General features: G+C 44.8%; 1 pseudogene; it reads left to right on the top strand.

The window, feature by feature from the left end:
- Window positions 1-34,873: 34,873 nt before the first annotated feature.
- LOC123076110 (uncharacterized) lies at window positions 34,874-96,894 on the top strand (annotated as a pseudogene).
- Window positions 96,895-120,856: the final 23,962 nt, after the last annotated feature.

The raw sequence follows: 120,856 nt of genomic DNA, 5'->3' as shown, positions 1-120,856 counted from the left end.
TGGAGTGGCCCGGCCGGTGATCAAGCCAGTCCTTCCTCTGTGTCTTGACTGCAGATATCATTCGGTAAGCCGATCGAACCGAGAAGACTCCCCGCTTGTCGTAATGCCAGGCCCAAAAGTCTTCCTGAATCCGAGTGCTCAATGGTTTGTTCACAATAACTTCAACATCGGGAGCAATAAAGTGTTCCATGATCACATGCTTATTCCATGACCTGGTGGTGGAGTCAATTAGATCCGAGACTAGGACTAGTGGGTTGGCCGACCGTGCACATATCGGTCGGAGTTTGTAGTCCCTCGGAAGCCAGTTATCTTGCCATATATTTGTGTGTGTTCCTGAGCCAATACGCTTGATGAGGCCCTATGCTAGAACATCTCTCCCCTCTAATATGGAGCGCCAGACCTGGGACGGACCTGCACCCAAGATGGCATCCAACAGATGGAAGTCTGGAAAGTACCTCGCTTTTAGAACGCGAGCACTGAGCGAACCCGGATTCTGTAGAAGCCTCCAAGCTTGGCGTGCAAGTAATGCTAGGTTAAACAACTCTAAATCCCTGAAGCCCAATCCTCCCATGAACTTGGGTTTGGACATAGTTTTCCATGACACCCAAGCAGTTTTCCGTTGGCCGTTCTTGCTCCCCTAGCAGAACTTCTTGATGATACCATTGATATGCTCGCACAAGCCCCTTGGCAATTTGAAACATGAGATAGAAAACGTTGGGATAGATTGGGCCACAGACTTAATAAAAACCTCTTTCCCACCAGACGATAAGCACTTCTCCATCCACCCTTGCACCTTCTTCCAAATTCTATCTTTCAAGTATTTGAACGATCCTTCCTTTGCTCTCCCAACATCCGAAGGCAAGCCCAGATATTTCTCTGTCAACGATTCATTGTGAACAGAAAGTATGTTCTTGATGGAATCACGAGCATTGTTGGGTACTCCTTTACTAAAGAAAATGGATGACTTCTCCATGTTTACCCTCTGACCCGAGGCATTGCAGTAAATCCTTAGTAACTCCTCAATCTGAGTGGCACTCGCATCAGTTGCTTCAAAGAAAAGTAAACTGTCGTCCGCAAAGAGTAAATGATTAACTTCAGGTGCATTCGGCGCGACCGTGATCCCACGTACTCATGCGCCGGCTTTCAACAAACATGAAAGCCCCTCTACTGCCAGCAGGAACAGATATGGCGAGCTTGGATCACCCTGGCGCAAACCTCGGGATGGCTTAAACCCATCCAGACTCCTTCCATTAAAAAGAGCTGAAAAGGAGACCGATGTCACACATCTCATGACCGTATCAGTAAAACGGGAACTAAAGCCCATGTTGATCATAACAGCTCGCAAGTAAGACCACTCCAAACGATCATACGCTTTCATCATATCCAACTTTAAAGCACAATATCTGTTTCCCTTCGCCCTCCTAGTCTTCATATAATGTAAACATTCATAGGCTGTAATGAAGTTATTTGTGATGAGACGATCAGGGAAAAAAGCCGACTGCTCTTCGGAAATGATCTCGGGGAGGATTACTTTCAGCCTGTTCGCTAAGACCTTCGAAGCGATCTTATAGATCACATTGCAAAGACTTATCGGTCAAAACTGTCCTAAAACTTTTGGACTTGCTATCTTGGGAATTAAAACGATGAACGTGTTGTTTATCTCCTCCGGTGAGTCCACACCATCAAGCACTCTGATAATCATCCTTGTTACTTCATCACCACATAAGTCCCAATGTTTCTGAAAAAAATGTGTCGGGAAACCGTCCGACCCTGGAGCTTTAGTTGGGAACATTTGAAATAGAGCTTCCTTAACCTCATCCTTACTATCTGTTGCATTCAGGCGGGCATTCATATTGCCATCCACCCTCACCGGTATGTGCGATAAAACCTCTTCCATACCTATTGTTCCTTCTGACGTGTACAGATTTGAGTAACCCCGTTCTCAACGGGTCTGCACGCAGCGTTGCGAGTTGCCGGCATAGCAGCCGTAGCTCCTGTCGGACCGACCCAAAAGTGATCCGTCCCCACCTGGATAGAGAGGCGGCCACTGCCTGAAGTTTGTCGGACAATTCAGTCACCGATGAGGCTGGGCCATCGCCGTTCCATGCATCTTCAACAATGTCGTTAAAACGGCCATCTCTTTCCCAAACACATTCATACCGAAATGGCTTCTTCACTGTAATGCGTTGATTTCCAGCTTCCATCTCATTCATAAGCAGAATTGGGCTGTGATCACTCTTGACTGCTGTTAGATGCTCCACTCTCGCAAACAGGAAGATTTGCCACCAACTTGCAGAAGCTAAAGCCCGGTCCAACCGGACTCTACAAAAATCACCTCCCCTAACTCGTTTCTCAAAAGTCCAGTCTAGACCACTGTATCCCAAGTCAGCCAGCTCACATATATCCACCGCTTCTCTAAAGCCCTCCATTTGTGCGCTATCACGGGGGTTTGGGCCCATCTGCTCCTCCTGACGGAGTATCTCATTGAAATCACCTATGCAAAGCCAGGGTAGCGTGCTCTCCCCCCTCAACCTTTTCATGGTGTCCCATGTTTTATACCTCAAACTCCTGTTGGCCTCACCATATAAGCATGTGTTGGCCTCACCCGGGACGCTTCTATTCCTCGCGTTCAGTGAGTCCCCGAGAGGCAGCCACACATGGACCGGCCCAGGTTCACTGGAGGGCACATTCTCAATTTTTTTTGTGTTTTTTGTTTTCTTTTTTTGTTTTTATTCTTGTAGTTTTCTTGTACTTTAAAGTATTCTAAATATATATATTACAAAAAACACTATTCCAAAAACATTTGAAATTTGTTGAATGAGTATTGAAAAAATGTTGAATGAATATTTAAAAAAATGTTGAATAAGTATTTGAAAAATATTGAACGTATTTAAAAAATATATATGTACAAGTATTTTAAAAAATGTTGATCAGATATACAAAAATGTTGAACAAGTATTTGAAAAATGTTGAACATGTATTTGAAAAAACAAATGCTGAGAAGTATTTTAAAAAATGTTGATCATGTATATATAAATGTTGAACAAGTATTTGTATAGTGTTGAACAATCATTTAGAAAATGTTGAACAAGCATTTAAAAAATGTTGAACGCGTATTTGAAAAAATCTTGTACAAATATTTGAAAAAATGTTGATATGTATATAGAAATATTAAACAAGTATTTAATAAAATATTGAACAAGTATTTAAAAAATGTTGAACAAATATTTGAAAGAAATGTTGGCAAGTATTTGAAAAAATGTTGAACAAGCATTTGAAGGGAAAACCGAAAAGAAACAAAAAACAGGGAAGAAAAAACAAAAGAAAGCAAAAAAAAATGGAAAAGGAAAACTAAACAAAAAGTGGAGAAGAAAAAAGGAAAACGAAAAAACGAAAAGAAAAGACAGAAGAAATAATGTGAAAACAAAATGGAAAACCAACTTCACTGACCTCAACTAAGAAACACCCGCGCGCCCCAAACCCGCTTCGTACGTCCGGGCCGGTCGTCCAGTCACTGACCGGTCACGATTTTTCGACCAAGACGGCCCCCTCAAACGCCTGGACTGACCGGCACTCGTCATATCCAGCCCAAATATGGAGCGGATATGGGCCGCTCGGACACGTTTGCCACGTAGGATGACGCCGCTCCGGCCCGCCGCCCGAGGCCAAATCCGGCTATTTAAGCCGGCCGGCGTTCCCCAACCCTAGCCCATCCACCTCCTCCCTAACTGCGCCGCCACCCGAGCCCGTCCGCCTCCTCTCCCACGCTCTCCGGCATCGCCATGATCCGGCAGCTGATCACCATATACGCTATGCTCACGCCGGAGGCAGATCGCGGAGGAGATCCAGGCAAGGCACGCCGCCCGCTGATACACCTCCAACGTATCTAAATTTTTTGATTGTTTCATGCTGTTCTATTATAATTCTTGGATGTTTTACAATCATTTTATATCATTTTTTGGGACTAACCTATTGACATAACGCCCAGTGCCAGTTGCTGTTTTTTGCTTTTTTTTACATCGCAGGAAATCCCTATCAAACGGAGTCCAAATGCAGTGAAACTTTTTGTAGATTTTTCTAGACCAGAAGACACCTGTTGGGCCAAGAAAGTACCCGAGGGGAGCTCCAAGGGGAGCACAACCCACCAGGGTGCGCTTGGGGCCCAGGCGCGCCGAGGTGGGTTGTGCCCACCTCGGTGGCCTCCCGCACCACCTCTTTGCTCTATAAATACCCCAATATTCCAGAAATCCTAGGGGAGTCTACGAAAATCAGTTCCAGCTGCCGCAAGTTCCAGAACTACCAGATCCAATCTGGACACCATCACGGAGGGGTTCATCATCCTCATTGGTGCCTCTCCGATGATGCGTGAGTAGTTCATTGTAGACCTACGGGTCCGTAGTTAGTAGCTAGATGGCTTCCTCTCTCTCTTTTGATTCTCAATGCAATGGTCTCTTGGAGATCTATTTGATGTAACTCTTTTTGCAGTGTGTTTGTTGGGATCCGATGAACTTTGAGTTTATGATCAGATCTATGTTTTTATCCATGAAAGTTATTTGAGTCTTTTGATCTCTTATATGCATGATTACTTATAGCCTCGTATTTCTTCTTTGAATCTTTGGTTTAGTTAGACCAACCAGATCGATTTTTCTTGCCATGGGAAGAGGTGCTTTGTGATGGGTTCGATCTTACGGTGCTTGATCCCAGTGACAGAAGGGAACCGACACATATGTATCGTTGCTATTAAGGATAACAAAATGGGGTCTATTTCTACATAAATAGATCGTGTCTACATCATGTCATCGTTCTTATTGCATTACTCCGTTTGTCCATGAACTTAATACACTAGATGCATGCTAGATAGTGATCGATGTGTGGAGTAATAGTAGTAGATGCAGGCAGGAGTCGGTCTACTAATCTTGGACGTGATGCCTATATAATGATCATTGCGTGGATATCGTCATGATTATTTGAAGTTCTATCAATTGCCCAACAGTAATTTGTTCACCCACCGTATGCTATTTTTCTCGAGAGAAGCCACTAGTGAAATCTACGGCCCCCGGGTCTCTTCTTTATTATATTTGCCTTTGAGATCTATTTTGTTCGCTTTTATTTCAGATCTATTAATCCAAAAATCCAAAAATACCTTGCTGCAATTTTTATTTATTTATTTTATCTCGCGTTCCTGCGAGATTTATTTATCCAATCTACTACAATTTTACCTATCTTTTTACCCGTGAGGGATTGACAACCCCTCTCTTACGTCGCGTTGCAAGTATTTGTTCTTTGTTTGCAGGAGTTGTTTACGTGGTGTTGCGTGGTTCTCCTACTGGTTCGATAACCTTGGTGTCATCACTGAGGGAAATACCTACCGTTGCTGTGCTTCATCATCCCTTCCTATTTGGGGAAATACCGACGTATTTCAAGCCAACATCAAAAGGAATTTCTGGCGCCGTTGCCCGGGAAACATCATCAACATCTACCAGGTTCCTAATCACAAATCTCATCTCCTTGCAATTTACATTATTTGCCATTTGCCTCTCATTTTCCTCTCCCCCACTTCACACAAATTTGCCGTTTTATTTGCCCTCTTTTTCGTTCGCCGTTTTCTCGTCAGATCTATTTTTGCGTGCATTCTTTATTGCGTAGTCATGATGCCTCAAAGAAAATATTATGATGTTCCTTACCCCAATATTTTGCTTGAAATTGAGAAAAGTACTGAGGAATATATGACTACACAGTTTGAGCACAATAAATATTTTACCGAAGAACTCAAGGAGCACTCTGTTGTGCTCGATGCTATAACAAAACAACTTGATGATATTAGTAGTGAAGTATGCAATCTCCAATCTAAGTATGCCTTTGCTGAAAGTTTGCTAGGCAAAATATCCGATGCACAAGCTACCCTAGTAAATCAAATGGCCGCTAAACCAATCTCGTTAGAAGATAAAAATGATAAAGATCTCAAAGTGATTGGTGTTTCTTCTATTGATTCCTTGTTTAGTAAAATTAAGATTGATGAAAAAGGGACTGAAGAAGAGTCAACTTTAGCCAGAAGGTGTCCCGATAATTCAGAGGGTGTATCTTGTTGAGAAAAGTGATAAAAGTGGGTTTGAAGAGGTCAAAGCTTTAACTAGTGATGTGCCCACTCTTTTGGATTACAAAGACTTTAATTATGATAATTGTTCTTTGATTGATTGTATTTCTTTGTTGCAATCCATGATAAATTCTCCCCATGCTTATGAACAAAATAAAGCTTTTACTAAACACGTCGTTGATGCTATGATGAAAGCTTTAGAAGAAAAGTTGGAATTAGAGGTTTCAATTCCTAGAAAATTACATGATGAATGGGAACCTACTATCAAAGTCAAGATTAAAAATTATGAGTGTTTTGCTTTATGTGACTTGGGTGCTAGTGTTTCTACAATTCCGAAATCTTTATGTGATGTGCTTGGTTTTACCGATATTCAAGAATGTTCTTTAAATTTGCACTTGGCGGATTCCACTATTAATAAGCCTATGGGAAGAATTAATGATGTTCTTATTATTGCAAATAGGAATTATGTGCCCATAGATTTTATTGTTCTTGATATTGATTGCAATCCGTCTGGTCCAATTATTCTTGGTAGACCGTTTTGACGTACTATTGGTGCCATGATTGATATGAAAGAAGGCAATATTAAATTTCTGTTTCCACTAAGGAATGGTATGGAACACTTTCCTAGAACTAGAATTAAGCCACCTTATGAATCAATCATGAGGGCATCGTATGGATCTAGAAACAAAGATGACAATACTTAGATCCTTCGCATTATGCCTAGCTAGGGGCGTAAAATGATAGCGCTCGTTGGTAGGCAACCCAACTTGTATCTTTTTGCTTGTTGCTTTTCTTGTTGTTTTCAATAAAATACCCAATTATGCCTTTGATTAGAAGTGTTTTTGTGGTTTAAATTAGTGTTTGTGCCAAGCAAAGCCTTTGGGATCATGTTGGTTGATAGTTGATTTGATCTTGACGAAAAACAGAAATTTTTGTGCCCAGAAAAAAGTTTTTACACAAGATTGATATACAAATTGCCCACGCTGTCCTAATTTTTCAGAATTTTTGGAGTTACAGAAGTATACGAAGTTCCCTGATTTCTACAGACTGTTCTGTTTTTGAAAGATTATGTTTTCTTTGTGCTGTGTGCTTATTTTGATGATTCTATGGTTTCCTTTGAGGAGTTTTTGCCATAGAAAAGTTGGAATACAGTAGATATAATGGAAAAATAAAATATGAATGGGTTTGCAACAGTACTTATAGTAGTTAATTGTTTTCTTATACTAACGGATCTCACGAAGGTTTTGTTGAGTTTTCTGTGATTGAAGTTTTCAAGTTTTGGGTGAGATCGCGATGGATGAAGGAATAAGGATTAGCAAAAGGCTAAGCTTGGGGATTCCCGAGGCACCCCAAGATAATATTCAAGAAGTATCAAGCAACTAATCTTGGGGATGCCCCCGAGTGGCATCCCCTCTTTCTTCTAACAACCATCGGTATTTTACTTGGAACTATATTTTTATTCATCACATATTATGAGTTTTGCTTGGAGCGTCTTGTATGATATGAGTCTTTGCTTGTTTTTCTTTTTATTTCAAGTCATGAATCCTTGCTGGACACGCCAGTTTGAGAGAGCCAAAATTATGCTATGACTTGTTAGAATTGCTCCTATGCTTCACTTCAATTTTTTAGAGCCTTGGAATTGCTCTATTGCTTCACTTATATCTTTTTGAGCACGGTGTGCTTTGTTATCTTTGAAGAAATTCTCTCATGCTTCACTTAGATTAATTTGAGAGAAAGAAATATTTTGCTCATGTTCTTCACTTATATTTGTTTGATCTTATTAAAAGCAACATATAAAACTAGTCCCAAAGTGATAGATATCCAAGGAGGATATAATAAAAACTTTCATGAAGATCATTGGACAAAATAAACTTGATTCTTTGCAATAGTTTTGAGATATGATGATAGTGATATATGAGTCATGTTGATGAATAATTATGATTTAGTAAGAATATTGGTGTTAAGGTTTGTGATTCCCTATGCAAGCATGAAAGTCAATAGTTATGCAATGAAATTACATCCTACTTGTGGTGCATTATTCAGTGTTAGTTATGCTTAATGCTCGCTTATGAGATTTTTCGTTTCTTGGTTGGATGCTTCTCAATCCTTTGCTAGCCTTAATTTGCACTAAGTATGATCAATACTTGTGCATCCAAAATCCTTTAAACCATTTATTGCCACATGAGTCCACTATACCTACCTATATGTGGTATTCTTTTGCTGTTCTAAGCAAATTTGTATGTGCCATCTCTAATTTTCAAAATAAATTTCTGTTTTGTGTGCTCGTACTGCTCATGAAACAGTTGGGGGTGGCTGATATATTTCCATGCTAGATGTGTTATTCTCAAGATGAGTGTTTTATTCAGTTGTCATTGCACGAGAGTACGACAAAGGTATTAGGGATGCCCAGTCCCAAAATGAAAAAATGAATTTACTTTATGTTGTCAAATAATAAATTCCTTGGAAAGTGTTGGTATGGAAGGCACCCGTGGATACGGTTAGCCATGGAAAGTGAAAGTATGGTGGAAAAAGGAATAAACTTTATTTTCTGTTTGGGAACCGCCTATGATATATCTAGCATGGAAAGTATTGGGAAATACTCGATCATTTTCGTTGACAGGAAAAGCATACCACCCAAAATGTTTTATCTCTATCTTTTTCGCTTTGAGCTCTAGCACCTCTACAAATCCCTACTTCCCTCCGCGAAGGGCCTTTCTATTTAATTTATGCAATTTTTATTTTTACTTGAGTCTCCATCTTCTCTTATAAAGCACCAACTAAGGGGCACTATTATCGTACTTGAGCATTGGGTGTAGCTAATATGCGAGTGTGTTTCATGAATGGATCAATGATTGAGCATAATGGGCTAGGGATAACTTGCTTTAGTGTTGATATTTTGAAAGACATGGTTGTTTGTTGATATGCTTGAGTATTAAAATCCTCATTTCAAAACTAGAATATTGCTTTGAACCATATAAAAGTCCAAATGTCCATGCTACAAAGAAAAGTACCTGAGGGATTTTTGTGGTTATTTTACATCGCAGGAAATCAATATCAAACGGAGTCCAAATACAACGAAACTTTTTGTGGAATTTTTCTGGACCAGAAGACACCAGTTGGGCCAAGAAAGTACCTGAGGGGAGCTCAAAGGGGAGCACAACCCACCAGGGCGCGCCTGGGGGCCCAGGCGCGCCCATGTGGGTTGTGCCCACCTCGGTGGCCTCCTGCACCGCCTCTTTGCTCTATAAATACCCCAATATTCTAGAAACCCTAGGGGAGTCGACGGAAATCAATTCCAGTCGCCGCGATTTCTAGAACCACCAGATCCAATCTAGACACCATTGATATGTCTCCAACGTATCTATAATTTTTTATTGTTCCATGCTGTTATATTATCATTCTTGGATGTTTTACAATCATTTTATATCATTTTATGGGACTAACCATTGACATAGTGCCCAGTGCCAGTTGCTATTTTTGCTTGTTTTTTACATCGTAGGAAATCGTTATCAAACAGAGTCCAAATGCAGCAAAACTTTTTGTCGATTTTTTCTGGACCAGAAGACACCTGTTAGGGCAAGAAAGTACCTGAGGGGAGCTCCGAGGGGAGCACTGTTGGGTAACGTAGCATGCAATTTCAAAATTTGCCTACGCTCACGCAAGATCTATCTAGGAGATGCATAGCAACGAGAGGGGGAGAGTGTGTCCATGTACCCTCGTAGACCTAAAGCGGAAGCGTTTGTTAACACGGTTGATGTAGTCAAACTTCTTCTCGTTCCGACCGATCACGCACCGAACGTACGACTCCTCCGAGTTTTGCACACGTTTAGCTCGATGATGTCCCTTGAACTCTTGATCCAGCAAAGTGTCGAGGGAGAGTTCCGTCAGCACGACGGCGTGGTGACGGTGATGGTGAAGTGATCCACGCAGGGCTTCGCCTAAGCACTACGTGAATATGACCGGAGGCGTAAACTGTGGAGGAGGGTGCCGCACATGGCTAGGAATAGTTGATGTGTGTTCTAGGCGCCCCCTCCCCACGTATAAAGGAGGGAGGGGGAGGGAGCCAGCCCTAGGTGTTCCCAAGTAGGAGGAATCCTACTTGGGCTCATAGTTCGATTCGCCCCCCTTCCTTTTACCGGAGGGGGAAAGAGGGGAAGAGAGAGAGGGGAAGAAGGAAAGAGGGGGGAGCCACCCCCTTCCCTAATCCTATTCGGCTCCTTCCTTGGGGGGGGGGGGGGCGCCACCCCTTGTGGGCTGGTGTGCCTCCCTCCTATGGCCCATATCTTCCCCTGGGGGATTTGGGTAACCCCCCCGGTACTCCAATATGTACCCGATACATACCGGAACACTTCCGGTGTCCGAATACTATCATCCAATATATCAATCTTTACCTCTCAACCATTTCGAGACTCCTCGTCATGTCTGTGATCTCATCCGGGACTCCAAGAACATTCGGTCACCAAATAACATAACTCATATAATACAAATCGTCATCGAACGTTAAGCGTGCGGACCCTACGGGTTCGAGAACTATGTAGACATGACCGAGACTCCTCTCTGGTCAATAACCAATAGCGGAACCTGGATGCTTATATTGGTTCCCACATATTCTACGAAGATGTTTATCGGTCGAACTGTAATGACAACATACGTTATTCCCTTTGTCATCGGTATGTTACTTGTCCGAGATTCAATCGTTGGTATCTTCATACCTAGTTCAATCTCGTTATAGGCAAGTCTCTTTACTCGTTCTGTAATACATCATCCCACAACTAACTCATTAGTCACATTGCTTGCAAGGCTTATTATGATGTGCATTACCGAGAGGGCCCAGAGATACCTCTTCGATACTCGGAGTGACAAATCCTAATCTCGATCTATGCCAACCCAACAAACACCTTCGGAGATACCTGTAGAGCATCTTTATAATCACCCAGTTACGTTGTGACTTTTGATAGCACACAAGGTATTCCTCCGGTATCCCGGAGTTGCATAATCTCATAGTCAAAGGAATATGTATAAGTCATGAAGAAAGCAATAGCAATAAAACTTAACGATCATTATGCTAAGCTAATGGATGGGTCTTGTCCATCACATCATTCTCCTAATGATGTGATCCTGTTCATCAAATGACAACACATGTATATGGTTAGGAAACTTAACCATCTTTGATTAACGAGCTAGTCTAGTAGAGGCTTACTAGGGACACTGTGTTTTGTCTATGTATCCACACATGTATCAAGTTTTCGGTTAATACAATTCTAGCATGAATAATAGACATTTATCATGATATAAGGAAATATAAAATAACAACTTTATTATTGCCTCTAGGGCATATTTCCTTCAGTCTCCCACTTGCACTAGAGTTAATAATCTAGTTCACATCGCCATGTGATTTAACGCCAATAGTTCACATCTTTATGTGGTTAACACCCATAGTTCACATCGCCATGTGACCAACACTCAAAGGGTTTACTAGAGTCAATAATCTAGTTCACATCGCTATGTGATTAACACCCAAAGAGTACTAAGGTGTGATCATGTTTTGCTTGTGAGAGAAATTTAGTCAACGGGTCTGCCACATTCAGATCCGTATGTATTTCACAAATTTCTATGTCTACAATGCTCTGCATGGAGCTACTCTAGCTAATTGCTCCCACTTTCAATATGTATCTAGATTGAGACTCAGAGTCATCCAGATCGGTGTTAAAGCTTGCATCGATGTAACTATTTACGACGAACTCTTCATCACCTCCATAACCGAGAAATATTTCCTTAGTCCTCTAAGGATAATTTTGACCATTGTCCAGTGATCTACTCCTGGAACACTATTGTACCCCTCTGCCAAACTCATGGCAAGGTACACAATAGGTCTGGTATACAACATGGCATACTTTATAGAACCTATGGCTGAGGCATAGGGAATGACTTTCATTCTCTCTCTATCTTCTGCCATGGTCGGGTTTTGAGTCTTACTCAACTTCATACCTTACAATTCAGGCAAGAACTCCTTCTTTGACTAATCCATTTTGAACTCCTTCAAAATCTTATCAATGTACGTACTCATCGAAAGTCTTATCAAGCATCTTGATCTATCTTTATAGATCTTGATGCCCAATATGTAAGTAGCTTCACCGAGGTCTTTCTTTGAAAAACTCCTTTCAAACACTCCTTTATGCTTTCCAGAAAATTCTACATCATTTCTGATCAACAATATGTCATTCACATATACTTATCAGAAAGGCTGTAGTGCTCCCACTCACTTTCTTGTAAATACAGGCTTTACCGCAAGTCTGTATAAAACTATATGCTTTGATCAACTCATGAAAGCGTATATTCGAACTCCGAGATGCTTGCACCAGTCCATAGATGGATCGTTGGAGTTTGCACACTTTGTTAGCACCTTTAGGATCGACAAAACCTTTTGGTTGCATCATATACAACTCTTCTTTAAGAAATCCATTAAGGAATGCGGTTTTGACATCCATTTGCCAGATTTCATAAAATGCGACAATTACTAACATGATTCGGACAGACTTAAGCATCGCTACAAGTGAGAAAATCCCATCGTAGTCAACACCTTGAACTTGTCAAAAACCTTTCATGACAAGTCAAGCTTTCTAGACAATAACATTACCATCAGCGTCAATCTTCTTCTTGAAGATCCATTTATTCTCTATGGCTTGCCGATCATCAGGCAAGTCAACAAAAGTCCATACTTTGTTCTCATACATGGATCCCATCTCAGATTTCGTGGCCTCAAGCCATTTTGCGGAATCTGGGCTCATCATCGCTTCCTCATAGTTTGTAGGTTCGTCATGGTCTAGTAACATGACTTCCAGGACAGGATTACCATACCACTCTGGTGCGGAGCATGCTCTGGTTGACCTACGAGGTTCGGTAGTAACTTGATCTGAAGTTTCATGATCATTATCATTAGCTTCCTCTCTAGTTAGTGTAGGCTCACGGGAACGATTTTCTATGATGAGCTACTTTCCAATTCGAGAGAAGGTACCATTACGTCATCAAATTCTACTTTCCTCCCACTCACTTCTTTCGAGGGAAACTCCTTCTCTAGAAAGGATCCATTCTTAGCAATAAAGATCTTGCCTTTGGATCTGTGATAGAAGGTGTACCCAACAGTTTCATTTGGGTATCCTATGAAAACGTACTTCTCCGATTTGGGTTCGAGCTTATCAGGCTGAAGCTTTTTCACATAAGCATCGCAACCCCAAACTTTAAGAAACGACAGCTTAGGTTTCTTACCAAATCATAGTTCATACGGTGTCGTCTCAACAGATTTAGACGGTGCCCTATTTAAAGTGAATGCAGCTGTCTCTAATGCATAACCCCAAAATGATAGTGGTAAATCGGTAAGATACATAATAGATCGCACCATATCTAATAAAGTACAGTTACGATGTTCGGACACACCATTACGCTATGGTGTTCCAGGTGGCGTGAGTTGTGAAACTATTCCATATTGTTTTAAATGAAGGCCAAACTCGTAACTCAAATATTCGCCTCCGCGATCAGATCGTAGAAACTTTATTTTCTTGTTACAATGATTCTCCACTTCACTCTGAATTTTTTTGAACTTTACAAATGTTTCAGACTTGTGTTTCATTAAGTAGATATACCCATATCAGCTCAAATCGTCTGTGAAGGTCAGAAAATAACGATACCCGTCGCGAGCCTCAACACTCATTAGACCGCACACATCGGTATGCATTATTTCCAATAAGTCAGTAGCTCGCTCCATTGTTCTGGAGAATGGAGTTTTAGTCATCTTGCCCATGAGGCATGGTTCGCAAGTATCAAATGATTCATAACCAATTGATTCCAAAAGTCCATCCGCATGGAGTTTCTTCATGCGCTTTACACCAATATCGCCTAAATGGTAGTGCCACAAATATGTTGCACTATCATTATCAAGTTTGCATCTTTTGGCATCAATATTATGAATATGTGTATCACTACGATCGAGATTCAATAAACCATTTACATTGGGTGTATGACCATAGAAGGTTTTATTCATAAACAGAATAACAATTATTCTCTGACTTAAATGAATAACCGTATTGCAATAAACATGATCCAATCAAATTCATGCTCAACACGGACACCAAATAACATTTATTTAGGTTCAACACTAATCCCGAAGGTAGAGGGAGTATGCAATTGTGATCTTATCAACCTTGGAATCACTTCCAACACACATCGTCACCTCGCCTTCAACTAGTCTCTCTTCATTTTGTAATTCCTGTTTCGAGTTACTAATCTTAGCAACTGAACCGGTATCAAATACCCAGGGGCTACTATGAACCCTAGTAAAGTACACATCAATAACATGTATATCAAATATACCTTTGTTCACTTTGCCATCCTTCTTATCCGCCAAGTATTCAGGCAAGTTTCGCTTCTAGTGACCAGTCCATTTGCAGTAGAAGTACTCAGTCTCAGGCTTGGGTCCAGCTTTGGGTTTCTTCACGGGAGTGGCAACTTGCTTGCCATTCTTCTTGAAGTTCCCTCTCTTTCCCTTGCCCTTTTTCTTGAAACTAGTGGTCTTGTTAACCACCAACACTTGATGTTTTTTGTTGATTTCTACCATCGCCGATTTCAGCATCGCGAAGAGCTCGGGAATCATTTTCGTCATCCCTTGCATACTATATTTCATCACGAAGTTCTAGTAGCTTGGTGATAGTGACTAGAGAACTTTGTCAATCACTATCTTATCTGGAAGATTAACTCCCACTTGATTCAAGCGATTGTAGTACCCTGACATTCTGAGCACATGTTCACTGGTTGAGTTATTCTCCTTCATCTTGTAGGCAAATTATTTGTCAGAGGTCTCATACCTCTCGACACGGGCATGAGTCTGAAATACCAATTTCAACTCTTGGAACATATTATATGCTCCGTGGCATTCAAAACATTTTTGAAGTCCCGGTTCTAAGCTGTAAAGCATGGCACACTAAACTATCAAGTAGTCATCATACCGAGCTTGTCAAATGTTCATAACGTCTGCATCTGCTCCTGCAATAGGTCTGTCACCTAGTGGTGCATCAAGGACATAATTCTTCTCTGCAGCAATGAGGTTAATCCTCAAATCACGGACCTTGTCCGCATCATTGTTACTATCATCTTTCAACTTATTTTTCTCTAGGAACATATAAAAAATAAACTGGGAGCTACATCGCGAGCTATTGATCTACAACATAATTTGCAAATACTATCAGGACTAAGTTCATGATAAATTTAAGTTCAATTAATCATATTACTTAAGAACTCCCACTTAGATTGACATCCCTTGAGTCATCTAAATGATCACCTGATCCAAATCAACTAAACCATGTCCGACCATCACGTGAGATGGAGTAGTTTTCAATGGTGAACATCTCTATGTTGATCATATCTACTATATGATTCATGCTCGACCTTTCGGTCTCCAGTGTTCTGAGGCCATGTTTGTACATGCTAGGCTCGTCAAGTTTAACCTGGGTATTCCGCATGTGTAAAACTGTCTTGCACCCGTTGTATGTGAACGTAGAGCTCATCACACCCGATCATCACGTGGTGTCTCGGCACGGCGAACTGTCGCAACGGTGCATACTCAGGGAGAACACTTATACCTTCAAATTTTAGTAAGGGATCATCTTATAATGCTACCGTCGTACTAAGAAAAATAAGATGCATAAAAGATAAACATCACATGCAATCAAAATATGTGACATGATATGGCCATCATCATCTTGTGCCTTTGATCTCCATCTCCAAAGCACCATCATGATCTCCATCGTCACCGGCTTGACACCTTGATCTCCATCGTAGCGTCGTGGTCGTCTCGCCAACTATTGCTTGTACAACTATCGCTAACGCATAGTGATAAAGTAAAGCAATTACATGGCGTTTGCATTTCATACAATAAAGCGACAACCATAAGGCTCCTGCCAGTTGCCGATAACTTTTACAAAAACATGATCATCTCATACAATAACTTATATCATATCATGTATTGACCATATCACATCACAACATGCCCTGCAAAAACAAGTTAGACGTCCTCTACTTTGTTTTTGCAAGTTTGCGTGGCTGCTACGGGCTTCTAGTAAGAACCGTTCTTATGTATGCATCAAAACCACAATGGTGTTTCGTCAAGTTTTCTGTTTTAACCTTCAACAAGGACCGGTCGTAGTCAAATTCGATTGAACTAAAGTTGGAGAAATAGACACCCGCCAGCCATCTTTATGCAAAACTAGTTGCATGTCTGTCGGTGGAACCGGTCTCATGAACGTGGTCATGTAAGGTTGGTCCGGGCCGCTTCATCCAACAATACCGCCGAATCAAAATAAGACGTTGTTGGTAAGTAGTATGATTATCACCACCCACAACTCTTTGTGTTCAACTCGTGCATATCATCTACGCATAGACCTGGCTCGGATCTATTTTCCTACGCTCATGTTGCATGTCTGTCGGTGCCTCTGTTGGGGAACGTAGCATGCAATTTCAAAATTTTCCTACGCTCATGCAAGATCTATCTAGGAGATGCATAGCAACGAGAGGAGGAGAGTATGTCAACGCACCCTCGTAGATCGAAAGCGGAAGCGTTTGTTAACGCGGTTGATGTAGTCGAACTTCCTCTCGTTCCGACCGATCAAGCACCGAACGTACGACACCTCCGAGTTCTGCACACGTTCAGCTCGATGACATCCCTCAAACTCTTGATCCAGCAAAGTGTCGAGGGATAGTTCCGTCAGGACGACGGCGTGGTGACGGTGATGGTGAAGTGATCCGCGCAGGGCTTCGCCTAAGCACTACGTGAATATGACCGGAGGCGTAAACTATGGAGGGGGGCGCCGCACATGGCTAGGAATAGTTGATGTGTGTTCTAGGTGCCCCCTCCCCACGTATATAAAGGAGGGGGGAGGGAGCCAACCCTAGGCGTGCCCAAGTTGGAGGAATCCTACTTGGGCTCCTAGTTGGATTCACCCGACCTTTCCTTTTACCGGAGAAAGAGGGGAAGAGAGAGAGAGAGAGTGGGAGAAGGAAAGAGGGGGGCGCCGCCCCCTCCCTAATCCTATCCGGTCTCCTTTCTTGGGTGGGGGGGGGGAGCCACCCCTTCTGGGCTGGTGTGCCTCCCTCCTATGGCCCATATCTTCCCCCGGGGGATTCCGGTAACCCCCCCGGTACTCCTATATGTACCCGATACATTCCGGAACACTTCCGGTGTCGGAATACTGTCATCCAATATATCAATCTTTACCTCTCGACCATTTGTAGACTCCTCGTCATGTCCGTGATCTCATCCGGGACTCCGAACAACATTGGGTCACCAAATCACATAACTCATATAATACAAATCGTCATCGAACGTTAAGCGTGCGGACCCTACGGGTTCGAGAACTATGTAGACATGACCGAGACTCCTCTCTGGTCAATAACCAATAGCGGAACCTGGATGCTTATATTGGTTCCCACATATTCTACAAAGATGTTTATCGGTCGAACTGTAATGACAACATACGTTATTCCCTTTGTCATCGGTATGTTACTTGTCCGAGATTCGATCGTTGGTATCTTCATACCTAGTTCAATCTCGTTACCGGCAAGTCTCTTTACTCGTTCTGTAATACATCATCCCGCAACTAACTCATTAGTCACATTTCTTTCAAGACTTATTATGATGTGCATTACCGAGAGGGCCCAGAGATACCTCTCCGATACTCGGAGTGACAAATCCTAATCTCGATCTGTGCCAACCCAACAAACACCTTAGGAGATACCTGTAGAGCACCTTTATAATCACCCAGTTACGTTGACGTTTGATAGCACACAAGGTATTCCTCCGGTATCACTGAGTTGCATAATCTCATAGTCAAAGGAATATGTATAAGTCATGAAGAAAGCAATAGCAATAAAACTTAACGATCATTATGCTAAGCTAATGGATGGGTCTTGTCCATCACATCATTCTCCTAATGATGTGATCCCATTCATCAAATGACAACACATGTCTATGGTTTGGAAACATAACCATCTTTGATTAACGAGCTAGTCTAGTAGAGGCTTACTAGGGACACTGTGTTTTGTCTATGTATCCACACATGTATCAAGTTTTTGGTTAATACAATTCTAGCATGAATAATATACATTTATCATGATATAAGGAAATATAAAATAACAACTTTATTATTGCCTCTAGGGCATATTTCCTTCAAGCACAACCCACCAGGGCGCGCCTGGGCAGGTGGGTTGTGCCCACCTCGGTGGCCTCCCGCACCGCCTCTTTGCTCTATAAATACCGCAATATTCCAGAAACCCTAGGGGAGTCAACGAAAATCAATTCCAGCTGCCGCAAGTTCCAGAACCACCAGATCCAATCTACACACCATCACAGAGGGGTTCATCATCCTCATTGGTGCCTCTCCGATGATGCATGAGTAGTTCATTGTAGGCCTACAGGTCCGTAGTTAGTAGCAAGATGGCTTCCTCTCTCTCTTTTGATTCTCAATACAGTGGTCTCTTGGAGATCTATTTGATGTAACTCTTTCTGCGGTGTGTTTGTTGGGATCCGATGAACTTTGAGTTTATGATCAGATCTATGTTTTTATCCATGAAACATATTTGAGTCTTTCGATCTCTTATATGCATGATTACTTATAGCCTCGTATTTCTTCTTCGAATCTTTGGTTTAGTTAGGCCAACTAGATCGATTTTTCTTGCCATGGGAAGAGGTGCTTTGTGATGGGTTCGATCTTACGGTGCTTGATCCCACTGACAGAAGGGGAACTGACACGTATGTATCGTTGCCATTAAGGATAAGAAGATGGGGTCTATTTCTACATAAATAGATCTTGTCTACATCATGTCATCGTTCTTATTGCATTACTCCATTTTTCCATGAACTTAATACACTAGATGCATGCTGGATAGCGGTCGATGTGTGGAGTAATAGTAGTAGATGCAGGCTGGAGTCGGTCTACTAATCTTGGACGTGATGCCTATATAATGATCATTGCCTGGATATCATCATGATTATTTGAAGTTCTCTCAATTGCCCAACAGTAATTCGTTTACCCACCATATGCTATTTTTCTCGAGAGAAGCCACTAGTGAAATCTACGGCCCCCGGGTCTCTTCTTTATTATATTTGCCTTCGAGATCTATTTTTATTCACTTTTATTTCTAGATCTATTAATCCAAAAGCACAAAAATACTTTGCTGCACTTTATTTTATTCACGATCTATTTATTCAGTCTATTACAACTTTCTCCCGTCCACGTGCTAATTTCTGGCGCCGTTTCCTGAAAGGGACTGACAACTCCTTTAACACGCCGGGTTGCAAAGTATTTGTTCTTTGTGTGCAGGAGTTGTTAACGTGGTGTTGCGTGGTTCTCCTACTGGTTTGATAACCTTGGTCTCATCACTAAGGGAAATACCTACCATTGCTGTGCTACATCATCCCTTCCTCTTTGGGGAAATACCGACGTAGTTCAAGCTAACATCAAAAGGAATTTCTGGCGCCGTTGCCGGGGAGACATCATCAACATCTATCAGTTTCCTAATCACAAATCTCATCTCCTTGCAATTTACATTATTTTCCATTTGCCTCTTGTTTTCCTCTCCCCCACTTTACAAAAATTTGCTGTTTTATTCGCCTTCTTTCTTGTTTGCCTTTTTCTCGCCAGATCTCTTATTCGCTTGTGTTACCATGTGCCTTTTATTTGCTCGCATCTTCGCTTGCTAAAAATCTATTGATGTGGATCCTCATCCACTTGCTAATTTTTCATAAGATCCAATTATGATGAACCAATTGATAGTGAATTGAGTTCACTAGATTATCTTTATGATGTTTTGGTTGAGATTTATGAATCTGAAAATTGTGATAAAGTGTTAAACGAAGGAATTTATAAAGTGATTCATGATAGCTCCTTGAATGAAAAGCATTATTGCAATGATGTTATTATAAATTCCATTAATGTCAATTGTGTAGAGATATGCAAAACCCCAAGCTTGGGGATGCTTGTTTTGCCATGTCCACTACTTATTGCAATGATCATGATTGGGGTGACAATGACTCTTATGATTTTGAAATTTATTTAAACCTCATGATAAATATGCTTGCGATAATATTGAAAGTGGGCTTGGAGAGGTCATGACTTTATTTGATGATAATCCCACTATTTTGGAAGAGTGTCAACTTTTTATGCATGTGGATCATAAAGCGAATATTTTTTATGATAGCTATATTGTTGAATTTGAGTATGATCTTACATGTAATTATTACGAGAGAGGAAAATATGGTTGTAGAAATTCTCATATTACTAAATTACCTCTCGTTATGTTGAGATTGTCAATGTTTTATTCCTCTCCTTTGCATATGCTAGATATTTCTTATCTTGATAATTTGTTTGCTTATAAAATTCCTATGCATAGTAAGTATGTTAGATTTAAATGTGTTTCTCACATGTTTTATGATGCTCTCTTTGCGTTTCAATTATTATCTTTCCTGTGAGCATCAATAAAATTATGCCTAGCTAGGGGCGTAAAACGATAGCGCTCGTTGGGAGGCAACCCAACTTGTATCTTTTTTCTTTTTGGTTTTCTTGCTGTTTTAAATAAAATACCCAATTATGCCTCTGATTAGAAGTGTTTTTGTGGTTTAAATTAGTGTTTGTGCCAAGCAAAGCCTTTGGGATCATGTTGGGTGATAGTTGATTTGATCTTGTTGAAAAACAGAAACTTTTGCGCTTAGAAAAATAATATTCATAAATCACAGAAACGTGCTTTTGCTCTGAAGTTTTTACACAAGATTGATATACAAATTGCCCGCGCTGTCCTAATTTTTCAGAATTTTTGGAGTTACAGAAGTATACGAAGTTCCCTGATTTCTACAGACTGTTCTGTTTTTGAAAGATTATGTTTTCTTTGTGCTGTGTGCTTATTTTGATGATTCTATGGTTTCCTTTGAGGAGTTTTTGCCATAGAAAAGTTGGAATACAGTAGATATAATGGAAAAATAAAATATGAATGGGTTTGCAACAGTACTTATAGTAGTTAATTGTTTTCTTATACTAACGGATCTCACGAAGGTTTTGTTGAGTTTTCTGTGATTGAAGTTTTCAAGTTTTGGGTGAGATCGCGATGGATGAAGGAATAAGGATTAGCAAAAGGCTAAGCTTGGGGATTCCCGAGGCACCCCAAGATAATATTCAAGAAGTATCAAGCAACTAATCTTGGGGATGCCCCCGAGTGGCATCCCCTCTTTCTTCTAACAACCATCGGTATTTTACTTGGAACTATATTTTTATTCATCACATATTATGAGTTTTGCTTGGAGCGTCTTGTATGATATGAGTCTTTGCTTGTTTTTCTTTTTATTTCAAGTCATGAATCCTTGCTGGACACGCCAGTTTGAGAGAGCCAAAATTATGCTATGACTTGTTAGAATTGCTCCTATGCTTCACTTCAATTTTTTAGAGCCTTGGAATTGCTCTATTGCTTCACTTATATCTTTTTGAGCACGGTGTGCTTTGTTATCTTTGAAGAAATTCTCTCATGCTTCACTTAGATTAATTTGAGAGAAAGAAATATTTTGCTCATGTTCTTCACTTATATTTGTTTGATCTTATTAAAAGCAACATATAAAACTAGTCCCAAAGTGATAGATATCCAAGGAGGATATAATAAAAACTTTCATGAAGATCATTGGACAAAATAAACTTGATTCTTTATACTCCTTCCGTTCTAAATTACTCATTGTGGTTTTAGTTCAAATTTGAACTAAAACCACGACAAGTAATTTGGAACAGAGGGAGTAATAGTTTTGAGATATGATGATAGTGATATGTGAGTCATGTTGATGAATAATTATGCTTTAGTAAGAACATTGGTGTTAAGGTTTGTGATTCCCTATGCAAGCACGAAAGTCAATAGTTATGCAATGAAACTACATCCTACTTGTGGTGCATTATTCGGTGTTAGTTATGCTGAATGCTCGCTTATGAGTTTTTTCGTTTCTTGGTTCGATGTTTCTCAATCTTTTGCTAGCCTTGATTTGCACTAAGTATGATCACTACTTGTGCATCCAAAATCCTTTAAGCCAGTTTTTGCCACATGAGTCCACTATACCTACCTATATGCGGTATTCTTTTGCCGTTCTAAGCAAATTCGTATTTGCCATCTCTAATTTTTAGAATAAATTTCTCTTTTGTGTGCTTGTACCGCTCATGAAATGGTAGGGGGTGGCTGATATATTTCCATGCTAGATGTGTTATTCTCATGATGAGTGTTTATTCACTTGTCATTGCACAAGAGTACGACAAAGGTATTAGGGATGCCTAGTCCCGAAATGAAAAAATAAATTTACTTTATGTCATCAAATAATAAATTCCTTGGAAAGTGTTGGTATGGAAGACACCCATGGATATGGTTAGCCATGGAAAGTGAAAGTATGGTGGAAAAAGCAATAAACTTTATTTTCTGTTTGGGAACCGCCTATGATATATCTAGCATGGAAATTGGGAACTACTCGATCGTTTTCGTTGATAGGAAAAGCATGCCACCCAAAATGTTTTATCTCTACTTTTTTTCGCTTTGAGCTCTGGAACCTCTACAAATCCCTACTTCTGTAACATCCCAAATTTTCAATTTGGAATGTTATACATTAGATCATCATTGCATAGCATATTTTATTGCATTTTGGCAAATCCTCGAAATCCTAAGCAACTCAAGGACCCTAGGAGAGAGTTGGGGATTTTCCCGGTTTTCATATTTGATCTTTTTATCAAATAATGAAACGAGGATTTTTGGTTTTAATTATTTTTCTCTCCGAAAAATATTTCGTATTAAAATAAATAAGAGGAGAAAATATGACTTCTCCAAAATAATTGAAATATTGGAGGAAAATATTAAAATCAAATATTTGATTTTATTCGGATTTTATTTGCAATTTTAATTGCATTAAAAAATTGCACGTTTTCAAAAACTGCATTTTTGGCCCAAGAAAATGTTCATCTCGTTCTAATTATTTTAATTACACGGTGAAAATTTGTTTTGGCATTTTTGGTTTATTTATTTATTTTTCTACGATTTTTTTTTAGGTTTGGCGGAATTATAAAAAAAAATCCGCGAGCGCCCGACTGGGCCGAAGCCCACCTGAGCGGCCCAGCCCAGCCGCGCCTCCGTCTCCCTCCCGAGCACGGCAGCGCCGCCGCCCGAGTCCCGCACGACCCCGCCGCCCGCTGCCTTGCCCCCTCCCCCACGGCACCCCCTCCCCCTCCATATATACTCCCCCAGCCCCACCGCCCTCCCCCACCCCGCCCCGACCCGAAGCCGTCGCCGCCGAGAGGAGCGCCGGAGCCGAAGCCCGACGCCGCCGCGGGAAGCCGCCCGACGCCGCCGTTCCGCCGCCCCCTCGTCGCCCCTCGCCTGCCCGACGACGCCCGCACCCCGCCGCCCCTCGCCGCACGCCGGAGACCCCGCCGGAGTACCTCGCCGAGGTAACCGCAGCCGCCGCCGCCGTACCGTTTTTTTTAAAAAACCGCTTCGGTTTATTTTCGTAACCATAGATTTATATTTTTTAAATAGATCAGTTTATTTTTTTTGGTTTAGTTAGTTAGTGAATGTTCACCGATCCGTTCGTTTTAATGAACGTGTTCGCCGGTTAGTCGCAGTTAACGAACGTCCGTTCATTTAACTGTTCGTCAGTTTTCTTTTTCGTCGGATTTTCCGCGATTATTCCAGATCGCGATTTCTGATCAGATTTTCGTTCTGATTTATCTTTTAGCTCGTTTATCGGAATCAGGCGATTCAAGCGCCTAGAGTTTCATGTCGAAATTCTCTTTCCGTTTAACCTATTCAAACAAGTTTTTGCTACTGTAAAATTTGACTTAGATCCAGATTAGTAAACGAAGCTTGTTTCTTTTGCCGTTTGACTTTCGTTGCTTCGTTTGATTCGATTCTTTTGCAAACCGGAGTTCTTAAGTTGAACTTTCTTGTTAGATCTTTATTTGAGTTTTACCTGTGCATTAGATGAGTGCTTATTGTTTGCTTGTTTGTTTGCGATAGAGTACCCGGAGTGTGCCGCTTGCTACTTCGAATCTCTAAGTTTCACGGATCATCAGCAAGGCAAGTAACACTTTGATCATACCTCTTTTACTACCCAGTTTTATTGCATTAGACCAATCCTCAAACATTGCATGATTAGGATCTAATTAAATTGTGGGTATTGGGAAGTAGATGAGGTAGTACCTATTGCCCTGTTTATTATCAAACTTTGGGAGTTACTTCTACGTTTGCTCATATTGCTATGCTATGCTAGTAGACGTGGATTGGGTTTGAGTGTTATCATGAAAGATGTGAGATTGTTAATTAATGGTTAACCCTAAGGTGGCAACTAAAACTCACATCTGAGTGGATTGAGGTACCTGGGTATTCCAGGATTGCCTGTTTTCTTTTGGACCGCCACCCAGGTTCAAAGGGATCATGAGATTATTCATGCTAGAAACTTCCGTGTGCAGCCGCAAGCTATTATGGGCTCTAGGATAGTTGACTAAGTTGTGTGAACTCTTATAGTGGTAGACTAGCAGATGTAGGGGATGTAGGTTGGTATGGTCTATCACATCGTACGGTGCAAACACTTCAGAAAGACTGTGTCTCGGTCATCCGTTTCTCAAACATCATTTAGTATGAGAATCAAGCGGAGGCGATCGAGTCTTGTGGGGAAAAGTGCACAAACCTCTGCAGAATGTATAAACTAATCATGGTTAGCTATGTCCCCGGTTATGGACATCTTGAGTATCTAGTACTTGGATTATCATGTGAATCTCATCATCATGTTACTTTAATTAATTTTGTTGGGTTAATGATGATACTTAATTGGGATTGAGGATGCTGTCAACCATTCTCAATGTTTAACAACCACCATGATAGTTAAATAAACTTTATTCCTTTGCAGTAGGGAAAAATTGGCTTTTTGCAAAACTGTAACCATAGAGCCTTCTATCAGCCATATATGCATGTAGTATAGCATTATTATGTTCATTACTCTCTATGTGTTACATTGCCAGCATATTCCATGTGCTGACCCATTTTCGGGCTGCAACGTTTCATGTTGCAGACTTTTCAGACGACGAGTAAGGTGCCTTAGGTCGTGGTCTTATACTCAGTGATGCTGTTGGAGTTGATGGACTCACTTATCTTCCAAGTCTTCCGTTGTTATCGTTTTTAGATGGCCTTAAGCCATATTTGTCATACTTATTTCTCTCTTGAGATACTCGATGTAATAAGTGTGTGATTGCTACTCTGTTATAAATCCTCCATTTGTACTGTGCGTGTCAACATTACTGATCCAGGGATGACACTGGTGCACGGTAGATCAGACTGTTTGAGGTCTGGTCGCTACAAAGGTGGTATCAGAGCACACGCTGACAGTAGGACACGACCACTAAGCTTAAACCCTAGAACACTACTCTCTTCTCATTTCTGACTCCTCTCCACTTTCTAGTCTTTTAGGAATGGCGGATGCAAGGGACAAGTTCATGCAACCGGATGAAGATACACCTTTTGGACGACACTTGAAGGAAGTCACTAAGTACCTGAACATTGGAATACCAAGCTTCACCGGGACTTACAAAGCCACACTACTAGAAGAGGAGCGTTGGAAGATTCAAGTTCAAGTTCCAGGAAGGACGTTTACGCCAGTCACTGAGCCTATAGAGTTTTCCTTTGATGCACCAACCTGGAGTTTAGGGAAGAGCATGGCAGCCCACATCCCTATGGGATGCATTGGAGAAATCTACCAAAGGGAGCTTAAGGATACTATTTATCATATTTGTGGATGTCGAGATGAGCAATGGGAGATGATCAGCACCAAGAAGGATGGATCAATTGCAGCTTTCATCCAGGAGCAAAACCAACACATTCGTCGCCAGGAGAACCAGATGTGCGCAGACATGTTAGATCTGAAGAAGGCATTGACCAAGATCACGGAGTTGGAGGAAGAACTCAAGTCTACGCGCGATGGATATGAGGAGGAGATCGCCACGTTGTTGGAGAAGAATGACGACCTGATAAAGAAGATCGGAGTATTCATGGGAGACCCAGCACCAGGAGGAGAAGATGATGATTGCACTTGCCCGGATAACTACATCATCATCGACGACACCGACTCAGACCCCAGTGAAGATGACTTTGTTGATGAAGCTGGAGCAGATATCATGGAGTCTTCGACCGATCAAAATTTCTAGTAGACCACCATAATCAGTAGTAGTATTCCCCCATGTATATAGTATATTCCGAGCACTTTGTAACGATAGTTAGATCGATTGTATGCCTTGTTTGATTTGATTGAGTGATATTGATTGTGTTTGTCTCATGAGCATATGGGTAGTGTTTTCTATCTAGACCTCATTCTATTCTAAATTCTCATCTTTTCTAAACCTATCAGATGCCTCCGAGACGCGACACCGGATTTGTTTTCCCACCGGAGATCACTCAGTTGATTCAGCAGTAGAATGCCCTGATGCAAGTGTTAGTACAGAACCAAGGCAACAACAACAACAAGAACCCATCACCACCACCTGTTGATCACTTAGCCCGTTTCTTGAGGCTGAATCCCCTTGATATGTATGAATGGGATTTGTGGATAAGTATAAACTGCCAACCCAAGCCCTTAGGTCACCCATGTTAGTAACCTCGCCAGGAGCAGAGTATATGGCTAGTTTATGGTGTGATCGGTTACCATTAAGGATTGGTAACTACGTGTTTCCCTCAGACCTAATAGTATTGGAATCGCAAGGATTGGATGTGATATTAGGCATGGATTGGTTATCGAAGTATGGAGGGAACATTGAGTGCGCCAGTAAGTCGATTTTGCTTACCACCCCAGAAGGAAGAAGGATTAAGTATGTATCCCGGCATATGCCGAAGAGGACTCAGGTGAATTCCTTATCAGGAGTTGTACAGGAGGAAGTACCAGTGGTGAAGGATTACCCGGATGTATTTCCAGAAGAGTTGCCAGGCATGCCACCAGATAGAGACATTGAGTTTTTGATTGAGCTTTTGCCAGCCACAGGGCCAATATCTAAGAGACCGTACAGAATGCCCGCAAAAGATTTGGAGGAGATTAAGAAGCAGATTAAGGAGTTACTGGATAAAGGCTATATTCGCCCAAGTTCTTCACCTTGGGGATCACCCGTACTTCTAGTGGAGAAGAAAGATGGATCGTTGAGGATGGTTGTTGATTATCGTGGATTGAATGACGTGACCATCAAAAATAAGTACCCACTGCCGATGATCAATGATTTGTTTGACCGATTACAAGGAGCTAAGGTATTTTCCAAGATCGATCTACGATCAGGATACCATCAGTTGAAGATTCGAGAGCAGGATATACCTAAGACGGCTTTTACCACCAGGTATGGACTGTACGAGTATACCGTTATGTCATTTGGTCTGACTAATGCACCTGCCTATTTCATGAACCTGATGAACAAAGTGTTTATGGAGTTTTTGGATAAGTTCGTCGTAGTGTTCATTGATGACATTTTGGTTTATTCCAAGAATGAAGAGGAGCATAAAGAACATTTGCGTTTGGTACTTGAGAAGCTCAGAGAACATCAGTTATACGCCAAGTTCAGCAAATGTGAGTTTTGGTTGAAGGAAGTTGGATTCCTCGGACATGTTATATCCGGAGAAGGAATAGCAGTAGACCCCGCCAAAGTCGACACTGTGACAAACTGGGAATCACCCACATCAGTTGGATAGATCCGGAGTTTTCTTGGACTTGCAGGATACTACCGGAGGTTCATTGAGAATTTCTCGAGGATTGCTAAGCCCATGACAGAGCTGTTAAAGAAGGACACCAAATTCAATTGGACTGAGGAATGTGAAGCTAGTTTCCAAGAGTTGAAGAAACGTTTGGTTACATCACCAGTGCTGATTCTGCCAGATCAACGCAAGGATTGTGAAGTATATTGCGATGCTTCACGTCGAGGACTTGGAGGAGTGCTAATGCAGGAGGGAAGAGTTGTTTCATATGCTTCACGACAACTTAAACCCCATGAGAAGAATTATGCCACCCATGATTTGGAGTTAGCAGCTATAGTACATACGTTGAAGACATGGAGACATTTTCTCATCGGAAATCACTGTGAGGTGTACACGGATCACAAGAGTTTGAAGTACATTTTCACGCAGAAGGAGTTGAATCTCAGGCAAAGGAGATGGTTGGAGCTCATTAAGGATTATGATATGAGATTGCATTATCACACAGGGAAGGCTAACGTAGTAGCTGATGCGTTGAGCCGCAAGAGCCATGTTAACACCCTCATGACCGGAGAGTTACCGAAATTATTAGACGAGGATCTTCGCGAGCTATGTTTGGAGATAGTTCCAAGAGGCTATTTAGCAACATTGGAGATTCAGTCTTTCTTGATGGTAAAGATCAGAGCAGCTCAGAGGACAGACAAGGAGATTGACGAGATAAAGAAAAGGATGAGTAAAGGAAAAGCCAAGGGATTTCGTGAGGATGAGTACGATACCTTATGGTTTGAGGACCGCTTTTATGTGCCCAATGATCCAGAGATCAGGAAGTTGATCTTGCAAGAGGCCCATGATTCACCATATTCGATTCACCCAGGAAATACCAAGATGTATTTGGATTTGAAGGATACTTTCTGGTGGACCGGAATGAAGAAGGATATTGCGGAGTATGTAGCAGTTTGTGATGTATGTCAGAGAGTGAAGGCAGAGCATCAGAAGCCAGCAGGATTGCTACAGCCATTGCCGATACCCGAATGGAAATGGGATAAACTAGGCATGGATTTTATCACGGGACTGCCCAGGACTCGTTCAGGCTATGACTCAATATGGGTTGTAGTCGATCGTTTGACGAAAGTAGCTCATTTCATCCCAGTGAAGACCACTTACACCAGTGCTAAGTTGGCAAAGATATACATGACCAGGATCGTATGTCTGCATGGAGTTCCGAGGACCATTGTATCAGATAGAGGAACCCAGTTTACTTCGAAGTTTTGGAATCAGTTACATGAAACTTTGGGTACCAGGCTAGAGTTCAGTACAGCCTTTCACCCACAAACAGACGGACATACCGAGAGAGTCAATCAGATTTTGGAAGATATGCTGAGAGCTTGTGCGCTAGATTATGGATCTAGTTGGGACGACAATTTGCCGTATGCAGAATTCTCTTACAACAACAGTTATCAAACCAGTTTGAAGATGGCCCCTTTCGAAGCTTTATACGAAAGGAGGTGTAGAACACCATTGTTATGGGACGAAGTTGGAGACCGCCAGTGGTTTGGACCAGACTTGATTAAGGAATCAGAACAGAAAGTGAAGTTGATTCGCGATAGGCTCAAGGTAGCCCAGTCCAGGCAGAAGAGTTATGCGGATTCTAAACGCAAGGAGACAGTTTACGAAGTTGGAGACAGAGTTTACCTACGAGTATCACCACTTCGAGGAGTGAAGCGCTTTGGAGTTAAGGGAAAGTTAGCGCCACGTTTTGTAGGACCATACAAAGTTTTGGAGCGTATGGGAGAAGTTGCCTACAAGCTAGAATTGCCTGAAGGATTATCAGGAGTTCATGATGTATTTCACGTTTCCTAGTTGAAGAAGTGCCACGCAGATATGGCTGATATACCACTGAGAGATACGGTGCCATTGGAAGCGATTCAGCTGGATAGTGACTTGACCTATGAGGAGAAACTAGTTAAGATTCTTGAGTATGCCAGCCGAGTCACCCGCAGCAAGGTTATCAAGTTTTGCAAAGTTCAGTGGAGTCACCATACAGAGGACGAAGCCACCTGGGAGCGAGAGGAAGATCTACGGAAGGACCACTCTCACCTATTTTCTAGCCAACCCGAATCTCGAGGGCGAGATTCATCTTAAGGGGGTAGGTTTGTAACATCCCAAATTTTCAATTTGGAATGTTATACATTAGATCATCATTCCATAGCATATTTTATTGCATTTTGGCAAATCCTCGAAATCCTAAGCAACTCAAGGACCCTAGGAGAGAGTTGGGGATTTTCCCGGTTTTCATATTTGATCTTTTTATCAAATAATGAAACGAGGATTTTTGGTTTTAATTATTTTTCTCTCTGAAAAATATTTCGTAAAAAAATAAATGAGAGGAGAAAATATGACTTCTCCAAAATAATTGAAATATTCGAGGAAAAATATTAAAATCAAATATTTGATTTTATTCGGATTTTATTTGCAATTTTAATTGCATTAAAAAATTGCACGTTTTCAAAACTGCATTTTTGGGCCAAGAAAATGTTCATCTCATTCTAATTATTTTAATTAGATGGTGAAAATTTGTTTTGGCATTTTTGGTTATTTATTTATTTTTCTATGATTTTTTTAGGTTCGGCGAAATTATTTAAAACAAATCCGCGAGCGCCCGACTGGGCCGAAGCCCAGCCGAGCGGCCCAGCCCCGCCGCGCCTCCGTCTCCCTCCCGAGCACGGCAGCACCGCCGCCCGAGTCCCGCACGACCCCGCCGCCCGCCGCCTTGCCCCCTCCCCAACGGCACCCCCTCCCCCTCCATATATACTCCCCCAGCCCCGCCGCCCTCCCTCACCCCGCCCCGACCCGAAGCCGCCGCCGCCGAGAGGAGCGCCGGAGCTGAAGCCCGACGCCACCGCGGGAAGCCGCCCGACGCCGCCGTTCCGCCGCCCCCTCGTCGCCCCTCGCCTCCCCGACGACGCCCGCACCCCGCCGCCCCACGCCGCACCCCGGAGACCCCGCCGGAGCCCCGCCGGAGTACCTCGCCGAGGTAACCGCAGCCGCCGCCGCCATACCGGTTTTTTTAGCGTCGGTTTATTTTCGTAACCCTAGATTTATATATTTTTTAAATAGATCGGTTTATTTTTTTGGTTTAGTTAGTTAGTGAACGTTCACCGATCCGTTCGTTTTAATGAACGTGTTCGCCGGTTAGTCGCAGTTAACGAACGTCCGTTCATTTAACTGTTCGTCAGTTTTCTTTTTCGTCGGATTTTCCGCGATTATTCTAGATCGCGATTTCTGATGAGATTTTCGTTCTGATTTATCTTTTAGCTCGTTTATCGGAATCAGGCGCTTCAAGCGCCTAGAGTTTCGTATCGAAATTCTCTTTCCGTTTAACCTATTCAAACAAGTTTTTGCTACTGTAAAATTTGACTTAGATCCATATTAGTAAACGAAGCTTGTTTCTTTCCCCGTTTGACTTTCGTTGCTTCGTTTGATTCGATTCTTTTGCAAACCGGAGTTCTGAAGTTGAACTTTCTGGTTAGATCTTTATTTGAGTTTTACCTGTGCATTAGATGAGTGCTTATTGTTTGCTTGTTTGTTTGCGATAGAGTACCCGGAGTGCGCCGCTTGCTACTTCGAATCTCTAAGTTTCACGGATCATCAGCAAGGCAAGTAACACGTTGATCATACCTCTTTTACTACCCAGTTTTATTGCATTAGACCAATCCCCAAACATTGCATGATTAGGATCTAATTAAATTGTGGGTATTGGGAAGTAGATGAGGTAGTACCTATTGCCCTGTTTATTATCAAACTTTGGGAGTTACTTCTACGTTTGCTCATATTGCTATGCTATGCTAGTAGACGTGGATTGGGTTTGAGTGTTATCATGACAGATGTGAGATTGTTAATTAATGGTTAACCCTAAGGTGGCAACGAAAACTCACATCTGGGTAGATTGAGGTACCTGGGTATTCCAGGATTGCCTGTTTTCTTTTGGACCGCCACCCAGGTTTAAAGGGATCATGAGATTATTCATGCTAGAAACTTCCGTGTGCAGCCGCAAGCTATTATGGGCTCTAGCATAGTTGACTAAGTTGTGTGAACTCTTACAGTGGTAGACTAGCAGATGTAGGGGATGTAGGTTGGTACGGTCTATCACATCGTAAGGTGCAAACACTTCAGAAAGACTGTGTCTCGGTCATCCGTTTCTCAAACATCATGTAGTGCGAGAATCAAGCAGAGGCGATCGAGTCTTGTGGGGAAAAGTGCACAAACCTCTGCAGAGTGTATAAACTAATCATGGTTAGCCGTGTCCCCGGTTATGGACATCTTGAGTATCGAGTACTTGGATTATCATGTGAATCTCATCATCATGTTACTTTAATTAATTTTGTTGGGTTAATGATGATACTTAATTGGGATTGAGGATGCTGTCAACCATTCTCAATGTTTAACAACCACCATGATAGTTAAATAAACTTTATTCCTTTGGAGTAGGGAAAAATTGGCTTTTTGCAAAACTGTAACCATAGATCCTTCTATCAGCCATATATGCATGTAGTATAGCATTATTATGTTCATTACTCTCTATGTGTTACATTGCCAGCATATTCCATGTGCTGACCCGTTTTCGGGCTGCAACGTTTCATGTTGCAGACTTTTCAGACGACGAGTAAGGTGCCTTAGGTCGTGGTCTTATACTCAGTGATGCCGTTGGAGTTGATGGACTCACTTATCTTCCAAGTCTTCCGCTGTTATCGTTTTTAGATGGCCTTAAGCCATATTTGTCATACTTATTTCTCTCTTGAGATACTCGATTTAATAAATGTGTGATTGCTACTCTGTTATAAATCCTCCATTTGTACTGTGCGTGTCAGCATTACTGATCTAGGGATGACACTGGTGCATGGTAGATCAGACTGTTTGAGGTCTGGTCGCTACAACTTCCCTCCGCGAAGGGCCTTTCTATTTACTTTATGCAACTTTATTTTGACTTGAGTCTCCATATTCTCTTATAAAGTGCCAACTAAGGGGCACTATGATCGTACTTGAGCATTGGGTGTAGCTAATATGCGAGTGTGTTTCATGAATGGATCAATGATTGAGCATAATGGGCTAGGGATAACTTGCCTTAGTGTTGATACTTTGAAAGATGTGGTTGTTTGTTGATATGCTTGAGTATTAAAGTATTTATGTAAAAAATATACTATTGTTTTGAACGATATAAAAGTCCAAATGTCCATGCTACAAAGAAAACAATATGTGATGAACATATTAGGCAGCATTCCACATAAAAAATTCCGTTTTTATCATTTACCTACTCGAGGACGAGCAGGAATTAAGCTTGGGGATGCTGATACGTCTCCAACATATCTATAAATTTTTTATTGTTCCATGCTGTTATATTATCATTCTTGGACGTTTGACAATCATTTTATATCATCTTTTGGGCCTAACCTATCGACATACTGCCCAGTGCCAGTTGCTGTTTTTTGCTTGTTTTTCACATCACAGGAAATCAATATCATACGGAGTCCAAATGCAGAGAAACTTTTTGTGGATTTTTTCTGGACCAGAAGAGACCTGTTGGGCCAAGAAAGTACATGAGGGGAGCTCCGAAGGGAGCACAACCCACCAGGGCGCGCCCAGGTGGGTTGTGCCCACCTCGGTGGCCTCCCGCACCGCCTCTTTGCTCTATAAATACCCCAATATTTCAGAAACCCTAGGGGAGTCGACGAAAATTAATTCCAGCCAGCGCAAGTTCCAGAACCACCAGATCCAATCTAGACACCATCACGGAGGGGTTCATCATCCTCATTGGTGCCTCTTCGATGATGCGTGAGTAGTTCACTGTAGACCTACGGGTCCGTAGTTAGTAGCAAGATGGCTTCCTCTCTCTCTTTTGATTCTCAATACAATGGTCTCTTGGAGATCTATTTGATGTAACTCTTTTTGCGGGGTGTTTGTTGGGATCCGATGAACTTTGAGTTTATGATCAGATCTATGTTTTTATCCATGAAAGTTATTTGAGTCTTTTGATCTCTTATATGCAAGATTACTTATAGCCTCGTATTTCTTCTTTGAATCTTTGGTTTAGTTAGGCCAACTAGATCGATTTTTGTTGCCATGGAAGAGGTGCTTTGTGATGGGTTCGATCTTACGGTGCTTGGTCCCAGTGACAGAAGGGGAACCGACACGTATGTATCGTTGGCATTAAGCATAAAAATATGGGGCCTATTTCTACATAAATAGATCTTGTCTACATCATGTCATCGTTCTTATTGCATTAATCCGTTTTTGCATGAACTTAATACACTAAATGCATGCTATATAGCGGTCGATGTGTGGAGTAATAGTAGTAGATGCATGCAGGAGTCGGTCTACTAATCTTGGACGTAATGCCTATATAATGATCATTGCCTGGATATCGTCATGATTTTTTGAAGTTATATCAATTGCTCAACAGTAATTCGTTTACCCACTGTATGCTATTTTCTCGAGAGAAGCCACTAGTGAAATCTACGGCCCCCGGGTCTCTTCTTTATTATATTTGCCTTTGAGATCTATTTTTATTCGCTTTTATTTTCAGATCTATTAATCCAAAAATACAAAAATACCTTGCTGCAATTTTTATTTATTTATTTTATCTCTTGTTCCCGCGAGATTTATTTATCCAATCTACTACAATTTTACCTATCTTTTTACCCGTGAGGGATTGACAACCTCTCTCTTATGTCGGGTTGCAAGTATTTGTTCTTTGTGTACATGAGCTGTTTACGTGGTGTTGCGTGGTTCTCCTGCTGGTTCGATAACCTTGGTCTCATCACTGCGGGAAATACCTACCGTTGCTGTGCTGCATCATCCCTTCCTCTTTGGGGAAATTCCGACGTAGTTCAAGCCAACATCACCCGCATCGCTGTCGGGCTGCCTCCGGGCTCGCCGGAGCCGGAGGAGGACACAGAGCAGCAGACGGAGGAGGAGGAGGAGGAGGTGGTGGTGGGAGAGCCACTGTCGGAGCCGATGGAGGAGGCGGATCCGAAGAAGGATGAGGCGGAGCTGCCGGAGCAGCGCTTCAACATAGCAGAGGCGGAATTCACCTTTGCCCAAGCCACGGAGATGGCGGAGCAGCAGACCATCCTGGAGTCCATCCAGGATGAGGGCTACGTGGAGGCCAACCGGCAGTTTCTCTGGCAGGAGCATGCGGCGTCCAAACACGTCCATGGGCATTTGATGGGTCAAATTTGTCATATGCGGCTACCGCTTAGTAGGCCGACTTCAAAGGCTCTGAATCTTCCAAAGTGCCACAGGGCCGAATGTCAGCAAATTGCGTGTATGAAAGAAGTCCATGTTTGCCTCAAGAAATGAAAAAATATATGAAAGAAGTCCATTCGCTCATATTTCTTTTTGCACCCCTAATGTGGCTCAATGGACAAACGCCCCTTTGATATGGATTTGACTCTCAAATCTTTGGAACCAGGTAAATCCGCCCCTTGTGGTTTTTCCATGACTTAGGTGATTTTGGAGATGACATGGTTGACCGAGGTCGGATTGAACACATAACCTCTCTCTCTCTCGCTTGCTCACTCTCTCTTCACCGCCATCACCACCGAATGTTGTTTCTCTATGTTGTCGGACTCTACTTCTATACTAACACAAATTTGGGAGTGAAAATGGACATCTTTAAAAAAATGGACTACATTCTATACCATTTACAACTTTGCCCAATCTCCCAACGCCAAACAATTGGGAAAAGCCTATTTGGCGCTCGTCAAACTTTCAAATAATAGCACACACATCTACATGTAGAATGCATTTACTCCAACGAAAAATAGAATACACAAATGTTCTTCTTCATGGGCTCTCGGAACTCTAGTCTCCATGGCCACCTACTCGATTCATCCTAGCTTATTGCAAAATGCAACAAGCTGCTTGAACAACCAACATTTTTTAAACCTTGATAAATCAAAATGGAACAAGGCCAAAATGATCTTTTCCTGTTAGAATGAACCCTGTTTTTGCAACATAATGGCATTTTATTGATTAGCCCCCTCTCGACCATGAAAAACTTGGTGAGTTACCATGTCAAGATTAGGAGGGAAAATGTTAGACATAATCTTGACATGTGACTTGTGCGCGTGCATGTGTACACTGAAGGAAATATGCCCTAGAGGCAATAATAAAGTTATTATTTATTTCCTTACATCATGATAAATGTTTATTATTCATGCTAGAATTGTATTAACCGGAAACTTAGTACATGTGTGAATACATAGACAAAACAGAGTGTCCCTAGTATGCCTCTACTTGACTAGCTTGTTTAGCAAAGATGGTCATGTTTCCTGACTATAGACATGTGTTGTCATTTGATGAACGGGATCACATCATTAGGAGAATGATGTGATGGACAAGACCCATCCGTTAGCTTGGCATAAATGATCGTTTAGTTTTATTGCTACTTCTTTCTTCGTGACTTATACATGTTCCTCTGACTATGAGATTATGCAACTCCCGAATACCGGAGGAACACCTTGTGTGCTATCAAACGTCACAATGTAACTGGGTGATTATAAAGATGCTCTACAGGTGTCTCCGAAGGTGTTTGTTGGGTTGGCATAGATCAAGATTAGGATTTGTCATTCCGTGTTTCGGAGAGGTATCTTTGGGCCCTCTCGATAATTCACATCACTATAACCCTTGCAAGCAATGTGACTAATGAGTTAGTTGCGGGATGATGCATTACGGAACGAGTAAAGAGACTTGCCGGTAACGAGATTGAACTAGGTATGATGAAACCGATGATCGAATCTCGGGCAAGTAACATACCGATGACAAAGGGAACAACGTATGCTGCTATGCGGTTTGACCGATAAAGATCTTCGTGGAATATGTAGGAGCCAATATGAGTATCCAGGTTCCACTATTGGTTATTGACCAGAGATCTGTCTCGGTCATGTCTACATAGTTCTCGAACCCGTAGGGTCCGCACGCTTAACGTTCGATGACGATTTGTATTATGAGTTATCGGATTTGATGACCGAAGTTTGTTTGGAGTCCCGGATGAGATCACGGACATCACGAGGAGTCTCGAAATGGTCGAGAGGTAAAGATCGATATATTGGAAGGCTATATTCGGACATCGGAAAGGTTCCCAGTGATTCGGGTATTTTCCAGAGTACCGGGAGGTTACCGGAACCCCCCGGGAGAAGTTATGGGCCTTATGGGCTATAAGAGGGAAGCACACCAACCCACAAGGGGCTGGAGTGCCCCACTTTGGGCAGGAGGCCGATTAGGACTAGGAGAAGGCCCCCCCTTTCCTTCTCCTTCTCCCTTCCCCCTTTCCTACTCCGTGTGGGAGGTGGAATCCTACTAGGACTAGGGAGTCCTAATAGGACTCCACACCTTGGCGCGCCCCTAGGGCCGGCTACCTCTCCCTCTCCCTCCTTTATATACGGAGGCAAGGGGCACCCCTAGAACACACAAGTTGATCTTTTAGCCGTGTGCGGTGCCCCCTCCACAGTTACATGATAATCCCCAAGTGTAGGGAATCATCGTAGCAATTCCCAAAGGTGGAAGTGATAAGTATGGAGTGTCAAACCCACAAGGAGCTAAAGGTAAGATCAATATTCTCTCAAGTCCTATCTACTGCTGATACGACTCTACATACACCGAACGTTTGCTTCCAACTAGAAACGAGAAATAAAACTATGTTATGGGTATGAAGAGGATAACTTTGCATGATATCAGAGAGCTAAAATGTAAAAGTAGGTGCTGTTATCAAAAAGTTAGAATATATTACTAAATATTATAAATACCGAGTGTGTAATAATGATGGGTCGGTGTGCGGAATTGTCCTAGGCAATTGTTAACAAGATCGGTAATCACTATTGCAATTTCATATGAGGGAGAGGCATAAGCTAACATACTTTCTCTTCTTGGATCATATGCACTTATGATTGGAACTCTAGCAAGCATCCGCAACTACTAAAGATCATTAAGGTAAAACCCAACCATAGCATTAAAGCATCAAGTCCCCTTTGTCCCATATTCCATGACCCACTTATCCGTGTTTATGCTTCTGTCACTCAAGCAACGCAGACAATAAGTAAACCATGGACATATTGCAACACCCTACAGCGGGAATCCCTCACACTTGCGCGACACGGAGGGCACCATAGGACAGCACCAAAATAAAACATACAACTCATACCAATCTAGATCATCAATCAACCCAAAGACAAAGGATATCTACTCAGAACATCATAGGATGGCAACACATCATTGGATCATGATGTGTGGCATAAAGCACCATGTTCAAGTAGGGATTACAGCGGGGTGCGGGAGAGTGGACCGCGTAAAAGAGATGAGGATGATGGTGATGTTGATGAAGACAATCACCACGGCGATGATTCCCCTCCCGATGGCACTCCGGCGCCACCGAGAGAGAGGAGGAGAGGTTCTCCCCCTTGTCCTTCCTCCTCCATGGCCTCCCCCTAGATGGGGAGAGGTTCTCCCTCTGGTCCTTGGCCTTCATGGCGATGGTGGCCCCTCCGGGATACTCCTCCATGGCCTCCGGTGATGACGGCCCCCTCCGGCAGGGTGCAAGAGAGGGCCTAGACTGATTTCTCGTAGCTACAGGGGCTTGCGGCGGCGGAACTTCCGATCTAGGTTAATTTCTGGAGGTTTCTGTATTTATAGGAAAGGATGGCGTCGAGAACAAGTCAGGGGGCCCCACGGGTAGTCCATGAGGCACAGGGGCGCGCCCAGAGGGGGTGGGCGCGCCCCCTCCCTCGTGGGGCCCACGGGACTCCCCTCCGGTAGATTTTTGTTCGAGTATTTTTTACATTTTCCAGAAAAATTCTCCGTTGATTTTCATCGCATTCCAAGAACTTTTATTTCTGCACAAAAACAACACCATGGTAGTTCTGCTGAAAACAGCGTCAGTCCGGGTTAGTTCTAATCAAATCATACCAAAATCATATAAAACCAGTGTAAACATGGCATGAATACTTCATAAATTATAGATACGTTGGAGACGTATCAGCATCCCCAAGCTTAATTCCTGCTCGTCCTCGAGGAGATAAATGATAAAAGAAATAATTTATGAAGTGTGAATGCTAGCAAGTGCATAAGTTTGATCAATATAGTTCCAAACACTTTTTCTAGCATCATTATATATCATAACAGTAGCTCAACTCATAAAACTTCTCATGATCAAGTAACAAGCTATTCACATGTTAAATTATAGATCATAAACTTTCTTGAAAACTAACAAGCCGTGCTCTTAGTCATCAAACAACTGCAACTCATCTTATTTTCGGGAAGGGTCTATGTAAGAGCTTTGATTCAGCAAACTCCACATACTCAACTATCATTTAATCTTTCACAATTGCTGACACTCATGTCATATTTATGTGTTCAAAGTTTTAATCGGACACAGAGAAAGATAGGGTCTTATAGTTTCGCCTCCCAACCTTTTACCTCAAGGGTAATGTCAACAATAATAATTTATGAGAACCTACATCCAAGTGATATATATATCCGGATCGTTCCAACACAAAGTGCTTGCCAAAGGAAAAAGTGTAAAAAGGAAAGGTGATGATCACCACGACTCTTGTATAAGGGTAGAAGATAAAAGTAAAAGATAGGCCCTTCGCAGAGGGAAGCAGAGGTTGTCATGCGATTTTAAGGTTGGATGCACAAAATCTTAATGCAAAAGTACGTCACTTTATATATCCTCTTGTGATAGAGACCTTTATTATGCAGTCCGTCGCTTTTATTTCTTCCCTATCACAAGTTCGCATAAAGCTTATTTTCTTCGCACTAATAGATCATACATATTGAGAGAGCAATTTTTATTGCATGCACCGATGACAACTTACTTGAAGGATCTTACTCAATCCATAGGTAGGTATGGTGGACTCTCATGGAAAAACTGGTTTAAGGGATGTTTGGAAGCAGAAGTAGTATTTCTACTTGGTGCAAAGAATTTGGCTAGCATGAGAGGGAAAGGCAAGCTCAACATGTTGGATGATCCAAGACAATATAACGTTTCGGATATAGGAAAACATATCCCATTAAGTTGTCTTCCTTGTCCAACATCAACCTTTTAGCATGTCATATTTTAATGAGTGCTCACAATTACAAAAGATGTCCAAGATAGTGTATTTACATGTGAAATCTCTCTTCCTTCAATATTCTTTCATGAATTGTTCAAGTGACCAATTCTGCATTTGTTAACTTTCAATAAGTTTACTACCTATACTTATTATGTGTGAAGTCATTACTCCCCATGGTATAGGCATATGAAACATATATAAATTCAGATTTATGATATTCAATTCATTCAACCATTTACTCATAGGATATACGTGAAGCGCGTGAGTAAACGACAAACTACTCGAAAAAGATATAAGTGAAGAACACTGAGTAGTCAAATAATTAACTAGCCATGGGAGGATTCTTTTTCATTCAAGATTTCAGATCCAATGATTTTATTCAAACAACAAGTAAAATGGAAAATACGCTCCAAGAAAAACACATATCATGTGACGAATAAAAATATAGCTCCGAGTAAGGTATACCGATAGTTTTGAAGACGAAAGAGGGGATGCCTTCCGGGGCGTCCCCAAGCTTAGGCGCTTGAGTATTCCTTGAATATTACCTTGGGGTGCCTTGGGCATCCCCAAGCTTAGGGTCTTTCCACTCCTTATTCTCCTCATATCGATATCTCACCCAAAGCTTGAAAACTTCAACCACACAAAACTTAACGGAACTTCGTGAGATAGGTTAGTATGATAAAGAGTAAACCATTCACTTTGGTACTGTCAAATACAAGGTTCATAATTGTTCTCACACAATGCCTACTGTACCATATCATTTCTACAATTTATGTTGAGAAATATAAGCCATAGAAACTAAAAAACAAGCAAACTATTCAACAAAAACAGAATCTGTCAGAAACAGAACAGTCTGCAATGATCTGAACAACAACCATTCTTCTGCTACTCCAAAAATTATGAAATAAATTGTTGGACGTGAGGGATTTTTCTATTAATCTTCCTCAAAAAGAATCAACTCAAAAGCACTCTTCCGTAAAAAATGGCAGCTAATCCCGTGAGCGCAAAGTTTCTGTTTTTTACAACAAGATCACATTAACCTTCACCCAATTCTTCCCAAAGGTATTACTTGGCACTTTATTGAAACAAAAGCTATAAAATATGATTACTACAGTAGCTTAATCATGTAAACACACAAAAACAGTAAGGGTAAATATTGGGTTGTCTTCCAACAAGCGCTTTTCTTTAATGCCTTTTAGCTAGGCATGATGATTTCAATGATGCTCACATAAAAGATAAGAATTGAAACATAAAGAGAGCATCATGAAGAATATGACTATCATATTTAAATATAACCCACTTCCTATGCCTAGGGATTTTGTGAGCACATAATTTATAGGAACAAGAATCAATTAGCATAGGAAGGCAAAACAAGTATAACTTCAAAACTTTAAGCACATAGAGAGGAAACTTGATATTATTGCAACTTCTACAAGCATGTATTCCTCCCTCATAAAAAATTTCAGTAGCATCATGAATGAGTTCAAAAGTATAACCATCACATAAAGCATTCTTTTCATGATCTACAAGCATAGAAATTTTACTAATCTCCACATAAGCATAATTCTTCTCATTCGGAATAGTGGGAGCAAACTCGAAATAGTGGTATCATTACTAACTATAGTCGACACTCTTCCAAATCTACTTTAGATGATAGTATTATTCATACTCCAAAAGATATAAGTGAAGTTCATGGAGTATTCTAGGATTAATATCGACTAGCTAATATCCAAGCTCAAAATATATAAGTGAAGCACACGAAGCATTCTATAAAACCGTACTCAAAAGATTTAAGTGAAGCACAAAGATCATTCTATAAGATCATACTCAAAAGATATAAGTGAAGCACATGAAGCATTCTATAAATCAAGGAAGGGATATCTCATACTAGTATGGTTCTTAAAGAAAAATAAAAACACAAATGACACAAATCATGTGAACAAAACAAAAACCGAGGTATACCGATATTTGTTGAAGAAGAAAGATGGGATGCCAACCGGGGCATCCCCAAGCTTAGATGCTTGAGTATCCTTTGAAATATTTACTTGGGGTGCCTTGGGCATCCCCAAGCTGTAACTCTTGCCTCTTATTCTTCTCACATCGGTAACTCCTCGTTCTTCGAACACTTCATCCACACAAAAACTTTGTGAGATCCGTTAGTATAATAAAGCAAATCACTACCTTCAGGTACTGTTGAAAACTCATTACAATTTTATATTAGAACTTTATCTACTGTATTCCAACTTCACCATGGTTCATACCCCCCGATACTACCCATGTATTCATCAAAATAAGCGAACAACACAAAGAAAACAGAATCTGTCAAAAACAGGACAGTCTGTAGTAATCTGGAAATTTAGTAAACTTCTGTAACTCCAAAAAATTCAAAAAAATATGGAAATTTAAACAATTTGTACATATGTAATGTGCAAAAAGTTTCAGACCCATTTGACTATCCAGTAAAAAATGTAAATTCACGTGCTACAGCCAAAGTTTCTGTTTTTGTACTGCACATAGTAAACAAGCAATCTAATCATCCTAAAACCAAAGCTTGGCACATTATTTTTATAATACAATGGATATATACAAGGGGATAATTATTTACAGAGAAACTTCCATGAAAAAATTCTACATTGTTTCCATGAGCATGAACACAAGTGCTCAAGGTCGACCCTCACTTCTTCAATGCATAACTTCCAATCACTTCTCTTTTTGAAAAAAACTTTTTAGGCATAAGAGGCAAGTAATTTTTTTGTATTTTCATTCTTTTAATTTTTTTGTATGTTTCACCCACAACTAAACAGAAACAAAAGGTAAAAACAAAATCTACTTAGTGAAGAAAGCAAACAAGCACACACGAGAATTGCAACCCCACGCTATTGCTCACCGGCAACGGCGCCAGAAAAGAGCTTGATAATCCCCAAGTGCAGGGAATCATCGTAGCAATTCCCAAAGGTGGAAGTGATAAGTATGGAGTGTCGAACCCACAAGGAGCTAAAGGTAAGATCAATATTCTCTCAAGCCCTATCTGCCACTGATACGACTCTATGTACACCGAACGTTTGCTTCCAACTAGAAGCGAGAAATAAAACTACGTTGTGGGTATGAAGAGGATAACTTTGCATGATATCGGAGAGCTAAAATATAAAAGTAGGTGCTGTTATCATAAAGTTAGAATATATTACTAAATATTATAAATAGCGAGTGTGGAATAATGATGGGTCGGTGTGCGTAATTGTCCTAGGCAATTGTTAACAAGATCGGTAATCACTATTGCAATTTCATATGAGGGAGAGGCATAAGCTAACATACTTTCTCTTCTTGGATCATATGCACTTAGGATTGGAACTCTACCAAGCATCCGCAACTACTAAAGATCATTAAGGTAAAACCCAACCATAGCATTAAAGCATCAAGTCCCCTTTATCCCATACACCATGACCCACTTATCTGTGTTTATGCTTCTGTCACTCAAGCAACGCAGACAATAAGTAAACCATGGACATATTGCAACACCCTACAGCAGGAATCCCTCACGCTTGCGCGACACGGAGGGCACTGTAGGACGGCACCAAAATAAAACATACGACTCATATCAATCTAGATCATCAATCAACCCAAAGACAAAGGATATCTACTCAAAACATCATAGGATGGCAACACATCATTGGATCATAATATGTGGCATAAAGCACCATGTTCAAGTAGGGATTACAGTGGGGTGCGGGAGAGTGGACCGCGTAAAAGAGATGAGGATGGTGATGTTGATGAAGACGATCACCGCGGCGATGATTCCCCTCCCAATGGCACTCCGGTGCCACCGAGAGAGAGGAGGAGAGGTTCTCCCTCTTGTGCTTCCTCCTCCATGGCCTCCCCCCTAGATGGGGAGAGGTTCTCCCTCTGGTCCTTGGCCTTCATGGCGATGATGGCACCTCTGGGATCCTCCTCCATGGCCTCTGGTGATGATGGCCCCCTCCGGCAGGGTGCCAGAGAGGGCCTAGATTGATTTCTCGTGGCTACACAGGCTTGCGGCGGCGGAACTTCTGATCTATGTTAATTTCTGGAGGTTTCTGTATTTATAGAAGAGGATGGCATCGAGAACAAGTCAGGGGTCCCCATGGGTAGTCCACGAGCCACCGGGGCGCGCCCAGGGGGGGTGGGCGCTGAGGGAGTCCTGGACTAAGGGGTCGTCGGGCGTCCGACCTGTTAAACATGGGCCGGACTGATGGGCCGCGAATATACGAAGACCAAAGACTCTCTCCCGTGTCCGAATGGGACTCTCCTTTGCGTAGAAGGCAAGCTTGGGGATCAAATATGAAGATTCCTTTCTCTGTAACCGACCTGATGTAACCCTAGATCCCTCCGGTGTCTATATAAACCAGAGGGCTTAGTCCGGATGGATGACTCATAACCATAGTCATAGAGGCTAGACCTCTAGGGTTTTAGCCATTACGATCTCGTGGTAGATCAACTCTTGTAACACTCATATTCATCAAGATCAATCAAGCAGGAAGTAGGGTATTACCTCCATAGAGAGGGCCCGAACCTGGGTAAACATTGTGTCCCCCGTCTCCTGTTACCATCGATCCTAGACGCACAGTTCGGGACCCCTACCCGAGATCCGCCAGTTTTGACGCCGACATTGGTGCTTTCATTGAGAGTTCCACTGTGCCTTCGTCAAGAGGTTCGATGGCTCCTTTGATCATCTACAATGATGCTGTCCAAGGGGAAGTCTTCCTCCCCGGACAGATCTTCGTATTCGGCGGCTTCACACTACGGGCCAACTCGCTTGGCCATCTGGAGCAGATCAAAAGCTATGCCCCAGGCCATCAGGTCAGATTTGGAAGCTTGAACTATGTCACAGACATTCCCGGAGACTTGATCTTCGACGGATTCGAGACCGCGGCAGCCGCTCCCTGCCACCATGATGAACATGACCTAAATCTATCATCGGGCCACACCCAGGAGATAGCACCTGTAACTGCTCTGGCCTTAGATCCAGAGCAGATCGTGCCGTCCGACGACGGGAAGCTCAACCCCGCCACGTATGTCACAGTCCCAGTGGTGTTGGAGCCGCACACAGACCCAACCTCGAGTGGAGTCTGTGTCATCGGAGCCCCGGACTCGTCTCCGGCTGCAAATTCCGAATTATGCGTGTCCACATACGTCAAGCTCGATCGGTCATCGATCGTCGAATTCAGCTCCGCGGACATCTTCAGGAACTCGCCCTTGGGCAATGTATTAAACTCATTAAAAAATCAATCCTTAGTGGGGGACTCACAGCCGAACTATATCCGGTTTGAAGTGGAGGCTGAGGACGGAGAGTTTCGTTTCCCACCCACAGTCCACTTCATAGCCACTGTCGAGGAGTTAACCGACACACTCGATTACGGCTCCGAAGACATCGACGACATGGACGACGATGCAGGAGAAGAAGAGGCCCAAATCCGTCATTTACCGGACGTTGGACGACCACTTCCTCATACGACGTATACATGGTGGATACACCAAAAAAGAGTAGTGGCGATGACAAGGAAGATCCAATCGAGGATAAACCTCCTAGTACACAACCAAAGCGCTTGCGTTAGCGGCGCCGCTCTAAATCACGCCGCAGCAAAGACATCAACACCGCCACAGGAGAAGATAACACTCCGGACGGTCCCGAAAACAATGAAGACCCCGTTGCGGCAACCTCGAACAGGATGAACGGGAAGATGGGCAAGTTAGCCCCGACGAACAGGCCATAGACGAAGACTCGAGGACAGTAATTACTCTCCGCTCTCCGAGGAGGAGGTGAGCCTCGGCAATGAGGATTTCATCGTGCCTGAGGAATCTCTTGAACAGGAGCGCTTTAAGCAACAGCTAATAGCCACTGCAAGGAGCCTCAAAAAGAAGCAGCAGCAACTTCAAGTTGACCAAGATTTGCTAAACGATAGATGGACTGATGTCCTGGCAGCCGAGGAATACAGCCTTAAGCGCCCAGCCAAAAGTTACCCGCAGCGTAAATTGCTACCTCAGTTCAATGATGAGGCGTTGGAGCCCATACCATCATCGCGCAATGCGGCTGACCGACCACCACGTGGTTGGGACAAGGCGGCAACTCAAGCCGAACACCAGCCCGCTCCACCTCACCGTAAAGGCAGAGATAAAACAGCTTGGGGACATACCTACGACCTGCGGCAAAAGCTGGACAATAATGCAGGACATACTAGATCGATCTACGGATCACGAGGACGTGCCTTGACACGTGACGACGACTACCTATTCGGACGTAACAAGCCTAGTCACGCCCGGGCCGAATACCGCAGATGGACTCCATCCAGGCTACGTTGCGATGTGGCCCGATATAGAGGCGTCGCACATCCTCTTTGCTTCACTGATGAAGTAATGGACCATGAATTCCCGGAAGGGTTTAAACCCGTAAACATCGAATCATATGATGGGACAACAGACCCTGCGGTATGGATCGAGGATTTTCTCCTCCATATTCATATGGCCCGTGGTGACGATCTCCATGCCATCAAATATCTCCCACTAAAACTCGAAGGAGCAGCTTGGTACTGGTTGAACAGTCTGCCAGAAAACTCCATCCGCAGCTGGGAAGACTTGGAAGAAGCCTTCCTTGACAACTTCCAAGGAACATACGTCTGGCCTCCGGATGCAGATGACTTAAGTCATATAGTCCAACAGCCCGGAGAGTCAGCCAGGAAATTCTGCACTAGGTTCTTAACTAAAAAGAACCAGATCGTCGACTGTCCGGACGCCGAAGCCCTAGCGGCCTTCAAGCACAGCATCCGCGACGAATGGCTCGCCGGACATCTCGGGCAGGAAAAGCCGAAGTCCATGGCGGCCCTTATGGCACTTATGACCCGCTTTTGCGCGGGCGAAGATAGTTGGCTAGCCCGTTGCAATAATAATGCAAGCGAACCTGACACCTCTGAGGCCAAGGATAGCAACGGCAAGCTCCGACGCAATAGACACAAGTGTCAAAACAATGGCAACCATACCAATGACACAGCGGTCAACGCTGGATTCAGTGGCTCCATGTCCGGTCAGCGGAAGAAGCCGTACAATAAGAACAATTCGGGCTCATCCAGCCGGGACCGCATACTCGATCGTCCGTGCCAGATACATGGCACCCCAGAAAAACCAGCCAACCACACCAACAGAGATTGTTGGGTTTTCAAACAGGCCGGCAAGTTAAATGCCGAGAACATGGAGAAGGGGGTCACAAAGCGAGGACAGTGACGAGGAGACTCGGCCACCGAACACAGGGGGACAGAAGAAATTTCCCCCTCAGGTCAAAATGGTGAACATGATATACGCTACCCACATCCCCAAGAGGGAACGCAAGCGCGTGTTGGGGATCGTAGCAGAATTTTAAAATTTTCCTACGCTCACCAAGATCCATCTATGGAGTATACTAGCAACGAGGGGAAAGGAGTGCATCTACATACCCTTGTAGATCGCGAGCGGAAGCGTTCCAATGAACGTGGATGACGGAGTCGTACTCGCCGTGATTCAAATCACCGATGACCGAGTGCCGAACGGACGGCACCTCCGCGTTCAACACACGTACGGTGCAACGACGTCTCCTCCTTCTTGATCCAGCAAGGGGGAAGGAGAGGTTGATGGAGATCTAGCAGCACGACGGCGTGGTGGTGGATGTAGCGGGTCTCGGCAGGGCTTCGCCGAGCTTCTGCGGGAGGGAGAGGTGTAGCAGGGGAGGAGGGAGGCGCCCAAGGCTGTAATGCTGCTGCCCTCCCTCCCCCCTTTATATAGGCCCCCTGGGAGGGGGGGGGGCGCCGGCCAGAACCCATCTGGATGGGGGGGCGGCCAGGGGGGTAACTTACCCCCCAAGTCAAGTGGGGCGCCCCCCACCCTAGGGTTTCCAACCCTAGGCGCAGGGGGAGGCCCATGGGGGGCGCCCCAGCCCACTATGAGCTGGTTCCCTTCCCACTTCAGCCCATGGGGACCTCCGGGACAGGTGGCCCCACCCGGTGGACCCCCGGGACCCTTCCGGTGGTCCCGGTACAATACCGATAACCCCCGAAACTTTCCCGATGGCCGAAACTGGACTTCCTATATATAATTCTTCACCTCCGGACCATTCCGGAACTCCTCGTGACGTCCGGGATCTCATCCGGGACTCCGAACAACTTTCGGGTTTCCGCATACTCATATCTCTACAACCCTAGCGTCACCGAACCTTAAGTGTGTAGACCCTACGGGTTCGGGAGACATGTAGACATGACCGAGACGCCTCTTCGGTCAATAACCAACAGCGGGATCTGGATACCCATGTTGGCTCCCACATGTTCCACGATGATCTCATCGGATGAACCACGATGTCGAGGATTCAATCAATCCCGTATGCAATTCCCTTTGTCAATCGGTATGTTACTTGCCCGAGATTCGATCGTCGGTATCCCAATACCTTGTTCAATCTCGTTACCGGCAAGTCTCTTTACTCGTACCGCAATGCATGATCCCGTGACTAAAGCCTTAGTCACATTGAGCTCATTATGATGATGCATTACCGAGTGGGCCCAGAGATACCTCTCCGTCACACGGAGTGACAAATCCCAGTCTCGATCCGTGCCAACCCAACAGACACTTTCAGAGATACCCGTAGTGTACCTTTATAGTCACCCAGTTACGTTGTGACGTTTGGTGCACCCAAAGCACTCCTACGGTATCCGGGAGTTGCACGATCTCATGGTCTAAGGAAAAGATACTTGACATTGGAAAAGCTCTAGCAAACGAAACTACACGATCTTTTATGCTATGCTTAGGATTGGGTCTTGTCCATCACATCATTCTCCTAATGATGTGATCCCGTTATAAATGACATCCAATGTCCATAGTCAGGAAACCGTGACTATCTATTGATCAACGAGCTAGTCAACTAGAGGCTTACTAGGGACACGTTGTGGTCTATGTATTCACACATGTATTACGATTTCCGGATAATACAATTATAGCATGAACAATAGACAATTACCATGAACAAAGAAATATAATAATAACCATTTATTATTGCCTCTAGGGCATATTTCCAACAGTCTCCCACTTGCACTAGAGTCAATAATCTAGTTACATTGTGATGAATCGAACACCCATTGCGTCCTGGTGTTGATCATGTTTTGCCCTAGGGAGAGGTTTAGTCAACGGATCTGCTACAATCAGGTCCGTATGTACTTTACAAATATCTATGTCTCCATTTTGAACACTTTCACGAATGGAGTTGAAGCGACGCTTGATATGCCTGGTCTTCCTGTGAAACCTGGGCTCCTTCGCAAGGGCAATAGCTCCAGTGTTGTCACAGAAGAGAGTCATCGGGCCCGACGCATTGGGAATCACCCCTAGGTCGGTAATGAACTCCTTCATCCAGACTGCTTCCTGTGCTGCCTCCGAGGCCGCCATGTACTCCGCTTCACATGTAGATCCCGCCACGACGCTTTGCTAGCAACTGCACCAGCTTACTGCTCCTCCATTCAAAATATACACGTATCCGGTTTGTGACTTAGAGTCATCCAGATCTGTGTCGAAGCTAGCGTCGACGTAACCCTTTACGACGAGCTCTTCGTCACCTCCATAAACGAGAAACATATCCTTAGTCCTCTTCAGGTACTTCAGGATATTCTTGACCGCTGTCCAGTGTTCCATGCCGGGATTACTTTGGTACCTTCCTACCAAACTTACGGCAAGGTTTACATCAGGTCTGGTACACAGCATGGCATACATAATAGACCCTATGGCCGAGGCATAGGGGATGAAACTCATCTTTTCTCTATCTTCTGCCGTGGTCGGGCATTGAGCCGTGCTCAATTGCACACCTTGCAATACAGGCAAGAACCCCTTCTTGGACTGATCCATATTGAACTTCTTCAATATCTTGTCAAGGTATGTACTCTGTGAAAGACCAATGAGGCGTCTCGATCTATCTCTATAGATCTTGATGCCTAATATATAAGCAGCTTCTCCAAGGTCCTTCATTGAAAAACACTTATTCAAATAGGCCTTTATACTTTCCAAGAATTCTATATCATTTCCCATCAATAGTATGTCATCGACATATAATGAGAAATGCTACAGAGCTCCCACTCACTTTCTTGTAAACACAGGCTTCTCCATAAGTCTGTGTAAACCCAAACGCATTGATCATCTCATCAAAGCGAATGTTCCAACTCCGAGATGCTTGCACCAGCCCATAGATTGAGCGCTGGAGCTTGCATACTTTGTTTGCATTCTTAGGATCGACAAAACCTTCCCGCTGCATCATATACAACTCTTCCTTAAGGAAGCCGTTAAGGAATGCCGTTTTGACGTCCATCTGCCATATCTCATAATCATAGTATGCGAAAATTGCTAACATGATTCGGACGGACTTCAGCTTCGCTACGGGTGAGAAAGTCTCATCGTAGTCAACCCCTTGAACTTGTCGATAACCCTTAGCGACAAGTCGAGCTTTGTAGATGGTCACATTACCATCCGCGTCCGTCTTCTTCTTAAAGATCCATTTGTTTTCTATGGCTCGCCGATCATCGGGCAAGTCAGTCAAAGTCCATACTTCGTATTCATACATGGATCCTATCTTGGATTTCATGGCTTCTAGCCATTTGTCGGAATCCGGGCCCGCCATCGCTTCTTCATAGTTCGAAGGTTCACCGTTGTCTAACAACATGATTTCCAGGACAGGGTTGCCGTACCACTCTGGTGCGGAACGTGTCCTTATGGACCTACCAAGTTCAGTGGCAACTTGATCCGAAGCTTCATGATCATCATCATTAACTTCCTCCCCAGTCGGTGTAGGCACCACAGGAACATCTTCCCGCGCTGCGCTACTTTCCGGCATAGAAGGGGTGACTATCACCTCATCAAGTTCCACTTTCCTCCCACTCAATTCTTTTGAGAGAAACTCCTTCTCCAGAAAGGACCCGTTCTTGGCAACGAAGATCTTGCCTTCGGATCTGAGGTAGAAGGTATACCCAATAGTTTCCTTAGGGTATCCTATGAAGACGCATTTTTCCGACTTGGGTTCGAGCTTTTCAGGTTGAAGTTTCTTGACATAAGCATCGCATCCCCAAACTTTTAGAAACGACAACTTAGGTTTCTTCCCAAACCATAATTCATACGGTGTCATCTCAACGGATTTCGACGGAGCCCTATTTAAAGTGAATGCGGCAGTCTCTAAAGCATAGCCCCAAAATGAGAGCGGTAAATCGGTAAGAGACATCACAGATCGCACCATATCCAATAGAGTGCGATTACGACGTTCGGACACACCGTTTCGCTGAGGTGTTCCAGGCGGCGTGAGTTGTGAAACGATTCCACATTTCCTTAAGTGCACACCAAATTCGTGACTTAAATATTCTCCACCACGATCTGATCGTAAGAATTTTATTTTTTCTGTCACGTTGATTCTCAACCTCAGTCTGAAATTCCTTGAACTTTTCAAAGGCTTCAGACTTGTGTTTCATTAGGTAGACATACCCATATCTACTTAAGTCATCAGTGAGAGTGAGAACATAACGATATCCTCCGCGAGCCTCAACACTCATTGGACCGCACACATCGGTATGTATGATTTCCAATAAGTTGGTTGCTCGCTCCATTGTTCTGGAGAACGGAGTCTTGGTCATCTTACCCATGAGGCATGGTTCGCACGTGTCAAATGATTCGTAATCAAGAGACTCCAAAAGTCCATCTCCATGGAGCTTCTTCATGCGCTTGACACCAATGTGACCAAGGCGGCAGTGCCACAAGTATGTGGGACTATCGTTATCAACTTTACATCTTTTGGTATTCACACTATGAATATGTGTAACATCACGTTCGAGATTCATCAAGAATAAACCATTAACCAGCGGGGCATGACCATAAAACATATCTCTCATATAAATAGAACAACCATTATTCTCGGATTTAAATGAGTAGCCATCTCGAATTAAACGAGATCCAGATACAATGTTCATGCTCAAAGCTGGCACTAAATAACAATTATTGAGGTTTAAAACTAATCCCGTAGGTAGATGCAGAGGTAGCATGCCGACGGCGATCACATCGACCTTGGAACCATTCCCGACGCGCATCGTCACCTCGTCCTTCGCCAGTCTCTGTTTATTCCGTAGTTCCTATTTTGAGTTACAAATATGAGCAACCGCACCGGTATCAAATACCCAGGAGCTACTACGAGTACTGGTAAGCTACACATCAATTACATGTATATCACATATACCTTTGGTGTTGCCGGCCTTCTTGTCCGCTAAGTATTTGGGGCAGTTCCGCTTCCAGTGACCACTTCCCTTGCAATAAAAGCACTCAGTTTCAGGCTTGGGTCCATTCTTTGACTTCTTCCCAGTAACTGGCTTACCGGGCGCGGCAACTCCCTTGCCGTCCTTCTTGAAGTTCTTCTTACCCTTGCCCTTCTTGAACTTAGTGGTTTTATTCACCATCAACACTTGATGTTCTTTTCTGATCTCCACCTCCGCTGATTTCAGCATTGAATATACGTCAGGAATGGTCTTTTCCATCCCCTGCATATTGAAGTTCATCACAAAGCTCTTGTAGCTTGGTGGAAGCGACTGGAGGATTCTGTCAATGACCGCGTCATCCGGGAGATTAACTCCCAGCTGAGACAAGCGGTTATGCAACCCAGACATTCTGAGTATGTGCTCACTAACAGAACTATTCTCCTCCATTTTACAGCTGAAGAACTTGTCGGAGACTTCATATCTCTCGACCCGGGCATGAGCTTGGAAAACCATTTTCAGCTCCTCGAACATCTCATATGCTCCATGTTTCTCAAAACGCTTTTGGAGACCCGGTTCTAAGCTGTAAAGCATGCCACACTGAATGAGGGAGTAATCATCAGCACGCTGCTGCCAAGCGTTCATAACGTCTTGGTTCTCTGGGATTGGTGCTTCACCTAGCGGTGCTTCTAGGACTTAATATTTCTTGGCTGCTATGAGGATGATCCTCAGGTTCCGGACCCAGTCCGTATAGTTGCTGCCATCATCTTTCAGCTTGGTTTTCTCTAGGAACGCGTTGAAATTGAGGACAACGTTGGCCATTTGATCTACAAGACATAGTGTAAAGATTTTAGACTAAGTTCATGATAATTGAGTTCATCTAATCAAATTATTTAATGAACTCCCACTCAGATAGACATCCCTCTAGTCATCTAAGTGAAACATGATCCGAGTTAACTAGGCCGTGTCCGATCATCACGTGAGACGGACTAGTCAAGATCGGTGAACATCTCCATGTTGATCGTATCTTCTATACGACTCATGCTCGACCTTTCGGTCCTCCGTGTTCCGAGGCCATGTCTGTACATGCTAGGCTCGTCAAGTCAACCTAAGTGTATTGCGTGTGTTCCGAGGCCATGTCTGTACATGCTAGGCTCGTCAACACCCGTTGTATTCGAACGTTAGAATCTATCACACCCGATCATCACGTGGTGCTTCGAAACAATGAACCTTCGCAACGGTGCACAGTTAGGGGGAACACTTTTCTTGAAATTATCATAAGGGATCATCTTACTTACTACCGTCGTTCTAAGCAAATAAGATGCAAAAACATGATAAACATCACATGCAATCAAATAGTGACATGATATGGCCAATATCATTATGCTAATTTGATCTCCATCTTCGGGGCACCATGATCATCTTCGTCACCGGCATGACACCATGATCTCCATCATTGTGTCTTCATGAAGTCGTCACGCCAACGATTACTTCTACTTCTATGGCTAACGCGTTTAGCAACAAAGTAAAGTAATTGACATGGCGTTATTCAATGACACGCAGGTCATGCAAAATAATAAAGACAACTCCTATGGCTCCTGCCGGTTGTCATACTCATCGACATGCAAGTCGTGATTCCTATTACAAGAATATGATCAATCTCATACATCACATATATCATTCATCACATCTTCTGGCCATATCACATAGCACTTGCTGCAAAAACAAGTTAGACGTCCTCTAATTGTTGTTGCAAGTTTTTACGTGGCTTGTAGGTTTCTTGCAAGAACGTTTCTTACCTACGTATGACCACAACGTGATTTGCCAATTTCTATTTACCCTTCATAAGGACCCTTTTCATCGAATCCGTTCCGACTAAAGTAGGAGAGACAGACACCCGCTAGCCACCTTATGCAACTAGTGCATGTCAGTCGGTGGAACCTGTCTCACGTAAGCGTACGTGTAAGGTCGGTCCGGGCCGCTTCATCCCACAATACTGCCGAAACAAGATAAGACTAGTAGCGGCAAGAAGAATTGGCAACATCAACGCCCACAACTGCTTTGTGTTCTACTCGTGCATAGTAACTACGCATAGGCCTAGCTCATGATGCCACTGTTGGGGATCGTAGCAGAATTTTAAAATTTTCCTACGCTCACCAAGATCCATCTATGGAGTATACTAGCAACGAGGGGAAAGGAGTGCATCTACATACCCTTGTAGATCGCGAGCGGAAGCGTTCCAATGAACGTGGATGACGGAGTCGAACTCGCCGTGATTCAAATCACCGATGACCGAGTGCCGAACGAACGGCACCTCCGCGTTCAACACACGTACGGTGCAGCGATGTCTCCTCCTTCTTGATCCAGCAAGGGGGAAGGAGAGGTTGAAGGAGAGGTGGATGTAGCGGGTCTCGGCAGGGCTTCGCCGAGCTTCTGCGAGAGGGAGAGGTGTAGCAGGGGAGGAGGGAGGCGCCCAAGGCTGTAATGCTGCTGCCCTCCCTCCCCCCTTTATATAGGCCCCCTGGGAGGGGGGGCGCCGGCTAGAACCCATCTGGATGGGGGGGCGGCGGCCAGGGGGGTAACTTACCCCCCAAGTCAAGTGGGGCGCCCCCCACCCTAAGGTTTCCAACCCTAGGCGCAGGGGGGAGGCCCATGGGGGGGCGCCCCAGCCCACTATGGGCTGGTTCCCTTCCCACTTCAGCCCATGGGGCCCTCCGGGACAGGTGGCCCAACCCGGTGGACCCCCGGGACCCTTCCGGTGGTCCTGGTACAATACCGATAACCCCCGAAACTTTCCCGGTGGCCGAAACTGGACTTCCTATATATAATTCTTCACTCCGGACCATTCTGGAACTCCTCGTGACGTCCGAGATCTCATCCAGGACTCCGAACAACTTTCGGGTTTCCGCATACTCATATCTCTACAACCCTAGCGTCACCGAACCTTAAGTGTGTAGACCCTACGGGTTTGGGAGACATGTAGACATGACCGAGACGCCTCTCCCGTCAATAACCAACAGCGGGATCTGGATACCCATGTTGGCTCCCACATGTTCCACGATGATCTCATCGGATGAACCACGATGTCGAGGATTCAATCAATCCCGTATGCAATTCCCTTTGTCAATCGGTATGTTACTTGCCCGAGATTCGATCGTCGGTATCCCAATACCTTGTTCAATCTCGTTATCGGCAAGTCTCTTTACTCGTACCGCAATGCATGATCCCGTGACTAACGCCTTAGTCACATTGAGCTCATTATGATGATGCATTACCGAGTGGGCCCAGAGATACCTCTCCGTCACACGGAGTGACAAATCCCAGCCTCGATCCGTGCCAACCCAACAGACACTTTCAGAGATACCCGTAGTGTACCTTTATAGTCACCCAGTTACGTTGTGACGTTTGGTGCACCCAAAGCACTCCTACGGTATCGGGAGTTGCACGATCTCATGGTCTAAGGAAAAGATACTTGACATTGGAAAAGCTCTAGCAAACGAAACTACACGATCTTTTATGCTATGCTTAGGATTGGGTCTTGTCCATCACATCATTCTCCTAATGATGTGATCCCGTTATCAATGACATCCAATGTCCATAGCCAGGAAACCGTGACTATCTGTTGATCAACGAGCTAGTCAACTAGAGGCTTACTAGGGACACGTTGTGGTCTATGTATTCACACATGTATTACGATTTCCGGATAATACAATTATAGCATGAACAATAGACAATTACCATGAACAAAGAAATATAATAATAACCATTTATTATTGCCTCTAGGGCATATTTCCAACAGCGCGCACTCAGGGACGTCTACGAGATGGAGCCGGTCGCCCCAAAATTCAATTCATGGTCTTCCTGCCCGATCACCTTCGATCGTAGAGACCACCCGACCAGTATCCGTCACGGCGGGTCGGCCGCACTGGTCCTCGATCCAATCATCGATGGATTCTACCTCACGCGGGTCCTGATGGATAGTAGCAGCAGTGTCAACCTGCTTTATCAGGATACAGTGCGCAAAATGGGCATTAATCCATCACGAATCAAGCCCACGAAGACTACCTTTAAAGGAGTCATACCAGGTGTAGAGGCCCGCTGCACGGGCTCTATCACACTAGAGGTTGTCTTCGGATCTCCGGACAACTTCCAAAGCGAAGAGCTAATCTTTGATATCGTCCCTTTTCGCAGCGGCTATCATGCACTGCTTGGACGAACCGCATTTGCTCGATTCAACGCGGTGCCACACTATGCTTATCTCAAGCTCAAGATGCCCGGACCACGCGGCATCATAACAATTAATGGAAACACGGAACGCTCCCTCCGCACAGAGGAGCACACTGCTGTAGCAGCAGAAGTACAGAGCGGCCTTTTCAAGCAGAACCTTAATTCAGCGGCCGAGCTCCTGGATACTGTCAAGAGAGTCCGGACAATTCTGCAGCAGGACAGCTCGGCTCGCCAAGAGCTCGAGTAGCGATTCAGCCTCCGTCCGAGCCCCAATCAAGTGGCGGCATTCGTGCCACGCGTACATAACTACGCACTTAAAATACCATGGGCATAGATGGAGGCATAACTAGCTTGTGGTCCATAATACGGCTCGACCGCCTCCGGACACACATACTTCCACTGTTTCCTTTCCTTTTTTTCTTTTTCACATGCCCTCCTAGACGGCCTGATCACAGGTCCTTTCGAAGGATAAACGCACCAAGGCGGCAGTGAGCATGGACGTACAGGGGAATTTCTAGGTGGTCTCTTTAACGATCACTCTACCTGTTTTCAGAACCCACACGCAGCTCTCCCTTGGTTGTGGCATGTTAAATAGCCTTTTGCTTATTGCACTATTTGTATGAATGCGCTTTGACGTATTACCACATTATAATGGAAATAGTTTGCGGCCAAAATTTCATGGCTATAGCTTCCTACTCTTTATTCTTTTCCTTTTTGATAACTTTATCAAATAGCACCCGTACTTTGGTACGTTTCAATTTGCCAGGGGCTTCATAGCGCCCCGCAATACGGCAACAAAGTCCGAACACTTTTAATAGTATAGTTTGGCACCCCGAATTTAGCACTATATGCACTGGCTCCGAATCATGTCTTTGGTCAATAGTTGGGTTGCCCGAATCCTGTGCTTACTACCTTACGTTCCGCTATATCGGCTAGGGTAGTAAAGGGAGAACTACTGCGATTGTGTCCTGATTTATCCGAATGAGCACCTCAGTAGAGAAAGCCAAAAACTGACTGTCATGATGCGGCTAGAGCCAGTCAGCTCTTCGGAGGTTTTAAATCGCTAGAGGGTTTTTTCGCATTACGCGAAGGATCAGTACTTACCCGATCAGGTGTTTACAGGACCCTAGTTTGGACGCTAGGGGCTGCGCCTACATTTTTTATTGTCAAACTCCTATGGCTAAGTGAGGGTGCTAAAGCCGTATAGTCCGATTTCCTGGTTCGTTGCGCTAAACACCTCCTTCAAGGACCAAACAATTGGATCAAGAGTGTTTAGATTACATCCGGAACACCCCCGTACTACCTATGTGGGGGCAGAAGCCGACGACTGGACAACTCTCAGATTTCACACAAAACGGCCGCACAGGAGGAGAAATTTTTTAAATAAACATTATATTACATAACGACATTGTTTCATCATACAAGGCAGAGACAGCATGAATGTATTCATTCGAAGATAATGTCTTGCGCCAGAGTGGTACGGTAATCCTGTTCTGGAGGTCAAGTTATTACTGAACTTCGTAGGTCAACTAGATCAAGAACCGCACCAGAGTGGTACGGTAATCCTGTTCTGGAGGTCATGTTACTAGACCATGGCGAACCTACGAACTATGAAGAAGCGATGGTGAGCCCAGATTTCGCAAAATGGCTTGAAGCCATGAAATCCGAGATGGGATCCATGTATGAGAACAAAGTATGGACTTTGGTTGACTTGCCCGATGGTCGGCAAGCCATTGAAAACAAATGGATCTTCAAGAAGAAGACTGACGCTGATGGTAATGTTACTGTCTATAAAGCTCGACTTGTTGCAAAAGGTTTTCGACAAGTTCAAGGGATTGACTACGATGAGACCTTCTCACCCGTAGCGATGCTTAAGTCTGTCCAAATCATGTTAGCAGTTGCCGCATTTTATGATTATGAAATTTGGCAAATGGATGTCAAAACTGCATTCCTGAATGGATTTCTGGAAGAAGAGTTGTATATGATGCAACCGGAAGGTTTTGTCGATCCAAAAGGAGCTAACAAAGTGTGCAAGCTCCAGCAATCCATTTATGGACTGGTGCAAGCCTCTCGGAGTCGGAATAAACGCTTTGATAGTGTGATCAAAGCATTTGGTTTTATACAGACTTTTGGAGAAGCCTGTATTTACAAGAAAGTGAGTGGGACCTCGATAGCATTTCTGATATTATATGTGGATGACATATTACTAATTGGAAATGATATAGAATTTCTGGATAGCATAAAGGGATACTTGAATAAGAGTTTTTCAATGAAAGACCTCGGTGAAGCTGCATATATATTAGGCATTAAGATCTATAGAGATAGATCAAGATGCTTAACTGGACTTTCACAAAGCACATACCTTGACAAAGTTTTGAAGAAGTTCAAAATGGATAAGGCAAAGAAAGGGTTCTTGCCTGTACTACAAGGTGTGAGATTGAGTAAGACTCAATGCCCGACCACTGCAGAAGATAGAGAGAAAATGAAAGATGTTCCCTATGCTTCAGCCATAGGCTCTATCATGTATGCAATGCTGTGTACTAGACCTGATGTGTCCCTTGCTATAAGTTTAGCAGGGAGGTACCAAAGTAATCCAGGAGTGGATCACTGGACAGCGGTCAAGAACATCCTGAAATACCTGAAAAGGACTAAGGATATGTTTCTCGTATATGGAGGTGACAAAGAGCTCATTGTAAATGGTTACGTTGATGCAAGCTTTGACACTGATCCGGACGATTCTAAATCGCAAACCGGATACGTATTTACATTGAACGGTGGAGCTGTCAGTTGGTGCAGTTCTAAACAAAGCGTCGTGGCGGGATCTACATGTGAACCAGAGTACATAGCTGCTTCGGAAGCAGCAAATGAAGGAGTCTGGATGAGGGAGTACATATCCGATCTAGGTGTCATACCTAGTGCATCGGGTCCTATGAAAATCTTTTGTGACAATACTGGTGCAATTGCCTTGGCAAAGGAATCCAGATTTCACAAGAGAACCAAGCACATCAAAATACGCTTCAATTCCATCCGGGATTTAGTCCAGGTGGGAGACATAGAAATTTGCAAGATACATACGGATCTGAATGTTGCAGACCCGTTGACTAAGCCTCTTCCACGAGCAAAACATGATCAGCACCAAGGCTCCATGGGTGTAAGAATCATTACTGTGTAAACTAGATTATTGACTCTAGTGCAAGTGGGAGACTGAAGGAAATATGCCCTAGAGGAAATAATAAAGTATTATTTATTTCCTTATATCATGATAAATGTTTATTATTCATGCTAGAATTGTATTAACCGGAAACATAATACATGTGTGAATACATAGACAAACAGAGTGTCACTAGTATGCCTCTACTTGACTAGCTCGTTAATCAAAGATGGTTATGTTTCCTAGCCATAGACATGAGTTGTCATTTGATTAACGAGATCACCTCATTAGGAGAATGACGTGATTGACTTGACCAATTCCGTTAGCTTAGCACCCGATCGTTTAGTATGTTGCTATTGCTTTCTTCATGACTTATACATGTTCCTATGACTATGAGATTATGCAACTCCCGTTTACCGGAGGAACACTTTGTGTGCTACCAAACATCACAACGTAAATGGGTGATTATAAAGGTGCTCTACAGGTGTCTCCAAAGGTACTTGTTGGGTTGGCGTATTTCGAGATTAGGATTTGTCACTCCGATTGTCAGAGAGGTATCTCTGGGCCCACTCGGTAATGCACATCACTATAAGCCTTGCAAGCATTGTGACTAATAAGTTAGTTGCGGGATGATGTGTTACGGAACGAGTAAAGAGACTTGCCGGTAACGAGATTGAACTAGGTATCGAGATACCGACGATCGAATCTCGGGCAAGTAACATACTGATGACAAAGGGAACAACGTATGTTGTTATGCGGTCTGACCGATAAAGATCTTCGTAGAATATGTGGGAGCCAATATGGGCATCCAGGTCCCGCTATTGGTTATTGACCGGAGACGTGTCTTGGTCATGTCTACATAGTTCTCGAACCCGTAGGGTCCGCACGCTTAAAGTTACGATGACAGTTTTATTATGAGTTTATGTATGTTGATGTACCGAAGGAGTTCGGAGTCCCGGATGAGATCGGGGACATGACGATGAGTCTCGAAATGGTCGAGACGTAAAGATCGATATATTGGATGACTATATTCGGACTTCGGAAAGGTTCCGAGTGATTCGGGTATTTTTCGGAGTACCGGAGAGTTACGGGAATACGTATTGGGCCTTATTGGGCCATACGGGAAAGAAGAAAAAGGGCCTCAAGGGTGGCCGCACCCCTCCCCCTGGTCTGGTCGGAATTGGACTAGGGAAGGGGGCGCCCCCTTCCTTCCTTCTCTTTTTCCCTTCCTCTTTTCCTATTCCATATGGTAGGTGGAATCCTACTAGGACTAGGGAGTCCTAGTAGGACTCCACACTTGGTGCGCCCCCTCCTAGGGCCGGCCTCCTCCTCCCTTGCTCCTTTATATACGGGGGCAGGGGGCATCCCAGAGACACAACAATTGATCCTTGAGATCTCTTAGCCGTGCGCGGTGCCCCCCTCCACCATATTACACCTCGATAATACCGTTGCGGAGCTTAGGCGAAGCCCTGCGCCGGTGGAACATCATCATCGTCACCACGCCGTCGTGCTGACGAAACTCTCCCTCAACACTCGGTTGGATCGGAGTTCGAGGGACGTCATCGAGCTGAACGTGTGTAGAACTCGGAGGTGCCGTGCGTTCGGTACTTGATCGGTCGGATCGTGAAGACGTACGACTACATCAACCGCGTTGTGATAACGCTTCCGCTATCGGTCTACGAGGGTACGTGGACAACACTCTCCCCTCTCGTTGCTATGCATCACCATGATCTTGCGTGTGCGTAGGAAATTTTTTGAAATTACTACGTTCCCCAACAGTGGCATCCGAGCCTGGTTTTATGCGTTGATGCTATGCACGAGTAGAACACAAGTGAGTTGTGGGCGATATAAGTCATACTGCTTACCAGCATGTCATACTTTGGTTCAGCGGTATTGTGAGATGAAGCGGCCCGCACCGACATTACGCGTACGCTTACGCGAGACTGGTTTCACCGTTCGGAGCACTCGTTGCTTAAAGGTGACTGGCGGGTGTTTGTCTCTCTCACTTTAGTTGAACCGAGTGTGGCTACGCCCGGTCCTTGCGAAGGTTAAAACAGCACCAACTTGACAAACTATCGTTGTGGTTTTGATGCGTAGGTAAGAACGGTTCTTGCTAAGCCCGTAGCAGCCACGTAAAACTTGCAACAACAAAGTAGAGGACGTCTAACTTGTTTTTGCAGGGCATGTTGTGATGTGATATGGTCAAGACATGATGTGATATAATGTGTTGTATGAGATGATCATGTTTTGTAACCGAGTTATCGGCAACTGGCAGGAGCTATATGGTTGTCGCTTTATTGTATGAGATGCAATCGCCATGTAATAGTTTTACTTTATCACTAAGCGGTAGCGATAGTCGTAAAAGCAATAAGTTGGCGAGACGACAACGATGCTACAATGGAGATCAAGGTGTCGCGCCGGTCACGATGGTGATCATGACGGTGCTTCGGAGATGGAGATCACAAGCACGGTGCTTCGGAGATGGAGATCACAAGCACAAGATGATGATGGCCATATCATATCACTTATATTGATTGCATGTGATGTTAATCCTTTATGCATCTTATCTTGGTTTGATTGACGGTAGCATTATAAGATGATCTCTCACTAAAATTTCAAGATAAAAGTGTTCTCCCTGAGTATGCACCGTTGCAAAAGTTCTTCGTGCTGAGACACCATGTGTTAATCGGGTGTGATAGGCTCTACGTTCAAATACAACAGGTGCAAAACAGTTGCACACGCGGAATACTCAGGTTAAACTTGACGAGCCTAGCATATACAGATATGGCCTCGGAACACAGAGACCGAAAGGTCGAGCGTGAATCATATAGTAGATATGATCAACATAGTGATGTTCACCATTGAAACTACTCCATCTCACGTGTTAATCGGACATGGTTTAGTTGCTTTGGATCACGTAATCACTTAGATGATTAGAGAGATGTCTATCTAAGTGGGAGTTCTTAAGTAATATGATTAATTGAACTTAAATTTATCATGAACTTAGTACCTGATAGTATCTTGCTTGTCTATGTTAATTGTAGATAAATGGCCCGTGCCATTGTTCTGTTGAATTTTAATGCGTTCCTTGAGAAAGCAAAGTTGAAAGATGATGGTAGCAATTACACGGACTGGGTCCGTAACTTGAGGATTATCCTCATTGCTGCATAGAAAAATTACGTCCTCGAAGCACCGCTAGGTGTACCACCTGCACCAGCAACTGCAGACATTGTGAATGCCTGGCAGTCACGTGTTGATGACTACTCGATAGTTCAGTGTGCCATGCTTTACGGCTTAGAACCGGGTCTTCAACGACGTTTAAAACGTCATGGAGCATATGAGATGTTCCAGGAGTTGAAGTTAATATTTCAAGCAAATGCCCGGATTGAGAGATATGAAGTCTCCAATAAGTTCTATAGCTGCAAGATGGAAGAGAATAGTTCTGTCAGTGAGCATATACTCAAAATGTCTGGGTATAACAATCACTTGATTCAACTGGGAGTTAATCTTCCGGATGATAGCGTCATTGACAGAATTCTTCAATCACTGCCACCAAGCTACAAGAGCTTCGTGATGAACTATAATATGCAAGGGATGAGTAAGACAATTCCCGAGCTCTTCGCAATGCTAAAGGCTGCGGAGGTAGAAATCAAAAAGGAGCATCAAGTGTTGATGGTCAGTAAAACCACTAGTTTCAAGAAAAAGGGCAAAGGGAAGAAGAAAGGAAACTTCAAGAAGAACAGCAAGCAAGTTGCTGTTCAGGAGAAGAAATCCAAGTCTGGACCTAAGCCTGAAACTGAGTGTTTCTACTGTAAGCAGACTGGCCACTGGAAGCGGAACTGCCCCAAGTTTTTGGCGGAAAAGAAGGATGGCAAGGTTAACAAAGGTATATGTGATATACATGTTATCGATGTGTACCTTACCAATGCTCGTAGTAGCACCTGGGTATTTGATACTGGTTCTGTTGCTAATATTTGCAACTCGAAACAGGGGCTATAGGATTGAGCGGAGATTGGCTAAGGACGAGGTGACGATGCGCGTGGGAAATGGTTCCAAAGTCGATGTGATCGCCGTCGGCACGCTACCTCTACATCTATCTTCGGGATTAATAATAGACCTAAATAATTGTTATTTGGTGACAGCGTTGAGCATGAACATTATATCTGGATCTTGTTTAATGCGAGACGGTTATTCATTTAAATAAGAGAATAATGGTTGTTCTATTTATATGAATAATATCTTTTATGGTCATGCACCCTTGAAGAGTGGTCTATTTTTAATGAATCTCGATAGTAGTGATACACATATTCATAATGTTGAAGCCAAAAGATGCAGAGTTAATAATGACAATGCAACTTATTTGTGGCACTGCCGTTTGGGTCATATCGGTGTAAAGCGCATGAAGAAACTCCATACTGATGGAATTTTGGAATCACTTGATTTTGAATCACTTGGTACTTGCGAACCGTGCCTCATGGGCAAGATGACCAAAACACCGTTCTCCGGTACTATGGAGAGAGCAACAGATTTGTTGGAAATTATACATACAGATGTATGTGGTCCGATGAATATTGAGGCTCGTGGCGGATATCGTTATTTTCTCACCTTCACAGATGATTTAAGCAGATATGGGTATATCTACTTATGAAACATAAGTCTGAAACATTTGAAAAGTTCAAAGAATTTCAGAGTGAAGTTGAAAATCATCGTAACAAGAAAATAAAGTTTCTACGATCAGATCGTGGAGGAGAATATTTGAGTTACGAGTTTGGTCTACATTTGAAACAATGCGGAATAGTTTCGCAACTCACGCCACCCGGAACACCACAGCGTAATGGTGTGTCCGAACGTCGTAATCGCACTTTACTAGATATGGTGCGATCTATGATGTCTCTTACTGATTTACCGCTATCGTTTTGGGGTTATGCTTTAGAGACGGCTGCATTCACGTTAAATAGGGCACCATCAAAATCCGTTGAGACGACGCCTTATGAACTATGGTTTGGCAAGAAACCAAAGTTGTCGTATCTTAAAGTTTGGGGTTGCGATGCTTATGTGAAGAAACTTCAACCTGATAAGCTCGAACCCAAATCGGAGAAATGTGTCTTCATAGGATACCCAAAAGAGACTGCTGGGTATACCTTCTATCACAGATCCGAAGGCAAGATATTCGTTGCTAGGAATGGATCCTTTCTAGAGAAGGAGTTTCTCTCGAAAGATGTGAGTGGGAGGAAAGTAGAACTTGATGAGGTAACTGTACCTGCTCCATTATTGGAAAGTAGATCATCACAGAAATCAGTTTCTGCGACACCTACACCAAATAGTGAGGAAGTTAATGATAATGATCATGAAACTTCAGATCAAGTTATTACTGAACTTCGTAGGTCAACTAGATCAAGAACCGCACCAGAGTGGTACGGTAATCCTGTTCTGGAGGTCATGTTACTAGACCATGGCGAACCTACGAACTATGAAGAAGCGATGGTGAGCCCAGATTCCGCAAAATGGCTTGAAGCCATGAAATCCGAGATGGGATCCATGTATGAGAACAAAGTATGGACTTTGGTTAACTTGCCCGATGGTCGGCAAGCCAATTGAAAACAAATGGATCTTCAAGAAGAAGACTGAAGCTGATGGTAATGTTACTGTCTATAAAGCTCGACTTGTTGCAAAAGGTTTTCGACAAGTTCAAGGGATTGACTACGATGAGACCTTCTCACCCGTAGCGATGCTTAAGTCTGTCCAAATCATGTTAGCAGTTGCCGCATTTTATGATTATGAAATTTGGCAAATGGATGTCAAAACTGCATTCCTGAATGGATTTCTGGAAGAAGAGTTGTATATGATGCAACCGGAAGGTTTTGTCGATCCAAACGGAGCTAACAAAGTGTGCAAGCTCCGGCGATCCATTTATGGACTGGTGCAAGCCTCTCGGAGTTGGAATAAACGCTTTGATAGTGTGATCAAAGCATTTGGTTTTATACAGACTTTTGGAGAAGCCTGTATTTACAAGAAAGTGAGTGGGAGCTCGATAGCATTTCTGATATTATATGTGGATGACATATTACTAATTGGAAATGATATAGAATTTCTGGATAGCATAAAGGGATACTTGAATAAGAGTTTTTCAATGAAAGACCTCGGTGAAGCTGCATATATATTAGGCATTAAGATCTATAGAGATAGATCAAGACGCTTAATTGGACTTTCACAAAGCACATACCTTGACAAAGTTTTGAAGAAGTTCAAAATGGATCAAGCAAAGAAAGGGTTCTTGCCTGTACTACAAGGTGTGAGATTGAGTAAGACTCAATGCCCGACCACTGCAGAAGATAGAGAGAAAATGAAAGATGTTCCCTATGCTTCAGCCATAGGCTCTATCATGTATGCAATGCTGTGTACTAGACCTGATGTGTCCCTTGCTATAAGTTTAGCAGGGAGGTACCAAAGTAAACCAGGAGTGGATCACTGGACAGCGGTCAAGAACATCCTGAAATACCTGAAAAGGACTAAGGATATGTTTCTCGTATATGGAGGTGACAAAGAGCTCATCGTAAATGGTTACGTTGATGCAAGCTTTGACACTGATCCGGACGATTCTAAATCGCAAACCGGATACGTATTTACATTGAACGGTGGAGCTGTCAGTTGGTGCAGTTCTAAACAAAGCGTCGTGGCGGGATCTACATGTGAAGCGGAGTACATAGCTGCTTCGGAAGCAGCAAATGAAGGAGTCTGGATGAGGGAGTTCATATCCGATCTAGGTGTCATACCTAGTGCATCGGGTCCTATGAAAATCTTTTGTGACAATACTGGTGCAATTGCCTTGGCAAAGGAATCCAGATTTCACAAGAGAACCAAGCACATCAAAAGACGCTTCAATTCCATCCGGGATTTAGTCCAGGTGGGAGACATAGAAATTTGCAAGATACATACGGATCTGAATGTTGCAGACCCGTTGACTAAGCCTCTTCCACGAGCAAAACATGATCAGCACCAAGGCTCCATGGGTGTAAGAATCATTACTGTGTAAACTAGATTATTGACTCTAGTGCAAGTGGGAGACTGAAGGAAATATGCCCTAGAGGCAATAATAAAGTATTATTTATTTCCTTATATCATGATAAATGTTTATTATTCATGCTAGAATTGTATTAACCGGAAACATAATACATGTGTGAATACATAGACAAACAGAGTGTCACTAGTATGCCTCTACTTGACTAGCTCGTTAATCAAAGATGGTTATGTTTCCTAGCCATAGACATGAGTTGTCATTTGATTAACGAGATCACCTCATTAGGAGAATGACGTGATTGACTTGACCCATTCCGTTAGCTTAGCACCCGATCGTTTAGTATGTTGCTATTGCTTTCTTCATGACTTATACATGTTCCTATGACTATGAGATTATGCAACTCCCGTTTACCGGAGGAACACTTTGTGTGCTACCAAACGTCACAACATAAATGGGTGATTATAAAGGTGCTCTACAGGTGTCTCCAAAGGTACTTGTTGGGTTGGCATATTTCGAGATTAGGATTTGTCACTCCGATTGTCGGAGAGGTATCTCTGGGCCCACTCGGTAATGCACATCACTATAAGCCTTGCAAGCATTGTGACTAATAAGTTAGTTGCGGGATGATGTGTTACGGAACGAGTAAAGAGACTTGCCGGTAATGAGATTGAACTAGGTATCGAGATACCGACGATCGAATCTCGGGCAAGTAACATACTGATGACAAAGGGAACAACGTATGTTGTTATGCGGTCTGACCGATAAAGATCTTCGTAGAATATGTGGGAGCCAATATGGGCATCCAGGTCCCGCTATTGGTTATTGACCGGAGACGTGTCTCGGTCATGTCTACATAGTTCTCGACCCGTAGGGTCCGCACGCTTAAAGTTACGATGACAGTTTTATTATGAGTTTATGTATGTTGATGTACCGAAGGAGTTCGGAGTCCCGGATGAGATCGGGGACATGACGAGGAGTCTCGAAATGGTCGAAACGTAAAGATCGATATATTGGACGACTATATTCGGACTTCGGAAAGGTTCCGAGTGATTCGGGTATTTTTCGGAGTACCGGAGAGTTACGGGAATACGTATTGGGCCTTATTGGGCCATACGGGAAAGAAGAAAAAGGGCCTCAAGGGTGGCCGCACCCCTCCCCTTGGTCTGGTCCGAATTGGACTAGGGAAGGGGGGCGCCCCCTTCCTTCCTTCTCTTTTTCCCTTCCTCTTTTCCTATTCCATATGGGAGGTGGAATCCTACTAGGACTAGGGAGTCCTAGTAGGACTCCACACTTGGTGCGCCCCCTCCTAGGGCCGGCCTCCTCCTCCCTTGCTCCTTTATATACGGGGGCAGGGGGCACCCCAGAGACACAACAATTGATCCTTGAGATCTCTTAGCCGTGTGCGGTGCCCCCCTCCACCATATTACACCTCGATAATACCGTTGCGGAGCTTAGGCGAAGCCCTGCGCCGGTGGAACATCATCATCGTCACCACGCCGTCGTGCTGACGAACTCTCCCTCAACACTCGGCTAGATCGGAGTTCGAGGGACGTCATCGAGCTGAACGTGTGTAGAACTCGGAGGTGCCGTGCGTTCGGTACTTGATCGGTCGGATCGTGAAGACGTACGACTACATCAACCAGTTGTGATAACGCTTCCGCTGTCGGTCTACGAGGGTACGTGGACAACACTCTCCCCTCTCGTTGCTATGCATCACCATGATCTTGCGTGTGCGTAGGAATTTTTTTGAAATTACTACGTTCCCCAACACTTTAGTGCTTACGATGCGGACAAGGTCTTGCTTCGGGGGGGGTTGCTCTGGGCTGCTATCGACGTCCCACGCGGAGTTACCCGCAAGGGGGCCCTTCCCCCTCTTGGGTGCCTCCACCTCCAGATTTGTGGAGGCCGCCCTCTTCTTCCTTCCCCCATCAGGGGGAGAGTGGCTTTCTTCCTCCTCCTCGTCGTTGTCTTCGGCGGCGGAGGAGTGATCCTCATCATCTTTGGACGTCATGTCCGAAGTACCCTTGCGGCGAGGGCCGCCTTTGGCCCCCTTGGCCTTCTTCTCCGGCGCCTTATAGGGCGCCAGAACTAGCATCTTTGCCAGGAGTGGGATGACTGGCTCTTCGGGCAGCGGAGCCGAACTCTGAATCCGCTCCTCTTTCTCTGTCCATACCTGAAAAACAAAAATAGAGTAAGGTTTTGATATCCTCCTTGAACAAGCAAGTAGAGGATGTGCCTTGAGACATGAAAGCCTTACCTCACTGGCAGGATGGGCAAGATTGTGCCCGCGGTCCGAGTCTATGGCCGGCGGCTTCTCATTGCCCTTAAAGAGCAACTTCCAGGCATCTTCGTGAGTAGTTCCGAAGAGACTTTCTAGGGTTTGGTGCTTCACCGGATCGAATTCCCATAAAGGGCAGGTTCGGTTTTGGCAGGGGAGGATCCGGCGAACCAGCATCACCTGGATCACGTCGAGGAGTTTGATGTTTTTATCCACCATGCTTTGGATGCGCGTTTGCAGCGCTATCAACTCGTTTGACGAGGACCACTTTGGGCCCTTCTCCATCTAGGAGGTGAGCCGCATTGGAGCTCCGGATTTGAACTCGGGAGCCGCGGCCCAGGTGGCGTCGTGGGGCTCTGTGATATAGAACCACAGTTTCTGCCACTCCTTGACGGTCTCCACAAAAGTACCTTTGGGCCATGTGACATTGGGCAGCTTGCTCACCATGGCGCCCCTGCACTCTGCGTGCTGGCCATCCACCACCTTCGGCTTCACATTGAAGATCTTGAGCCATAGTCCGAAGTGGGGTTGGATGCGGAGGAAGGCCTCACACACGACAATGAATGCCGAGATGTTGAGGAAAGAATTCGGGGCTAGATCATGGAAATCTAGCCCATAGTAGAACATAAGACCGCAGACAAACGGGTGGAGAGGAAACCCTAACCCGCGGACAAAATGGGGGATGAACACCACCCTCTCGTTGGTCTTCGGGGTGGGGACGACTTGCCCCTTGGCCGAAAGCCGGTGGGTGATTTACTTTGCCAGGTACCCGGCCGCCCGAAGCCCGGTGATGTCCTTCTCCTTGACGGAGGAGGCCATCCATTTGCCTTGCCCTCCAGTTCTGGACATGGTTGAGTGCTTTCTTGGGGAGGAAAAGGCAAGAACTTGGGCGCTGGATCTCGAGAGTGGAAGGGCAAAGAAGGAGAGAAGGCGTGGGTGAAGAAAGGGAATCCTTATCCCCTTATAAAGGCAGTGAATATCAAGCGCCTCCCCACTCACCTTAAAACTCGCCTATTCCCAAGCGCTGTGTAAACAGCACGATTGGATTCCCCACGCCCGTATTGATGAGAATCCCACAATAAGGGGACACGATCTCTGCTTCGACAAGACGTGCCAATGTAAACCGCGTCTCGAAACGTGGAACGGCCGACGAAAACGGTTCAAAATAATGACCGGACAGATGTGATGTCATATTACAAAAAGTTGTTAGTGGATTGGACTCGTGAAACATTATACTCTCTACGGATGTGTGTGGTACTTGTGTTGCAGATCCGGACACGATCGTTGCGTCCGAAGACCATCTTGGAGTTCGGAAAAAGGGAACCCGCCCTGCAATGCCGAAGACAATCTGCGCGCCGGACACCTCTTCATTGAAGCCTGGTTCAGGGGCTACTGAGGGAGTCCTGGACTAAGGGGTCCTCGGGCGTCCGACCTATTATACATGGGCAGGACTGATCGTCCGCGAATATACGAAGACCAAAGACTCTCTCCCGTGTCCGGATGGGACTCTCCTTGGCGTAGAAGGCAAGCTTGGCGATCAAATATGAAGATTCCTTTCTCTGTAACCGACCTGATGTAACCCTAGATCCCTCCAGTGTCTATATAAACCGGAGGGCTTAGTCCGGATGGAAGACTCATAACCATAGTCATACAGGCTAGACCTCTAGGGTTTTAGCCATTACGATCTCGTGGTAGATCAACTCTTGTAACACTCATATTCATCAAGATCAATCAAGCAGGAAGTAGTGTATTACCTCCATAGAGAGGGCCCGAAGCTGGGTAAACATTGTGTCCCCCGTCTCCTGTTACCATCGATCCTAGACGCACAGTTCGGGACCCCCTACCTGAGATCCGCCGGTTTTGACACCGACAGGCGCGCCCCCCACCCTCGTGGGGCCCACGGGACTCCCCTCCGGTAGATTTTTGTTCCAGTATTTTTTTATATTTTCCAGAAAATTCTCCATTGATTTTCATCGCATTCCGAGAACTTTTATTTCTGCACAAAAACAACACCACGGTAGTTCTGCTGAAAACAGCGCCAGTCTGGGTTAGTTCTAATCAAATCATACCAAAATCATATAAAACTAGTGTAAACATGGCATGAATACTTCATAAATTATAGATACGTTGGAGACGTATCATTACACACCTCGGACATATGATCATAGTGCTTAGGCGAAGCATTACGCTGGTAACTTCATCATCACCGTCACCACGCTGTCATGCTGACGAAACTCCCCCTCGGCCTCAACTGGATCAAGAGTACGAGGGACATCATCGAGCTGAACGTGTGCTGAACACGGAGGTGCCGTACATTCGGTGCTAGGATTGGTCGGATCGTGAAGACGTACGACTACATCAACCGCGTTGATAAAACGCTTCCGCTTTCGATCTATGAGGGTACGTGGACACACTCTCCCCGCTTGTTGCTATGCTTCTCCTAGATAGATCTTACGTGATCGGATGAATTTTTTTGAAATTACTGCGTTCCCTAACAGTGCATCCGAGCCAGGTCTATGCATAGATGTTATATGCATGAGTAGAACACAAAGAGTTGTGGGCGATAATAGTCATACTGCTTACCAGCATGTCATACTTTGATTCGGCGGTATTGTTGGATGAAGCGGCCTAGACCGACATTACATGACCGCGTTCATGAGACTGGTTCTACCGCCGTGCTTCGCACAAAGGTGGCTAGTGGGTGTCTGTTTCTCCAACTTTAGTTGAATCGAGTTTGACTACGCCCGGTCCTTGTTGAAGGTTAAAGCAGCACACTTGACGAAAAATCATTGTGGTTTTGAATGGTAGTTAAGAACGGTTCTTGCTAGAAGCCCGTAGCAGCCATGTAAAACTTGCAACAACAAAGTAGAGGATGTCTAACTTGTTTTTGCAGGGCATGTTATGATGTGATATGGTCAAGACGTGATGATATTTAAATTGTTGTATGAGATGATCATGTTTTGTAAAAGTTATCGGCAACTGGCAGGAGCCTTATGGTTGTCGCTTTATTGTATGAAATGCAATCACCATGTAATTGCTTTACTTTATCACTAAGCGGTATCGATAGTCGTAGAAGCAATAGTTGGCGCGACGACAACGATGCTTCTATGGAGATCAAGGTGTCAAGCCGGTGACGATGGTGATCATGACGGTGCTTTGGAGATGGAGATCAAAGGCACAAGATGATGATGGCCATATCATATCACTTATATTGATTTCATGTGATGTTTATCCTTTATGCATCTTATTTTTCTTAGTACGGCGGTAGCACTATAAGATGATCCCGTACTAAATTTCAAGGTATAAGTGTTCTCCCTGAGTATGCACCGTTGCGACAGTTCTTCGTGCTGAGACACCACGTGATGATCGGGTGTGATAAGCTCTACGTTCACATACAACGGGTGCAAGCAAGTTTTGCACACGCAGAATACTCGGGTTAAACTTGACGAGCCTAGCATATGCAGATATGGCCTCGGAACACCGAGACCGAAAGGTCGAGCATGAATCATATAGTAGATATGATCAACATAGTGATATTCACCATTGAAAACTACTCCATCTCACGTGATGATCGGACATGGTTTAGTTGATTTGGATCACGTGATCATTTAGATAACTAGAGGGATGTCTATCTAAGTGGGAGTTTTGAAGTAATATGATTAATTGAACTTTAATTTATCATGAACTTAGTCCTGATAGTATTTGCATATCTATGTTGTAGATCAATAGCTCGCAGTTAGCTCGCCTGTTTTATTTTTCATATGTTCCTAGAGAAAACTAAGTTGAAAGATGATAGTAGCAATGATGCGGACTAGGTCCGTGATCTGAGGATTATCCTCATTGCTGCACAGAAGAATTATGTCCTTGATGCACCGCTAGGTGACAGACCTATTGCAGGACTATATGCAAACGTTATGAACGTTTGACAGACCTATTGCAGTACTATAGTTTAGTGCGCCATGCTCTAGAGCTTAAAATCGGGACTTCAAAAATGTTTTGAATGTCATGGAGCATATAAGATGTTCCAAGAGTTGAAATTAATATTTCAGACTCATGCCCGTGTAGAGAGGTATGAGACCTCTGACAGTACTTTGCCTACAAGATGGAGGAGAATAGCTCAACCAGTGAGCATGTGCTCAGATTGTCTGGGTACTACAATCGCTTGAATCAAGTGGGAGTTAATCTTCCAGATAATATAGTGATTGATAGTGTTCTCTAGTCACTATCACCAAGCTACTAGAACTTCGTGATGAACTATAATATGCAAGGGATGATGAAATCAATTCCCGAGCTCATATCAAGAAAAAGCATCAAGTGTTGATGGATGACTAGACCACTAATTTCAAGTGAAAGGGCAAATGAATAGAAAGGGAACTTCAAGAAGAATTTCAAGCAAGTTACCACTCCCATGAAGAAGCCCAAAGCTAGACCCAAGCCTGAAACTGAGTGCTTCTACTGCAAAGGAAATGGTCACTGGAAGTGGAACTGCCCTAGATACTTGGCGGATAAGAAGGATGGCATATTGAACAAAGGTATATTTGATATACATGTTATTGTTGTGTACTTTACTAGTGTTTATAGCAACCCCTCGGTATTTGATACTGGTTCAGGTGCTAAGAGTAGTAACTCGAAATGGGAGTTGCAAAATAAACAAAGGCTAGTTAAGGGCGAGGTGATGATGTGAGTTGGAAGTGATTCCAAGGTTGATAATATCACCATCGCACACTCCCTTTACCTTCGGGATTAGTGTTGAACCTAAAATAAATGTTATTTGGTGTTTGCGTTGAGCATGAATATGATTGGATCATGTTCATTATAATACGATTATTCATTTATCAAAGAATAATTGTTGTTCTGTTTACATGAATAAAACCTTCTATGGTCATACACTTAATATAAAAGGTATATTGAATCTCGATCGTAGTGATACACATATTCATACTATTGAAGCCAAAAGATGCAAATTTAATAATGATAGTGCAACTTATTTGTGGCACTGCCGTTTAGGTCATATTGGTGTAAAGCGCATGAAGAAACTCCATACTGATGGGATTTTGGAATCACTTGATTATGAATCACTTGATGCTTGCGAACCATGCCTCATGGGCAAGATGACTAAGACTTCGTTCTCCGAAACTATGGAGCGAGCAACAGACTTGTTGGAAATAATACATACCGATGTATGCGGTCCGATGAGTGTTGAAGCTCGCGGCGGGTATCGTTATTTTCTGACCTTCACAGATGATTTAAGCAGATAAGGGTATATCTAATTAATGAAACATAAGTCTGAATCATTTGAAAAGTTCAAAGAATTTCAGAGTGAAGTGGAAAATCATCCTAACAAGAAAATAAAGTTTCTACGATCTGATCGTGGAGGAGAATATTTGAGTTATGAGTTTGGTCTTCATTTGAAACAATGTGGAATAGTTTTGCAACTCACGCCACCTGGCACACCACAGCGTAATGGTGTGTCCGAACGTCATAACCGTACTTTATTAGATATGGTGCGATCTATGATGTCTCTTATTAATTTACCGCTATCGTTTTTGGGGTTATGCATGAGAGACAGCTACATCCACATTAAATAGGGCACCATCTAAATCCGTTGATACGACACCTTATGAACTATGGTTTGGCAAGAAACCCAAGTTGTCGTTTCTTAAAGTTTGGGGCTGCGATGCTTAAAGTTCGAACCTAAATCAGGGAAATGTGTCTTCATAGGATAATACCCAAAGGACACTGTTGGGTACACCTTCTATCACAGATCCGAAGGCAATATATTCGTTGCTAAGAATGGATCCTTTCTAGAGAAGGAGTTTCTCTCGAAAGAAGTGAGTCGGAGGAAAGTAGAACTTGATGAGGTAATTGTACCTTCTCCCAAATTGGAAAGTAGTTCATCACAGAAATTAGTTCCAGTGATGCCTACACCAATTAGTGAGGAAGTTAACGATGATGATCATGAAACTTCAGATCAAGTTGCTACCGAACCTCGTAGGTTAACCAGAGCACGTTCCGCACCAAAGTGGTATGGTAATCCTGTTCTGGAAGTCATGTTACAAGACCATGACGAACCTACGAACTATGAGGAAGCGATGATGAGCCTAGATTCCGCAAAATGGCTTGAGGCCATGAAATCTGAGATGGGGTCCATGTATGAGAAACAAAGTATGGACTTTAGTTGACTTGCTCGATGATCAGCAAGCCATTTGAGAATAAATGGATCTTCAAGAGGAAGACGGACGCTGATAGTAGTGTTACTATCTACAAAGCTCGAATTGTCGCAAAAGGTTTTCGACAAGTTCAAGGTGTTGACTACAATGAGATTTTCTCACTCGTATCGATGCTTAAGTCTGTCCGAATCATGTTAGCAATTGCCACATTTACGAAATCTGGCAAATGAAAGTCAAAAACTGCATTCCTTAATGGATTTATTAAAGAAGAGTTGTATATGATGCAACCAGAAGGTTTTGTCAATCCTAAAGATGCTAACAAAAATGTGCAAGTGCCAGCGATCCATCTATGGACTGGTACAAGCATCTCGGAGTTGGAATATACGCTTTGATGATTTGATCAAAGCATATAGTTTTATACAGACTTGCGTTGAAGCCTGTATGTACAAGAAAGTGAGTGGGAGCACTACGGCCTTTCTGATAAGTATATGTGAGTGACATATTGTTGATCGGAAATGATGTAGAATTTTCTGGAAAGCATAAAGGAGTGTTTGAAAGGAGTTTTTCAAAGAAAGACCTCGGTGAAGCTGCTTACACATTGAGCATCAAGATCTATAGAGATAGTTCAAGACGCTTGATAAGATTTTTCAATGAGTACATACCTTGACAAGATTTTGAAGTAGTTCAAAATGGAACAGTTAAAGAAGGAGTTCTTGCCTGTGTTGCAAAGTGTGAAGTTGAGTAAGACTCAAAACCCGACCACGGCAGAAAATAGAAAGAGAATAAAAGTCATTCCCAATGCCTTAGTCATAGGTTCCATAAAGTATGCTATGCTGTGTACCAGACCTATTGTGTACCTCACCATGAGTTTGGCAAGAGGGTACAATAGTGATCCAGGAGTGGATCACTAGACAGTGGTCAAAATTATCCTTAGAAGACTAAGGAAATATTTCTCGGTTATGGAGGTAACGAAGAGTTCGTCGTAAAGAGTTACGTCGATGCAAGATTTTACACCGATCCAGATGACTCTGCGTCTCAATCTGGATACATATTGAAAGTGGGAGAAATTAGCTAGAGTAGCTCCGTGCAGAGCATTGTAGACATAGAAATTTGCAAAATACTTACGGATCTGAATATGGCAGACCCGTAGACTAAAACTTCTCTCACAAGCAAAACATGATCACACCTTATTACTCTTGGGTATTAATCACATTAATGATGTGAACTAGATTATTGACTCTAGTAAACACTTTGAGTGTTGGTCACATGGCGATGTGAACTATGGATGTTAATCACATAATGATGTGAATTATTGGTGTTAAATCACATGGCGATGTGAACTAGATTATTGACTCTAGTGCAAGTGGGAGACTAAAAGAAATATGCCCTAGAGGAAGTAATAAAGTTATTATTTATTTCCTTACATCATGATAAATGTTTATTATTGATGCTAGAATTGTATTAACCTGAAACTTAGTACATGTGTGAATACATAGAGAAAACAGAGTGTCCCTAGTATGCATGTACTTGACTAGCTTGTTTATCAAAGATGGTCATGTTTCCTGACTATAGACATGTTGTCGGGGATATACCCCGCGGTGTGAGGCCATTTGATGAACGGGATCACATCATTAGGAGAATGATGTGATGGACAAGACCCATCCGTTAGCTTGGCATAAATGGTCGTTTAGTTTTATTGCTACTGCTTTCTTCATGACTTATACGTGTTCCTCTGACTATGAGATTATGCAACACCCGAATACCGGAGGAACACCTTGTGTGCTGTCAAACGTCACAACGTAATTGGGTGATTATAAAGATGCTCTACAGGTGTCTCCGTAGGTGTTTGTTGGCTTGGCATAGATCGAGATTAGGATTTGTCCCTCCGTATTTCGGGGAGGTATCTCTGGGCCCTCTCGGTAATGCACATCATTATAAGCCTTACATGCAATGTGACTAATGAGTTAGTTGCGGGATGATGCATTACGGAACGAGTAAAGAGACTTGCCGGTAACGAGATTGAACTAGGTATGATGATACCGACGATCGAATCTCAGGCAAGTAAGATACCGATGACAAAGGGAAAAACGTATGTTGTTATGCAATTTGACCGATAAAGATCTTCGTAGAATATGTAGGAGCCAATATGAGCATCTAGGTTACGCTATTGGTTATTGACCGGAGATGTGTCTCGGTCATGTCTACATAGTTCTTGAACCTGTAGGGTCCGCACACTTAACGTTCGATGACGATTTGTATTATGAGTTATGTGATTTGATGACCGAAGTTTGTTCGGAGTCCCGAATGAGATCACAGACATGACGAGGAGTCTCGAAATGGTCAAGAGGTAAATATAGACATATTGGAAGGCTATATTCGGACATCGGAAAGGTTCCGAGTGATTCAGGTATTTTCCGGAGTACCGGGAGGTTACCGGAACCCCCGGGAGAAGTTATGGGCCTTATGGGCCATATGAGGGAAGAACACCAGCCCACAAGGGGCTGGTGCCCCCCCCCCCCCGCCCGTTGGGCAGGAGGCCGATTAGGACTAGGAGAAGGGGGCCGGCCCCCCGTTTCCTTCTCCTTCTCCCTTCCCCCTTTCCTACTCCGTGTGGGAGGTGGAATCCTACTAGGACTAGGGAGTCCTAGTAGGACTCCACACCTTGGCGCGCCCCCCTAGGGCCGGCTGCCTCTCCCTCTCCCTCCTTTATATACGGAGGCAAGGGGCACCCCTAGAACACACAAGTTGATCTTTTAGCTGTGTGCGGTGCCCCCCTCCACAGTTACACACCTCGGTCATATCGTCATAGAGCTTAGGCGAAGCCTGCGCCGGTAACTTCATCATCACCATCACCATGCCGTCGTGCTGACGAAACTCTCCCTCGGACTCAACTGGATCAAGAGTACGAGGGACGTCATCGAGCTGAACGTGTGCTGAACACAGAGGTGCCGTACGTTCGGTGCTAGGATCGGTCAGATCTTGAAGACCGCGTTGATAAAACGCTTCCGCTTTCGGTCTACGAGGGTACGTGGACACACTCTCCCCGCTCGTTGCTATGCTTCTCCTAGATAGACCATGCATGATCGTAGGAATTTTTTTGAAATTACTGCGTTCCCCAACATGCATATTGTGTGAGTATTGGCCGGTCCATGCATGTGTCCATGACCGAGTAGTCTAGGTAGTTAGTGCATGCGGTTGAGTAGTTAGCTGCATTGTAATGACCCGAGACTGATGCTCCAGATGCCTTCCATGTTTTGCTTGTCAACCCTCTTATTTATTTGTTTGTTGCATTCATCATCGCATCTTGGGTGCCACAAGTTGGTATCAGAGCCTTACCGACCGCAGGAGCCCCCTTGATTGATCGAACCGCTGTCGTTGTTGAGTCTAGAAGAAAACTATTTAGATTCTTAGTTATATTGGAGAGTAGGAATTCTTTTACTCCTCATCCCCTTCGTCGCTCTGGTGAGGACTCCTAATGTAGGTGTTTTCTCCACTCGTCTATCCTTTTTCACTCAAAAAATTTTTTAGGATCACGCGGGTATTGTGGAATCGTTCCGATATCATTGTGACGGGGATTTTGTCTTGGTGCCTCCTTACATTTAGAGGTTGTGGCAGTGTCCCGGGGAGTTGAGCTCCAAGGTGTTTTCGTCACAGTGTTTATCGTTTCAGTTCCGGAATACCAGAGGACGCCGACATCGAAAACGCTACTATACTCTTTGTGGTGAGAGTAGTTTGACGACACCCAGTACTGGGAGAGTGATCAGATGTATTGCCAAAGCTAGTATATCAGATGTTTCCGAAGGTCTGAGGTACACGATTTCCGAGGTTTTTCTTGGTTATGTGTTCACGGATGGATACAGTTGGAGTGTAGGATTTGTTAGTTGTGTGAGATATTTGTGCCTCCCTGTATCCCCAACACCAGATTGTATAACCAGAAAGTTTCGGGAGTTCATAGGTGGGAATTCAAGTAGTTACCCAGGAATTCTTTCCGACAGATGTATGTTTTGAGGTTGGGGTCCAACGTCTAGTGGTTCGTTTTCACAGTCGATTTACAATGGTCGCGAGGCGTCTTAAAGAGTCCTTGGCTATGCCGATTTGGGGATGTCTCGTTTGTCATTCGTGACGTCCGCAGTACGTCGTGCCCGTGGGGCCTCATCGCGAACACTTTGGGCGAAATCTCTATCATATGTTTGTTTCCGGCTTATTTCCCAAGCCAATCCCTTGTTTTGTTTTGAGTTGTGGTATTCGAGTTGCTTCAAAGTCAAGTGTTGATTCCATACCTTTCCTAAGCGGTGTTCTCATATTTCTATTCGAATACTAATTCTTCTTGATCATCGAGGTTGTCATGTTAATTCTTTTCCAACCAGCGTGCTTCTCTTCAAGTGGATCCGATCATTTCAACATCCGCAAGATCAATTCTAAGTTTTCGTGTTGATTCCATACCTTTCCTAAGCGGTGTTCTCATATTTCTATTCGAATACTAATTCTTCTTGATCATCGAGGTTGTCATGTTAATTCTTTTCCAACCAGCGTGCTTCTCTTCAAGTGGATCCGATCATTTCAACATCCGCAAGATCAATTCTAAGTTTTCTCAACGGTGTCTGCTTCATCCGTCCCGAGGTTGAATTTATTTGTCCCACCATCCCACCCATTTCTTCAAGGACTTGGATTTCTTAATTAGGTATCCATTTTATTGATGTGAAGTCCCTTCATTCTTTTCCCTCAATGTTCTTACACGGTGATTCTCATGAAGATGTTAAGGAAGCTTCAAGTTCATCATTCTTCATTCTCATACTATTTTCTAATGGATTAAATTCAAGCTTCGATGTTGATCATATCTCTTCCTATGGTTTCACATATTTTCCCATGTTAGAATTTCTTATCCAAGCCTCTCTTAATCGTTCACCTCTCGCTATTCATTTGTTCCGGAGTGCTGAAGGTATCTCAGAAGATTCTTGTTTCTATTCCTAATTCGTTCAAGATATTTTGAGGTTGATATCTCATTCAAGCCATTTAAATCAACCGGTGCAATCTCTCTTTTAAATCGTTCAACGGTGTTTTCTTTTGAGTGGGACCTAACCCACAGGTCTTTTCCCAGGATCTTACCTGACTCTTCTAATTTTTCCGGAGCTACTCTTAAATTCTTTTCAAAGTTTGACATAAGAATGAACTCTCATCAGTCAGTTGCCTTCTCCAATATCGCTTTCAAATTATTTTCATCTTTCGCTCAACATTGATATTCTTCATCGTTCCGGAGTGTCTCGACAATTTTGGTGGTATTTCTCGTCGTCATTCTTACCTAAGAAGACCGAAGAAGAATTTCTCCTAAGTCTTGGTCCCTTCTCTTGAAGATTCATGGTTCTAGCTTCATGCCATCCTCATAATTGTTTTCGATTGTGAGAATTCTTTTCATACCATCCGGAGCATTTCAGGAGTTGTTTTCATTTCTTGATCATCCAAAGGCCATCATTTCAGAAGATTTCTTCGTTCTAAGTTTTCAGCTTCGTTCTCCAATTATTCTAAATTGATGTCTCTTCATTCATTCTCCAATTCTTCCGGTGCTTCGTGCAAGTATTCTTTAGTCAACTCATGATCTCTTCGCTCTCTTGTATCTAAATCCCCTCAAGTATCTTCGTTCGTTTTCTAATTCTTCACGGTGTTTCGTTCTCTTCTCTTCGTTCATTTTCAATTCTTATGGTGGTTCATTCAAGATTAATGTTTCTTTGTAATCACACCAATTCATTTGTTCTTCCCAAAAATCCTACCGGTGGTTCAATGAAGACTTTCCGAAGTTCGCACTATATCTCTCCTCAATCCTTGCAAGAAGAATGAGTAGTATGCCAAAAATCCATTGTTTGTCATCAATTTTAGTTGATGAAGGATAAACATACAATAAATTTTATTCTTGTTTCCCTCGAGGCGATTTTAATTCCTTCTTCCGGAGTTTTTGTTCATAAGGAAGTAATTCTCGGTTCCAAGTTATTCATCTTTCTTGTCCGGAGTTCAAAGTTTTCTCATTTCGTAGCACCATCTAAATCATTGCAAGGCTTCTACCGAAGTTCTTTTCAACTTTACTTTCGTTTGATCATTCTTTTATTATCGGAGTTCTCACAAAGGCTCAACATGGTGGTTCGTCAAGGGTTCCTTTCATTCTTCAATTGTTCTTCAAGATTTCTCTCGAAGCTAACATCCGCCAAGCTATACTCTAAAAAAACATGATGCTCAACACATGTTTTGTTTTGAGGAGTTCAAGCATTCTTCATCTTGCATCCGAAGTGCAATTGTTCCTATCCTCTCTTTTGAGGTGGTGTCATGTTATTCTTGATAATTTTTCTTCGTGTTTCATGATTCACAAGTTTTCAAGAGTGATATATTTAAATCCAACATTTTCTCTTCGTTCAAGAGATCTTTTCAACCAATCAATCTTTTTGTTGGAGTTATATTGGGTTATGTTTCACCTACAGCCTTCTCGAACGAATGTAGCTATTTGTGGTACTTATCAATGATCCAATTTTCTCCTTCTCATCTTGGTGAATCATCTCCTTGTTGATCTCAATCCAATCAACTGTTTCCGTTAGTGGCCGGTTGTCACCTCATAATTTTGGGATGTTTTCCATAAGCCCACAACAAGCTTATTCTTTTCGCTGTTGAGTTTTCAACAACTCTATTCACCCTTTCGTTGTAAGGTTGCCCTTTCAAATTCATTTGTGGGAGAAGATGTTGTTGTCTTTTCCGTTCTGTTCATTCCATTCGTTCTTTTGTTCCGGAGGCATTGTGTTGTTGCTCTCGTCAAGTATCATCCAATCTTGTCAAGTTCATGTTTCATTCCTTCCATGGTCAACCGGAGAGCTGTCCAAATTCTATCATTCTTGTTCCTTGGCTATCACGTTATACCGGTGTGGTTTCATATTCTCTTTGGTTCGTTAAGCTCTTGTTTCATGTCTTTCAACATACAAGGTTCTCGTAATGTTCCTTGTTCCTCTCATGTAACAGAGTGTTTTCAACTTCATTCATCTCCGGTGTATTCTTTCCTTGAAAATGTTTAACTTCTCAAGGTTCGTGGTTTCACTCGTTTGTCAAAGAAGCAACTTTATTTTACCTCTTCCTCTTCCGCTTTTCTCCGGTGCCATCCCTAGATCTTGGGGCGAGATCTCTTGTAAGTGGAGGAGAGTTGTAACGGCCCGAGACCGACGCTCCAGATGCCTTCCATGTTTTGTGTGTCAACTCTGTTATTTATTTGTTTGTTGTATTCATCATCGCATCTTGGGCACCACATGCATGCATGCACTACTAGTCTTTGGACCCTAGAGAGATTCTAGGAGAAGATAAGATCATGTACTTAGTTGGTTAGTGGAGCAACTAGTGTGGAGACGTGGTGGCCGGGTGTGACGGCCGACGTGCGTGCGTGAGTCTTGTATCTACTATTTAAGTGACCAGATGAATGAGACCGGAGGTAGTGAGGGCTGGGAAAAACACAATGTAGTCTCTTGTTCCACCAAGGAGACGGGCCTCTCGTGCAAAGTGACAGCTGGTCTCCTCCTTGGTTGTGTCCGTGTGTGTGTTCACCTGGTGTGTGTGCGTTCATGTGTTCTTGAGAGAAGAGAGAGAGAGAGAGAGAGAGAGCTGTGCGAGGCAGATCAAGGTAGAAGAAGAGGTGCCGCGAGGAGAGGCGGCGCCAACAATTGGCATCAAAGCCTCGTCGATCTGAGGGGCCGACGGCGGCACGGCGGTCTCTGGAGGTCGACGGCATGAGGCCGCTGGTGGCTTTGACGGCGTGAGGCCGTTATAAGGAGAAGACGGTGTGGCGATCGGTGCCCTGAAGGTGTCGTCCACATCAAGAGATGGCAGCTGCATGTGGCAGGAGGTCGTGGTAGTCGGCGTCGCGACGGCGTCGTCCATGGCAAGACAGCATGGTGATTGGCGTTGTGAGGGCGTCATCCACGACGAGAAGGTCCATGGTGGCAGCACCGCGATGGCGTCGACAACGGCAAGTGGCTGCGGCGCTGCGATGGCGTCGGCAAGTGATTGCGGGTGATCCGCATCGGGGATTAGAGAATCAAGATTAAGGAGGAAATTGTTAGCTTTAATCTTGATTCATGTATCCGTATGTGTTATTTTCGTTCTACATGTAGCTTAGCTTAGCATATTGTAGTCCGGCAAGGTGTACGTGTGATGCATACGAAGCCCATGGAGGCAAGCACGATGAGATGTCAATGGTGCCGTGCGATACGGCAATGCCGTGAGATGCGGCAACGCGGGATGGAGGCTGGAAAGCGTGCATGGCGAGATTCTAGTGCCATGCAAGATGGCGTATATGCGAGATGCCGATGGGCCGTGCAAAGCAGCTGCACAAGTTCCAGTCCGTAGATCATGCATGAGTTTGTTGGACATGGGTGTTGGCCGTGCATGTAGATAGGGATTAGTGGATGCATGTAGGTCATTAGTTTGTTAGTGGGCATGATGATGACCAGGTGATGAGAGGATAAGGGCCACGAAGTAGTAGTGTCCTGAGTCATGCGGGTTGTGTGCCAACCTCTGGTGTATATATATGTGTTGACATGAGTAATGAAAGTTAAGGCCGTGAGGGCCGAGTAAGAGAAAATGTAGTCTTTGTGTGCACGAAGGAAGAGTGTTCTGGGCAAAGCCTCATTGGGTTTCTTCCTTAGCTGTGTGCGTGTCTGTTTTCTGAGTTTCACCATGTGTGTGTTCTTAAGAGAAACAAAAGAGAGTTGAGCTGTGAGAGCCAGCAAGAGGTAGTGTTGGGAATCGTAGCATAATTTAAAATTTTCCTACGCTCACCAAGATGCATCTATGGAGTCTACTAGCAACGAGGGGAAAGGAGTGCATCTACATACCCTTGTAGATCGCGAGCGGAAGCGTTCCAATGAACGTGGATGACGGAGTCGTACTCGCCGTGATCCAAATCACCGATGACCGAGTGCCGAACGGACGGCACCTCCGCGTTCAACACACGTACGGTGCAGCGACGTCTCCTCCTTCTTGATCCAGTAAGGGGGAAGGAGAGGTTGATGGAGATCCAGCAGCACGACGGCGTGGTGGTGGATGTAGCGGTTCTCCGGCAGGGCTTCGCCGAGCTTCTGCGAGAGAGAGAGAGAGGTGTTGCAGGGGAGGAGGGAGGCGCCCAAGGCTGTAGGTTGCTGCCCTCCCTCCCCCCCCCCTTTATATAGGCCCCCTTGGGAGGGGGGGCCGGCCAAAACCCATCTAGGGTTGGGGGGGTGGCGGCCAAGGGGTGGAAGGGGTTGCCTTGCCCCCCAAGCCAAAGGGGAAGTCCCCCCACCCTAGGGTTCCCAACCCTAGGCGCATGGGGGGAGGCCCAAGGGGGGGCGCCCAGCCCACTAGGGGCTGGTTCCCTTCCACTTTCAGCCCATGGGGACCTCCGGGATAGGTGGCCCCACCCGGTGGACCCCCGGGACCCTTCCGGTGGTCCCGGTACAATACCGGTAACCCCCGAAACTATCCCGGTGGCCGAAACTGGACTTCCTATATATAATTCTTCACCTCCGGACCATTCCGGAACCTCTCGTGACGTCCAGGATCTCATCCGGGACTCCGAACAACTTTCGGGTTTCCGCATACATATATCTCTACAACCCTAGCGTCACCGAACCTTAAGTGTGTAGACCCTACGGGTTCGGGAGACATGCAGACATGACCGAGACGCCTCTCCGGTCAATAACCAACAGCGGGATCTGGATACCCATGTTGGCTCCCACATGTTCCACGATGATCTCATCGGATGAACCACGGTGTCGAGGATTCAATCAATCCGTATGCAATTCCCTTTGTCAATCGGTATGTTACTTGCCCGAGATTCGATCGTCGGTATCCCAATACCTTGTTCAATCTCGTTACCGGCAAGTCTCTTTACTCGTACCGCAATGCATGATCCCGTGACTAACGCCTTAGTCACATTGAGCTCATTATGATGATGCATTACCGAGTGGGCCCAGAGATACCTCCCCGTCACACGGAGTGACAAATCCCAGTCTCGATCCGTGCCAACCCAACAGACACTTTCGGAGATACCCGTAGTGCACCTTTATAGTCACCCAGTTACGTTGTGACGTTTGGCACATTCAAAGCACTCCTACGGTATCCGGGAGTTGCACGATCTCATGGTCTAAGGAAAAGATACTTGACATTGGAAAAGCTCTAGCAAACGAAACTACACGATCTTTTATGCTATGCTTAGGATTGGGTCTTGTCCATCACATCATTCTCCTAATGATGTGATCCCGTTATCAATGACATCCAATGTCCATAGTCAGGAAACCATGACTATCTGTTGATCAACGAGCTAGTCAACTAGAGGCTTACTAGGGACACGTTGTGGTCTATGTATTCACACATGTATTACGATTTCCGGACAATACAATTATAGCATGAATAATAGACAATTATCATGAACAAAGAAATATAATAATAACCATTTATTATTGCCTCTAGGGCATATTTCCAACAGTCTCCCACTTGCACTAGAGTCAATAATCTAGTTACATTGTGATGAATCGAACACCCATTGCGTCCTGGTGTTGATCATGTTCTGCCCTAGGGAGAGGTTTAGTCAACGGATCTGCTACATTCAGGTCCGTATGTACTTTACAAATATCTATGTCTCCATTTTGAACACTTTCACGAATGGAGTTGAAGCGACGCTTGATATGCCTGGTCTTCCTGTGAAACCTGGGCTCCTTCGCAAGGGCAATAGCTCCAGTGTTGTCACAGAAGAGAGTCATCGGGCCCGACGCATTGGGAATCACCCCTAGGTCGGTAATGAACTCCTTCATCCAGACTGCTTCCTGTGCTGCCTCCGAGGCTGCCATATACTCTGCTACACATGTAGATCCCGCCACGACGCTTTGCTTGCAACTGCACCAGCTTACTGCTCCTCCATTCAAAATATACACGTATCCGGTTTGTGACTTCGAGTCATCCAGATCTGTGTCGAAGCTAGAGTCGACGTAACCCTTTACGACGAGCTCTTCATCACCTCCATAAATGAGAAACATATCCTTAGTCCTCTTCAGGTACTTCAGGATATTCTTGACCGCTGTCCAGTGTTCCTTGCCGGGATTACTTTGGTACCTTCCTACCAAACTTACGGCAAGGTTTACATCAGGTCTGGTACACAACATGGCATACATAATAGACCCTATGGCCGAGGCATAGGGGATGACACTCATCTCTTCTATATCTTCTGCCGTGGTCGGGCATTGAGCCGTGCTCAATTGCACACCTTGCAATACAGGCAAGAACCCCTTCTTGGACTGATCCATACTGAACTTCTTCAATATCTTGTCAAGGTATGTACTCTGTGAAAGACCAATGAGGCGTCTTGATCTATCTCTATAGATCTTGATGCCCAATATATAAGCAGCTTCTCGAAGGTCCTTCATTGAAAAACACTTATTCAAATAGGCCTTTATACTTTTCAAGAATTCTATATCATTTCCCATCAATAGTATGTCATCCACATATAATATGAGAAATGCTACAGAGCTCCCACTCACTTTCTTGTAAACACAGGCTTCTCCATAAGTCTGTGTAAACCCAAACGCTTTGATCATCTCATCAAAGCGAATGTTCCAACTCCGAGATGCTTGCACCAGCCCATACTTTGAGCGCTGGAGCTTGCATACTTTGTTAGCATTCTTAGGATCGACAAAACCTTCCGGCTGCATCATATACAACTCTTCCTTAAGGAAGCCGTTAAGGAATGCCGTTTTGACGTCCATCTGCCATATCTCATAATCATAGTATGTGGCAATTGCTAACATGATTCGGACGGACTTCAGCTTCGCTACGGGTGAGAAAGTCTCATCGTAGTCAACCCCTTGAACTTGTCGATAACCCTTAGCGACAAGTCGAGCCTTATAGATGGTCACATTACCATCCGCGTCCGTCTTCTTCTTAAAGATCCATTTGTTTTCTATGGCTCGCCGATCATCGGGCAAGTCAGTCAAAGTCCATACTTCGTTTTCATACATGGATCCTATCTCGGATTTCATGGCTTCTAGCCATTTGTCGGAATCCGGGCCCGCCATCGCTTCTTCATAGTTCGAAGGTTCACCGTTGTCTAACAACATGATTTCTAGGACAGGGTTGCCGTACCACTCTGGTGCGGAACGTGTCCTTGTGGACCTACGAAGTTCAGTAGCAACTTGATCTGAAGCTTCATGATCATCATCATTAACTTCCTCCCCAGTCGGTGTAGGCACCACAGGAACATTTTCCCGCGTTGCGCTACTTTCCGGTTCGGAAGGGGTGACTATCACCTCATCAAGTTCCACTTTCCTCCCACTCAATTCTTTCGAGAGAAACTCCTTCTCTAGAAAGGACCCGTTCTTGGCAACGAAGATCTTGCCTTCGGATCTGAGGTAGAAGGTATACCCAATAGTTTCCTTAGGGTATCCTATGAAGACGCATTTTTCCGATTTGGGTTCGAGCTTTTCAGGTTGAAGTTTCTTGACATAAGCATCGCATCCCCAAACTTTTAGAAACGACAGCTTAGGTTTCTTCCCAAACCATAATTCATACGGTGTCGTCTCAACGGATTTCGACGGAGCCCTATTTAAAGTGAATGCGGCAGTCTCTAAAGCATAGCCCCAAAATGAGAGCGGTAAATCAGTAAGAGACATCATAGATCGCACCATATCCAATAGAGTGCGATTACGACGTTCGGACACACCGTTTCTCTGAGGTGTTCCAGGCGGCGTGAGTTGTGAAACTATTCCACATTTCCTTAAGTGTGTACCAAATTCGTGACTTAAATATTCTCCTCCACGTTCTGATCGTAAGAATTTTATTTTCCTGTCACGTTGATTCTCAACTTCACTCTGAAATTCCTTGAACTTTTCAAAGGTTTCAGACTTGTTTTTCATTAGGTAGACATACCCATATCTACTTAAATCATCAGTGAGAGTGAGAACATAACGATATCCTCCGCGAGCCTCAACACTCATTGGACCGCACACATCGGTATGTATGATTTCCAATAAGTTGGTTGCTCGCTTCATTGTTCCGGAGAACGGAGTCTTGGTCATCTTACCCATGAGGCATGGTTCACACGTGTCAAATGATTCGTAATCAAGAGACTCCAAAAGTTCATCTGCATGGAGCTTCTTCATGCGCTTGACACCAATGTGACCAAGGCGGCAGTGCCACAAGTATGTGGGACTATCGTTATCAACTTTACATCTTTTGGTATTCACACTATGAACATGTGTAACATCACGTTCGAGATTCATCAAAAATAAACCATTGACCAGCGGGGCATGACCATAAAACATATTTCTCAAATAAATAGAACAACCATTATTCTCGGATTTAAATGAGTAGCCATCTCGAATTAAACGAGATCCAGATACAATGTTCATGCTTAAAGCTGGCACTAAATAACAATTATTGAGGTTTAAAACTAATCCCGTGGGTAGATGCAGAGGTAGCGTGCCGACGGCGATCACATCGACCTTGGAACCATTCCCGACGCGCATCGTCACCTCGTCCTTCGCCAGTCTCCGTTTATTCCGTAGTTCCTGTTTTGAGTTACAAATATGAGCAACCGCACCGGTATCAAATACCCAGGAGCTACTACGAGTACTGGTAAGGTACACATCAATTACATGTATATCACATATACCTTTGGCGTTGTCGGCCTTCTTGTCCGCTAAGTATTTGGGGCAGTTCCGCTTCCAGTGACCACTTCCCTTGCAATAAAAGCACTCAGTTTCAGGCTTGGCTCCATTCTTTGACTTCTTCCCAGTAACTGGCTTACCGGGCACGGCAACTCCCTTGCCGTCCTTCTTGAAGTTCTTCTTACCCTTGCCCTTTTTGAACTTAGTGGTTTTATTCACCATCAACACTTGATGTTCTTTTCTGATCTCCCCTTCCGCTGATTTCAGCATTGAATATACCTCAGGAATGGTCTTTTCCATCCCCTGCATATTGTAGTTCATCACAAAGCTCTTGTAGCTTGGTGGAAGCGACTGGAGGATTCTGTCAATGACCGCGTCATCCGGGAGATTAACTCCCAGCTGGGATAAGCGGTTGTGTAACCCAGACATTCTGAGTATGTGTTCACTAACAGAACTATTCTCCTCCATTTTACAGCTGAAGAACTTGTCGGAGAGTTCATATCTCTCGACCCGGGCATGAGCTTGAAAAACCAGTTTCAGCTCCTCGAACATCTCATATGCTCCATGTTTCTCAAAACGCTTTTGGAGACCCGGTTCTAAGCTGTAAAGCATGCCGCACTGAACGAGGGAGTAATCATCAGCACGCTGCTACCAAGCGTTCATAACGTCTTGGTTCTCTGGGATTGGTGCTTCACCTAGCGGTGCTTCTAAGACATAATCTTTCTTGCTACTATGAGGATGATCCTCAGGTTCCGGACCCAGTCCGTATAGTTGCTGCCATCATCTTTCAGCTTGGTTTTCTCTAGGAACGCGTTGAAATTGAGGACAACGTTGGCCATTTGATCTACAAGACATAGTGTAAAGATTTTAGACTAAGTTCATGATAATTAAGTTCATCTAATCAAATTACTCAATGAACTCCCACTCAGATAGACATCCCTCCAGTCATCTAAGTGAAACATGATCCGAGTTAACTAGGCCGTGTCCGATCATCACGTGAGACGGACTAGTCAAGATCGGTGAACATCTCCATGTTGATCGTATCTTCTATACGACTCATGCTCGACCTTTCGGTCCTCCGTGTTCCAAGGCCATGTCTGTACATGCTAGGCTCGTCAAGTCAACCTAAGTGTATTGCGTGTGTTCCGAGGCCATGTCTATACATGCTAGGCTCGTCAACACCCGTTGTATGCGAAAGGTAGAATCTATCACACCCGATCATCACGTGGTGCTTCGAAACAACGAACCTTCGCAACGGTGCACAGTTAGGGTGAACACTTTCTTGAAATTATTATAAGGGATCATCTTACTTACTACCGTCGTTCTAAGCAAATAAGATGCAAAAACATGATAAACATCACATGCAATCAAATAGTGACATGATATGGCCAATATCATCATGCTCCTTTGATCTCCATCTTCGGGGCACCATGATCATCTTCGTCACCGGCATGACACCATGATCTCCATCATCATGATCTCCATCATTGTGTCTTCATGAAGTCGTCACGCCAACGATTACTTCTACTTCTATGGCTAAAGCGTTTAGCAACAAAGTAAAGTAAATTACATGGCGTTATTCAATGACACGCAGGTCATGCAAAATAATAAAGACAACTCCTATGGCTCCTGCCGGTTGTCATACTCATCGACATGCAAGTCGTGATTCCTATTACAAGAATATGATCAATCTCATACATCACATATATCATTCATCACATCTTCTGGCCATATCACATCACATAGCACATGCTGCAAAAACAAGTTAGACGTCCTCTAATTGTTGTTGCAAGTTTTTACGTGGTTTGTAGGTTTCTAGCAAGAACGTTTTCTTACCTACGTATGACCACAACGTGATTTGCCAATTTCTATTTACCCTTCATAAGGACCCTTTTCATCGAATCCGTTCCGACTAAAGTAGGAGAGACAGACACCCGCTAGCCACCTTATGCAACTAGTGCATGTCAGTCGGTGGAACCTGTCTCACGTAAGCGTACCTGTAAGGTCGGTCCGGGCCGCTTCATCCTACAATGCCTCCGAAACAAGAAACGACTAGTAGCGGCAAGAAGAATTGGCAAACTCAACGCCCACAACTGCTTTGTGTTCTACTCGTGCATAGTAACTACGCATAGGCCTGGCTCATGATGCCACTGTTGGGAATCGTAGCATAATTTAAAATTTTCCTACGCTCACCAAGATGCATCTATGGAGTCTACTAGCAACGAGGGGAAAGGAGTGCATCTACATACCCTTGTAGATCGCGAGCGGAAGCGTTCCAATGAACGTGGATGACGGAGTCGTACTCGCCGTGATCCAAATCACCGATGACCGAGTGCCGAACGGACGGCACCTCCGCGTTCAACACACGTACGGTGCAGCGACGTCTCCTCCTTCTTGATCCAGCAAGAGGGAAGGAGAGGTTGATGGAGATCCAGCAGCACGACGGCGTGGTGGTGGATGTAGCGGTTCTCCGGCAGGGCTTCGCCGAGCTTCTGCGAGAGAGAGAGAGAGAGAGAGAGAGAGAGAGAGAGAGAGAGAGAGAGGTGTTGCAGGGGAGGAGGGAGGCGCCCAAGGCTGTAGGTTGCTGCCCTCCCTCCCCCCCTTTATATAGGCCCCCTTGGGAGGGGGGGCCGGCCAAAACCCATCTAGGGTTGGGGGCGGGGGGCGGCGGCCAAGGGGTGGAAGGGGTTGCCTTGCCCCCCAAGCCAAAGGGGAAGTCCCCCCACCCTATGGTTCCCAACCCTAGGCGCATGGGGAGAGGCCCAAGGGGGGGCGCCCAGCCCACTAGGGGCTGGTTCCCTTCCACTTTCAGCCCATGGGGCCCTCCGGGATAGGTGGACCCCCGGGACCCTTCCGGTGGTCCCGGTACAATACCGGTAACCCCCGAAACTTTCCCGGTGGCCGAAACTAGACTTCCTATATATAATTCTTCACCTCCGGACCATTCCGGAACCTCTCATGACGTCCGGGATCTCATCCGGGACTCCGAACAACTTTCGGGTTTCCGCATACATATATCTCTACAACCCTAGCGTCACCGAACCTTAAGTGTGTAGACCCTACGGGTTCGGGAGACATGCAGACATGACCGAGACGCCTCTCCGGTCAATAACCAACAGCGGGATCTGGATACCCATGTTGGCTCCCACATGTTCCACGATGATCTCATCGGATGAACCACGGTGTCGAGGATTCAATCAATCCGTATGCAATTCCCTTTGTCAATCGGTATGTTACTTACCCGAGATTAGATCGTCGGTATCCCAATACCTTGTTCAATCTCATTACCGGCAAGTCTCTTTACTCGTACCACAATGCATGATCCCGTGACTAACGCCTTAGTCACATTGAGCTCATTATGATGATGCATTACCGAGTGGGCCCAGAGATACCTCTCCGTCACACGGAGTGACAAATCCCAGTCTCGATCCGTGCCAACCCAACAGACACTTTCGGAGATACCCGTAGTGCACCTTTATAGTCACCCAGTTACGTTGTGACGTTTGGCACACCCAAAGCACTCCTACAGTATCCGGGAGTTGCACGATCTCATGGTCTAAGGAAAAGATACTTGACATTGGAAAAGCTCTAGCAAACGAAACTACACGATCTTTTATGCTATGCTTAGGATTGGGTCTTGTCCATCACATCATTCTCCTAATGATGTGATCCCGTTATCAATGACATCCAATGTCCATAGTCAGGAAACCATGACTATCTGTTGATCAACGAGCTAGTCAACTAGAGGCTTACTAGGGACACATTGTGGTCTATGTATTCACACATGTATTACGATTTCCGGACAATACAATTATAGCATGAATAATAGACAATTATCATGAACAAAGAAATATAATAATAACCATTTATTATTGCCTCTAGGGCATATTTCCAACAGGTAGAAGAAGAAGCGGCGCTGCGAGGAGGCGGTGGGCGCCGCGAGGAGAGGCGGCGCCAACAGAATGAACCCCGTTTTGCAACATAATGGCATTTTATTGATTAGCCCCCTCTCGACCACTCACAAAACGACCTTGTCGAGCCCCTCCACCTTCTTCCTCACAAGTTCCTCTAATGGGCGTGAGCTAGATACCTAAATCTTCTATCAGCGTGAATCACACTGTCACACCTGATCCTCGTGTTCAGTCCTCTGAAACGGATACAGGGTGACAGAGATGCACAGGAGTGCTGGGCCAAATGTTGGGGCTGAATTGGGCCATCGGCCTTGTAATCATCCGGCCCACTCAGGCATGGACTGTCTGTACTTAAACTCCTGTAGCCACCGTGAGAGGGGCATGACTTGATTAGAAAGTTGATCAATCCAACCTCATGCCCTTTCGTCTCTCTCTCTCTCATCTCACCTGCTCCCTCTCACCCACCTACCAAACTCATCCCCTCTCTCTGGTTCATCACAATCTGGTAATCAGAGCCAACAAAAAAATTTCTCCACAAATCGCCGCCGCTGCTGATCTCACACCCTCTCGATTGATCGGTAAAATTCCACCGGGTTAGGTGCGAGCCGCTCCGGTGAGCTCGCCCGAAATCCTGCTCGGGGTTCGATTCGATTTGGAGTGAGACCACGGCGCCCCCGTCCAAAACCTCGGCCCAGACCCACCGTGCGCTCGACTCCATGTCGGAAACCACAGATAAACTGCAGTGTTTGCTCGAGTCGGTTATCCGCCGGCTCGACGCGAACCAGAAGACGGCCGACGAGCGCCACCAGGCGCAGCTCTCCTACAACAGCCAGGTCTCGGAGGAAATCAAGCTGTTATCCAAGCAGATAGATCTCACCCAGGCGGATGTGGACGAAGCCCGCAAGTCCACACCTACGCCTGATCTAGTCGCGTCCGGAAGCACGGGCGCCATGTCTCCGTCGTTCGCCGCGGACTCCTCTATGCGGGCACCGCCGCCGCCGCCACCGCCGCCGAATCGCTCCACGCCACCGCCCCTGTACACAGATGGCGCGGCGCAGCTGCCGTTCACACGGCTGGTCAATCACGGCCCCCCGCTCTTGCTCGCCGGGGCCCGTCACCAATGGAGCGCGCCCACGACCACTACACGAAGCCACCCAAGCATGATTTACCTCGGTTCGACGGAACCACACCGCGCATCTGGCTCAAGCGTTGTGTGTCCTACTTCGAGCTATACCGCGTAGCACTCCACAGTTGGGTAACCACCGCCATGCTATACATGGAAGGATTGGCCGCGATGTGGCTGCACGCGTACAGGCAGAAGCATCCGGGCATTTCGTGGGCAACATTCAGAGCAGCCGTGGAAGAGGAATTTGGGCCTGAAGAATTTGAAGTTCAGATGCACAATCTGGTTCAGTTACGGCAGACAGGAACAGTGCAGGAGTACCGTCAGGAATTCGAAACTGCAATGTACCATTTGCTCTCATTGGATCCCACATTGAGCCCGAAATTTTTCATCTCTCAGTTTCTGTTGGGCCTCAAGGATGAGCTGAGGTTAGGTGTTCGCCTTCAGGCACCAACAAGCATCACGCATGCACCAGTGTTCGCTCGCATCCAGGAGGAAGAGCCCGAGAAACAACGCGCGCCGCGCGCTCGGATCACACCAGTGGGCGGCCACCACCAACGACAGCGGCCGCACCGGCACCAGCCCGCGCTGCTGCTCCCTTGCATGCGGGCGCAGGTGAGTATGCCCGTGAGCGACAGCTTCGCGATTTCCGGCGAGCCAACGGCCTCTGTTTTTGTTGCGGTGACAAATACTCGAGGGAACATCAATGCAAAAGAACACGGCAAATTCTGATGATTGAAGTAGGCGACTATGGAGAAATCTTGTCTGATGATACGGTTCACGCTCTGCAGCTGCTTGACACCCCAGCGGCTCAGGAACCGGAATGCTGCTCCCTGTCTCATCACGCGGTCCCCGGGGACGAAGCGCCATCAACCATCCGTTTGAGAGCTCAAGTGGGAGATCAGGTGATGCTGCCATTGGTAGATTCGGGCAACACCCACAACTTTGTCAGTGAAGCTTTCGTTGCTCGCCTGCCAGTTCAACCTGAAGCTCTTCCAGCAGTTTCAGTGCATGTAGCAAATGGACAGCGCCTTCACTGCGACAAGATCGTCCGGTCACTGCCCTGGCAAGTACCTGGCCACACATTTCACATAGATTTGCGTGTACTGCAGCTCAGCGCATACGATGGGGTCTTGGGGATGGACTGCTGTCTCAACACAGCCCGATGAACTGCCATTGGCAACTGAAGACTATCTCGTTTCAAACTGAAGGGAAAACAGTACATCTGCAAGGAGTTCGAGCAAGCGAATTACCCCCAATCTCATAACTGGACGCTTACGAACTACACCGTATGGAGGTCGCCAATGATATCTGGACTGCTGCCTTGGTCACTATCGAGCGCGTGGATAAGCAGCCCAACACCGCAATGCCACCCAGAATTCAGAAAGTACTGAAAAAGTTCAACGACGTTTTTGCTGAACCCACCGCCCTACCACCGCGTCGTCAATACGATCACGACATTCACCTAGAGCCTGGCGCTACTCCTATCAACACCAGACCGTACTGGTACTCTCCCGCCCAGAAGGACGAAATTGAGAAACGGGTCCAAGACATGCTGCAATCCGGTGTGATCGTGCGTAGTATGAGCCCCTACGCAGCCCCGGTGTTGCTGGTCAAGAAGAAGGATGGTAGCTGGCGTTTCTGCATTGATTTTCGCCGTCTCAACAAGATAACAGTGAAGAACAAATTTCCCCTGCCCGTGGTTGATGAACTGTTGGACGAACTGGTCGGGGCCACCTACTTCTCCAAGATCAACCTTCGCACCAAACACGGATGCGGGAGGAAGATGAAGAAAAAACAGCTTTCAAGACCCACAATGGCCATTTCCACTTCCGAGTCATGCCGTTTGGACTCTGCAATGCCCCAGCCACCTTCCAGTGCCTCATGAATGCCACCTTCGGCAAGTATACTCGCAAGTTCGTCATCATATTTTTGGACGACATACTGGTGTTCAGCATGGATTTGGAGGAGCACGAAGAACACCTGCATCTGGTTCTTGCGACGCTGCGTGAGCATCAACTATACGCCAAAGCTTCCAAGTGCTCATTTGCTCAGCCCAGCATTGATTATCTGGGGCACGTGATTTCACGCGATGGGGTTGCCACAAATGCTAGCAAAACAAGTGCAATGCTGGCATGGCCAGTCCTTACAACAACCACCGAGCTTCGTGGATTTTTGGGGCTCACAGGATACTACAGGAAGTTCGTCAGCAACTATGGAATCCTCGCCAAACCACTCACCCAGTTACTCACCAAGAAAGGATTTAACTGGACCGACAGCACGCAAGAGGCGTTTGACAAGCTCAAGCTCGCCATGACCCAGACACCAGTGCTTGCGTTGCCGGATTTCAACCTTCCGTTCGCTATTGAAACGGACGCCTGTGACACTGGCGTCGGGGCAGTCCTGGTTCAGAACGGCCACCCCGTCGCATACATGAGCAAAGCGTTGGGCATCAAAAACCAGAAACTGTCGACCTATGAGAAGGAATTTTTGGCGGTTATGATGGCTGTTGACAAGTGGCGTCAGTATCTACAGCGTGGCCCTTTTGAAATCCTCACGGACCACAAGAGTCTGTGTGCATTGGGCGAGCAGCAGCTGGATACAGAACTTCAACGCAAGGCAATGGCAAAACTGGTCGGTCTGCAGTTCACTTTCAGATACAAGCGAGGCACGGACAACAACGCGGCGGACGCGCTCTCGCGAGTTGGCCACCAATTGGTACTCGACGCGCTCTCAATTTGCCAACCGCAGTGGCTCCAGGAAGTGGCCAATTCGTATGAAACAGACGCCACGGCCCAGGACCTGCTGGCGCAGATCGCGATCAGGAGCCCTGACGATCAAGGTCGCACGCTGCGTCAGGGCATCATTCGTCAAGGGGAACGCCTCTGGATCGGAGCAAACACAGCATTACAGACCAAGATCATCTCTGCTTTGCACGACAGTGCAGTGGGGGGTCATTCCAGCGTCACGGCCACTTATCAGCAGGTACGGAAGCTGTTCGCATGGACAGGCCTCAAGAAGGGCGTTGAAGATTTTGTTCATCAGTGCCTGACGTGTCAGCAATCCAAGCACGAACACCGGCACCTGGAGGCAAACTACAGCCGCTGCCCATTCCCACTGAACCATGGCACGATCTGACCATGGACTTCGTGGAAGGACTCCCCAAATCAGAGGGGTATGACACGATCATGGTGGTCGTCGATCGCCTGACTAAATTTGCTCATTTTGTGCCTCTGCGCCACCCGTTCACTGCTGCAAAGGTTGCGCGGGCATTCTGGGAATCCATCATCAAGCTCCACGGCGTCCCGCACTCCATCGTCTCCGATCGCGACAAGATTTTTACCAGCGCCATGTGGCGGGAACTTCTCACCGCCGCCGGCACCAACCTCCTCTACACTACGGGGTACCACCCCCAAACTGACGGGCAGAGCGAGCGGGTCAACCAGTGCCTCGAGATGTACCTCAGGTGCGCCATCCACGACCAGCCCAAGCAATGGCGCAAGTGGCTCGCCACCGCGGAGTTCTGGTACAATTCCTCCCACCACTCGTCGTTAAATTGTTCACCCTTCAAGGCTCTCGACGGCAGAGAAGCCAATCTGGAAGAGCTTCCCACCTTCTCCGACAAGCTCTCGCCCGACGCCAACACGGGCGACCTCGACTGGGCGACTCACACCGAGCTGCTCTGCGCCCGGCTCGCCGGAGCTCAAGACCGTTTCAAGAGGCAAGCAGACAAGCACCGCTCAGAGCGCGCCTTCGCCGTCGGCGACCAAGTACCCCTCAAGCTCCAGCCGTACGTTCAAGTCTCCGTCGCCAGCCGCCCCTGCCGCAAGCTTGCGTACAAGTACTTCGGCCCCTTCACCGTCATCGAGCGCATCGGCGTCCTCGCCTACCGCCTGGAGCTACCACCGGACAGCCGCATCCATCCGGTCTTCCACGTGTCGCAGCTGAAGTCGTTCACCCCCAACCACTCGCCAGTCTTGGCCGAGCTGCCCAAGATTCCAGACCTCACTGCTCTGCCGCTCAGTCCCATTGGCATCCTGGAGCGACGGGAGGTGAAGAAAGGGGCGACTTCCATAGTGCAGCTCCGAGTCCAGTGGTCCACTCTACCCGCCGACGCCACCACCTGGGAGGATCAAGACGTTCTGCGCCGTCGTTTCCCTGACGCCACTATCTGGGACGACGATGCCGCTCAAGAGGGGGCGAATGTCACACCTGATCCTCCTGTTCAGTCCTCTGAAACGGATACAGGGTGACAAAGATGCACATGAGTGTTGGGCCAAATGTTGGGGCTGAATTGGGCCATCGGCCTTGTAATCATCCGGCCCACTCGGGTGTGGACTGTGTGTACTTAAACTCCTGTAGCCACCGTGAGAGGGGCATGACTTGATTAGAAAGTTGATCAATCCAACCTCATCCCCTTTCGTCTCTCTCTCTCTCTCATCTCACCTGCTCCCTCTCACCCACCTACCAAACTCATCCCCTCTCTCTCTCTGGTTCATCACACACACGTTCCCCGAAATGGGGCATCACCGAGAGTACAGAAGGCGATCTACCACAATAGCGCACTGCACGACACTTCTGATAGGTTTGAGCTAGCATGCCTACTTGACCTGCCAATGTCCCCATCTGACACACACTATGAAGACCTTAGCCCTCGGACTCCTCGACTTTGTATGCCTCGACCTCCCCTCCTCTTACGCCATGTGCCTACTTATGTTCGGCGTATACCCGAAAATCCTTAGGGCATCTCCAACGCCGACCTGCAAAAGTCTTCAGTATATGTCTGCTTTTATGTCCGGACGTGGTCTGTGGACATGATACCTGAATGAGCCATCCAATGCTAATCACAAAGTATCCGGTTGGGCGGAGAAAAAGTAGGTGGGAACCATGCGTGTGGTCGGCTGTTTATGGTGTGGTGTCCGGTTGTGAGAAGAGAGAGGAGAGGGGGGCCAGGCATGTGAAGAGAGAGAAAAGAGAGAAGGACCACGCAGAGGCTTTTGGTTGGTCAAGTGGATGTACGGACTCCGGTATAGCTCCCCATGTTTATCTCCGCTTTGCCGAAAAATGGACGTCCGGACCGCTTCGCGGAAAAAATGCAGTACCTCGTTGGATTGGAAAAGTGAACAGAAGTGTCTGATTCGAACATATACCGAAGTTTTGTGGGTCTCCCTTGGAGATGCCCTTATACAGTAGCACATTAGTGACCCGTTTGTTTGCAATAATCATTGGAGAAATCAGTTAGGATGCTAGTCTGTCTCCAATGGACGGCTTACATGGTGTACTAGTAGAATCTAAGTTACCTGGTTTTCCATTTTAAATTCTGGTGTCAAAGTTTTTATTTCAGGAAACTGACAGGAAACATGTATACACCGGATCATACTATGCACATTACTAGTGAGTATATTCAATAAACATTATCATATGTATATGTAAGTAGTTAGAATGCACTGTATATTTATGTTTATCGGTGATTACCAGAAGCTTTGTAGTCCCCCGCCCCCCCCCCCCCCCCCCCCCCCACACACACACACACAAAAACCTACAAAGCTTAGACATATTGCCAACTTATTACTGAACCTAGTGTCATTTGCAACAAACATCTGAACATGAAAATACCAGTAAAGATTTAATGTCAATGGTTCAGTTTATACTCTAGACATTTCTATACATATGCTAATCTAACCATACCCTAGAAACATTGTTAAGATAAAAAATTTCAATTCTATATTTAGAGACCTCTACCATGATATGTAATAATATAAAAATATACATAAATACGTCGACACACACACAACTCACACTACATAGTCTATGCACATATCAAAAATAGTTCAATAATGATTTTTTTCTAAAAAAATACATTTTAAGTATAACAAACCGCAAGTGTGTATTGCTATCGTATAAAAAACAATAGCATAACTAATATTTAGCAATCGTGCTACATGGTTAACTATGTGGACCCAATTAATTATATTCATTAAGACTCTAAAATGAAAAAAATGAAAATTTATACACAAGTATAGAAGTTCAATATAAATTGCATGTATTTTAATATGGTATGATTCCACAGTTTAGTCAAACCAACCCTGTTGTGACTGAGTTCTCAATCAAGATCTACATCAATCTGCTCATCACAATGGATATCATATCTGGTGAAGAAAGACAAAGTTTTGCGAGTCTTCAAAATCCCAGAGAAGTGGCAGATTTCTTTGTGTGTAAGGCTGGAGACTATTCCAATGTGGCTGAGAGATGAAATTGTAGACATAAACTAAAATATTTCTCATATAATTTCAATTGTGTTATTTTTCATTCAAGCTTGCCCCTTTTTCACTAGCACTTGAAATGTGTGGGTGATAGTAGTGTGAAACACCATTACAGACCTAAGTAGTTGACACTGAAATTATCATTTCCATATCATGTTTTTTGTGTAGCGGGTTTGTTTATTTACAATGAGGTTTACTGAGTGATAATATCTCTAAACACTAGGGAAGGGCATGCTTGGAGTTCAGTTCAAGTGTTTACCTTATTGATAGATAGCACTAGGACAAGAATAAACAATTACCTTTGATTTCGTTACAAGAAATCATCATCATTGTGGCTCACATGAACCTCCCAACTTAAAAGAAAATCATCTTTAAAATAAATGAACGAATTTCAGTCAGCCAGAGCTATCATACGACAATAACAATATAACCTTGTTTGTGGCTTCTCTAGAGATCACAAGGATCTACTTGTCGATTCTACAGGAAAAGAAAGAAAATGAACTACAAAAAGTGGCCCACCAGTTGCTCATTGAAAATCAGAGGTGGCCTCCATGAATGGGTGCCCAAAGTCCAATGTTTGAGAAATCATTTACAGATGGAAAACTTACTGAAGCATGATGACTTACCCATGTGATTGTTTTATGCAACCATGTGAATTTGGTGCAACTTATTGTTGGAAATATGCCCTAAAGGAAATAATATTGTGTTATTATATTTTTCATATTCATAATTAAGAGTTTATATTCTTTGCTATAACTGCCATAATCCGCGATTAAGTGAAAACTCATATGCACATGTGGAATGATAAACGGCAAAATTAGGTTCCTAGTCTCGCCTCTAAGACTGGCTCAAGTGTTGTTGGTGATCATGTTTTTCGGATCTTAGGATATCGTTAAGTGTAACGATGGCCCTAAAACATCATTGAGAGTATGTCGTTAGAAGAACGATCATATTGAATCGACCCAAACTTTTTTGTTACACTTCGAGATTATATCGTCTGAAGTGTATCGTTATAACACGGAGTGTTAACGTGTGTTTTAGTTCCTTATACCATGAGAGTATCATAGTCACTTCTTACTATACGGTGGACATTGGGGTTGCTCAAACTTCATCTGTAACACGGTGATCATAACGACAATTTACATGTTCATCAGAAAGTTTGACAAGGGACTAGATAGCTAGAGAGTGGAATTTGCTTCTCCGACGATGGATAGATATTCTTAAGGCCCTCTCAGTGTTACAACATCTATCATCGGTTGGCCAAACACAGGTGACTATGTCATGGGAATGCCGAAACATGTGAACAAGAAATAAGAACAAAACCGGTAACGAGGAGACCGGTATACTAAGCATGTGTATGACTCAAGAGGATACCAATATACATCTCACCTCAGGTTTTTGTAAAGTACTGTGAAGCAAAGGGAATAGCAGATGATAACCAAAGGTTCACTCAAATGTCATACATGCACTCATAGGGATCGATATGGACGTCCACGGTACCGCTATTGGTCATCGAACAAAGGGGTTTTGTTCATCTCCATGTTTTACGAAACCTACAGGATCACAAGCTTAAGATAATCACAATCTGCTGAGTGTTAGTACGATGGGAGTAAGGAGGAAATATTTGTGAAGTAGTTTTGTTAATATTTGAAATAGTTTTGAGAGGAACCAGAAGCGTTTCGGGGTCACCGGATGTGTTTCGGAGTTTATCGGGCAATACCGGGTATTGCCCATAAATTATATATATAGGTGGAAAATGTTTTCGGAGATGTTAAATTAATAATAAAAAGCTCTAATGACGGGCTTTAAAAGGCTAAGAGGTGGAAGGAGTATTGGGACACAAGGGCCCAAGAGGAGTGGCGCCCCCTTTTCCCATGGAAAGGAGGGAGGGGAGGCCGAATTGGGGAGGGATTCCCCCTCGCTAGGCCGGCGCAAGGGGGGAGACTTTCCCCCTAGTGTGGCGCCCCTCCTCTCCCTCCAACCTATATATACTAGAAGATTTAGCACTTTTTCTACACACAAGTTTTGGAGCCTCCTAGTTCTAATTCTACTTGGTCCTAGTTGATCAATTAGAGCTAGAAATAGATCTTGTAATCCTCATAATTAGAAACACAATGCGGTTCTAATATCCTCCCTCTAATTCTTTGGCGACGATTAGCTTTGGATGGCGAAGCACTGCCGATCATGAAGATCGTATGCTTGCAACTCATAGAGAGGCTGTGCTTTTGGCCTTCGTTCGAGGGATTGTTTCTGGGGGTCCGCAGGATCGTTCATCTACGGTTCGAGGGCCTCCAAGTACAATCTACACCGACTCGTCTTCTTCCACTGTAACTCGGAGTCGGTAATTAACGATCTTATCCAAACTGTTCATCACATCTTCATAGTGTTTCTAGGTGATCATAGGGCGATTTTGTTTTTGTTTTCTACTATGTTACCCTACACTTATCATAGGCTCAAAGTGCAGCTCTGTTTTCTTCCTTACCATATAGTTGTGATCCATATGGTGGATATGGAAACAAACTACTCTTCTTGTTGTGGTCAGAGCTAAGTACTAATAGGCACAAAAACAACAGGAATATCTTTCATTCATTTCATCTGTATGGTATGACACGACCTCTTTTTGCTCCCTATTTCATTGGAACGGAGGTCTCTGTCTACCGGACCAAAAGGAGGGTCTCATGCTTGTAAACTAGCATATATCTTGCACAAAATGAACCCTCCTTAATTCACAATAGAAGAAGGGTATGCGTGCTAGCGTGCCCCAAGACGTTAGTCCTTGTTGTTGTCCCCTTGATCCGTGAAATTTTGGACACAATGTGTGATTATTTTTTTATGTTTCTTTGCTAGTGGATCAATATATATCTTGTCTATATTCTTTGCTCACTTGATTGTTGATTGCAAAAAGACAATGCTCATATTTTCATTCGTTTTTTGGTTCATGTATACATTCTTCTTTGCTAATAAGTGTCCATTGTAATACAAATTAGTAGAAAGATGCAAGCTCCTTCTGATGTTATTTAATCGTCCTTTGATGTGAAATAATTATCCTTCAATGCGAATGCAGTGCATCAATCACTACAAAAGCGACACTGGCGAGATCAGAGTCATTTGTTTGGCACGACATGAACTTGATCGAGCTCAGGAAAGTAATAATTGTACAACAACAATTGTTGATTAGGGTTGTTTTTTGACTTCTAAATATTCACGGTGCATGTTGTGTTGGATCCCTTTTTTTTCTAAATTATCAACTTCTTGCAATTTTGAGAACTTGTCGAGTTGGTATGGGGACGACATGTTGACTTGAATGTCCATGATCAATCCGTTGGTCCTAAGTGAGAGCCTCTGGAGGTTTGTAAGCTTGCCAGAGCATCTCTAATAGCTGCCTTAAAACAAGGCACTGAATAAGTGGTTTAGGGTACCAGAAAATAATTTTTGGGCACTGAAAGTTTTCTTCTCCAACAGCTGCTCCGTCGAGATAGGATTTTCAGCACCCGAGCGCCGCTATACCCTCTATGAACAATAAATTCAAAACAAATTTAAAAAAATCAAAAAAGATTCTGAAACTTTGGGACATCTAACATCATGAAACTTTTGATGATCTTGCAAAGTTTTAGCTAAAAATAACATTCGAAGAGCACTCAAATAAAAAAACAAAATCATTGTTCAAAGTTTATGTACATTTTTTAGCAGTGATTTTTTTGTGAGGACTCCACGAAGGTTATTTGTTGCTGAAACTTTGCAGGAACATCAAAGCTTTGATAATCTTTGACCCCTGAAAGTTTCAGTTTTTTTGATTTTTTTTTCATTTTTATATGAATTTACTGTTCATGAGGGTGTAGGGGCAACCGGGAGCTGTTAGACATTTCTCCTGTCCTAAAATAGGGCACCACTGCTCCAATATCTGCCCTACAAAAGGGCACCAAAATATCAAAACTAAACTAGATCTTCAAATTTGATCCAAACATGCAAACTTAAAACGTAGTTTTTGACAAGTATGCAAACTTAAACGTAGTTCGACTACAAAGTTAACATAGTTCGGGTACTGACAACTACTACAAACTATGAGTTGAGATTGTCCCAGTCAATCTCATCCTCCTACTCGTCGTTGATGCCGTCAACACGGTTCCAAGGCTCCATGGTATCCTCTCCCAAGCTATCCAACTGCTTCTCGGCTTCGCAGTCATCGGACTTAAGCTTGATCACCAAGGGGAGAAAATCGTCCTTCGTCTTCAACAACTTCTTGCGCTGCGCCCAATACTTGTACTTCGCTTACACGACGTGTGGATTTTCCGAGGCGAACCTCGCCATAGCAGCCTCGACCCGAGCGGGGATAGCAGCCTTCTTTCAGGCTTTACCTACCGACGTTCTTAATAAAGAATTCTGCTTAGTCAACCCACCAGTGTTGAAGAAAAGGACAATCATTTCATAGATTAGGTTAACAAGTGTTGTCCGAGTCATCTATACCTTCTCATCAGCCTCCTGGACAAGATCCAGGGCGCGCTGAATAGTCATTCAACTGATGCGGAGAGTCTCGTCTACTTTGAAAGTCTTAAACAATGTGCTTATCTGTCTTTCGTGAAAAAAGGTAACCATATTCATCGTGTCTTCCTGGTCAGCTTTCGACGAGTGACTCTTGGTTGCTGGGCCACCCTAAAAAAACGGGGTTTTGGCCGCTGCTCTGTTACAGGGCAGCTGCCGTTGGAGATGCTCTTGGGAGCACGATCGGAATTCATCCATGGAGCTGGTAGCTCCTGAGCCTAAGAAAATTAAGATGACACAAAAGGCTTATGTTGACATGAATCATACCGGGGAAAAGGTTGTAGCCCAGCTCGAGTGTCTCTGGATGCACTAGGCTATGTGCCCATTCCTTCCCCCCTTCGTAGTGGATCCGGGGCATTTTTCTTTTTAGAAAAAAATATATACCTCGGCCTTTGCATTTGGGTGATGCATGCAGTCATTTTATTAATTATTCATAATGACTTTACAAAGTAATACATCAGTAATCCTGGAGCTACCGTCTTGGCAACACTTGTCGCTACTCCTATATATAGAAAAAAATAGCACGCTATTTGGGCTAATAGCGCACTATAGCATATCTGGAGAGCCCAGGCTAAATTTATCAGTGTACAATGTCTTGCTAATAGCACGATATAGCGCGCTAATAGCGTATTTTAGGGTTGGCACTATTTTGATATAGCACGCTATTTTTTGCCTTATCCTATTCCTTGACGAAGGGGTGCCGAATGTGCGAGCCTAATACCAAACAAACATCGCACCAAAATCTAACATCTAAAGCCGGATTCCCTAGCCTAACCACAATTCTGAGACTAGTTCACACACCGGTCTGACGCACTCTCAGAGGCCGCCATCGCCGTCTTCCACCGATCCATCTCCAGACCATGTACTGACGCACCGACCTTGCCAGGCCTGCCGTCCACGCCACCATCCTGCACGTATCCATCCACAAGCTCTTGTCCCCTTCCGCAAGCTCCTGCTCCAAAATGATGCCTCCAGGAGGAAGAACGACTGAAGGCGCTGTCATCATCCGATCCGATAGACCCAGATCTAGGGTTTCCACCGGAACATCCCGACCATGTTGACGCAACTTGCAACGACGATGCCTCAATAGGGGATGACGTCGGAGACATCATCATTGTCCGCCATGACCGAAGTCGGCATGATTTTCACCGGAAGTAACGCCACCACGATCTCGTCGCTGACTGGATCCGAGCACACCCTCGTCATGTAGAAATATGTTGTCGGAAAGCCGGCTGAGGACCTCCGGCCGCCCCATCCCAGCCCCATCCACTACTGGAATCGAGTTATACGCCGAGTGCCACAGACACTCGGCAAAGGGCCAAAACCCGCCTGCAAAGCCTTTGCCGAGCGCTGCACTCTGCAAAAGCCATTAGGCGTACATCTCTCTGGCAAACAGGAATTTGCCGAGAGCCAGGACACGGGGCACTCGGCAAAGTGTTTGCGGAGAGACAAACAGTAACACTCGGCAATATAAAGTGACTTTCACACCGGCTGGTTCCGGCAGGTCTTTGCCGAGAGTGGCTCTCGGCAAAACTGCCACATCCAACCGCCAACAGATGTCACTTTGCCGAGAGTGGCTATCGGCAAAGCTGCCACAGCCAACTACCAGCATGCCACTTTGCAGAGAGCCACTCTTGGCAAAGATCCGTTCCAAGACAACTTTTGTTCTGCTTTCCCCCGGATCCCTGTCGCAAAAATAAATATACAATTCACAAACATGCATTTCAAGTCTCAATGTCTAACAACAAACTCACATAACCATTATATAAAATAGTTCACGCGAACTTCTTTTGAGATCACAAGGTAGCTCTTTAGTACAAATGCCTACTTACTAAACAATAAAGTGGTCAATGCATTTCTACATGCGACCACAAGATAAAAGCAACACCACAATTATCACAAACTGAAGAAGAATTATCAAGTTCTTCCATCCACTGAACCCGATAAGCCGTTTCTGGCTAGCACATCCAGTGAACCCATCCACTGAACCCACTAATTCAGATTCTCTCTTCTGCTTAAGCACATACTCATTGTAATGATACTCTGCCTTCTCTCTGCTATTGAACGATTTGTGGGAGCTGCCTTCGTAGTAAATCACTTGTTTATTGCATTCAGAACATGAATCGTAGACTCTTGGACATCTACCTCTGTACACTGCATACCACTTCATCTATAAAGGTAGAGAAAAAAAGGCAGAGAAGAAATGCAAGGTTAAAAATATCACATCATACATAATCCATGTAGCGTTCATCACTCATACAATCAAAAGCATCGCAAGTGGTAATCTAAGAAGTCCATATCAGCACCTACATGACTATATCACTAAATCAACGCCAAACTATCTAGTTGGACTACTCGGAGGTGTAGTCGGTGAAACTGGTGATCGTGGAGTCAGAGCATGTCGGGGCATCCCCCACGGTGGAGGACCAAGCGTCATCGGGAATGTACGTCGGTGGACTCAATGGCATCGAGTCGTCACACTCCTTACGTGGTGGGGCCTTCTTCTCCTTAGCTGGCGGATTCTTCTTGGCCAGATCCTCAAAATACTTTATTAGGATCAGCTGTGGGTTCTTCTCAATGAGCGCCGCCAAGCGGTCCTCGGCGAGCTTCTCCTTGACCGCGGAGTCAACCCTAATGAAAGATGCGTCGTCGGAGGAAGCCATAGTCACGAAATCGATCGGTGTTAACACCTTTCATCACACAATGAAAAATAGCATAAGAATCAAACATCAAAGATTACTTCTAAGCAAATTAATCATGATGGACACTATCTCACGGATATTTCGACTTTCGGTGATGGTCGAGCTGGGCGAGTCTATCGTGCTTGACAAATGTATATCACAGGACGAACTCGCACAGATCGAGCGCCATTGGCAGAAGACGATTTTCTTTCTCCAAGAACAACTCTCATCTCTCTCACGTATATATGGTGGAACTCTCTCTGGTGGTGGTATATATGGTGGACACAATTTCTTGGATATTTAGACTTTCGGTGATGGTCGAGCTGGGCGAGTCCATCGTGCATGACAAATGTATATCACAAGAAGAACTCACCCAGATTGACCACCATCGTCAAAAGTCGATTTTATTCCTCCAACAACTCTCAACTCTCTGACGTATATGTGGTGGAACTCTCTCTGGTGGTGGTATATATGGTGGACACTATCTCATGGATATTTCGACTTTCGGTGATGATCAAGCTGGGCGAGTCCATCGTGTGTGACAAATGTATATCACAAGAAGAACTCGGCCAGATTGACCGCCATCGTCAAAAGTCGATTTCCTTCCTCCAAAAACAACTCTCATTGACTGTCGGTGATGGTCGCTCTTCCTCTATTCCTCCTACTATGAAAAGATCACAGAGGAGGAACAGAGGAAGCGCGATCCCCTACGACAACAATCGGCATCTGTCAAATATCATCGGGGTGACCTCCATAGCATCCATACAAACAATAAGAACAAATAGATGCATAAACAATTATCTATACAAAAAAATAACAATTATCTACATTCATCCATCCTTCTTTGCATCCATCTATGCATTCATGCATACATACATACATCCATCTATATATTGATACATACAAAAAACTAGAAATAATTTTAATCGTGCATCAATTCATGCATCAATCAATGCATTAATACATACAAAAAAGTCCATGCATCAATCCATGCATTGATACATACATATATACATTCATACATCCATGCATCCATATAAAAATCCATGCATCCATACATACACTCATGCATACATACAAGATCGGGGAGGCGGAGAAGAAGCTCACCGAGAGGGGGAGGTGGTGCCGGCAGGGTTGGGTGGGGCGCCGGTGGGGTTGGGGGCCGCCGGCGGGGTTGGGGGCGCCGGTGGGGCGGGGGACGCCGGTGGGGTGAGGGGTCTGCCGAGGGGGAGGGCACCGGCCAGGGTGGGGGGCGCCGGCTCGATGGGGCGGGGGGAGGCTCGGGTGGGGTGTGGGGCCGTGGTGAGAAAGAGAGAGAAATGAGAGAGAAGAGACCGCGTGGGGGGGGGGGGGGTTAAGGGTTCCCCGACCTTTACCGTGAGTCTATCCGTGCGGCTCTCGGTAAAGGTACGAGACCTAGATCTAGGGTTTACACCTTTGCCGAGAGTCACACTCGGTAAAGGATATAACCTAATGTCTAGTTTACGTTATCCCGAGAGTGGCACTCGAAAATGCCAAACGTACCAAGAGCTGCACTCAGAAATGCCCCTCCTCCCTCATCCATACAAGGTGAAAGATCGAGGATGTTGCGTAGAGGGGGGGGGTGAATAGGCGCTTTAAATAATTACGGTTTAGGCTTGAACAAATGCAGAATAAACCTAGCGGTTAATTTGTCAAACACAAAACCTACAACAACTAGGCTCACCTATGTGCACCAACAACTTATGCTAAGCAAGATAAACTACTAGGTGATAGCAAGATATATGACAAGAAACAATATAGCTATCACAAAGTAAAGTTCATAAGTAAAGGGCTCGGGTAAGAGATATCTGAGGCACGCGGAGACGACGATGTATCCCGAAGTTCACACCCTTGCGGATGCTAATCTCCGTTTGGAGCGGTGTGAGGCACAATGCTCCCCAAGAAGCCACTAGGGCCACCGTAATCTCCTCACGCCCTCGCACAATGCAAGATGCCGTGATTCCACTAAGGGACCTTTGAGGGCGGTCACCGAACCCGTACAAATGGCAACCCTTGGGGGCGGTCACCGAACCCGTACACTTTGGCAACCCTTGGGGGCGGTCACCGGTACCCGTCAAATTGCTCGGGGCGATCTCCACAACCTAATTGGAGACCCCGACGCTTGCCCGGAGCTTTACACCACAATGATTGAGCTCCGAACACCACCAACCGTCTAGGGCGTCCAAGCACCCAAGAGGAACAAGCTCAAGGGTACCAAGCACCCAAGAGTAATAAGCTTCTCAACTTGTAACTTCCACGTACCACCGTGGAGAACTCAAACCGATGCACCAAATGCAAGGGCAAGGGCACACGGAGTGCCCAATCCTTCTCTCGCAAATCCCACCGAAGCAACTAATGCTAGGGAGGAAAATGAGAGGAAGAACGAAGAAGAGAACACAAAGAAATCCAAGATCTAGATCCAAAGGGTTCCCCTCACATAGAGGAGAAAGTGATTGGTGGAAATGTGGATGTAGATCTCCTCTCTCTTTTCCCCCAAAACTAGCAAGAATCCATGGAGGGATTGAGAGTTAGCAAGCTCGAAGAAGGTAAACAATGGGGGGAGAACACGAGCTAAAAAGATTAGGTTCATTGGGGAAGAAGGCCCCCTTTTATAGGAGGGGGAAAATCCAACCGTTATGCTCACAGCCCGCACATAGCGGTACTACCGCTCCTACGAGCGGTACTACCGCTAGGGCGGCAGAAGCCCAATGAAACAACGCTGCAATGGGGCAACAGGGCGGTACTACTGCAGGAGCGGTACTACCGCATGCCCTTGCGGAACTACCGCGCGACCACGGATGTAAAAAATAACTGCTGCGCCTACGACCGCTGGAGCTAGCTATGAGAAAAAGGCGGCACGGTACTACCGCTCACAGGGAGCGGTACTACCGCGTAAGGGCGGATGTAAAAAATTACATCCGCGCCTACTACCGCACACTACAGCGCCAGGACACGAGGCAGCGGTACTACCGCTCACCAGGAGCGGTACTACCGCATAGGGCGCGGAACTAAAAAATTACTTCCGCGCCTACTTCCGTGTGCGCCAGCGTTCTGGGCTAGAGGCAGCGGTACTACCGCTCACCAGGTGCGGTACTACCGCTCCCTTGAGCAGTACTACCGCACGCCACAGAGGCTTTAGCACTTGGATGCCTACAAAACGCAGCTAAAGACAACAGACGGAACCAATAAAACCAGAACTGCCATAACTTCTGCAAATGAGCTCCGAATTGAGCAAACTCAAGCTTGTTATAGTCAGAAGAGGCAGGGGAGGTATGCCTAACAAATTGAGGAGTGAAACCTCCAACAGAGAAGAACCGACATAACCTCCAACATCGAATACATCATAGAAGATGCATCTATACTCCGTTTTCGATGAACTCGAGCTTGTCATCAAGATGACCAAAAGCTCCAAAACTCACAAAGAGAAGCAAACAAGAACCAAGAAAGATGATGCAAGGAAACAATGGTTTGAGCTCTCTACGAACAATACGATCAAGCTACTCATCAAGAGCCCCCCTTGATAGTACGACAATCGATCCTATAACCCGGTCTCCCAACTACCACCATGAGACCGGTAAAATAGAAAACCTATCAAGGGAAAACCTTTGCCTTGCACATGGTCCACTTGAGCTAGATGATGACGATCTTGACTCCCTCAAGTTGAAACACCTTTCTTGATTGCGTTGGCTCGATGAAGACTAGTTGATTGCGCCCCCATACTCCACTATGGGTGAGCCACCCTTCCGCACATCTTCACAAGTCCATTGTCACCACAATGGATGGCAAGCTTCAAGCATTTGATCTCTTCGTGATGCTTCACTTGAACTTGCCCGCTTCACTTGAACTTGCACACCGCAACCTAACCCCACAAAGAACTCTCACGAAGACCATGGGTTAGTACACAAAGCATAATTGGCAATGCTTACCATACCATGGGATCGCTTGATCCCTCTCGGTACATCTTCTATGCTTTGTGTGTTGATCAACTTGATTCACCCTTTGACTTAGTCTTGATCAACCTCTCACAAGACCAATCTTTAGGTAATTCCTTGAATAGCACCTTGGCCGACACAAACTCTCCTTGAAAACAACACATGTATTCCAACAAAAGCCTATGGACAAAACCTTCAAATATAACTCAAGGCAACCATTAGTCCATAGAGATTGTCATCAATTACCAAAACCAAACATGGGGGCACCGCATGTTCTTTCACAAGGCCTAGGCCTGCCACAAGGATATCACAAATGATTTCCCATGTAGCTACCGGGCATGATTTCATGTGCCGCCTTGCTGATCTGCAATTCCCGGCGATGAAACCCTAGCAGAGCAATAAATTTCTCGAATCTTGCACGCGTCCCCCAAAAAATGGGAGGCCGTGGCACGTGCCATGCGGTTGCGCCCTCTTAGAGCATGAGGAGTTTCGAGGCCAACGGAGAAACAGGACCAGTACTTTCTGCACAAAGCGGACACGTTCCCTCTCGATACCCAGATACTAGCTCGGAGACAGTGTAGTTTACAACGGCCTCAGGGGAGGCTTACCCGAAACGCGTCCAAAATTTTACCACACCCTACAAAGGCCCTGTGATGACACCATACCAGATCCCGAGCAATCCTACCATCGTACGATTTTTCGAGGATTTTAATGGTTGCATCAGGAATGACACCGAGGTACTTTCGATAACCCGGTGGCAGGGCATGCCCCTCCCTCGTCTGTGCAAGGCCTAGGCATGCACAAGGACATCACAAATGATTTCCCATGCATCTACTGGGCATGATTTCATGTGTCGCCTTGCTAATCTGCAATTCCCGGTGATGAAACCCTAGCAGAGCAATAAATTTCTCGAATATTGCACGCGTCCCCGAAAAATGCGAGGCCATGGCACGTGCCACGCGGTTGCCCCCTCTTAGAGCACGAGAAGTTTCGAGGCCAACGGAGAAACAAGACCAGTGCTTCCTGCACAAACCGGACATGTTCCCTCTTGATACCCAGATACTAGCTCGGAGACAGTGCGGTTTACAAGAGGCCTTAGGGGAGGCTTACTCGAAACGCATACAAACTTTTACCACACCCAACAGAGGCCCTGTGATGACACTGTGCCAGATCCCGAGCAATCCTACCATCGTATGATTTCCCGAGGATTTTAACGGTTGCATCAAGAATGACACCGAGGTACTTTCGCTAACCCGGTGGCAGGGCATGCCCCTCCCTTGTCTGTGCAAGGCCTAGGCATGCCACAAGGACATCACAAATGATTTCCCATGCCGCTACCGGGCATGATTTCATGTGCCGCCTTGCTGATCTGTAATTCCCGGCGATGAAACCCTAGCAGAGCAATAAATTTCTCGAATATTGCACGCGTCCCCGAAAAACGCGAGGCCATGGAACGTGCCATGCGGTTTACCCCTCTTAGAGCACGAGAAATTTCGAGGCCGACGGAGAAATAGGACCAGCACTTCCTGCACAAACCGGACACGTTCCCTCTCGATACCCAGATGCTAGCTCAGAGACAGTGTGGTTTACAAGCTCAGGGCGCTGTGATGAGACCATTAATTAAAAAAACACCGGCATCCACCATTAAGAAGATGGCCTATCACTTTGAATATTCTCTGCTCGAGACAGGTGAACATTCAAAGTGATAGTCCATCTCCTTAACAAGAGTGTAATGAATACCGAAGCTTACTGCATCTGGACTATCCCACTATTTAAACAGGTTTTGTTGCTTGTCTGTAGGCGAGGTGGGACTAAACTTTGATGGTGGCCTTATCATTACCGAGAGCCACTCTCGGAAACTTCTCTCTTTGTCGAGAGCCACTCTCGGCAAAGAGTTACAGCCGTGACCGTGCCGTTAGTCGCCGCCGAATGCGCCACGTGGCAATACTTTGCTGAGTGTGACCAAATGGCCCTCAGCAAATAGTGCCTTTGCCGAGTGTGTCATGTTTGTCGAGCAATACTGTCGGCAGCACCATGTGTTTGCCGATTCACTTACTTTGCCGAGTGCAGCTCTCGGCGTTCTTTACTTTGCCGAGTGCCCGTGTTTTGGCTCTCGGCGAAGACGCCGACACCCGGCGTATATGAAAATTCCAGTAGTGATCACGCGCGATCCACAGCTACCGTCACCGCCCATCGCATAGCGGAGGATCCCACCGGAGCACCTCGCCAGGCATGGGTTCGCCAGCTGCCGCCGCACAGCCTAGACGCCGCTGTGGCTGCCGCGCGAGGGCACCCCGCTCGAGGTGCCCCAGCCGCCTCATGGGAGATCCGGCGTAACCCTCCTGCCCTAGCCCTTTTGGCGTCGGGCGCCGCTACCACCGCAGCCAGTGCCGGCGGCAGCGGCGGCAAGGATCTGCCTCACGGGAGGGCTGGCGTCGCCCTGGGTGGCGGCGCGAGGGGGTCGGGAGCGAAAGAGTCGGGGGAGTCGGGGACGTGCGGAAACGGGGCATGCAAAAGCAAAAGCATACATAGGCAGATTGGCAGATTGTAGCTCTTGTGCCTGCATTACAGTTCCTCTGTTTGGAAACTGGAAACTGCAGAGGAGCAGCTGAGCGGAGCAGATCGAACTTGACAATTGGAGAGTCCCAACTGCTCTGCTCCCGCCAAATCCCCTTCACCCGAAACACACAAACCCCAGACAATTGCAGCCTTGGAGAGCGCCACCTGCTCCGCTCTGCCGTGTATATATAATCTCGCTCGCGCGGCCCTCCCCAGGACGAAGAAACCTCTGTGACAGACTACAGATCGAGCACCAACATTCCAGCAATGGCGTCCCACTTCCCTTCGCTCGCCGGCCTCCTCGCCCCACGCCCGCTGCTCCTCTACGCGGCCACGTGATCCGCCGTCGCCGCCATGTCCGTGGCCGTGGCGGCTCTCGCGCCCGAGCTCGCCTACGTCTGGGGCGTCGCGCCGGGAGCGCCGCTCACCAGGGCATACCCCGATGGCAACTTCGCGGGCGGCAGCATTGGGCTGCCGCTCGACGGTCCGCCGTGGGACGCGGTCTGCGTGCCCGCCGGCCTCTTCGGCCGGACCGTGCCCGACGTGGTCGTCCCGCTTGTTTTCGCCGTCGTGGTTGTCGCCGGCGCCACCGCCTTCACCGCCGCCGTCGGCGTGTGGGAGGACGATGAGGACGACTTCGAGATCACCGAGGTAGGACAGGTGTAGTACACTATGACGCTAGATCACTCGAGATGTAGAAATTTGTCAGGGGACAACAAAGCAGAGACAAGTCTCTCTGAACTTTCCGGCAGCTGTCTCTATATATGTGACACTGAAAAAGATTCAGGCATCAAAATTCCATGGAAGCATGATGATTATAGAGCTTCAATCATGCTCGGTCGAGCTAATCAAGGATGCATATGAGGGGCTGTACGTGGCTGAGTTCTACTTACTATTTTTAGTTAATATGCCCGTACGTTGCTACGGGTGACAATGCAGTTAAGCGAATCGGATAAACGATGAAGTTACATGGATGACTTCTTGAAGATGGAATGCGTGGATAGTATCATGAGGTGACACTAAAACCTATAAAAATTTATTCAACCATTGATAGTGTAGGCGCATCAATCATTCTTTTTTCAGTTTGATATGTTGATATCCAAAAACAGAATTTTAGTTTAAGGATTGTTCAGATCTTCTTCAACTTTGTGCTTCACCAACTACACGGATCGAAGACCTCTCATAGTATAATTTGGTGAAGTTGCCGAAGCTAAATCGCGAAGCTTAATATGTTTACGACTAAAACATATTGACTAGTAATGAATCAACTATGACGATAGATCACTCAAAATGTACATACTGACTAAAATCGTGAAACTAACCTTTGAGATTTCTGATTGTGCTGCTTCACCTTTTTCTTTTGCGGGTAATTGTGCTGCTTCACCTTTACTAGTAATGAATCAGCAGCTGGAAAATTACAAATCTTTACTCGTGGTTTACAGAAATCTCCATCCTTTTTTCGCGCATAAAACATAGTATGCATATTACTTGTTTTTTACTCGACAACAAAATGATACAAAGATCACTTTGATTTTAAGTATACACAAAATATATTTGGTCGTTTCCACATCGGACATGACCACATGGTAATTCAAAGAAGAAATAAGAAAAACAGAAAAAAGAAGAGCACGTCTCTTTTTTACAGAAGAAATAATTATACGAGTCATTTTATCTCACATAAGAAATAAGTAAGACAAAAAAGAATACTTCTTTTTTCTATGTAGCATGGATCAGGGAATGGTATTGCCTTGAAGAAGAAAGGAAAAAAATAAGATTAAAATAATAAACTTTTATAAGAAAAGAAAGAATTAGTGGCATTGGTATTACCCTTAAAGAAGAACGAAAACATTTGCACACAACTTTGCATTGAAATTATGTATTTTGTAATATATAAAGAACAAGCATATAATAGTGTAATTTATAATTTAGACGCACATTCTATAGTACTTGCGTATATATATACACACAATAAAAATTAAAAAGCAACATTTTCTAAGAAAGAAAGAATTAATGACATTGGTATTACCCTTTAAAAAGAAAGAAAATAAAACACAAATTGTGAAAAAATACATAAATTGTGTTTTCTTTGGTAATTATGCAAGAACAAGCATATAGTGTACTTTTCGCAAAAAAAAAAATCTAAGAACGAATTAATTAGTCACACTATTATTACCCTTAAAGAAAAATCAAAATAAGATAGGAAACTAAAACAATATCAAAATTGATTTTTTAGAAAGAATGAATTAGTGGTATTCGTATTACTCTTTAAAAAAGTAAATGAAAAATAAATAAAATAATTGCACACATCTTTACACTGAAATTGAACTTTCGTAATATGTAAAGAATAAGCATATAATAATGTAATTTTTGCACTCTAGCATAATTGACATAAATACTGTATTGTAACTATGGGTATACATTTACACTCACCCCGGCATCCCCAAATTACCGTAAAGAGAAAATCGCCTAAAAAGAAAACGAAAATAAAAAAATGCAAAAAAAAAAACTGGAAAAAACATGCAACGGGTAACATGCTTCAAGGCCCTAACAAGGGCAGGTCTGAAATTCAGCCCAAGAACCCATGAAACAACACAAGGGGAAAATGTAGCATGACTCTTACAAAAGAATCAATAGTCAGAAAATCGACTTATCCGAATTTTAAGAATAGGCAACTTACGTATAATGAAAGGGTTCTTTTTTTGGATAAAAGATTCATATCTATCTAAAAGTGCACCTGAAGTACAAAGCAGCCAAAATAAAATAAAATTTTCATCGAGCTTCTAGGAGAACCGAATGTACCGCCGCTAGAACAAACCGCCGACCGCTGTCGTTGCTCTCCTACTGAAACCATTAAACCCTTGAATCGATTCGAAGCGTTTGCCTCCGTCGATGGTGGGTAGGAAGTCTTCGTGCACATGCCCCTATGGACCATTGCCCCAGAGCCGCAATCGTTTTCACTAAACCTTCGCCATGTTTTGAAGCGCCTAACACCAACTCTCGTCATCATACATGATGAAAAACCCTAACCTCATTGTCTCAAGGAGGCGACACGATACTACGTTGAAGCTCTGTCCCGATCGACGAACTAGAGGAAGACCAACTCGAAGATGAAGCCCACCATCCGCTTGAACGTCACACATGCGAGAAAAAACCCTAACCTAATCAACTAGCTAGAGCTGAGGCACCGGGATCCTCCTTCCCACCACCGGCGACTTGAGCGACAGATGGATCCACGGGCTCGCCAGTTGAACATGAAGGACATAAGTGCCCTAGCCACCACATTCGTGAGTGGGAAAGAGACTTCATAGGGGTGGAGATGAAGAGGTACATTTGCGGTGATAAACATGAATCTCGAGAGGTCCAAGCGAGGAAGCATCAACAATCAGACCCCCACTTCCTCCCTAAACGTCTGGGCGGACAACTCGGACCCAAAAATGACACTCAATCGAACCCTTCAAAGCCAGTCCGAACATTCAGGCAATTTGTCACCTCTCAAACCTAGCCCATAGGTGGGGTGAATTTGGGGCCGCTTGGACATGCTCGGGCGCCTCTATCATGTCAAACAGGCTCACCCAGACCCCATGAATATCTCATCTCTATCCGCACCTCAGACAAGACCCTAGCCATTTGCCACTCTACTCCGCTTTCAATCCACTTCGCCCAGCTCCTCTCATGTGATCTTCGTCCATTTCTAACATGGAAGGGAGTGGATATGAGCTTGATATATCTGGATCCGTCTACTCGGGCCTCGCCCCTTTCTCATACAAGGAGGAGATAGCCATCTGACTGGTTCTTTGCCAGTCCTGGGAGGATACCCAAGATCCACTGTCGGAGCCGCTCTAGCTTGACCATTTCGGAAGCTCGCGGCGAATTGAGCAGTAGGCATGTGCTGATTGGAGGGCCAAGCGTGCCTTCGCCTGCGCCTCCGCACCGATTGAATCGATCGTCGGCAATGTATCCGCCGACTGCTCGAGGTGTGTGTCCGCTCCAGATCTGGAGCCCGCGAGCGGTAGTTGGAGGTGCAGGCACACCCCTGAGGCCGTCCCCACGACATCAGATCAAACCCGACGCCGAGTCCTTGTCCCTGCAACGTTAGGCTCTAAATCCGTGGTCATTGTTGCTAATGTGCACTCCTACAGATGCTCCGGATGCCCTAGCTACATGGCAAGGCCAAGAATGAGGCCGGGCGTACCCGCCATGAGAAGGTGAAGGTGCACCGGGTAGTGAGGGCGAGTGCTACCACGCTCCGCCAGACAAGGCCGTGGATGATGCCCGTGCCTGGATCCTGGCAAAGCGGCAAGCCTGGGCGGCGCATGCCCTAACGGTGGGGTAAATCCAGGAGGTCCATGCCCTTGCTGGCCCGCCCTCCAAAGATAAGGAGGAGACCTGTGCTGCATCCGACACCTCCAACTTCGGCGCCGAGCTGATCCGTCTTGACCCCAGTGTCGTCTTTCAACGCTACAATTGTGACCAAGAGGACATGGGCAAGGGCAAGGGTGGTCATGGATGAACTATATATATAGCCTATTTTAACTAGTAGAACATTTCTAATTTTGCTAGTCCGATGGCATGTGTGATGAACTCCCCTATGCTATGTCCTGTATGAACTATGTGTTTTGTTCTGTATGGACAATGAAGTACGTGTGTTAATCTAGGTAGCATGAGATTGTACTAGAGGGCGACGCACGCTTTGACGCGCCATCCTTCAGAGTTAAGCCTCTTTTTTTGTTATTAAGCCTCATTCTTTTAAATGTGTTTGCACGCAGGCGATAAGGTTGATTCCTCCGTTGTGTGTTTCACCTGAGTTGGGTCATCTTAGAAGATATGAACGAAATAAGCGATAAAGAATATTGATACATGCCAATTAGATAGGTCATTATTGTATTTTGGTTTGTATGCATGTACGAACCGCATTTGCCTATAATTCCTTTGAAGTTGATTCAGTTGAGATGTAGCATGAGATAATCAAACAGATAAGCTAATCTGGTAGCTTAGGTATTGTATGGAGATCAAGGGCACTGATTCTGCAGGATAATTGTACTCCATCCTCGACCCTTAGTATTTTAAGTTCATGGCATGTTGTCAGATTACATCATTAACTATGCAGAATAATTATATTCAATCTTGCCCCCACGGTATTGTCAAGTTCATATCATGTTTTCAGTTTACATTATTCATTCTTCCATGGTGACTCTCATTGTGCATTCACTTCATGATAATCATATCATCTCTAAAGTTTGCGCTAGTCAATTCACACTTTTAGTTAATTTACTACTTTCCTGAAAAAATAGTCAATTTATCACCATTATATTAACACAAACTTAAAACCGCAGCAGGAAAATGACAAACCAAAATATGATGTTGGTTTCAACTCCTAAAGCTGCAACATTGTGCATCTTAAAGCTGCAAATCAATCTCACACAGATCCGTCTTGCTCTTGTTCTCAGGCATCACAAAGTTGCGGCCATGCTCAGAACTTCCGTACTTTCATCATAGAACAAAGATCTCATCTTTGAAGTCAACAGTAAGTTACAAAGTTGGAAGAAAACAGACCCTTTATCGTAGTAAGACAGTAATGAAGCATTTCTATTTTTACTTTTTTAAGAAATGAAACAACCCAACTGATTACGGTGAAATCAATCATGAGGAACATTAGGGCTCTCCAACCAAATGCATCAGCATGAATTTCCTCTGTACCACTAACAACGGTATCTAGATTATAGAAGCAATTCTTTCATTTACCAATACAATTTTCACCTAAATTACAGTTTTGTTTCATCCTATTGCCAATCATGTTTTGAAACCTATACCTTGAGACTTCATCAAGAATTCTTGTGTGTGCTCGTCAACACCAACAGCAATCCAGCAAATGCAGTTAGGGTGGAGCTACCGAGCAACGCCTTCCTGTTGGTCATGTCCCCTAGAGCCATGAAGGCGTTTGACTCATCATGCAAAACGAACAGTCGCTTTAGCATTAACCTCATTCTCCTCCCAGCCACCTCGTCTCCTCCTCGGGAGTCCGCAACCCTCTGTCAACCACATCTGGATTGCAGACTTCATCTTTGCCACCTCCTCCAGCTTAATGGTGATGGTGCCGACGTAACCCAGCAACTTGGCCCAGCCATTGAGGTGCTAAAGTTGGGGAAGAAGGTGCAAGGGTAGGAGCCCAGCCTTGGCGAGTCATACAAATTGCTCGATGTAGTAGACGCCCTCGCCGTAGTACGCGAGGATCACAGTGAGAGGTGGGAGAAGGGCGTTGACATCCTGAATGAACTTTTCGAGGGAGAAGGCAGTCGAGGCTAGACTCAAAGGACTTGAGGCGGGTGAGGGTAGCAGCCTACGACAAGGATGAGGTGTGGGGTGAAGACAGAGATCTTTAGAAGCTTGTCGACGCCGTCACGAAGGGCGAGGTTGGGCGAGGAAGTCATGGGAAGATGGGTGCACTGTGATAGTGGCCTTGAGAGCCTCGGAGGTCATGGCGGCTGTGGGACAGAGATGACGGGCAAGTACGGTGGGTTGTGCTTTCGTACATGCCCACCACTAGAATGAATCCTTTCCTTGAATATCTCCCTACGCCAATGCCGCCATCAACACAGCTCGGCCTCGGTCGCAAGCACCCACAACGACACGTGGTACGGGGAAGTAAGAAGCCTCGGTTAATAAAATTCAGTATTTTTGGATTTCAATAAGCACAACTATTAAGAAAAATGACATTAAAAATATTGGACTCGAACGTCCAGTTAACCGATAAATCAGTTCAATAAGCCCAATTGTTAACCAGAAAAACATTAAAAATATTGAACTCGAATATTTGGTTAACCTATAAATCGGTTCAGCATTTATCAGATTATACAAAAAAAGGATCACTCAGACTCATGCCTATCAATACATGCAGGGTACCCTGTTATATAGCTGAGCTCTACTCCCCTCTTGCATAATGAGGTGATGTGGGACTAAACCAGAAACTACACCTGCTTGCGTGGCCTACGGATAATCCTCAAGTTACGGACCCAGTCCGTGTAGTTGCTACCATCATCTTTCAACTTAACTTTATCTAGGAACGCATTAAAATTCAAAGGAACGATAGCACGGGTGAAAGATCATG

This window comes from Triticum aestivum, chromosome 3D (genome assembly GCF_018294505.1).
Source record: "Triticum aestivum cultivar Chinese Spring chromosome 3D, IWGSC CS RefSeq v2.1, whole genome shotgun sequence".
NCBI lineage: Eukaryota > Viridiplantae > Streptophyta > Magnoliopsida > Poales > Poaceae > Triticum > Triticum aestivum.
This window is presented reverse-complemented; position numbering and strand designations above follow the sequence as displayed.